General features: G+C 44.8%; 5 protein-coding genes across 9 annotated transcripts in view; all 5 read left to right on the forward strand.

Annotated features, from left to right (window-relative positions):
* Gdpgp1 (GDP-D-glucose phosphorylase 1) overlaps nt 1–2,263 on the forward strand; it is an 8,829-nt gene extending 6,566 nt beyond the window's left edge. Inside the window, exon 2 of the mRNA XM_004658192.2 lies at nt 627–2,263. Coding sequence (XP_004658249.2) covers nt 636–1,790 — 1,155 coding nt within the window. The 5' untranslated portion in view covers nt 627–635 and the 3' untranslated portion in view covers nt 1,791–2,263. The remainder of the gene's footprint in view (nt 1–626) is intronic.
* LOC101601907 (tubulin polyglutamylase TTLL13) overlaps nt 1–23,752 on the forward strand; it is a 30,241-nt gene extending 6,489 nt beyond the window's left edge. The window contains exons 2-15 of the mRNA XM_004658193.2: nt 6,031–6,307; nt 6,588–6,628; nt 7,997–8,115; nt 11,041–11,171; nt 11,419–11,575; nt 11,958–12,101; nt 12,443–12,528; nt 12,836–13,067; nt 13,655–13,839; nt 17,686–17,871; nt 18,488–18,668; nt 21,704–21,883; nt 22,446–22,761; nt 23,120–23,752. Of these exons, the coding sequence (XP_004658250.1) occupies nt 6,042–6,307; nt 6,588–6,628; nt 7,997–8,115; nt 11,041–11,171; nt 11,419–11,575; nt 11,958–12,101; nt 12,443–12,528; nt 12,836–13,067; nt 13,655–13,839; nt 17,686–17,871; nt 18,488–18,668; nt 21,704–21,883; nt 22,446–22,761; nt 23,120–23,367 (2,472 nt within the window). The 5' untranslated portion in view covers nt 6,031–6,041 and the 3' untranslated portion in view covers nt 23,368–23,752. The remainder of the gene's footprint in view (nt 1–6,030; nt 6,308–6,587; nt 6,629–7,996; nt 8,116–11,040; nt 11,172–11,418; nt 11,576–11,957; nt 12,102–12,442; nt 12,529–12,835; nt 13,068–13,654; nt 13,840–17,685; nt 17,872–18,487; nt 18,669–21,703; nt 21,884–22,445; nt 22,762–23,119) is intronic.
* An 847-nt stretch (nt 23,753–24,599) lies between these two features.
* Nucleotides 24,600–34,732, forward strand: Ngrn (neugrin, neurite outgrowth associated). The gene is made up of 3 exons (XM_004658195.2): nt 24,600–24,793; nt 25,170–25,280; nt 33,741–34,732. Exons 1-3 carry the CDS (start codon nt 24,630–24,632, stop codon nt 34,333–34,335), a joined length of 870 nt encoding a protein of 289 aa, XP_004658252.1. The 5' UTR covers nt 24,600–24,629; the 3' UTR covers nt 34,336–34,732.
* A 7,974-nt stretch (nt 34,733–42,706) lies between these two features.
* Vps33b (VPS33B late endosome and lysosome associated) lies at nt 42,707–73,696 on the forward strand. 2 transcript variants are annotated; one of them, XM_045146310.1, is made up of 23 exons: nt 42,707–43,145; nt 49,801–49,881; nt 50,271–50,332; nt 53,224–53,273; nt 53,606–53,673; nt 57,190–57,235; nt 59,039–59,133; nt 59,770–59,874; nt 60,554–60,650; nt 60,851–60,928; nt 61,128–61,201; nt 61,761–61,847; nt 61,997–62,087; nt 62,538–62,612; nt 62,843–62,907; nt 63,026–63,080; nt 64,662–64,708; nt 67,566–67,698; nt 68,421–68,494; nt 68,966–69,067; nt 70,835–70,910; nt 71,019–71,135; nt 73,328–73,696. In XM_045146310.1, exons 1-23 carry the CDS (start codon nt 43,050–43,052, stop codon nt 73,405–73,407), a joined length of 1,854 nt encoding a protein of 617 aa, XP_045002245.1. In that variant the 5' UTR covers nt 42,707–43,049; the 3' UTR covers nt 73,408–73,696. The 2 variants fall into 2 exon arrangements, with proteins under 2 accessions (XP_045002245.1, XP_045002246.1); XM_045146311.1 differs by having other exon boundaries at nt 43,142–43,275.
* A 2,325-nt stretch (nt 73,697–76,021) lies between these two features.
* Nucleotides 76,022–113,150, forward strand: Prc1 (protein regulator of cytokinesis 1). Of its 4 annotated transcripts, none has more exons than XM_045145000.1 (15): nt 76,022–76,147; nt 84,787–84,919; nt 85,977–86,099; nt 91,680–91,913; nt 91,992–92,162; nt 93,088–93,237; nt 94,132–94,279; nt 96,070–96,206; nt 100,146–100,241; nt 102,450–102,596; nt 102,779–102,889; nt 108,598–108,708; nt 109,992–110,168; nt 110,491–110,532; nt 112,135–113,150. In XM_045145000.1, exons 1-15 carry the CDS (start codon nt 76,137–76,139, stop codon nt 112,204–112,206), a joined length of 1,863 nt encoding a protein of 620 aa, XP_045000935.1. In that variant the 5' UTR covers nt 76,022–76,136; the 3' UTR covers nt 112,207–113,150. The 4 variants fall into 4 exon arrangements, with proteins under 4 accessions (XP_045000935.1, XP_045000938.1, XP_045000936.1 ...); XM_045145003.1 differs by having other exon boundaries at nt 109,992–110,091; XM_045145001.1 differs by lacking the exon at nt 110,491–110,532.
* Nucleotides 113,151–115,797: the final 2,647 nt, after the last annotated feature.

Here is a 115,797-nt window from a genome sequence, read left to right on the forward strand (position 1 = left end):
ACACATATGTAAATTTTTATTTATTTGAGAGAGAGGGAGAATGGGTATACCAGGGCCTCCAGCCACTACAAACGAACTCCAGATGCATATGCCACAATGTGCATCTAGCTTACTTGGGTTCTGGGAAATTGAACCTGGGTCTTTAAGTGTCCCAGACAAGTACAAGTGCCTTAACCACTAAACCACTCTGCAGCCATATATATAACTTTTATTTATTTATTTGAGAAAGATATACATAGAGTAAGAGAGAATGGGCATGTCAAGGCCTCCAGGTGCTACAAAGAAACACTCCAGATTTATATATCACCTTGCCCATCTGGCTTATGTGGGCCCTTGGGAATTGAACCTGGGTCCTTTGGCTTCCCAGGCAAACCTACTTAACCACTAAGCTGTCTGTCCAGCCACATATATGTGTGTGTGTGTATATATATTATTGATTTTTCAAGGTAGTGTCTCACTAGCCCAGGCTGAACAATTTCTCTCTTTTCTAAATATTTTACCAAAGATATATGGATAGGTAGATATAGATATTAAAAACAAAAAATAGGCTATTTGAGAATAAAAATATTTTAAAGTGGGCTACTCTCATGTATTTATGTATCTTTCAAGTTATACGATTGTTTCAGGTCAACTTCATGGCTGTTGTTGAGTCAAAGGAAACTTCCTATTTGCTCCCTCCAAACCCTGAGGACTGGGAAAAGCAAGGCATCCCTGACTTTGTCTATGGGCAGAAGGAACTCACTATGGAAGGGATTCACTGGCCCAGGAATGCACCCGGCGCCCTGGACACACTGCCAGTGTCTCGCTTTGACTCTGCCCTTCTCTCCGCCTGGAGGCAGCGAGTGGAGCTGGGGTTGTTTCGCTACCGCCTGGGGGAACTGCAGACCCGAATCCTCCCAGGTTCTGTGGGGTTTGTAGCTCAGCTGAATATAGAACGAGGGGTGCAGAGGAGGCAACCTCAGAACATCAAGAGTGTGAGACAGGCCTTTGATCCTGAACAGTTTAACTTCAATAAAATCCGACCTGGAGAGGTCCTCTTCCGTCTGCACCCGGAGCCAAATGGCCAGGCTGTTCTTGAGCAAGAGGACATTCTAGTGGTAATTAATGTCAGCCCCCTGGAGTGGGGCCATGTGCTGCTGGTTCCTGAGCCTGCTCGGGGGCACCCTCAACGCCTGCTACCTGGTGTGCTGCGAGCGGGGCTCGAGGCTGTGCTACTAAGCTTGCACCCTGGCTTCCGGGTGGGCTTCAACAGCCTGGGGGGCTTGGCCTCTGTGAACCACCTTCACCTGCATGGCTATTACCTGGCTCACAGACTGCCCGTGGAGGGGGCACCAAGCACACCCCTGGATCCAGAGGGCCATATGCATCTGCTGCAGGCCTTCCCAGCCCCTGGCTTCCTCTTTTACACCAGTGGGTCAGGGCCTGACTTGGAATCCTTGATTAGCAGGGTATGCCGGGCAACTGACTATCTGAGTGACCATGAGATTGCACACAACTTGTTTATAACCCGAGGATCTCCACCTGGAAAGCCATCACCTTCCTCGCCCCTCACAGGAGTCCGGGTAATTCTGTGGGCCCGGAAGTCCAGCTTTGGAATAAAGGAAAGTGGGGCTTTCAATGTTGCCCTGTGCGAGCTGGCTGGACACCTCCCTGTCAAGACGTCTCAAGATTTCAGCAGCTTGACGGAGGAAGTGGCCGTGGCTCTCATTCAGGACTGTCTGCTGCCCCAGGACCAGGCAGATGATGTGCAGGCAGCTCTGTTGGCTCTAATGGTCCCAGAAGAACTGTGATCTTTCTCCAGGATCTGCTCTCTGATCTGAGGCCCTTTCCCTAGGGGTATTCCTCATGGCCATTTGGGCATTTCTTTCTATGACTGCCTTCCTGCTTCTCTTAGTCTAAGAAGGATAAAGGAAACTAATTAGTGGGCTCTTGTGAAGGGAATTGTAAAGCCAGTACATGTGTTCTCATGGATGTTTCTGCTTCTTCTCACCTCTTAGACAAGCTCCAAGGGTAGCAAGAGTGAGAGTTGAATTCACGCTCCTGACTTGATATATGGACCTGTTCTTGACTCTGACAGTTCATAAATGTGTCTGTCATGGAGCGATTACTGCTACTTCCTCACTTATCTTTGCTGTACCTCCTTTGCCCACCACTGATTTTTGTTTGTTTGTTTTTCAAGGCAAGGTTTTGCTCTAGCCCAGGTTGACCTGGAATTCACTATGTATTCTCAGGCTGGCCTTGAACTCATGGTGATCCTCCTACCTCTGCCTCCCAAGTGCTGGGATTACAAGCTTGTACCAACCACACCTGACTTGAATTTTTTAAAATAGTTATTTTTTAATATTTTATTTTTATTTATTTATTTGAGAGAGGGGAAGTGGGAGAGAGAATGGGAGAATGGGCACGCCAGGCTTTCAGCCATTGGCAAATAAACTCCAGTTGCATGTGCCACCTTGTGCATCTGGCTTACATGAGTCCTAGGGAATCAAACCAAGGTCCTTTGGCTTTGCAGGCAAGCACCTTAACTACTAAGCCAGCTCTCCAGCCCTTAAATATTTATTTTTATTTATGAGAGAAAGAGGAAGAGAATAGGAATATCAGGGCCTCTTGCCACTGCAAACAAACTCCATATGCAAGCGCCACCGTGTGCATCTGGCTTCCATGGGTTCTGGTTCATTCGGCTTCACAGGCAAGCACCTTAATGGCTAAGCCATCTCTCCAGCACAACTTTTTTTTTTTTTAAATAAATAGATAGGGTCTGGCTATGTTGCTGATGTTGGCCTCACACTCCTGGGATCTATCCTATCCTCCCAAGTAGCTGGGGTGCCAGGTTCCTGCCACCACACCTGGCTTTACCCATCACTGATTTCTATTTCTTTGTCCCTTCTTACTTTATAGGCCTTCTTCATCCCCTGAAAATTCAGCTTGACTTTTCTTCCAGGTCCCAATCAGAGTTAATGACCTTTCTCATCATCTAATGTGAAATCAGTGTCATCAGCTTTGAAGGTGTGATCTGCTAGGAGTAGTGAATTCAAGGCCAGGCACAGTGGCATACGCCTTTAATCCAGGATAGCCGTGAGTTCAAGGCCACCCTGAGAGTACATAGTGAAATCCAGGTGGTGCCTTTAATGCTTCCCTTAACACAGTGGAGGGACGGGCTGGAGAGATGGCTCTGTGGTTAAAGGTGCTTGCTTATAAAATGGAGGGATGGGGGCTTACTCATCCAAGGTCAAGGTCGGGCAGCCAATAGAAGCCAGAATCTAAGCTGGGACAATGTATGGTTGTGAGCTTCTCTCCTCAGTCAGCAGCTCCCATGATGAGTAGTGTCCTCCTGGGATCTTTCCTAGGAACTTCTCGGTTCCTCATGATGTAGGCTTCCCAGTAAATCTAGAACAAAGCCTGCAACTGAGTCAATCTGGGAGATATTTAAAAATCTCTTGCTGAGGTCTGGAGAGTTGGCTTAGTGGTTAAGGTGCTTGCCTGTGAAGCCTAAGGACCCAGGTTCAATTCTCCAGGTCCCACATAAGCCAGATGCACAAAGTGGCATGTGTCTGGAGTTCATTTGCAATGGCTAGTGAGAGGCCCTGGTGCACCCATATTCTCTCTCTCTCTTTCTCTCCTATCTCTTTTTCTCTCCTCTCTCTCCCTGTCCCTTTCTGTCTAAATAAAAACAAAGAAACTTTCAAAACAACTTATTTATTTAAAAAATTATTTTAAAAACTTGCCGAGTCAGGCCAGGCGACATGCACCTGTAATCTCCCACTTGGGGGTGGAGGCAGGTTTGCCACAAGACCAAACTCAGCCTAAACCACATAGCAAGACCCTGTCTAAATAAAGAGAACCAAAAACATGAGGCTGAGAAGATGGGTCAATGATTAAAAGCACTTGGTTGCAAAGCCTGCCAGCCCAGGTTCAATTCTGAAGCCACTCATGTAAAGATGGATGCAAGAAGTGGCTGAACTGGGTGTGGTGGTGCACTTGGGAGGCAGAGGCAGGAGGATCGCTGACAGCTCAAGGCCACCCTGAGACTACTTAGTGAATTCCAAGACAGCCTGGGCTAGAGTGGTACCTCGAAAAACCAAAACAAGTAAATTAATAAAGTGGTTCAGTCTGGCATTTGTTTGCAGCGTGCACACACACACAGATGCACATGCAAATATATACATATTTTTTATATATATACACACACACATATAGGCACACCAGGGCCTCCAGCCACTGCAGACCTGGTTTACATGTGTCCTGGGAAGTTGAACCTGGGTCCTTTGGCTCTGTGGGCAAGCAGCTTAACCACTGATGCATCTCTCCAGCCCGATATCTATACACATAATACAATGGCTCAGTGGTTAAAAGTGCTTGCTTGCAAAAACAAAATTTCATTGCTAAACTGGCTCCGAACTCAGCGATCCTACTTCTGTATCCCAAATGCTGGGATTAAAAACGTGCGCCACCACAGCTGGCAACATGTCTGATTTTTTTATTTTTGTTTTTTTTTTTTTTGAGATAGGGTCTTGCTCAAGACCAGGCTGACCTGGAATTTACTATGTAGTCTCAGGATGGCCTTGAACTCATGGTGATCCTCCTACCTGTGCCTCCCGAGCAGTGGGATTAAAGTCGTGCGCCACCACACTCCGCAGGTTGTCTTCTTAAAAAACGGAATTAATTTTTTTTTTTTCGAGGTAAAGTCTCACTCTAGCCCAGGCTGACCTGGAATTTACTCTAGCCTCAGGGTGGCCTTGAACTCACGGCAATCCCCCTACCTCTGCTGGGATTAAAGGCGTGCGTCACCACGCCCGGCCAGAATAAATGTTTTGTTTTGTTTTTTTAATGAATAATGAGTGACAGGGTTGCGTTTTGTGGCGGTAGCTAGCAGAATTCAAAGTTAAAGGTTAATGTCAGCTGCAGGAGGTGATAAGTGACAGGGCAATGAAGTCTTATTTCGGTTGATAGAGCTGCATTTTTTGGAAGGGACATGTCTCAGGGCTGTCCCTGATGAGGGTGTAAACTGTGCACATATAGCATGATTTTTAAAATACAGACGAATTGCAAGCAGTAATTTGTCCCCAACACAGCCTTCTTAGCCCTTTGGTTCAAGGAAAGACAGGGTGTAAATTTTAACCCGCTGGTGCCAAAGCGGAAGGACTACAAACCCCACAATGCACAGCGAGTTGCACGTCTTTCGCACCGTCAGCCCAACCTGGAAAAAGCCATCAGCAAGCAGCGCCAGGCCTCCAAGTGGGTGTGGTTTCTAGGAACGCCACGCCCACCGGCCGAACGCTACTCCAATGGGAGCCGCCTTCGTGTCCATGGCGACGGAGGCGGTCATCAGTTTTCTTAAGGAGGCGCCGCCGCCGCCAGCATCTGCGAGCTAGGAATTAACATAGAGGGGGAGCGGGCTCCCCCTCGCGACGGCGGGGTCCGACTGTCCTGTGGAACGAAGAGACGGTCCCGGAAGCCCAGCAACGCCCGGGAGGAGGCGCAGCGGGCGAGGGGCGGCCATGAGCGAGCCGCTGAGCCCAGCCCCTGGCCGCTAGGGGCAGCTTCAGCAGCCCCTCAGCTGTCCTCGAAACCGTGGTGGGCAACGTCGGCCGTTGGCTCCCTGTTTGCCAACAGAGCCCGAGGGTCTTAGCCTTCAGGCGCCTGACCCCGGTGTATACACATGGGGAGACCGAATCCTGGCATGGGAAAGAAGGGCCTTTGATCCTCCGCTGTATTTTAAACAAAGATCCCCCACAGCTCTCTTCCCACACAGGAACAAAAGGAACGAGCGGTGGTCATGGTTCCCGCCGCCTCCTCCTGCATGCACAGCAATGTGTTCTTGTATGGGCCAGTGTGAGCCGAGATACCTGGGACTTTTTTAGTCGAGTCAGGGACCCTACATCTCGCCAGCCATCTCATGCACCCATTTTCCCCACTCCACACTACTTGGAAATATCCTGTTCCACAGAGGGAATTGTTCTGAAGGGGCAACAACAACATTCCTTTCTGCTTCGGGTGGATTTCTGATAAATATTTCACTTCCACCCTTAGAATGTAAGAGGATGGAGCCGAGTACCTGTAAGACCAATGAATCTGAGGAAGAAGACTATGTTGAGGAAGAGGAATCTGAGGAGGAGTGTGTTAAAGAGGACGCTACCACCCCTTCTAACTCTTCGCAGCAACCCGTTGCAAAGGCGGACTCCTATAAGGAATTTGAGAGTGGGGTTACCTTATCCATTGTAACCAAGAAATTTCCAAAGAAAATCATAGCTGCAACCGACCCAGTTGATGTAGAAGTTGGGAGGAGAAAGAGAAAGCGGAAACGCAGGTATCTTTGCCTGAACCCCTCATCAGCCTGGGTCCAGAGACTCTCACCCTTTGGCCTCTCATAGGCATTGATAGGTTAGGTCCTAAGCTCTTCAATTTAGACTCCAAAAGAGGAGAGGAGAGCCAGGCCTTATGCCAAACCCGTAATCCCAGCGCGGAGAAGGCTGAGCTAGGATTGCTGTCGTGAATTTGTTGGTTATCTCTTCATCTGGGTGCCTGGCTGTCCTAGCTCTGTCCTTCCTTCCTACTCTTGCCTGATTTCTGGTCTTTCTCTGTTCCAGACCCCTGGCCATCAACTTGACCAACTGCAAGTATGAAAGTGGTAAGCACTGGGCACATCACTCACACCACTGTGTCTGTGAGGTCTATTAACCAGGGGACAGAGTTCCAATCAAGCAAGCTCCCAGATCTTGAATGCTACCTAGAAGGAATGGAGCCTACACTGAGGTTCCTAGGTGACCCTGGATCAGCCACTGGTTGCTGAGATGTAGTTGGAAGTTAATGTTACCACAGGGGAGAGTATCCCCATGATTAGCTAACAAGAAAACATAGGGGGCTGGCATGTAGCTTAGTTATAGAGTGCTTGCCTAACATGCATAAGACACTGGGTTTACTCTCCAGTGCTACATAAACTGGGCACAGACAAAGGCAGGAAGATTCAAAGTTCAAGGTCATCCTGGGCTACACACAGAGTTTGAGGCCAGTTTGAGCTACATGAGACTATGTCTCCCCCCCCCCCAAAAAAAAGAAAGAAAAGAAATAGGGCACAGTGGCACACACCCTTAGTCCCAGCACTTGGGAGGCAGAGGTAGGAGGATCATCATGAGTTCAAGGCCACCCTGAGAATACATAGTGAATTCCAGGTCAGCCTAAGCTAGAGTGAGACCCTATCTTGAAAAAAAAAAAGTCATCAAAGTCATTTTTACTCTACCTTTCCTAGATTTTAGCAGACTCAAAGAAAAGTTAAAACAATGTTTGTTTGTTTGTTTTTATTTATTTGAGAGACAGAAAGAGGAAGAGGCAGATAGAGAGTGAGCACGCCAGGGCCTTCAGCCACTGCAAACGAACTCCAGACACATGCGCCACCCTGTGCATTGGGCTTATGTGGGTCCTGGGGTCTCAAACCTGGGTTCTTCGGCTCTGTAGGCAAGCGCCTTAACCACTAAGCTATCTCTACAGCCCCCAAAACAATGTTTTTGAAGAGTTGAGGGTTATAGCTCAGTGACAGAGCACTTGCACTGGCATGTGCCCTGGGTTTAATCCCTAGCACCACAAAAACAAAACAATGGTGTTTTTTGTTTTGTTTTGTCCCAAGAATTTGGTTTAACAATTAAAAATAAACCCATAGCTAGGTTAGGGTTCTTCTTCCTTGCCTCTCCTCTCCATTGGCATCTATGCAAGGGACCATCCAGAGGTTAAATGTCAGTGCAGTCCCTACCTCGAGTCAGCTGTGCAGGCCAGAGACTGTCCTGACGGAGAGGAGCAGAGGGCCTGGCTCTTGTCTTCTCCACCACGTATCTTGAAAGGGCCTGACAGCCTCATGAACTTGGAAACTTAGATGCTAAGGTAAGAACCACCTCCCTTTTCATTCTGCTCTCTGGTCAAGTCTGTTCCTTCCCTGATCCAGCTAGAGTTCTAGGGCTCGTGGCTGGAGCCCAGACTGGCAGCACTGATCTCTTTATTTCTACAGTGCGCCGGGCAGCCCAAATGTGTGGCCTGAAGGAGGTAAGAGAGGATGAAGAATGGACTGTGTACTGGACAGACTGTTCTGTCTCATTGGAACGAGTCATGGACATGAAGAGGTTTCAGGTACCAATGTCCTGGCCCAAGATTCAAAATGAGCACTCCCACTCTCTCTGCCCTGGCACCTGAGACTTTCTGTTCTGTAAACGAGAAAGGCCACTCCAAGGGTCTTCTGCTCCAATAAAAATACCCTCCTCTCGGCTGTCTTCTGGCACCTGAAGGAAGTATTGGATGAGCACATTATTTGTTCTACCTGGGGCATCTGTGACTAGCCAGCCTCCACTAGTGCAAGTGGAGCCCATCTCTGGGAGAGGAGCACGAGGCGCCGTAAAAGCTAATAGCAGAGGGCTAGGGGTAGATAGCTCAAGTGGTAGAGTGCTTGCCAAGTTATACACAAGGAGTTGAGTACCATTCCCAGCATCTAAAAAATAAAAAAATAAAAGCTAACAGTAGGGTCAGCTGAGTGATCCAGTCATCATCTACAATCAAAATAGGTAGTAGAGAAAACAAGAGCCATAAATTCAATGTCTTAAAACCATTCAGAGACAATGTGGGGAGGGGGGCTGGAGAGATGGCTTAGTGGTTAAGGCACTTGCCCACAAGGCCAGAGGACCCAGGTTCAATTCCCCAGGACCCATGTAAGCCAGATGCATAAGGTGGTGCATGTATCTGGAGTTTGTTTCCAGAGGCTGGAGGCCCTGGCATGCCCATTCTCTCTTTCTGTCTGTCTCTCTGTGTCTGACTCACTCTCTCTCAAATATATACATACATATATATGTGTGTATATATGTGTGTGTGTGTGTGTGTGTATTATTTGAGACAATGTGGGAGGGACAGGCATGGTAAGCCATTCCTATAATCCCAGCACTTGGGAGGTAGATGCAAGAAGACCAAGAGTTCAAGGCTAACATGGGCTATATGAGATCCTGTCTGGGTGTGGGGGCTGCAGTGGGTGCAAGACTGTAATAACGGCACTCAGCAAACTGAGGCAGGGGGATGGTGAGTCTCAAGCCAGCCTGGCTCAACAACAAAAAGAGTGTGGGGTCCTGCCTGCTGAAGCCATGTAGAGCTTAATGATGGTGACAGATACAGTTATAAAGAATGAGGGCTGGAGAGATGGCTTAGCGGTTAAGCGCTTGCCTGTGAGGCCTAAGGACCCCGGTTGGAGGCTCGGTTCCCCAGGTCCCACGTTAGCCAGATGCACAAGGGGGCGCACGCGTCTGGAGTTCGTTTGCAGAGGCTGGAAGCCCTGGCACGCCCATTCTCTCTCTCTCCCTCTATCTGTCTTTCTCTCTGTGTCTGTCGCTCTCAAATAAATAAATAAATAAATAAATAATTTTTTAAAAAATTCTGCTAAAAAAAAAAAGAATGAGTCAGTTGGTGGGTGATTTCTTCATTATAAGAACATCGTAAGTGTACAAAACTCAGATGTCTATGATGTCACTAGGTGGTATAATCTTATAGGCCACCACACATGTAGTCTGTCATTAAATGAAATGTCATTGTACATTGCATGGCTAATTAAGTTGTAGGCTTATATGGGGGGCGGGGATGAATGGAGGACAGTGTAACCTGTCACACAACTAGCTTTAAGAGAGGAGTCAGGGAGATAGCAGGTGCTAAGTGCTGAAAAACTTAAAAAAAAAAAAAAAAAAGCCAGGCATGATGGTGCACACCTTTAATCCCAGCACTCAGGAGGCAAAAGTAGAAGGATCGCCATGAGTTCGAAGCCACCCTGAGACTCCATAGTGAATTCCAGGTCAGCCTGAGCTACAGTGAGACCCTACCTTGAAAAAAAAAAAAAAAAAGGCATGCAGAGTGCAGTAGTCAGATGGGGGAAATAGTAACAGCTTTGAGAACTGTGCGTTAGTCAGACACTGTTGAGGTTTCGTGTTTTTTTTTTCCTTGTTTTGACGTGTGTTATACACGTAGTATGTGGCATGCTATTGTATGTTTGTGCAGATGTGTGTATGTGCTATATACACACATATGGAGGTCAAAGGAGACTGTTAAGGGTCCTCCTCTCGCGCTCTTCTGTGTTACTTCCTTGACACAGAGTTTCTGAACCTGGAGCTGGCATATTTCTGTCAGATCAGCTGACCAGCAAGCCTGTTCCCCCAACCCCTGCCTCCTCAGGTCTGGGCCTCAGGTTTGTCTGGCCACACCCTCCTTTTTGCATGGGTACTGAGGGTCAAACTCAGTCCCTCTTCAGGCCTTGATGCTTGTGATGCCTATACTCACTGAGCCACCTTCCTGACCCTAATAAGTGTTTTTATGTTGTTATTTCATTAAATCCTTAGAAACATGTGAGTAGCAAATATTCCTTTGTTAAAAGAGGATACTGAGGACTAGAGATGACTCGGTATCTAGGAAGCTTTTTTTTTTTAAAGGTAGGGTTTTGCTCTAGCCCAGGCTGACCTGGAATTCACTATGTAGTCTCAGGGTGGCCTCGAACTCACAGCGATCCACCTACTTCTGCCTCCAAAGTGCTGGGATTAAAGGTGTTTGCCACCACACCCCACTTAAGAAGTTTTTATTAATCATTGTTATTTTTTGGTTCTGTCATGCATCATTATTCTTTCTTTTGAGGGGAGGAGAGAGAGTTCTGAGAATTGAACCTAGGGTCTCATGCATGTTAGGCAAACTATCTTCCAGTGAGCTACATCCCAGCCTGCATCATTGCTCTTATAGGCCTATTTCTGGCAGACAGAGAACTATGAGAAAGTGGCTAGAATACCCCAAGTTATAGCTATTCCAAACTCTTCTAGCTGCCCTTCCTTTCCCAATGTTGTGATATGTGTTGGGTAGAGACCATGGAGGGGTTTCTTACCCACCTTAGAAATCTTCCTGTTTTTACCCTGCTGACCTTCACTTCTCCCTGATCTTCCCAGTCCCCCTGCTCAGTTTCCCCGGATGCCCTGGCCACAGGAAATGTCCCTTACTGTGTGTGTGTGGGAGGGTGGGCAGTATAACCAACTGGCTCTGTTTCAGAAAATCAACCACTTCCCCGGCATGACAGAAATCTGCCGTAAAGATCTACTGGCTCGGAACCTCAACCGCATGCAGAAGCTCTACCCTACGGAGTACAACATCTTCCCGCGCACCTGGTGCCTCCCTGCAGAGTGAGTGAACCAACGGGAAGAGGGGCGGGATGAGGGGTCTGAGCTCCCTCCAGCCTCTAGTCTTGTGACCTGGCGTGTCTCAGAGGGATGAAAGAGGACTAAGAAAGTTTCAGCTGCTCAGAGCAAAGTGGGTCTGAGGCTGAGTGTTCCAAGAGAAGCATGGCCTAGATAGCAGGAAGATGGCCACGGGGCCCCAGGGCAGCTAGAATGGACAGAAATTTTTTGACTAGCCTCTCTCTGCACATAGCTATGGGGACTTCCAGTCCTACGGTCGTCAGAGGAAAACCCGCACTTATATCTGCAAGCCAGATAGTGGCTGTCAGGGGCGTGGGATCTTCATCACCCGAACCCCCAAGGAGATCAAGCCAGGAGAGCATATGATCTGCCAGCAGTACATCTCCAAGGTGAAGGCTGCCTCTGGACCACCAGGCCCTTCCTTCCCTGCACTGGGGTGTCTTGTCTCCTAAGCCAGGGCAGAGGCTGATTATGGGCTCCCACCCTTCTGTTGTCCCTAGTATTCTGCAGCAAAGTGGAGCTGTGATTCAGAGCCAGTCTGCCTGGATTTGAGTCTCGGTTTTTCTACCTCCCAGACATGTGATCTTGGGCAGTTTTCTTATCCTTTCCTTGCCTCATTCCTCACTGTTAAATGGGAAAAAAAAAATAGTAACTACTTTATATGGTTATTGTGAGGATTTGATGAGTTATGTATTTGAAGCACAGCATAGTGCACCTACTTAAACACTTCAGAAGTTCATTATTATTCCTTCTGGATGTGCATGCTTTTAGCCCTTCCTCATTGATGGATTCAAGTTTGACATGAGAATCTATGTTCTGATCACTTCCTGTGACCCTCTCCGGATCTTCATGTATGAGGAGGGCCTGGCCCGTTTTGCTACCATGCGCTATGTGGAGCCCAGTCATAATAACCTGGTGAGGCGGCAGAGTGGCACTCTTTTCTTTCCATTACCATAAGTGTTGAGCTTCTAGCATGAGGCAGAAAACTTTTCACCCAATCCTAAATAAGGAAGCCAGTGAGACCCACATTACCTGGCTGTGGGGAGAATACTTACTGGGTGGTGACTGAGGAAAGGCTATCACTGAAGTTGTCCAGCACCCTCACTTTCCCAGGATCATATAGAAGGAAATCACTAGTGAAGAGGTCCAAGCAATATACGAGCCTGGGACAGGGGGTGGGCAATAAGAAAGAACTCAGGCCTGGAGAAGAGGGCCGCACTGAGGTAGTGTGAGCTCATGGGCTGCTCGCTTCACAGGAGGAAGTCTGCATGCACCTTACCAACTATGCTATCAACAAACACAATGAGAATTTTGTTCGGGATGATGCTGTGGGCAGTAAGAGGTACCCCCTACTTTGTTTTCTCCTGCTTCCTCTGCCCCTTAGTTTTACAATCTCAGGAGCCCATGAAACCCAGCCAGCTCTAGGGAGGTTGATCTCCCCAGGAACTCTGCCTTTGCAGACCCTGTCCTGTGCTTGGGCTCAAAGGGCATATTCAACAAATACCCTAATAATGAATCCCTGCTAGCAGCTCTTTGAAGCCCAAGGGTCCCCAGGCCTGGAATTGGGGTTAACACCAGGGAGCCTCCTGCCTGCAGCCAGGCCCTGCTGGCATGGAAAGTGGTCTTCCTCTAAGTACTGGGCCTCATAGGAAGCTGTCGACACTCAATGTCTGGCTGCGAGAGCATAGCTATGACCCCAGAGAGCTGTGGGGGGACATCGAGGACATCATCATCAAAACCATCATCTCAGCCCACTCTGTCCTTCGCCACAACTACCGAACCTGTTTTCCCCAATATCTGAGTGGAGGTACATGTGCCTGCTTTGAGATCCTTGGTTTTGACATCTTGCTGGACCACAAGCTGAAGCCCTGGCTGCTGGAGGTGAGGTTTCTCTCCTGGGCTTGGCAAGGCCAAGATTCATATAGCCTCACCTTGGAAAGTGCAATCATGTGGTGTGTGGTGTGAAATAGGGTGAATGGGCAGGGGGAAGCCCCGGGGTGAGCAAGAACCAGAAGAACCTGCTGAGTTAAATACTGGTGGTCTTTGACCTCTACCAAAGCAATTCATGTTTGGGCTTGGTGGCACATGCCAACACTTGAGAGAGTCAGAAGTTCAAAGTCAGCCTTCCACTACATAGTGATTTTGAGGCCAGCCTAGACTACATAAGACCTTGTTTCAAAAGTCCAGATAAAACAAACAACAGACAAGGTTTGGGATCCCCAATGCTCCTGGAGTAGGCCTTTCCCTTACGGCCACTATACCCGCAGCCAGGCTGATTATCTCTCACTGGCCTGTAGTTTGGGTGGATCTCTTTGCAGAGTGCTATGTCCTTGGAAGCCAAAGCACCCAGCCTTGCTGGCTGAGGCCACAGGAAGGAGAGGTTTCTTCCCAACCAGCCAGTTAGGTCTAAGAGACCACCACCTGCTCAGGTGATCTAAGAAATGGGCAGTAATGACTCCTCTTGGCAGGTAAACCATTCTCCAAGCTTCACCACAGACTCCCGCCTGGATCGAGAGGTGAAAGATGCACTTCTCTGTGATGCCATGAACCTTGTCAACCTCCGGGGCTGTGACAAAAAGAAAGTGATAGAGGAGGACAAGCGTCGTGTCAAGGAGCGGCTTTTTCAATGCCACCAACAGCCACGAGAAGCCAGGTTGGTTTAGTGTTTAGTTGTCCAGTTTACCTTCTTTGTTATTACTTTCCTGAGAGTGAAAGTTCTTTAGAAAAATGCCATCAGCAGTGACCTTGGGATGACTCAGAAGGCATCATGGTGCTGGAAAGAAGTGACAGGAGTGCTCAGCACTGCAATATCTCTATCACACCTTCCAAGGCTCAGGGTCCATTGAGGAAGAGGTGGTAGAAAGAATGTAAGAGCCAAAGGAAGGGTAGGACTCCTTACAACGTGCTCCCTCCAGACATAAAATGGCCTGGATATTCAAGACCTCACAGTGCCTGACACTATCTACACAAGACCATCATAAGAGGAGGAAAAGATCATGACATCAAAATATGAGAGAGACTGATTGAGATGGGGAGGAGATACAATGGAGAATGGAATTTCAAAGGGAAAAGTGGGGGGAGGGAGGGTATTACCATGGGATATTTTTTATAATCATGGAAGTTGTTAATAAAAAAAAATAATTTGAAAAAAAAATGCCATCAGGAGGCTGGCTTAGTGGGTAAAGGTGCTTGTATGCAAAACCTGCTGGCCTGGGGTCCAATTCCCAAACCATCTCCATAAAAATCGGCTGTAAAAAGTGGTACAGGTGGGGCTGGAGAGACAGCAGTTAAGGCACTTACTTGCCTGTAAAGCCAAAGGACCTAGGTTTGACTCCCCAGGACCCACGAAAGCCAGGTGCACAGGTGGTACATGCGTCTGGAGTTTGTTACCTAGGCACACCTATTCTCTCTTTCTCTCTCTCTCGCTCGCTCGCTTGCTCGCTCTCTCTCTCGCTCGCTTGCTCGCTCTCTCTCTCATAAGTAAAAGAATGGCACAAGTGGCACAAGCATCTAGCATTCATTTGCATTGGCAAGAGGCCTTGGCATGCCCACACATATGTATACACACATGCAAGTAAAGGAATTTTTAAAAAAAATTATTCATTTTTATTTATTTATTTGAGAGCTACAGACAGAGAGAGAAAGAGGCAGATAAAGAGAGAGAGAGACAGAGAATGGGCACACCAGAGCCTCCAGCCATTGCAAACAAACTCCAGACACATGTGCCACCATGTGCATCTGGCTTACGTGGGACCTGGAGAATTGAACCTGGGTCCTTAGGCTTTGCAGGCAAGTGCCTCTACTGCTAAGCCATCTCTCCAGCCCCTTTCTTCCTTTTTATTTGATTATGGGGGAGGGTCCTGTTTTTTATTTTTAAAATATTTTTATTGAGCTGGGTGTGGTGGCACATGCCTTTTATCCCAGCACCCAGGAGGGAGAGGTAGGCGGATCACTGTGAGTTCAAGGCCACCCTCAGAATACCGAGTAAATTCCAGAGCTAGAGTGAGACCCTACCTCGAAAAACCAATGTGTGTGTGTGTGTGTGTGTGTGTGTGTGTGTGTGTAAATTTATTTATTTATTTGCAAACAGAGAGAGGAAGAGAAGAAATGAAGTGAGAGGGAAAAAAAGGGAATGGGTGGGCCAAGGCTTCTTGCCACTGCAAACAAACTCCAGATGTATGTCACAGTTTGTACATCTGGCTTTACATGAGTATTGGGAGAAGTAAGCTAGGGCTGTCAGGCCTTTGCAAGCAAGCACCTTTAACTGCTGAGCTACCTCTCCAGCCTTGGTTTGTTTTTTAAGCAAAGCTCACCTAGAAACCAGTTCCTGAGAAACATTGTAATAATGATACACAAAAATGGTTTGGTTCTTGAGCCACGCTTGGTGGTGCATGCCTTTAATCCCAGCACTTGGGAGTCAGAGATAGGAGGGTTGCCATGAATTCAAGGCTGCCCTGAAAGTACATAGTGAATTCCAGGTCAGCCTGGGCTAGAGTGAGACCCTACCTGGAAACCTGCCTCCCGGCCCCCAAGCCAAACAAAAGAAAAAGGTTTGGTTCTTCATTAGTAGGCAAGTGTTTAAGTTAGTGTTGGTCACCTATTGTTTTCATTATAATATAGGTTACAAGCATGACAATTGATTGGTTGCTGATACTGAAATTATATGTGTTAATGACATATTAAATTGAATTGGAATAGTATCTATAACAACATTGCTTTCTCCACTTGTGTTTCAATATGTGGGGTAAAATGTATCTGAGTACTCATGATAGCCTTAGGGCCTGGCACAGAACAGGCCCTCACATGTCTGGGATGAGTAAGAGTGAAGGATAAGTGTATGCACTCTGAATATTCCCATGAGACTGGACAAATGCATCTGAATGAATTTTATCTTTCACTACGGAAAAATGTGTGGAAAATACTGGAGTAAAGAAACAAAGGAAGGCTGGGGAAATGGCTCAGTGGGTAAGAATGTCTGCTGCATAAACATGAGGGCCTGAGACAGCCCAAAGTTTGCTCCTAAGACCCACATAAAAAGCGAGGCATGACTGGGCATAGTGGATCATGCCTTTAATCCCAGCACTTAAGAGGCAGAGGTAGGAGGGTCACTGTGAGTTCCAGGCCAGCCTGAGACTACGTAGTGAATTCCAGGTCAGCCTGGGCTACAGCAAGACCCTACCTCAACCCTCCCCCGCTAAAAAACTATAAAAATAAAAAGAAGCTAGGTGTGGTCACATAGGCCTATAACCCCAGTCCAGTGGGTAGTAGAGACAACAGAATCAGTGGAGTTTACAGACGTATGCACATGCACACACATGCAAATAAATAAATAAATTTCAAAAAATGAAGGCCTTGCTACAAGGCAGCTGTGACTAGTATCACTAGCAGTTACTAGGGTTAGGGGCTGAATGAAGGCACAGTGAAGGTAGCAAAGTCATAAGTCAGAGTATTATCTGCCAGCTTTTCTCTCTCTGTACCTAGGTCAGAAGGCATGGCTACTTTATCTCCATAGGACTGACATCTTATCCTCTTAAAAGGATGGTATCTATGTCTTAGCAACAGGAGGTTTAATTGGAATTAAACTTTGGACCTTACACATGCTTGGCAAGCGTTCTACCATTGAGATACATCTCCAGCCCTTGGCTTAAAATATAAATTATAAATAAACCATATATATATATGGTTTATTTATTTGCATGCAGAGAGAGACAGATAGAATGGATGCATCAGGGCCTCTACCCACTGCAAACAAACTCCACATGTATGCAGCACTTTGTGCATCTGGCTTTATATAGGTACTGGGCAATTGCACCTAGGTTGTTAGTTTTTGCAGGCAAGCACCAGGTATCTCTCCATCCCCCACCCCCACCCCTTGCCTTTTTGTAGCTGGCTGCCTTGACTTCCACAATGGAGCTCCTGCTGCATTTGACCTCTTTTTCTTCCTGCCTCAGCCTCCCAGTGTTAGAATTACAAGCCTACCTCATCATATTCGGCTCACTCTCTTTTTTGTTCTTTTAAATTTTCTGTAGCAGGGCTGGAGAGATGGCTCAGAGGTTAAGGCACTTGCCTGCAAAGCCTAAGGACCTGAATTTGATTCCCCAGTACCCATGTAAAGCCAGTTGCACAAGGTGGTGCATGGGTCTGGAGTTCGTTTTCAGTGGCTAGAGGCCCAGGTGTGCCAATTCTCTCTCTCCCTTTTCCTCTGCCTATTTCTCTCTCAAATAAACAAATACATAAATTTTCTGTAGTAAACATGTATAAGTCTGATAGTTCCTAAAAGTATCTAACTTGGAGTGCTGGCTTACAAACTGACTGCTCTGCACATAGGTTAAGAATATAATTTCTGGAAGCCAACCATGGCTACATACATCCTCAAAAGGATGGGAATCTGGAAAGCCAGACAGCCAGTAGGAGGCTTTGAAAGCCTTGTCCAGTTTTCCTTTCTCTCCGGAACATTCTCACAGCTCTCCTCTGACTCACCCAAACTTGGTTTCCATAGGCGAGAACAAATTGAGTCATCCCAGGCGGCCATATTGGACCAGGAACGATATGAGGATTCCCACCTTGGGGGATACCGGCGGATCTACCCAGGGTCTGACTCAGAGAAGTATGCACGCTTCTTCAAGCACAATGGTTCCCTCTTCCAAGAGACTGTTGCCTCCAAGGCCAGAGAGGAGTGTGCCAGGTACGTTGGCTGCATTTTCCTTTGTACAGGTGGGATGGGGCAAATTCTGAAGCTGAACTTCTCCCCAGTAGGAGAGGAGAAAGCCACACATTTGAAAGAGAAATAGAGCTAACACTGTAACAGATTCTTAATAATTTTTTTCTCTTAGTGTGCTTTCCAGAATCTCCTCCATTCTTTTCTCATCCGTCCCAAGAAGAGATCATGATTTCTTTTATTTATTCATTTTTTTAGAGGTAGTGTCTTGCTATCTGTAGCCCAGGCTGACCTGGGATTCACTACATAGTCTCAGGGTGGCCTCGAACTCAGTGATCCTCCTACCTTTGCCTTTGGAGTGCTGAGATTAAAGGCATGCACCACCATGCCTGGCAGGATCATATATATATATATATTTTCGAGGTAGGGTCTCACTGTAGCCCAGGCTAACCTGGAATTCACTATGTAGTCTCAGGGTGGCCTTGAACTCATGGTGATCCTCCTACCTCTGCCTCCAAGTGCTGGGATTAAAGGCTTGCCCGGCTCCATAATTTCTTTATATTAACCCTTCTCTATTCTTCCTTAACCTGCCCTTTCCACAATACAATCTCTGTAGTAGCTGAAGCTGCTGTCTCTTTGTCAGGCAGCAACTAGAAGAAATTCGCCTAAAGCAGGAACAACATGAAAACCTAGGTACCAAGAAGCGAAAGGAAAACAAAGATCAGAACCAGGGTGAATCAGCTGGGGAGAAGAGTCGATCCAGACCAGTGCCAAGAGGCCTTGCCACCCATTTGGCTTACAGGCATCGGAACCGGGAGAAAGAGGTGTCAGCGGTTTTAGCTCTTCTTTTTTATAAAAAAAATTGTTTATTTATTAGAGAGTGGGGGGAAGCAAGAAATGGGCATGCCAGGCCCTCCTGCCACTGTAAACATACTCCACGTGTATGCAACACTTTGTGCATCTGGCTTTATGTGGGTATAGGAGAATTGAACCCAGACCATCAGACTTTGCCATCAAGCACCTTAAACCACGGAGCCATCTCTCCAGCCTGACTCTTTTTTATAAAAAATATTTCTTATTTGAGAGAGAGAAAGAAGGAAAGAGAGAGAATGGGTGCACCAGGGCTTGCAGTCCTGTAAATGAATTTCAGATGCATGTACCACTTTGTACATCTGACTTATGTGGGTCCTGAGGAATTGAACCTGGGTCCTTTAGCTTTGTAGATAAGTACCTTAACTACTGAGCCATCTCTCCAACCCTCCAGCCTGACTCTTCTTGTAAGAGAATAAGTTGAAAGACTGGGGAGATGGCTCAGTGGCTAAAGGTGCTTGCTGTCAACATCTGCCAACCTGGATTTGATTTCCTAATACTCATATAAAAAATCCAGATGGAACTGGGCGAGGTGGTGCATACCTTTAATTCTAGCACTCAGGAGGCAGAGGTAGGAGGATCACCATGACTTCGACGCCACTCTGAGACTACAGAGTGAATTCTAGGTCAGCCTCAGCTAGAGTGAGACCCTATCTCAAAAAGAAAAAAAAAAAGTCAGATGGAAAAAGGGTTGCATGAGTCTGGAGGTCTGGAGTTTTCAGCAAGAGGTTCTTGCATGCACATACACATGCACACAAATAAATCAAAAGTTAAAATAAAAAATAAAAAGATGCCAGGCATGGTGGCATGTGTCTTTAATCCTGGCACTCAGGAGGCAGAGGTAGGAGGATTGCAGTGAGTTCCATGCTGGCCTGAGACTACATAGTGAATTCCATGTCAGCCTGGGCTAGAGGGAGACCCTATTATAACAAAAACAAAAACAAAAACAAAACAAAACAAAACAAACAAACAAACAAACAAACAAAAAAAGGCCGGGCATGGTGGTGCATGCCTTTAATCCCACCACTCAGGGGGCAGAGGTAGGAGGATCACAGTGAGTTTGAGGCCATCCTGAGATTACATAGTTAATTCCAGGTCAGCCTGGCCCAGAGTGAGACCCTACCTCAAAAAAACCAAAACCAAAGCAACAACAACAAAAACAGCCAGGCATTGTAGCACACACCTTTAATCTCAGTACTTGGGAGGCAGAGGTAGGAGGACTGATGTGAGTTATAGGCCACCCTGAGAATACATAGTGAATTCCAGGCCAGCCTGGACTAGAGTGAGACACTACCTAAAAAAAAAAAAAAAAAAAAAAAAGCAAAAACAAAAAACCCCCCAAAAACAGCGTGGTGGTGCACACCTTTAATCCCAGCACTTGGGAGGCAGAGGGAGGAGGATCGCTATGAGTTTGAGGCCACCCTGAGATTACATAGTAAATTCCAGGTCAGCCTGAGCTACTGTGAGACCCTGCCTCAAAAAACAAACAAACAAACAAAACGGAGCTGGAGAGATGGCTTAGCGGTTAAGAACCTTGCATGTCAAGCCTTAGAACCCAGGTTTGATTCCCCAGACCCCACATAAGACAAATGCACATGGTGGAACATGCATCTGGAGTTGGTTTGCAGCAGCTTGAGGCCTTGGTGCACCCATTCTCTGTCTATCTCTTTTCTCTGTCTCTCTGCTTGAAAATAAAAAATATAAATATAAAAAAACCCACAAAAACACCAAAAGCAAAAATGGAGTATGGGGAGCTGGAGAGATAGCTTAGCGGTTAAGCACTTGCCTGTGAAGCCTAAGGACCCTGGTTCGAGGCTCGATTCCTCAGGACCCACGTTAGCCAGATGTACAAGGGGGCGCACGTGTCTGGAGTTCATTTGCAGTGGCTGGAGGCCCTGGTGTGCCTATTCTCTCTATCTCTATCTCTATCTGCCTCTTTCTCTCTCTGTCTGTTGCTCTCAAATAAATAAATTAAATAAACAAACATTTTTTTTTTTAAAAAAAAGGAGTATGGGGAGATGACTTAGCAGTCAAAGGTGTTTGCTTGCCAAGTGTGCCAGCCTGGGTTCACTTCCCCAGCACCCACATGAAGCCCAATGAAAACTTGGTACATGAATTTGACATTAATTTTGCACTGTCAGGAGACCCTGGTAGCCCATACACACTGAAATAAATAAATTAATTTTTAAAAATATTTTTTGTTTGTGTGTTTGTTTGTTTTTCAAGGTAGGGTCTCACTCTAGCCCAGGCTGACCTGGAATTCACAATGTATTTTCAGGGTGGCCTTGAACTCATGGTGATCCTCCTACCTGTGCCTCCCAAGTGCTGGGATTAAAGGTGTGCACCCCCACGCCCAGCTTTAAAAATATTTTTATTTACTTGAGAGAGTGAGAAAGAGGCAGATAGAAAGAGAATGGGTGCACCAGGGGCTCCAGTTGCTGCAAGTGAACTCCAGATGCATGCGCCACTTTGTGCATTGGGCTTACATGGGTCCAGAGGAATTGAACCTGGGTCCTTTGGCTTTGCAGGCAAGCATCTTAATCACTAAGCCATCCCCCAGCCCTAAATTATTTTTATTTTTTTGGTTTTTCGAGGTAGCTCAGGCTGACCTGGAATTTACTATGTAATCTCAGGGTGGCCTCGAACTCACAGTGATCCTCCTACCTCTGCCTCCCAAGTGCTGGGATTAAAGGTGTGCACCACCATGCCCGGCCCTAAATTAATTTTTTTAAAAAATAAAATAGGTTGAGACTACTAAAGAAGGAAATCCTTCCCTTCTCCCCCCCCCAAAAAAAAGATGAGTTCCTAATCAGTCATTTGAATATGACCTTTTGGAACAGAAGGTAGAAGGATGGACAGCAAAGAGACCCTTACAGTGGATCAGGGAAGGGACAGAGATTGAGCAGGGCAGGGTTTCCTGCAGCAATCCTTGCTGTTGGTGTGGTACTTGTCTTGGATGACGTATATCTGTCTTTTTTGTACCTTGTAGCTGGTATCAGTATACCTGGACACCATGCAGCCTCAAGAAATTGTGGAAGAGGAGGAGCTTGAGCGGATGAAGCTTCTGCTGCAAAGGGAGAATCTCATCCGGAGTCTGGGTATTGTAGAGCATGTCACTCGCCTGCTGTGTCCCAACCTCCAGAGCCACAGAAAGCATCATGATTATCGGGTGAGGATCCCTGCGAAGCCTCTTGCAAAGCCAGGGAACAAGGGCCGTGATACCACCACATGGTGGTGGTTACACCAAAAGAGGTTTATATGATGGTATCTGTCAGTGGAACCTGGGAAAGCCGAGTTCATTGAGCCTTGGGAAAGGGTCTACTGGTTTCTTTGACATCCAGCAAAGTTCAGCTCCCAACTTTCTCAATTACAAGAGACTTGCTCTCTCTATATCTGTTTCACAGTAACCCAAGACTTATGATTGACAAATAATAAGGTCATCACCATGTTTAGTGGCTTCTTTGTAATCTCCTTAGCATCACCAGTGCCCTGGCTCCAATGGGAGCTAAGTAAACAGTCTTGGGCCAACAAAACAGTGGCTGTTTTCACTATTCCCTGGGCTAGTAGAAAACCTGTTGGGCCCTCTGTTTTTGTTGAACCCCAAATGAATAAGTAGTTAAACAGTGGCTAAGGCCTAGAAGAGATTGTTTTTAGTTACATATTTCTTCCAGCACTCCATCCAGCCCCACAGGAATGTGATAAAGGGCTGGCTGGCTGATATTCTCCTCTAGCCTAGATTTCACCAGGACCGGCTGAGCAGTCAACAACTGCAACCTGCGAGTCTGGTCCCACTGGTGTTCCTGAAAGGGGCCACCTCAGAGCAGACCCCTCTTCATGTACTGCAACCACTTTGGCCCCCCGAATTGATCCCCAAGATCTTAGGGCCACTACCAAGCACCACTGCTGCAATCGCACGTCATTCTCAGTGCCATCTGCCACCCAAGAACTTCAACTGCATAACTGATCCAGCAGCCATTGGCTCCTGTTCATTAATGAAGAACTATGGGAGGCACTATTTTTCCAGCCCTAGAGTCAGGCTGACTAGCCGTAAGTATACAAAACTGGCTTTGGTCACTTTGGCCAGTATGAATTCCCATTTAAACTGGGATGCTCCCAAAATCCAAAGTGACACTTCCAGCAGTGTAGGCATGGGGGAAGGCAGTGGATTCATTTACTTACCTCCTTCTATCTACTGACCCTAGTTATAGGCATGGAAGAGATAGTCCCAGCCCTCAACAAAGGTAACAGGGCAATGGACATGTAAACTAATTCAAATACATTGTAGTCAAGATGCTGGAGGGAAGCAAAGCATGCTCTGCCTCTGTATAATTGGACCACTTGGGAAAGAGGTGAGCATCTCTTCTGTGAGTACCAACTTAGTGGGGAATCCATGTTTCTACTGCAGAAGGCCAAGCCAGCCGACGGCTAGAAGCCATAAACCAAGTCCTGTCAGGATCAGTGGCATCCACTTTAACACCAAAGCAGGGCTATCTTCTGGAGCCTGAAAGAGATTCATGGACCGAATGCACCTTGTCCTCCATGGTAAACTGTGAACACAGAGCAGCCAAGGCCGAGGATCTCGCCCTCTGCCCTGCCTCTGCACAGATGGTGCAGCACTCCAGCACACTTCTCAACATCAGCCAGCACAGGTAAAAGGAAGCGAAGCCCAGCACTCAGCCAAAGAAACAAATGGCCTTTGGTCTTTGTTAATTGAAAGACTGCCACCACGTTCCAGTTTGAAAAGCTCTGACCAGGAACTATGTGTGCAAAAGACAAAACACAAAGACAACAAGAATTCAACTCCCCGAGATTCTTTGGGGCTGCAAAACGAGGAGCTAAGGCCATTATATACCCATCTCTGCTTATCAAGCTTTAGTCTGGGCTTGGCCCCAAGGGATGGTCTTTGAACCCTGAGTGTGGCCTGGGGCTGGAGGTCACCTGGCAACAAGGAGTTCCTTTCCTGGTGCAGCTAAGTGGCCATTGCCTTCCTAAGATTGCCAAGGGTTTGCCCTTCCTGCTATAGTGGCTGAGTCAGACAGGCCTGGGCAGCCTGCCCCAGAGGGGTGGCTCAGCAGTTGAACCCATCTTTTTTATTAAAGTTTATGTCGTTTTCCAGGTGCGTCTGTATCTCCTTTCAACCCTCTCATTTGAGGCAAGCCTTCCTCATAGCTACAGCAGGAAAGCTGATGGCTCAAGCCTGTAATCCCAGCTACTTCAGAGGATGAAGCAGCAGGAAAACCATGAGTTGAAGGCTTGTTTAATACAACTCAGCTCCTGTCTCAAAACAGTTTTTTAAAAGGCTATGATAAAATGCTTCCCTAGCATGTACAAGGCCTTAGGCTCAAACATCACCACCAGAGTTTGAGAGATGGCTCAGAGGTTAAGGCACTTGCCTGCAAAACCCAAGTTTGATTCCCCAGTACACACATAAGTCAGATGCATAAGGTGGCACATGTGTCTGAAGAGCATTTTGAAGTGACTAGAGGCCCTGGTACGTCCATTCTCTCTCTCAAATAAATAGAGCTGGAGAGATATCTTAGCGGTTAAGCCGCTTGCCTGCAAAGCCAAAGGACCCAGGTTTTATTCCCGAGGACCCATTTAAGCCAGATGCACAAGGTGGAGCATGAGTCTGGTGTTCGTTTGCAGTGGCTTAAGGCCCTGGTGCACATATTTCAATCTATCTGCCTCTTTCTCTCAGATAAATAAATAAAATAAAAATAAATAGATAAAACATTTAGACAAAAAAAAATAAACAAAAAGCCCATAAATGAAATAGGACAACTCAACAGGCATTTCTGCGCACCTATCAATGCAAGAAGACCCCCCCCGCTTCCGGCACGCCCCTTCGTCTTCCGGTCACGCCCCCGCCTTCCGGTTTTGCGTCTGGATCCCAGCTGAGGCTGCTTTTCCTCGCCATGGCGCTTCTCTCTGGCCTCTTCCTTGGCGGCCGTCTCCGCGCCGCCGTCGCTCGCTGTGGGTTCGCGACCCAGTGGGTTGCGGGTCCAGGCCCTGTGGGCCGTGAGCCGGACCCCGATTCCGACTGGGAGCCGGAGGAGCGGGAGCTGCAGGAGGTGGAGAGGTACCTACGCGGGCCCTAGACGCCAAGGGCGTCGCCCGGCGCCCCGGCCAGCGCCCGGGCTCCTGCGCGGGCACCCGCCGCGGCCCTAGCTTCTTAGTCCCCTGTTTCGGGGGGCGGGGGCGCAGGGGCAAAGTGTCGTGCTTCCTTGAGACCACGGCGCCCCTCGCTAGTGACGTATTTTATCATCTGTTTAAGAGTTCGGCTCGCCTGCGGGCAGTTACTGTTCTCGGTGTTAGATTCTTGGGGAGGGGGCAGAGCCACTCGAAGCTGGCAGACGTGTCCTTTGCGGACAGTCAGAAGAGGGCGGGGATCTCAGACTCTTCAGACACCCATCTTGCTTCCACGCATGGCTTCTGCCATTGGTTCTTCCCTCCAGCGCCCTGAAACGACGGAAAAAAGCCATCCGATTCCACAAAATTCGGAGGCAAGTGGAGGCGCCAGGTGCCCCGCCCAGAACCTTGACGTGGGAAGCCATGGAACAGATCCGGTGAGACTTTGCTTCTGTGATGGGAATGAAGGGTACTGAACTAGAAAATGGAATGGACGTTTGTTAAAATCTTTTTATTTTCCTGGTAATAGGGTTACGTTCCCAGGGCTTTCTACATGCTAGGCAAATCTTTTGCCACTTAGCTATATCCTCAGCCCTTAGAATTTTTTTTTCAAGGTACGCTGTCTAGCCCAGGCTGACCCGGAATTCACTATGTAGTCTCAGACTGGCCTCGAACTCACAGCTTTCTTCCTAACCTCTGCCTTCCGAGTGCTGGGATTAAAGGCCTGCGTCACCACGCTCGGCTTTTTTGTCTTTTGAGGTAGGGTCTCCTTTAACCCAGGCTGACCTGTAATTTACTATGTAGTCTCAGGGTGGCCTCCAACTCACAGTGATCTTCCTACCTCTGCCTTCTGAGTGCTGAGATTAAAGACGTATGCCGCCATGTCCAGGTAGAATTTTATCTTACCTCTTTTTTTTTTTTTTTAATTTTTTAGCCGGCCGTGGTACACACAACTTTAATCCCAGCACTCAAGAGACAGTGGTAGGAGGATTGCTGTGAGTTCGAGGCCACCCTGAGATTATCTAGTGAATTATAGGTCAGCCTGGGCTAGAGTGAGACCCTACCTCGAAAAACAACAACAACAACAAAATATTTATTTGAGAGGGAGAGAGAATGACCATGCCAGGACCTATAGCCTCTGAAAACAAACTCCAGAGGCATGCACCACCTTGTGTATCTAGCTTGTGTGGGTGTTGGGGAATCGAACCTGGGTCCTTTGGCTTCACAGGCAAGCACCTTAACCACTAAGCTATCACTCCAATCCATCTTATATCTTTTTAAGCAAAAAGTACATTATGGTACACTTGGTTCGTTTTTGACAAACCTTTTATTTTGAGGCTGCCCTTGAGCTTATTGTGATCCTCCTACCTCAACATCTGGAGTTCTGGGATTACAGGCTTGTGCCCTACCACAGCTGACTTTGCCAAAGTTTTTATTATTAAATTTTAGATCTGTAACAACTTAACCTCAAAGGAAGTCATGCCATTCTTGGCCTAAGGTCTTGGAATGACATTTTCCTTTGTTATGTATATATATTTTATGAAAAGAACCATAATTTGGAAATTTTGAAAATTTTTATTTTGTTAGTGTCTCACTGTGTAGATCAGTCTGACCTCAAACTCATAGTGATACCACTGTCTCTGGAGTGCTGCAATTACAGGTGTACACCACCATGTTGGTTTTTTTAATTTCCATCCACCCATCCATCCAGAATGGGCTTGAATCACAGTGGCATATTGCAAATTCAGTTTATACATTTCTTTTTACACTTTGTATATATGTGTGTGTGTGTGTGTGTGTATACATACATATCTGTTTCAGAAGAGAGTTCTCTTTGGCTGGTTTTTAGTGTTAGAGCATGCATGAGCCCTTGGTTTAATCCCAAGTACCATCACCACTCCTATAACCCCCCCCCAAAAAAAGAAAAGCCACTTATTTTTATAATTAACAACTTCCATGATTGTAAACAATATTTCATGGTAAGTCCCTCCACTTAATTATTTCTTTAAAAAATGTTTTTTGTCTGGCACAGTGGCACACGTCTTTAATCCCAGCATTTAGGAGGCAGAGGTAAGAGGATCACTATGAGTTCAAGGCCACCCTGAGTCTCCATAGTGAATTCCAGGTCAGCCTGGGCTGGAGTAAGTGATGGGCTGGAGTAAGTGATGGGCTGGAGTGAGACTGTATCTCAAAAACAAAAGATTTATTTTTATTTATTTGAGAGAGAAAGATACAGAGGGAGAGAGAATATGTGCCCCAGGGCTTCCACCTGCTGCAAAAACTCCAGAAGTATGTGCTGCCTTGTACATCTGGCTACATGGGTACTGGGGAACTGAACCTGAGCCCTTTGGCTTTGTAGGCAAGTGCCTTAACTGTTAAGCCATCTTGCCAGCCCAACTTAATTCTTTTTTTTTTTTAATTTTTATTAACATTTTCCATGATTATAACATATATCCCATGGTAATTCCCTCCCTCCCCACCCCCACACTTTCCCCTTCGAAATTCCATTCTCCATCATATTACCTCCCCATTACAATCATTGTAATTACATATATACAATATCAACCTATTAAGTATCCTCCTCCCTTCCTTTCTCTACCCTTTATGTCTCCTTTTTACCTTACTGGCCTCTGCTACTAAGTATTTTCATTCTCACACAGAAGCCCAATCATCTGTAGCTAGGATCCACATATGAGAGAGAACATGTGGCGCTTGGCTTTCTGGGCCTGGGTTACCTCACTTAGTATAATCCTTTCCAGGTCCATCCATTTTTCTGCAAATTTCATAACTTCATTTTTCTTTACCACTGCCAACTTAATTCTTTTAAAATCATTTTCATTGGGCTTGGAGAGTTTTAGCTCAGTGGATGAGCACTTGCCTAGCAAGCACAAGGCCCTGGGTCTGGTCCTCAGCACCATAAAAAAAAATCACAAAAGGACCAAAAGAACACATGGGAACTAAAATATTTAGTATTTGCAAACAGAGAAGGAGGGAGATACAAAATGGGTACACCAGGACCCCTTGTCACTGCAAATGAACTCCAGATGCATGCGCCACTTTGTGCATTTGGCTTTACATGGGTACTGAAGAATTGAACCTGGGCCTGCAGGCTTTGCAAGCAAGCTCCTGGGCAAGCTCTCTAGCCCTTAATTCTTTTTTATAGATGTATAATGAACCATAGTTTATTTTAACTCTCTTATCAGCTGTCTTCTCATTGCTGGGACAAAATAACCTGACAAAACTCAGTTTAAGGGAGGAATTATTTCAGTTTACAGTTGCAGCTTCCAGTTCATCAAACCGGTCCCATTCAGCATACCAGTGAGAAAGCAGAGCAGGACCTGATGTTGAATGCACAGCCATCTTTCTCTTGTTGCTCAGTCCAAGAGCTCAGCCCGTCGAATGGTTCTGCCCACAGCTTGGTTGAGTCCTCCCACCTCAGCTAATCTAGTGTAGAAAATCCATCTCAAACAGGACCAGAGATTTGTTTCCACGGTGATTCTAAGTACTGTTGAACTGACATAAATTAACATCACACTCGTCTTACGGTGCATACTCAGGCTATTTACACTTAGTACTCAATAACCATGTACATATCCTTATCTCTATTGGTATTTATTGCATGCATTTCCCAGATTAACATTACGGAATTAGAAGACATTTTGACAAATATTGCCAAAAAAAAGTCCTTCATCGACCATTTTCCATTTTCATCAGAAAGGTTTGCATTTATTACAATCGAGAGGATTCCGTAGGTGAAGATTATTTTGTGAACCTGTACCTCATCTCTTGGATCTCTAGTGTACTTTATCCTACTTCCCTCCCACCCCATGGTTCTGAATGCAACACTGAGCAAGTACTCTACCTTTGAGCTACAGCCCCCTAGTGCATCTGCTCTCCACCACCTTGAACAACAGCTTTTAATTATGAACCAGTTTCCTACCTATCAAATTTCCCTTCTGTGGTCAGTAAACACCTGTTTACTTTTTACAGGAAAATAGGCCACTATGTAAAAATCTGTCAGCTTCCTGGTTCTTTACCTTCCATTCTCATATGCACAACTTGACTCACATCTTAGTTAGAAGTGATAGGCCATCGCCTGTCCAGGGCTAGTCCTCTGTGTGCTTTAGTTCTGTCTCTACCTCCTTACTCAAGGGTCAGGTCTGCCAAATGAAAGCTGTCCTTCATCCTTTTGTTCCTAGGTACTGCCCTTGCTGGTTTATAAAATTGTTCTAGCCGGGCGTGGTGGCGCACGCCTTTAATCCCAGCACTCGGGAGGCAGAGGTAGGAGGATCGCCATGAGTTCAAGGCCACCCTGAGACTACAGAGTTAATTCCAGGTCAGCCTGGACCAGAGTGAGACCCTACCTCGAAAAACCAAAAAAAAAATAAAATTGTTCTAGAATCCAGGCTTATTGGTGCATAATCTCAGTACTGGAAGAGGCCAGAGGATCAGGCGTTCAAGGTCAGCTTTGACTACATGAGACCCTGTCTCAAAAAAACAAGGGAGGGATAGAGAAGCTGTTAAGTGGCTAAGGTGCTTGCATACAAAGCCTAATGACCTGGGTTCAATTTCCCAGTACATACATAAGCCAGATGTACAAAATGGCACATACTTCTGGAGTTCATCTGCTATGGCTAGAGGCCCTAGTGCCCCCATACACACACCGACTCTCTGACTCTCCACCCCCCCCCCCCCCCGCTTGCAAATAAATAAAATACTATTTAAAAAGTTGCAAAAAAAAAAAGGAAAAACAAAACAAAAACCCTGTTCTTCTTAAGTCCATCACCATTAGCAATCTAGTCCAGCTTCTGTCTTTCTTACCTTTCTTCCTCCTTTCCACCTTTTTTTTTTTTTAATTTTTATTTATTTATTTGAGAGCGACAGACACAGAGAGAAAGACAGATAGAGGGAGAGAGAGAGAATGGGCGCGCCAGGGCTTCCAGCCTCTGCATACGAACTCTAGACGCGTGCGCCCCCTTGTGCATCTGGCTAACGTGGGACCTGGGGAACCGAGCCTCGAACCGGGGTCCTTAGGCTTCACAGGCAAGCGCTTAACCGCTAAGCCATCTCTCCAGCCCCCTCCTTTCCACCTTTAAAATTTTTTTTTATTAACATCTTCCATGATTACAAAAAATATACCATGGTAATGCCCTCCCTCCCCCCCCCCACTTTCCCCTTTGAAACTCTGTTCTTCATCATATCCCCTCCCTCTCTCAATCACTTTCTTTGATTTTGATGTCATGATCTTTTTCTCCAATTATAATGGTCTTGTGTAGGTAGTGTCAGGCACTCTGAGGTCATGGATATCCAGGCCATTTTGTGTCTGGGGGAGCGCGTTGTAAGGAGTCCTACCCTTTCTTTGGTTCTTACATTCTTTCTGCCACCTCTTCCACAATAGACCCTGAGCCTTGGAAGGTGTGATAGAGATATTGCAGTACTGAGCACTCCTGTCACTTCTTTCCAGCACCTTGATGTCTTCTGAGTCATCCCAAGGTCACTGCCATCTGAAAAGAGAAGATTCTCTACCCAAAGTGAGAGTAGCATTAATATAAGGTTGTGAACATTAAGAGAAGTGCTTACTGGGCAGTTTGATGAGCATAGTATATACATTTAGCCAGACAGCAGCAGGCGTTACACCTCTAGGGCTCATGACTACCCGTGTTTTAAGTTTTCAGTATCAGGGTGTATTCCTTCCCATGGAGTGGGCCTCCAGTCCAATTGGAGGGCAGTTGGTTTCCACCATGACAGACATGCCACTATTGCATCTGTTGGCTCATTTGGCCTGGATGACAATTTAATACTTGCAGTGTCCACTATCTTCACTGGTGATTTCTCTGTCTCCCATTGAACTGCATGCAAAATGTCTTCTTCCAGCTTTCTGTCAGCTGGTCTACATGGAGGAGGTTATCAGCTCAGCTCCAGCAGGATTTCTCAGTGGCTCTGCAGCCCAAGTATGTGTGTTCCTCTTTTCTATTTAGAGACAGGATCTCACTCGGCCAGGCTACTGGCCTTGATATGGAGCAGTCCTTCTGCCTTAGCTTCCTGAGAGTTGGCATTACGGGCATGAGAGCTGCCACATCTGACTTTACCACTTTCCTTGACAATTTAATTCTCCTATTTTTCTTTTCTTTTTTTTTTTTTTTCGAGGTAGGGTCTCACTCTGGTCCAGGCTGACCTGGAATTAACTCTGTCATCTCAGGGTGGCCTTGAACTCATGGCGATCCTCCTACCTCTGCCTCCCGAGTGCTGGGATTAAAGGCGTGCGCCACCACGCCCGGCTATTTTTCTTTTCTTGAGGTAGGGTCTCCCAGCTTCTGTATTAAGATTTTATACATACACACATACATACACACACATACGTATATGTATGTATATATACATGCATTCAGGTACATACACATATATACATTTTTGAGCATTTTTTCAAGGTAGGGTCTTACTGTAGCCCAGGCTGACTAGGAATTCACTGTATTCTCAGGCTGGCCTTGAACTCACAACAATCTTCCTAGCTCTGCCTCCCAAGTGCTAGAATTAAAGTCATGTGATGCCATGCCTGGCTTCATATTGATGAAAAAAGAAAAATTTTTTTCAAGGTAGGGTCTAGCTGTAGCCCAGGCTGACCCTGGAATTCACCCTGTAGTCTCAGGCGATTCTCCTACCTCTGCCTTCCAAATGCTAGGTTAAGGGTGTGTGCCAGCATGCCTAGCTCCTGTTTTTCTTATAACCCATCAGTCACCCCAGCTAAAAGTCTGAATCTTTTTTTTAAAGTTATTTATTTATTTATTTATTTGTCTTTTTGAGGTAGGGTCTCACTCTAGCTCAGGCTGACCTGGAATTCACTATGGCCTCAAACCCACAGTGATCCTCCTGCCTCTGCCTCCGGAATGCCGGGATTGAAGGCATGCACCACCACGCCTGTCTTTTGTGTGTGTGTGTGTGTGTGTGTGTGTGTGTGTGTGTGTGTGTTTTCCTTTTAGAGATAGAGTAGGTACACCAGGGCCTCTAGCCACTGCAAATGAACTCCAGATGCATACGCCACTGTGCATCTGGCTTATGTGGAATGTGGAAAATCAAACTTGGGTCCTTTGGCTTCATAGGCAAGTTCCTTAACTGCAAAGCCATCTCTCTAGCCCTAAAGTTCTGAGTCTTGACCTTGATATTGTTCTATCACATTCTACCAGTTTTCTTTCTGAAAACATTTCTTGATTCTTCAAGCTTCCATGCCCTTACAGTCTCTGTTCAGACTGCCTTTATTACTACACAGCCTTTTGCCTGATCTTTCTACTTAAATATTTCTACCTCCCTTGATACTTGGGGTGGAACCCAAGTCCCTGGTCCATTGAGCTATAACCCCAGCCTTTCTGCACCTTCTCATTCTCTCCTAGGCTGGCCTGGAACTTTGTTAGCCCAGGTTTGTTGGTTTTTACTGAAGTTACCTGCTTCAGTTTCCCATGTGCTGGGATTACAGGTGTGCACCACCAGATCTAGCTCCTCCTGTGCTTTTGTCACTGAAAAACCACTGGGTTGATGTTTAGAATGAAAATTTACTTACATTTCATTGTTTAAAGTCTTTCTTGGCTGGGCATTGTGGCACATGCCTTTAATTCTAGCACTGGGGTGGGTGGTAGAGGTAGGATTGCTACGAGTTCAAAGTCAGCCTTGGACTCCTGAATGAGATCCAGGTAAACCTGGGCTAGAGTAAGCTACTACCTCCAAAAAAGGGCTGGGGGAAAACTGGAGGGATGGCTCAGCAGTTAAAAGCACTTGGCCTGCAAAGCCTAACCACCCAGGGTTGATTCCTCAGTACCCACGTAAAGCCAGTTGCACAAAGTAGCGTATGCATCTGAAGTTTGTTTGCAGCAGCTGGACGCTGGCATACCCATTTTCTCTGTCTGTCTCTCCTCTGTATCTCTCTTTGCTTGCAAATAAATAAATTTTTAAAAAGGGAGGCAGGTAGAGATAATAAACATGCCAGGACCTCTAGCCATTGCAAACAAACTCCAGATGCATGTACCAACTTGTGTATCTAGCTCATGTGGGTATTGGGGTATGGAACCTGGGTCCTTAGGCTTTGCAGGCAAATGACTTACCCACTAAGCCATCTCTCCAGCCCAGTCCTCTACTCTTAACACTTACTAGTGCTACTTTACATTTGCCACCAACCTGTGTAATTCTGGAAGTGAAAGTTGATTATGCATCATGATGTTAATGGCTATTAGGAGACAGTAGTGGGAAGTGTTTGCTTGATGTGTGTTTAGGTATTGTTGGTACCCAGGTATAGAACACTGTGTGTGTGTGTGTGTGTGTGTGTGTGTGTGTGTGTGTGTATGTATGTATATAATTTTACTTTTTTTGTTTGTTTGTTTTTGTTTTTCGAGGTAGGGTCTTACTCCAGCCCAGGCTGACCTGGAATTCACTATGGAGTCTCAGGGTGGCCTCGAACTCACGGCAATCCTCCTACCTCTGCCTCCCAAGTGCTGGGACTAAATGCGTGCGCCACCACGCCCGGCTCCATAATTTTACTTTTTTTTTGAGAGAGAGAGAAAGTGAGAGAGTGGGCACACCAGGGCCTGTAGCAACTGCAGACAAACTTCAGATGCATACACCACCTTGTGCATCTGGCTTATGTGGGTACTGGGGAAAAGAACCTGGCTCCTTAGGCATTGCAGGCAAGCACCTTAACTGCTAAGCCATCTGTCCAGCCCAGAACACAGGTTTTCGTTGGCTTGTTTGTTTTTTCTTGTGATCCACTGAGTCAGAACATAGCTGTTTAACTGACATAGTACAGGCAGTTTATTGGCAGCTTTGCCAACCCTCCTTCTTAATTATTACAAGTATTATCAAAGAGCTATTGTGTTCTACTTCACAACTTGAAAACCTGCTCCTTTTCCTTATAGGTATTTACATAAAGAATTTGGGGAATCCTGGTCAGTTTCCAGATTGGCAGAAGGTTTTGATGTCAGCACTGATGTTATTCAAAGGGTTTTAAAAAGTAAATTTGTACCCACTTTGGAGCAGAAACTGAAGCAGGATCAGAAGGTCCTTAAAAAAGCTGGTCTTGCCCCAGTGGTCCAGCAGCTCCAGGGCTCTGGAAATGCCTTAAAGCCACCCAGGGCAGGCCACTCTGTATCTGGCCCTTTGCTGATACCAGGGGACGAAGCCTCATCTAAAACTAAGAGTCCCAGCGCAGTTTTGAAAGTGACAGAGTCGAACCCTCACAGTACAAATATAGGGAAGAGACAGGAGGGGAGAAGTAAAGGAATCCAAAGCCTGCAGGACAGCTTGGCGCCCATCTCTGAAGCCTTGGTTCATCAGAGAGAACCGCAGAAGTACCACACCAGTGATTGTAAGGACACCAGAAGATTGCCAAGTGATGAGAAGCTGGAAGAGTTGAAGGCAGGAGAGCCAACTGAGCAGAACTTCAGCAGCAAAGTAGTACAGAGAGGACGAGAGTTCTTTGACAGCAATGGAAACTTCCTGTACAGAATTTGAGCCTGAACTTGGCTTGAGGAGATGGCCTGTGAAACAGTTGGGCAAGTATGCTTGAAGCTGCCAAGATTTCTGCATAAGGATTAGCCACGTTGGAATAGGAGGATGTGCTCTGCCTGGAATAGGAACAGAAGAGCTACTTGGATAGACTGGCGATTCCTGGAGTGGTGTGCCACATTGGAGCCCAGTGGCTCTTCATTCCCTTGTTACTTGGGCTCTCTTATGGAAAATCAGTGTTCTGTTTGTTGAGTTTCTGTGATACTCGGGCTTCTGTGGGAGGAAAGTGGAAGTTTGCCTTTTGATCTCATTTGCTTCTTGCTCACTGAACACTAACTGTTCTTGAAGTGTTTTAGTCAGTTGGTTTTCTTTACATGAAACAATAAAGTAAAATGTACTAGTCTGTTCTTTGGTGCTCTTTGGGGAACTTATTTTTGGACTGGCCTTTTTGTTTTTGTTTTTTTGTTTTTCGAGGTAGGGTCACAGTAGGGGCTGGTTTTGGAGGTAGCCACTGCAATCGAACTCCAGATGCTTGTCCCACTGAGTGTGTATGTGTGACCTTGTGCTTGAGTCACCTTTATGTGTCTGGTTTATGTGGACAAACATGGGTCCTTAGGCTTCACAGGCAAGTGCCTTACCTGCTAAGCCATCTCTCCAGCCCGTGGCTTTTTAATTTTTCAAAAAATATTTTTATTTATTTATTTGGTAGGTAGAGAATGGGCAAGCCAGGCTTCTAGCCACTGCACATGAACTCCAGACACGTGCCATTTTGTGCATCTGGCTTTTTGTGGGTATGAACCCAGGTCCTTAGACTTTGCAGGAAAGCATCTCAACTACTGAGCAATCTCTCCTGTATTGATATTTTTATGGTGTTACCGTTAATGGTCATTTTTATTTTTTGCTATGATAATTTTTTGTGTATGTGTGTGGTGTGCCTGTATGCATGTTCATGTGTGTATATGGGTGTACATGCACATGTGTGTGGATCCCAGAAGTTGAAGTTGGGGGTCTTTCTCAGTTACCCTACCTTTTTTTTTTTTTGAGATATTGATTCAACTAGACTAACCACAGAGCCTCAGGAATTTGCCTTTCTGTCTCCCCAGCACTGGCATAGCTGTGCACCTCTGCTCAGCATGTGGATATTGGAGATCTGAACAGTCCTGCTTGAGCAGCAAGCATTTTTGCCACTGAACCATCTCCCCAATGAAGAAGCTTATTTTTAAAATTTTATTAATTATTTATTTGAGAGAGATAAAGAGACAGACAGAGAGAGAGAATGAATGAATGAATGAATGAATGAATGGGCATAGGGTCTCTGGCCACTGCAAGCAAACTCTAGAAGGATGTGCCACTTTGTGCAGCTGGATTATTCCTGGGGAATAGAACCTGGGTCCTTAGGTTTCATAGGCAAGCATCTTAACCACTAACCCATTTCTCCAGCCCAAGAATCTTATTTTTAATTTTATTTAAATTTATATGTGTATATATTTTAATTTATTTTTTATTTTTTTATTTGAGAGAGAGAGAGAGCATGTGTGCCAGGGCTCCAGCTGCTGTAAGCAGACTCCAGATGTTTGTGCCCCCTTGTGCATCTGGCTTATGTGGGTCCTGGGGAATCGAACCTGGGTCTTTTGGCTTTGCAGGCAGGTGCCTTAACCACTAAGCCATTTCTCCAGCCCAAGTTTTTATTTATTTTTATATTTTGGGTTTTTGAGATAGGGTCTCATTCTGGCTCAAGCTGACCTGGGATTCACAATGTAATTTCAGGGTGGCCTCAAACTCATGGCGATCCTCCTACTTCTGCCTCCCTAGTTATTTATTTATTTTAGAGAGAGCGGTGGGGGAAAAGGCAGAGAGGAAGACAGAATAGGTGTACCAGGGCCACCAGCCACTGCAAACAAACTACAGATGCATGCTCCCCCTTGTGCATCTGGCTTACATGGGTCCTGGGGAATCAAACTGGGGTCCTTAGGCTTCACAGGCAAATGCCTTAACTACTATGCCATTTACCCATTTCACAGTAATCCACCTATCTCTGCCTCTACAGCACTGGGATTAAAGGCATGTGTCAACATGCCTGGCACAAGAATCTTTTAATTAAATGTCACATGCTGGAGTTTTGAGACTAGTCTGGGCTATGTGGCTTTAAAAAAAAACACAACTGGGTGTGGTGGTATACTTCTGGAATCCCAGCCCTTGAGAGGTACAAAACCAAGATCAGGAATTCAAGGTTATCCTCACCTACACAGTGAGTTCATATCCATACAAACCTAGTGAGATTCTGTCTCAAGAAAAACATGTTCTAGGGTTTGTGTAAATTAACATTAGCTGGCGTGATGGCACATGTCTTTTTTTAAATTGACAACTTTCATAATTATAGACAATAAACTATGATAATTCTGTACCCCACATTCCCCTTCAAAAATCCATTCTTCATATCCCCCCCCTTTTATTCTCTCTTTTATTTTGATGTCATCTTTATTTTCTATTATGAGGGTCTTGTGAAGTCATGGACATTGAGGCCATTTTGTGTCTGGAGGAGCACATTGTACAGAGTCCTACCCTTCCTTTGGCTCTTAGATTCGTTCTGCCATCTCTTCCACCATGGACCCTGAGTCTGGAAGAGTGTGAGAGATGGTATCAGTGCTGAACACTCCTCTGTCACTTCTCAACACTGTGGTGCCTTTTGAGTCATCCAGTGGTCACCACCATCTGAAAAGAGAAGCTCTTTAACCAAAAGTGAGAGTAGCATTAATATATGGGTATGAAGTTAAGAAAATTACTCACAGGGCAGTTTGATGAGCATAATATATGCATTTAGCCAAACACCAACAGACCTTATGACCTTCCCTGCCATAGGTTTTTGGGTTTTCAGTACCAGACATGTATTCCCCTCCCTCCTGAAGAGCGGGCCTCCAGTCCAGTTAGAGTGGTTGGTTTCCTTCATAACAGACATGCCGCTGTTGAACCTGTTGCCTCATTTGACCTTCCTGGCCAAACTTAAGATTTGCAGTGTGTACTGTTTATCACCGCTAATGACTTCTCTCTCCCATAGGGCTGCATGCAGCTTTCAGTCAGCTGCTCTACAGGGAAGGGGTTTTCAGCTCAGCTCCAGCTTAAGTTCCCTATGACCTTGCAGCCCAAGCTTGTGGCCCATGTCTTTAATCCCAGCACTTGAGGAAAGGTAGAAGGATCATTGTGAGTTTAAGGCCAGCCTAGGGCTACAGAGTTCCGGAGTCAGCCTGGACTAGAGTGAGACCTTGAAAAAGTAAAATCGGGCTGGAAAGATGGCACAGCATCTAAGGGGGTTGCCTGCAAAGCCTGAGTTCAATTCCCCAGTACTTAAGTGAAGCCAGAGGCACAAGTGGTGCATTTATCTAGAGTCCATTTGCAGCAGCTGAAAGAAGGCCCTGGCATGCATGTTCACTTTGTCTCTTCTATCCCTGCTTGCAAATAAATAAATAAAAATTATTTTGGGGCTGGAGAGATGGCTTAGCGGTTAAGAGCTTGCCTGTGAAGCCTAAGGACCCCGGTTCGAGGCTCAGTTCCCTAGGTCCCACGTTAGCCAAATGCACAAGGGGGCGCACGCGTCTGGAGTTTGTTTGCAGAGGCTGGAAGCCCTGGCGCACCCATTCTCTCTCTCCCTCTATCTGTCTTTCTCTCTGTGTCTGTTGCTCTCAAATAAATAAATAAAAAATGAACAAAAAATTATTTAAAAAGTCACGTGCTGTTTGACTTAGTTTTTCTTTCTTTTTAAATTCTTTTTTGGATTTTCAAGGTCTTGCTCTGGCCCAGGCTAATCACTGTGTAATCTCAGGCTGGCCTCAAATTCAACAGTAATCCTCCTACCTCTCTGCCTCCTGAGTGGTGGGATTAAAGCTGTGCACCCCCATGCTGGTCAGGGAGATTGGGTGTACCAGGGCCTCCTGCCAGTGCAAATGAACTCCAGATGCATGCACCACTTTGTGAGTCTGGCTTTCGTGGCTACAGGGGAATTGAATTCAGATTGTTAGGCTTTATGACAAGCACCCTAACGGCTGAGCCATTTCTCTAGCCCCAGCCCTGATTTTTATCTCTTTCAGTTACCCACCTAGACCTCAGCCAAGACACTTAAGCTTCTTCTGAACTGTCCTGTTCCCACTGTGTCTTGCTAGTGTGTCTAAGATCCTAGCTCAGTGGTGGGAAACTCAGTGTTACAGAACACTGCCTCTGAACCTTGGCTGGACTTCATGGGAGTACAATTCTAGTTCAGTATTCACTGAGTGGTCATAAATTGTTTCCAGCATTCTTGTTTCATGATACAATGAAGATGATCACCAGTAAATGAGATACAACTTCACTGTGGAGCACTGGACATACGTGGTGAGAAACAGGTAACAAGGTTATACCTAAGTGGGACCGAAAGCAACTATTGATGGAGTGAGTATCTTACAGAAATTGCAGACCAAGAGGCAACCATAAAAGAAGGGACTTAGGTGCCTACACCGCAGAGGGTAGACACTTAACCACTTTAAGGGGTAAGGGAGGTGAGGCTCTTCATCTCAGGGTATATCCATCCCTCAGTATAGCCAACTTCTAGTCATGACCTAGGCTTCATGTAATCCAAACTGGTCTTGAACTTGTGTAGCCAAGGATGACCTTGAGCCCCTGGTTCTTGTCTCCACCTCCCAAGTGCTTGGGATTACAGGTTTGCTAATTCAGAATGGTGAGGGGTGGAGGAGGGGAGGTCAGTTTAAAATAGTAGCCGAGCCAAGTGTGGTGATGCATGTCTTTAGTCTCAGCACTTGGGAGACAGGGGTAGGAGGATTGCTGTGAGTTTGAAGCCAGCCTGGGACTACAGGGTGAGTTTCTGTTCAGCCTGGGCTAGTGTGAGACTCTGCCTCGAAAAACAAACAAAAATTAATAGCTGAGCTCCTGAAGCACAAGACGTTTTTGAAAATGGTCTCATTCTAGTTCAGGCTGAGTTGGAACTCACTCTGTAGCTAAGGCTGCCCTCAAAGTCTTCCTACCTCAGCCTCCTGAATGCTGGGGTTAAAGGTGTGTACTGCCATGCCCATGCCTAGCTCTGTTATTTCATTTTTTGTTTTAAATTTTTTTCTGTTTTTTTTTTAATTTATTTGAGAGGGACAGACAGAGAGAGAATGAGGCTAAGAGAGAGAGAGAGAGAGAATGGGCACGCCAGGGCCTCCAGCCACTGCAAACGAACTCCAGACGCATGCACACCCTTGTGCATCTGGCTAATGTGGGTCCTGGGGAATCAAGCCTCGAACCGGGGTCCTTAGGCTTCACAGGCAAGCGCTTAACCGCTAAGCCATCTCTCCAGCCCTCTGTTATTTAATTTTGTCTGACTTTGTAACTTCTTTTTTTTTCTAGACTGGGTTTCATTATGTATCCTAGGCTGTCCTTTAACTCTGAACATCTTTTTTTTTTTTTAATTTTTATTTATTTATTTGAGAGAGACAGACACAGAGAGAAAGACAAATAGAGGGAGAGAGAGAGAGAATGGGCGCGCCAGGGCTTCCAGCCTCTGCAAACGAACTCCAGACGCGTGCGCCCCCTTGTGCATCTGGCTAACGTGGGACCTGGGGAACCGAGCCTTGAACCGGGGTCCTTAGGCTTCACAGGCAAGCGCTTAACCGCTACACCATCTCTCCAGCCCAACTCTGAACATCTTGCCACAGCATCTCAAATACTGGGATTACCTTGCCCATAGAATTTTTCAAACAAAAAAGTGTAACATCCCTGTGTGCTAATTTCCCACCTTCCTTTTCTTTTTTTAAATTTTGGTGCTGTTGGACATTGAACCCAGGACCTCACTCTATTGAACCACCAGCTCTTACAATCAGCTAATGCCCTGATGGTCTCTGACATTTACAGTTTATTAGGATTTGTGTCCAAACAGGGTCCACATCTTACAACATGACATTTTGTTAGCATGTCTTTTATTTTAAAATGGTTTAACTTCCCAATTTCCACCTTGCTATCCCCCTTTTTTTCTTTTTTTTTTCAAGGTAGCATCTCTCTCTGGTCCACGTTGACCTTATATTAACTACGTAGTCTCTGGGTGGCCTTGAACTCACAGCAATCTTCCTACCTCTGCCTCCTGAGTGCCCTCCCACCTTTTTTTTTTTTAAAGAAACTGGGTCATTTGTCCTGGATAAATTCCTGTTTTGGGGGAAAAGGCCAAAGGTCTCATTACCAGACTGACCTCAAATAATATGGAGCCAAGCCTGGCCTTTAAGCTCTTGCCTTCATCTCCCAAGTGCTTTGATTACAGGTCTGTGTCAGCATCCTGGCTAATCCTGCATTTTAAATATTTATTATTTATTTAACAGACAAAGAGGGATGGGGGGAAGAGAATGGGCACGCCAGGGCCTCCAGCCACTGCAAATGAACTTCAGACATGTGCGCCCCCTGGTGCATCTGGTTAATGTCCGTCCTGGGGAATCGATCCTGGGTCCTTTGGCTTTGCAGGCAAATGCCTTAACAGCTAAGCCATCCCTCCAGCCCATAGTCCTGCATTTTAATAAGGTTGATATCCTATGAAGTCCTAACATGTTGCTGCTCCTCACTCTACGTTCTATAAACTGTTAGATCTTGAAGTTCAGGTTCTATTTTTGGTAACAAGTAATGTTCTTATGCTCATCAGGAAATTAACTGCTGGTATGATTGATCAGTTTCAGGTATTGTTAGTCTGATCTATCTCATGTCTCACATAAACTTTGATCTTTTTTTAAGCTTTTTGTTGTTGTTGTTTTTTACAGGTAGGGTTTCACTCTAGCTCAGGCTGACCTGAAATTCACTATGTAGTCTCAAGGTGGCCTTGAATTCATGGTGATCCTCTTACCTCTGACTCCCAAGTGCTGGGATTAAAGGAGTGCACCACCACACCCGGCTCTTTTTAAAGTTTTCTTTAAAAAACTTCATTTGAGGGAGAGAGAATGGGTGCGAGGGCTTCTAACCACTGAAAATGAACAAACTCCAGATGCACTGCACCTTTACGTGGATGCTGGGAAAGCAAACCTGGCTCTTAGGTTTTGCAGGCAAGTACCTTAACTGCTGAGCCATGTCTCCAACCCAAGCTTTATTATTTTTTTATTATTTTATTTTATTTTTGGTTTTTCAAGGTAGGGTCTCACTCTAGCCCAGGCTGACCTGGAATTCACTATGTAGTCTCAGGGTGGCCTCAAACTCACAGTGATTGATCATCCTACCTCTGCCTCCCCAGTGCTGGGATTAAAGGTATGCACCACCACTCCCAGATGTTTTTATTTTTTATAATTTGTGTTACTTTACTTCTTACTTTTATATTTATTTTTGATGGAGAGGCAGAGAAAGAGAGAGAGAGAATGTGTGTTCCAGGCCTCCAGCCACTGCAAACAAACTCCAGACACATGTGCCACCTTGTGCATCTGGCTTACCTGGGTCCTGGAGAACTGAACCTGGGTTATTTGGCTTTGAAGGCAAGTGCCTTAACTGCTAAGCCATCTCTTCAGCCCTGTTATTATTATGTACCATGGGGTTGGGTTTTCAAGGTAGAATATCGCTGTATTCCAGGCTGACCTGGAATTCACTATGTAGTCTTGGGGTGGCCTGGAACTCCCAGCGATCCTCCTATCTCTGCCTCCCAAGTGCTGGGATTAAAGGCGTGCTCCACCACGTTCAGCTCTAAAAAATTTTCCACTGTTTTACCTGCTGAAAGCCTTAGGGAAGCTAGATGTAGTTGTGGACACCTGTGATACCAGCAGGGGCAATACGATGGTCTGGTTCTATCAAGATCAGTATAGGCTTCATAAAAAGACCGTGTCTTAAAAACAAAAAGCAACAATAACAAAAAATAGCCTCACATAAAATGGCATCATACAGATGCAGCTCTTGTATGTTGGCTTCTTTCATTTATTCTGTTTTAACTTCATGACTGCATTTTCCCATAACGGTTACTAACGAGAAAACTCCCATATCCGAAGGTCACAGCTGGCAGGACTTAGCTTTCATAGTGCCCAGTGAATTCCTCTTCCCTCCACATCACCGATCTTCGTCTCTACCTCCTACCGCTTGGAAGCCAAAGATTCCCGGAGGCTGTATTTGACAGCTCAGCCGCACGATCGGTGTTCTGCAGAGTTGATTTCGCCCAGTTTATGAGGCTCTTCAAAGTCTAGCACGTACCCAGCATCTACTTGAGTGAACGTGAACCGGATCTAGCCTTCAAAATTAAGGTATAATCCTTTTTATTCGAGAACACGTCCCTGTTGCCAGGAATGAAACCAAGAAGTCGACGGACGAGTCTGGTTTCATTTGTCCCTTTCCGGGCGCCGTCCTCTTCCCAGTAGTCTAAGCGCTGGGCGAGCGGATGCCACTTCCGGGAGGTCTAGGAAGTGGCTTGTCGCTCGGGCTAGGAGGGGCGCTGTCCCCGCACGCCGCGCAGTCTCTGCGGATGTAGTTTCATAGGCTTAGTGGGCGGGCCGGGGCGACGAACTGGTGGCTGCAGGTCTACAAGGAGGATCCCCCGGGGCCGCGGCCGTCTGGTCGGTACCTGTTCATTCATTCCTCCGGTGCGGCGAGGAGCGAGGGCCCCTGGCGGGGCTCCGGGATTCGCTGTCGAGCGTGTGTGTGTGGAGGGAGGGGGTCTATCACCGCCTGCTTATCCTAGGCTGCCACCGCCCTTCTCAGAGCAGAGGGCATCGCCCTGCTCCCACACAGTGGCCCATTTGACCGCTGCCATGGCTTTCCCCCATCGGCTGGACGCCCCTGAGCTACCTGACTTCTCCATGCTCAAGAGGCTGGCTCGAGACCAGCTCATCTATCTGCTGGAGCAGGTCAGTGCCCGCCACGCCCGCCGCCCTTGCTGCATCAGCCTCAGAGACCTCATGGATGCTTTCTCTTCCTTGCTGAGTTCTTCGGTCTTGTTCTTGAAGCTTCTGCAGCAAGTCTAAAGGAGTACTCACAGTAAGGAAATCCAGAGGCGAATAAGAACTGCTGGCGACCTGGCCAGAGAGTTAGTGGAGATCTTCCCCACCCCTTGTGTGTCAAGCTATGCTAGAGATTGAAATCAGTTGTTAATAGGGATCTTAAACAACAGAAAGAGCCCCGCAGAACACATGTCCACACCTCGAGTATCAGGTGGGAAAGGAGTGCTAGCTAGGCTGCTTGAAGAGTTATGAATAGACAATTTTATCTAGCTGGGGTGATCTATATGTTTCTGGGAACTGGAGTGAAGAATAAGGGTATTTTCTTTGTGGAAGGAAGAGTGTGCTCCATCCATGCAGAGGGACTGTTGGAAGTAATGTTGAAGAGCCTGGGAAGGACAAGGCATGAACAGAGGAGAGAACTCTCAGAAGTTACACTTTAGTGGTTGGGAATGGAGATTGGTGGTAGAATAGTTGCGTAAGTGCAACCCTGCACACCCAGCAAAAAAGAAAAAGAAATTACACTGTGGGCATCTGACAGCCACTACCAATCCCCAGACATCTGTGGCGTGAAACTGCCAAGTGAACCCAATAGTGATGTCTATAGTGGAGTAAGTGAATGACGCAATGCCAAATAGGAGAGCATTAATTAAGCTGAAATAATAAAGGCCCACACAAAATTGGTAGCAATAAGAATGAGGAAAGAGGATTCTTCTTCTTCTTCTTCTTTTTTGAGGTAGGGTCTCACTTTAGCCCAGACTGATCTGGAATTCACCATGTAGTCTCAGGCTGACCTCGAACTCAGGGTGATCCTAGTATGTGGGCCTCCCAAATGCAAGGATTAAAGGTGTGTGCCACCACACCTGGCTGTCTTTGATATTTTAAGACAGGTCCTATGTAGCCCAAACTGGACTCAAACTTAGTTTTCATTCTACCCCCACGCCTTCAACTCCTTGGTTTTTTCTTTCTTTCTTTTTTTCTTACTATGTAGCCCAGGCTGGCCTCAAGCTCACAAACCTCCTGACTCAGTGTAACAAGTACTGGGATTACTAGTGTGCAACACCATACTTGGCTTGTGATGAACATCTAAATCACAGTAAAAGAAGGCTTAGAGACAATGATTAGATGTAAATGTTGAGGAGGGAGCAAAATTGACTCAGATTTTTTTTTTCTACGTAGGTCTCACTCTAGACATGGAACTCATTCTGAAGTTCCAGGCTGGCCTCAGATTCACAATGATCCTCCTGCCTCTGCTTCCTGAGTGCTGGGATTGAAGGTGTGTGCCACCACGCCACCACGCCCAGCCTGACTCAGATCTTTTAATATTTTATTTTTATTTATTTATTTATTTGATAGAGAAAGAGGGAAAGAGAGAATGGGCACACCAGGGCCTCCAGCCACTGCAAACAAACTCCAGACACATGCGCCCCCTCGTGCATCTGGCTAACATGGGTCCTGGGGAATTGAACCTGGGTCCTTAACCTTAACTGCTGCACCATCCCTCCAGCCCCTGACTCAGATTTTTAACCTGTGTTAGAATAATGCTGCTGTTATAACTGAGTAATGAGTTACTTATTTAACTATTTAATGATTTTCTTATTGGCTAGATTGCCCATTAGATTGGAATATTTTTGAGGGCAGAACACTGTATATATGCAAAGCTGAACACTATAAACATATATCCAGTGAGTACCTAGCTTACAGTCAAGGACATAGCATGTGCTTAATGAATATTCATTGTATCAACATTGAATGAAAAAGAAAAATATAATAAGCCAAGTGTGGTGGTGTATGCCTTTAATTCCAGCACTTAGGAGGCTGAGGTAGGAGGATTGCCATGAGTTCCAGGCCACTCTGAGACAATGAGTTCCTGGTCAGCCTGGACTAGAGTGAGACCCTGCCTTGAAAAAAAAAAAAAAAACTTGGGCTAGGCCTGGAGAGATGGCTTAGTGGTTAATGTGCTTGCCTAAAGGACACAGATTTGATTCCCCAGGACTCAGGTAAGCCAGATGCACAAGGTAGCACATGCTGATAGTGATTTGCACATAAAAGATTCTGAACAAATATCTGAAGAACTGAAAAGATGTGCTAGTCAAAGCCACTACTTAAGTGAGGGCAACATGGAAGTGAAGGTGAGACCAAGCTTATAAGTGGAGTATAGGGGAGGAAGAGGAGCCCCTTAAGTGACTCATGGTCAAAGTGGATCTCTGGGAAGTAATAGCTTGCCCATGCTAACTTATTATTTATTTACTTTTGGTTTTTCAAGTTAGGGTCTCACTCTAGCCCAGGCTGACCTAGAATTTACCATGTAATCTCAGGCTGGCCTCAAACTCATAGCAATTCTCTTATCTCTGCCTCCCATGCCCGGCAATGATATATTTGTTAATGGGCACTGCTGTGCGGGCTTCATGCATCAAAATCACTGTTGATTGTCCTTCCCTTAACACTTAGCTGCTTATTAAGTCTCATTAGTACGTCCTTATGCATATAGCTTTAAAAATTATTATATTGGCTAGAGAGGTGGTTCAGCAGGTAAAGATACTTACTTGAAAAGCATGATAACCTGGGTTAGATTCCCCAGCACCCACATAAAGTCAGATATACAAAATGGCTCGTGCATCTGGAGTTTGCTGCAGCAGGAGGCCCCGGCATACCCATTCTGTCTTTCTCTCCCCTTCTCCCCAAATAAATAAATATACATTAAAAAATGATTATATAACCAGGAGCAGTAGCACATGCCTGTAATTCAAGCACTCAGGAGGTTAAGGTAAGAAGATCAGAAGTTCAAGTTCATCTTTGGCTACATAGTACATTTAAGGGCTACCTGGTCCACCTGAGATCCCCCCCAAAAAAAGAAAGAAAAAATTATAAATAGCACTGTGGGCTAGAGAGATGGCTTAATGGTTAAGGCACTTGCCTATGAAGCTTAAAGACCCAGGTTTGATTCCCCAGTACCTGCATAAGCCAGATGCACAAGGTGGCACATGTGTCTGGAGTTTGTTTGAGGTGGCTGGAGGCTGTGGCACACCTAGTCTGTATCTGTCTCCTCTCTCAAATAAATAAGTAAAATAAAAAGAATTAAAATAACACTTGCACATTATGGGAAGCTTAGGAGATGGGCTGGGGAGATGGCTCAGTTGGTAAAGCAAGCATCAGTTCCAGAGTTCAGATTCCCCCCACCACGTAAATGCCAGGAGAGTGTGGTAGACACCTACAATCCGAGCACAGGGGAGATGGAGACAGGGAATTCCAGGGACAAGCTAACTTAGCTAGACTAGCTGAATTAGTAAACTTTGGGCTCAAGTGAGAAACCATGTCTCAGTAAAATTAATGAGAACCTTCAAGAAAAATAACCAGCCAGGCATGGTGGTGCTCACTTTTAATTCCAGCAGTTAGGAGGCAGAGGTAGGAGGATCACTTTGAGTTTGAGACCATCCTGAGACTAGTGAATTCCATGTCAGCCTGGGCTAGAGTGAGACCCTACCTAAAAAAAAAAGACAAAAAAAAACCATTAACCTCTGGTCTCCATGTATACATACATGTGCACATACATGCACCATACCCACATTATTGCAAATATGCCACATACACATAGACAGAAAAATATAAAGGAGATGAAGGTATTTTACAAAAGCCCCACATACTCCTACCATCCGGATAATGAGCACTATTAATTGTTATTATTAACTATTAACATTATTAATATTCTTCAGGATTGAAAACATTCCATGTTTGTCGTAACCTATTTTTGTTCACCACCAGCAGCCTAAAGCAGGTCCTCATCCCTTGCCACCCATATACTTGGCTGCTTGATCTGTTGCATTCCTTAGTGAGCTTCCTCCTCCAGGTTCTCATGTCTCCAATCCATTTGGTCCGTAATTTCCAGTCTCATCCAAAATTTCTAGTTGATTGGGATGCTTTAGTATACAAAACCTTTCTGTTTCCTCTGTTCCATAAAGGATCAGGCCCAGATTCCCTACCCCACTGGCATTTGGATTCCTGACGCTCAATTCCGTTCAGATATTTCAATCTTCGTTTCCACCACTCTTCTGCATCAATATTTTCCAATGTTGGCACTATTGACATCACGGGCCTGATAATTCTGGGTCATTGGCCTATCCTGACGTAGGAAGTTTAGCAGCATCCTAGCCTCTAAGCACGAAACGCCAGTAATACCTCCTACCCCAAACCCGATAACCAAAAGTATGTCCGACTTTCCATGTATCTTATGGAACAATCCAGCTGAGTTGCTTGTTCTGCCCTTCCCACAACAGCTGTCTTCTCCCTGGTCTTTGCTCAGTTCCCTCTGAACACATCACTAACAACTCCTCAGCCACCTGTCAAGGCCTAGTTGAGAGGTAACTTCCAGTGACCGCCTCCTTCCGGTCACTAACTCTGACCTCCATCCTCTTCACAGATGACAGAGAGATGTCTTCAGAAGAGACGGTACAGAAATAGCATGTCAGGGATTGTGGGATTGGATGTGGGAAGGGAATAGGGCAGACTGCTATCTGGGATGTTTTCCCCTCTCTCCTGTCTTTCTTTCTCTTTCTCTTTCTCTTTCTCTTTCTCTTTCTCTTTCTCTTTCTCTTTCTCTTTCTCTTTCTCTCTTTCCCTCCCTCCCTCCCTCCCTCCCTCCCTTCTTTTCTTTTCTTTCATTCTTTCTTTCTTGTTTGTTCGTTTGTTTGTTTGTTTTGTTTTTCTGAGGTAGGATCTCGTTCAAGCCCAGACTGACCTGGAATTCAATATGTAGTCTCAGGCTGAGCTCAAATTTACAGCAATCCTCCTACCTCCTATATCGGCTGCCTCCTGAGCGCTGGGATTAAATTCATGCTCCACCATGCCTGGGAGGGAGAGAGAGAATGAGAATATGGGTGTGTCAGGCCCTCTAGCTGCTGCAAATGAACTCTAGATGCATTTGCCACTTTATGCGTCTGGCTCTATGTAGGTACTGGAGAATCAAACCCGGGTTGTTAGGCTTTGCAGGCAAATGTCTTAATTGCTGAGCAATCTCTCCAGCCCCATTTATTTCCTTTCTTTTTTTTTTTTTTGAGAGTGCCAGTCGTGGTAGCACGCATCTTTTTTTTTTTTTTTTAATAAATTTTTTATTTATTTATTTGAGAGCGACAGACAGAGAGAGAAAGACAGATAGAGGGAGAGAGAGAGAATGGGCACGCCAGGGCTTCCAGCCTCTGCAAACGAACTCCAGATGCGTGCGCCCCCTTGTGCATCTGGCTAACGTGGGACCTGGGGAACCGAGCCTCGAACCGGGGTCCTTAGGCTTCACAGGCAAGCGCTTAACCGCTAAGCCATCTCTCCAGCCCTTTTTTTTTTAATTTTTTTTTTTTTTAATTTGAGAGCGACAGACACAGAGAGAAAGACAGATAGAGGGAGAGAGAGAGAATGGGCGCGCCAGGGCTTCCAACCACTGCAAACGAACTCCAGACGCATGCGCCCCCTTGTGCATCTGGCTAACGTGGGACCTGGGGAACTGAGCCTCGAACCGGGGTCCTTAGGCTTCACTGGCAAGCGCTTAACCGCTAAGCCATCTCTCCAGCCCTATTTCCTTTCTTCTTCTCTCCCTCCCTCTTTCTTTCCTCCCTCCTTCAGCAGGGTATCGTTGTAGCCCAGTTTCCCAAGTATTGAGATTGAAAGCATGAACTACTACATTCAGCTGGATTCTCTTTCTTTCTTTTTGCAGTGCTGGTGATTGAAAGCAGAACCTCATGCATGTGAATGCACATGTACATGCTCTACCATTGAGCCACACCTTCAGCCTTGTCAGTCTTCATTTACTAAGTTCTGCACTGAGTGTTGCTACTTTTTTTTTTTTTTTTTTTTTTGTGGAGGTCGGCTCTCACTCTAGCCCAGGCTGACCTGGAATTCACTATGTAGTCCAGGAGGCCTCGAACTCACAGTGTGATCCTCCTACCTCTGCCTCGTGAGTGCTGGGATTAAAGGCATGTGCTACCACACTTGACTACATTGCTGCTTTTGTAATTAGAAGAACAATACCACTTGAAAAGATGTTTAACAGTTAGTTAAGGGGGATGCATGGTGGGGTTTTGTTGTGCTCTTGTTCAGTAGGAGATGAGGTTGTTAGGAGAAATAGGAAGCAGTGAAGAAGAGAGACAATGATGCAAGCCAGAGTCACAAGCCGGTGGGAGGACTGAATGACCAGTCAAGCTAACAAAGTAGAATACCAGGCCAGAGAGATGGCTTAGTAAATAAGGCACTTGCCTACAAAGCCTAAGGACCCAGGTTCAATTCCACAGTGCCCACATAAAGCCAGATGTGCAAGGTGGCACATACATCTGGAATTTGCTTGCAGCAGCTGGAGACCCTGGTGCACCCATTTTCTTTCTCTCTCAAATACATAAGTAAAATACATATTTTAAAGTGGAATACCTTTTGTATGCAGGAAAATGTTGATGGTGGATATAGACAGTGAATAAGATGCTTAGCTATTTGGTGCCTAGTGCCCTTCCAACTCAAGAGACCTGGTTTCTTATAAATGGGTGGCTGAATGCATTCTGAGTGACTCATCATCTTGTGTCTCCTTCAGCTTCCTGGAAGAAAGGATTTGTTCATTGAGGCAGATCTCATGAGCCCTTTGGATAGAATTGCCAATGTCTCCATCTTGAAGGTACCATCCCCACTCCCAGGAGAACACTTGCCCTGCTTTCCTCTGAGCAGTTTCATTGGAGGGGTTCACTCTAGCTCAGGCTGATCTGGAACTCACTCTGTAGCCCAGGCTGGCCTTGAGTTCATGTCAGTACTCCTATTTCAGCCTCCCAATGCTTGGATTAAAGGTGTGCACCACCACTCCCGGCAGCATTACAAAGATCTAAAGAATATGGGCAAAGGGGAACTGATGATATTGCCTGATTTATTTTCCAAGAGCTTGAGGAAGTAAAGTTTAGGGGGATGAGTGTCGGGGTCAGTTTGACTCCTAGAAATGAGCCCTTAAGAAGTTCCCTGTCTGTGTCATTTTGGACTCTTCAAGCTCTTGTGTCTGTTGTTGTCTCTCTGTAGCAACATGAAGTAGACAAGCTGTACAAGGTGGAAAACAAACCAGCCCTCAGCTCCAGTGAACAGTGAGTATCTAGGAGAGTCTATGTTGCTTCTAAATTGGAGGGGCTCCTTTGCCTTGGGCTTACTAGCTGAGATCTGGCACCATAGTGTCTGTGATATGGCCCACTTCCCTGAACCTTCACAAGGTCACACCTAGACCATTAGCTTCTGATGAGTCCTCCTTTCAGTATGTTGTCACACATTACCCTCTTCCCACTCTACTGCATATTATCATCTGCAACTGGATTCATCTCTGTTCCAAAGATTATTATCCTCCTGTCAAGAACCTCCAAGACATCCCATACTTATTGGTTGTAGTCAAAAATTACATATCATAGATTCCAAGGCCTTTATGCTCCCGTGTTGCCATGCTTCTCATGTGTCTTCTTCATGTCTCTGTTGAGATGTGTTCCCAACCACTTTTCAGTCTGTGTCTTCATTATTTCACTGTCATCGCTGTGTCTCAGATTCTGTCCCGCCACATTGTTCCTATAAAGAATACACTAAACCGGATGTGGTGGTCCACATCTTTAATCCCAGCACTTGGGAGGCAGAGGTAGGAGGATTGTAGTGAGTTCAAGTCACCCTGAGACTTCATAGTGAATTCCAGGTCAGCCTGAGCTAGAATGAAACCCTACCTCAAAAAAACAAAACAAAACAAAACAACAACAAAAAAAAAAAACAAAAAAAACCCATTAGGTCTTTAGAGCCCAGTGACCCTTCTAGACCAGGGTGATTTTCTACTTGGGATTTCTAGGGCATTTTGTATCATTTTGTTCATTTGTCCTATAGTCATACAGCCTGTGCTGGCAATTGACCTTAGGACTTTGAGCATATTAGGCAAGTGCTGTATCATCTCCAGTTCTTTGTTGTGTTTTATGTAGTTATAAAACTTAATATAGCTGGGGCTGCAGAGTGAGTGCCATGTCGGCCTGGCATAGAGTGAGACTCTACCTTGCAAAGCAAACAACAACAACAACAAAAACCCACCTTAATATATACCTTCCTTTGGAGGGAAAAAATTCCCCTGGATACATGGAAAATATGGACACAGATACCAGGTTGAAAATCTAGTTTGAATTACATTCTTTTGTTGTTTTTAGCACTTGATTTTTTTTTTAAGAATCCGAGAATTTTTTTTTTTTAATTCACTTAAGAGAGATAGAGAGAATAGGCACACCAGGACCTTCAGCCACTGCAAACAAACTCCAGACACATGTGTCCCCTTGTGCAACACTGCATGTTTACATCACTGTGCTTCTGGCTTGTGTGAGACCTGGAGATTTTTTTTTTTCATTTTTATTTTTTTTGGTTTTTTGAGGTAGGGTTTCACTCTAGCCCAGGCTGACCTGGAATTCACTAAGGAGTCTCAGGGTGGCCTCGAACTCACAGTGATCCTCCTACCTCTGCCTCCCAAGTGCTGGGATTAAAGGCGTGCGCCACCACGCCCGGCTGAGACCTGGAGATTTGAACATGATTTCTTAGGTTTTGCAGCCAAGTGCCTTAAATACTAAGCTAACTCTCCAGCCCTAAATATTTATTTATTTATTTATTTATTTATTTTTAAATTATTTATTTATTTATTTGAGAGCGACAGACATAGAGAGAAAGACAGATAGAGGGAGAGAGAGAGAATGGGCGCGCCAGGGCTTCCAGCCTCTGCAAACGAACTCCAGACGCGTGCGCCCCCTTGTGCATCTGGCTAACGTGGAACCTGGGGAACCAAGCCTTGAACTGGGGTCCTTAGGCTTCACAGGCAAGTGCTTAACCACTAAGCCATCTCTCCAGCCCCTAAATATTTATTTTTATTTATTTGAGAAAGAGGCAGAGAGAGAGAGAAACTTGGTGGGCCAGGGCCTCCAGCCACTGAAAACTAACTCAAGATGCATGTACCACCTTGCACATTTGGCTTACATGGGTCCTGGGAAATTGAACCAGGGTTCTTTGGCTTTGTAGGCAAACACCTTAACTGCTAAGACATATCTAGCCCTTGATTTTTTTTTTTTTTTTTTTTTTTTTGAGGTAGGGTCTCACTAGAGCCCAGGCTGACCTGGAATTCATTATGTAGTAGCCTTGAACTCACAGAAATCCCCCTAACTCTGCATCCAAAATGCTTTTTGTTGTTTTCAAAGTAGGGTCTCTTTCTAGTCCAAGCTGATCTATAACTCACTCTGTAGTTCCAGGCTGGCCTCAAACTCATAGTGATCCTTCTACTTCTCCCTCCTGAGTGCTGGATTAAAGATGTGTTCCACCACACTCAGCTTGATTAATTGTATATATGTCCACTGGATCATAACATTTGGGGTGTGGGGTTCAAGGTAGGCTTTTACTCTAGCCCAGGTTAACCTGGTATTCACTATGGAGTCTCAGGGTGGCCTCGAACTCACAGCAGTACTCCTACCTCTGCCTCCCAAGTGCTGGGATTAAAGGCATGTGCCACCATGACTGGCTCTTAAATATGTTTATTTATTTATTTGACAGAGAAATAGAGAAAGGGAGAGAATGGATGCACTAGGTCCTCTAGCCACTGCAAACAAACTCCAGATGCATGCACCACCTTGTGCATATGGCTTATGTAGGTCCTAGGGAATCGAACCTGGGTCCTTAGGCTTTGTAGGCAAGTACCTTAACCACTAAGCTATCTCACCAGCCCCCTATAAACTTTTTAAGAACAGGAACTTCTGGACCCACCATAGAGCCACTGTGCTTGTATTGAGAGGTGTCTTCTGTGGTTGGAACATAGCAGGACAAGAGAATAAGTGTTGCTTTGGTTGGGTGAGACCTATAGGCCCAGTCAAGAATGGCAAGTGATTATAAAGATGGTATGGTTTCAGTTTCTTCTTAACTGCTCTCAATAACTTTATGATTTTTCTTCAGTTTTTAAATTTTTTTTAATTCTATGTCTCTCCTTTAGATTATGCTTCTTGGTCAGACCCCGCATCAAGAACATGCGCTACATTGCCAGTGAGTGAGCCATGGTACTATGTGTAACTAAGACCTGGGAAGGAGTAGGCAAGAGAAGGGTCTTCCTCATGAGGACTCTAATAACAAATGACTTGCTGGGCCTAGTGGTATACACTTATAATCCTAGGATTAGGAGATTGAGGCAGGATAATTGCAAGTTTGAGGTTAGCCTGTGCTGTGTAGTAAGACCAGAGGGAGGGAGGGAAGAAAGAAGTAAAAAGGAGAAAAGGAGAAGACTTGTCCAAGTAGAAGATCTCTGCTTCCTTTGCTTTCTAGTTTCTGGTCTAACAGATAGCCCATGGCTTGCTGGGCTGCACTCCTTCTCTCTGTAGATCTTGTCAATGCTGACAAAACGGCTGGACGAACTCGAAAATACAAAGTAATCTTCAGCCCTCAGAAGGTAAGTCTGGATCCTGGCATGAGGGAGATGTGAGAGTGAACAGGGGTGGGAGCTGGACAGCAGCTCACTGTGAAATTTTCATGAGTGCATCTTTGCGTTAATGCCTCCATGATTGCTAGGCAAATGGTTTGCCTGTCTGTCATCAAAGTGCCCCAAAGAAGCCGGTTATTGTGAGGCACCCCTTTAATCCCAGCACTTGGGGCTGAGGTAGGAGGATCAATGTGAATCAAGGGTAGCCTGAAGCTACAGAGTGAGTTCTGGGTCAGCCTGGGCTATAGTGAGACCCTACCTTAAAAAAACAAACAAACAAGGGCTGGAGAGATGGCTTAGCGGTTAAGCAGTTGCCTGTGAAGCCTAAGGACCCCGGTTCAAGGCTCGGTTCCCCAGGACCCACGTTAGCCAGATGCACAAGGGGGCGCACGCATCTGGAGTTCGTTTGCAGTGGCTGGAAGCCCTGGCGCGCCCATTCTCTCTCTATCTGTGTCTCTCCCTCTCTCTCTCTGTCACTCTCAAGTAAATAAATAAAAAAAATGAACAAAAAATATTAAAAAAAAAAAAACAAAACAAAAAAACAAACAAACAAAAACCAAATGCCCTAAAGAAAGTAGTGTGGAATTGCAAGAGGTGGTCTTTACATAAATTTCTTTCTTTTTCCGGGTATGGTGGTGCACACCTTTAATCCCAGCAGCACTCAGGAGGGAGGCAGATCTAGGAGGATCCCCATGAGTTCAAGGCCACCCTGAGACCACATAGTGAATTCCAGGTCAGCCTAAGCTAGAGTGAGACTCTACCTCAAAAAAACAAAACAACAACAAAATTCATTCTTTCTTTCTTGTTTTTTTTTGAGGTAGGGTTTCACTCTAGCTCAGGCTAACTGGAATTCACTATGTCGTTTCAGGGTGACCTTGAATTCATGGGGATCCTCCTACATGTTCCTTCCAAGTGCTGAGATTAAAAGTGTGCACCACTGTACCCAGCTACATAAATTTCTTTTAAAAATATTTTAATTTGGGTTGGAGAGATGGCTTAGTGGTTAAGCACTTGCCTGTGAAGCCTAAGGACCTGGGTTTGAGGCTCGATTCCCCAGGACCCACGTTAGCCAGATGCACAAGGGGGCGCACGCATTTGGAGTTCATTTGCAGTGGCTGGAGGCCCTGGCACGCCCATTCTCTCCCTCCCTCCCTCCCTCCCTCCCTCTCTCTCTCTCTCTCTCTCTCTCTCTCTCTCGGTCTCATTCTCTCTGTCTGTCCCTCTCAAGTAAATAAATCAAACAGAAAAAAAAATTAATTTATTGTCACTTATTTGAGAGAGATGGGGGGGGGGACAGATCAAGAGAGAGAGATTTGGGCGAACTATGTCCTCTAGCTACTGCACACAAACTCCAGATGCATGTACCACCTTGTGCATCTGTTTTATGTAGGTACTGGGGAATTAAAGCTGGGGCCTTAGTCTTCACAGGCCAGTACTTTAACCCACTAAGCCACCTCTCCAGCCCAGTTTTTTGTTGTTGTTTTGTTTTTTCAAGGTAGGGTCTCACTCTAGCCCAGGCTGACATAGAATTCACTGTGTAGTTTTTCAGGCTGGCATCCAACTCACAGAGATCTCCTACCTGGGCTTCTTGAGTGCTGGAATTTTTTTTTTTTTTTAATTTTTTGAATCCTCCATGCACACATGTCTCTGTGGGTGTGTGGGTGTGTCTGTCTGTGTTTTAGTTTACTTATTTGAGAAAGAGAGAAAGAGAATGAATGTGCCACTTTGTGCATTTGGCTTTATGTGGGTACTGGGGAATCAAACCTGGGTCCTTTGGCTTTGCAGGCAAGCACCGTAACCACTAAGCCATCTCTCCAGCCCTGTGTATGTATTTATGTGTGTATGTGTGTCACTAGGAATCAAACCAAGGTCCTTGTGCATGTTAGGTAAACACTTTACCATTGAGCTATATTCTCAGCCCTGCACAGGTTTCTTACTTTTTATAAATTATTTATTTATTTATTTGAGACAGAATAGGCACACCAGGTCTTCCAACCACTGCAAATGAACTCCAGACGCATATACCACCTTGTGCATCTGGTTTACATTGGTCCTGGGGAATTGAATCTGGGTCCTTGGAGCAATTTTCTCTTACCTAGCTAGGGAGGGAATCTTAGAGACCCTTTACTCTACCCCAATTTTGAGTACTGAGAGAACTGAACCCACACTCACACAGTGAATTAGCATAATCAGGCTAGATCTCTTAATAACTGCAGGGTTTTAAGGGCCATCATAATATCTCCGTTTCTTGGATCCACTGGGTTCCCTTTCACCTCACACCAGCTAGATGCATCATAGGCCTGACCCATCCTCAGTGCCTGGCAGGATGATATTCTAAGACTTCTTGTCGTCAGCTGTAGGCCTATAAAGCTTTACTAAGCAGGGCATGTGCCATACTTACAGCAAGTGGAAACTAAAGTTGAAAGAACAGGCTCCATTCCTTTTCACTTTTGCTAAAGCTGTATGTACATGAGAGAGAAAGAGGAAGGGAGAGAGTGAATAAACGGGCACACTAAGGCCTCTTGCCACTATAAATGAACTCCAGATACATGCACCACTTTTTTGTTGTTGTTGTTTTTTTTTTTAAAGGAGGGTTTCCCTTTAGCCCAGGCTGACCTGAATTCACTGTGTGGCCTCAGGATAGTCTCAAACTCGTGGTGATCCTCCTACCTCTGCCTCCCAAATGCTGGGATTAAAGGTCTTTTCCACCTAGCTTTACATGGGTATTGGGGAATGAAACCCAGGCCAGCAGGCTTTACGAACCAGTGTGGAAACCTCTCCTCAGCCCCTCATTCTTTTTTTTTTTTTTTGGAGGGAGGGAGGTTTCCAGGTAGGGTTTTGCTTTAGCCTAGGTTGACCTGGAACTCATGCTGTAGTTTCAGGCTGGTCTTGAACTCACAGTGGTCCTCCACCTCTGCCTCCTGAGTACTGGGATCAAAGGCATGTGCCAGCATGCCTGGCTTCATTCTTTCTTAAAATGCTAACCTTCTTTAAGAAAAAAAAAATTAGCCGGGCGTGGTGGCGCACGCCTTTAATCCCAGCACTCGGGAGGCAGAGGTAGGAGGATTGCCATGAGTTCGAGGCCACCCTGAGACTCCATAGTGAATTCCAGGTCAGCCTGGGCCAGAGTGAGACCCTACCTCGAAAAACCAAAAAAAAAAAAAAAAAAAAGAAAAGAAAAGAAAAAGAAAAGAAGAAAAAAAAATTTGTGCTGGGTGTGGTGGCATACATCTTTAATCCCAGCACTCAGGAGTTAGAGGTAGAATGATCACTGTGAGTTCAAGGACAAGCAGAGACTACATAATAAATTCCAGGTTAGTCTGGGCTAAAATAAGAACCTACCTTAAAACCCCGCTCCCCCAAAAATGTAAATATCACATCCAGCATCAGAGAGGGGTGGAGAGGAGGAGGAAGAAGAGACAGAGAAGAGAAAGGAAACAACAAGATGAAGTAGTGGTTACTGATCAGTTTCCTTTTCTCTTTCAGTTTTATGCATGTGAGATGGTGCTTGAGGAAGAGGGAATCTATGGAGGTGAGAGGAAACGAATGTGAGTGGAAAGAGAGAGAGAACATATGAAGAAAGCACTGTTGTTTTCTACTTGCCTTCTCTTTCTCTGGATCTTATTTTATTTATTTATTTATTTTTGGTTTGGTTTGGTTTTTCCAGGTAGGGTCTTAACCTAGCCCAGGCTGACCTGGAATTCACTCTGTAGTCTCTGGGTGGCCTTGAACTCATGGAGATTCTCCTACCTCTGTCTCCTGAATGCTGGGATTAAAGGCCTGCCCCACCACGCCTGGCTTGGGTCTTATTTTTGTTGGTCTGGTGAGAGGAGAGGCTCCTGAGAATGGGAGTAGGAATAGGCACCTAACTGAGAACACGACAGGATGCTGGGGCTTAGAGTGACGAACGCTCAGATTCTCTCTCTAAGGTTCCTACAAGGAAAGCAACGAGTCCACACTCTTCTGCATGATTTTGCCGTGGTTCCTTAAACTGTCTGGCTGTGCACATGTCTTTCCTGATGCTTAGAATGCTCTTGACAAATTTTTGTTAGCCAAAATCTTACTCAAATTTTAAACTTGTCATGTCTTTTTTTGTTTGTTTTTGTTTTTGTGGTTTTTCAAGGTAGGGTCTCACTCTAGCCCAGGCTGACCTGTAATTCACTATGTAGTCTCAGGGCGGCCTCAAACTCATAGTGATCATTTCTACCTCTGCCTCCTGAGTGCTGGGATTAAAGGTGTGCACCACCACGCCTGGCTTAATTGTCACCTCTTTAGGAAGGTCTTCCCTTCTGTTGTCCAGGCAGGTCTTGAGCTTTCTTTTCTTTTTTCTTTTTCTTTTTAATTTTTTAAATTTCATTTGAGAAAGAGAAGCAGATAGAGAGAGAATGGGCATGCTAGGTCCTTCAGCCATTACAAATGGACTCCAGACACATGTGCCAACTGGTGCATCTGGTTTATGTGGGTCCTGGGGGATTGAACCTGGGACCTTTGGATTTGTAGGGAAGCACTTGCCCATTAAGCCATCTTGTCAGCCCTGAACTTTCAATCTTCCCTCTATCTCCCAAGCTTGGCTTTATTTATTTGAGGTAGTAGGGATTGAATCTAGGGCCTTAAGCATAGCAAGCAAGTGTTCTGCCACTGAGCTATATTCCCAGCTCTCTTTTTACATCATTATTTTGGGTCAGAATCTCACTAAGTTATTTATGCCTTCCTTGAACTCACTGTAGTTAGTTAGTCTGGGAACTTGTTCCTTTAACCTTCTTAAACTTCAGTTAATCCCTGTAGTGTTTGTGCTCAGAATTTGTTGTTTTGTTTCGGGATGGGCCTCATGCATGTAAAGTACATACTCTATACTCCAAGCCAAGGACTTGCTGTTTTACTTTTTTGGAGTACAAATGTAATTAAATAGTGTGTTATATTTTTTTTGTCTGCTACATTTTCCCCTATAGATCATAAGCTCCAGAAGACTGGGAGCGGGTCCGTTTTGCTCACTGCTGTCTCCCCAGTGCTTAATATGATCCTACATGTAGGTGGATTTCAGTAAATATTTGCTGAATAGTGAATGACAATGGCTATTACCTCAGCACTTAGTCTTGGCCCTCTAATACAAACCCACCACTTACTACATTGCACTGTAGCCTGCTGTGTACATATATTCTTACAAGATTGTGAGCTCTTGAAAGGCAGAGACTCTCACTCTTCTTTGAATCTCCAGTGCTAACTGCAGTGCCTGGCATATGTCGGGCACCTGACTATGTGTTGCATGACTGGGGCAGACCTTCATCAACACAGAGCTGAGCTTCTACAGGCAGGCTGGTGCTCTCTGTCCCTGCAGATGTGAGCTGTGACGAATGGGCCTTCTCTCTCCTGCCTCTTGATGTGGATCTGCTGAGCATGGAGCTGCCTGAATTTTTCAGGGACTACTTCCTGGTAAATGCAGGATGCTGATATGGACATGGGATAAGGACAAATGTGTGGTCCAGTGGGCTAGAATTACTGATTTCAACTTTTTCCAACTCTCATAATTTATCATTGATAGTGATTTGGTTATGGAAGGCTACAGGCTGTTTGGATGGAGCTTGTTTGGGGACTGTTAGTCAGCTCTTTGTTGCTATGGCTGAATACCTAAGAAAATACTCAAGGGAAGAAAGATTTATTTTAGCTCATGGTTTTAGTCTGTCATGTTGGGGAGGATATAGCAGAGCAGAGCCACTTATATTGTGGCCTGGAAGCAATGCTCAGCAGGCCTTTTTCATTTCCCCTTTTCCTCCAAGCATTAAGTCTATGGGATGTTCCACCCACATTTAGGGCAGGTCTTGGTCCCTTAGATAATCTCTGGAACTGTCCTCACAGACATACCCAAAGGTGAACTTTCCCAGTCTCATAGGTTCTTCTCAATCTGTTTGAGTTGACAGTCATGATTATCCATCACAGGAGTGAATAAAATGAACTCTTCCTAGCATTCCCCAGACCCTGTCATCCTATTCCAGGGATTCTAGGGCTAGCCATTCTCCAGTAGGCTTGTTGGGTTGGCCCATGTCTTTGTGACCACGTGATCTCTTGCAGGAAGGTGATCAGCGTTGGATCAACACTGTGGCTCAGGCCTTACACCTTCTCAGTACTCTTTATGGACCTTTCCCAAACTGCTATGGGATTGGCAGATGTGCCAAGGTAATTATGCTAGCAGCATTCTTGTCCCTAAAGCCCACTTGTCTATTTTACCCACCAAGGGTTATGCCCCAAGTATCTGTCACAGGAGGTATATTTTTTATACATTCTTCTTTTTAAAATATTTTATTTTTATTTATTTGAGAGAGAGATACAGAAATAGACAAGTAGAGAGAGAGAGAATGGGTGTGCCAGGGCCTTCAGCCACTGCAAACAAACTCCAGATGCTTGCACCCCCTTGTGCATCTGGCTTATGTAGGTCCTGGGGAGTTGAGCCTGGGTCCTTTGGCTTTGCAGGCAAGCACCTTAACCACTAAGCCATCTCTCCAACGCTATATATTCTTTTTTTTTTTTTTTTATGGAGGTATATTCTTTTACCTTGCCTTTATATTCCAGAACAGTTCCTTAGAGAGGAAATTTTATGTGGCTAAAAGTAAGATACGAGTCAAGACCTCTAGGTCACATTCCTAGATGTCTTTATCTTTTGGGGGGGGTAAAAAACCTTCCTCACTAGCATGGGAGGGACAAATGCAGATGGAGTAGAATAGGTTCATTCATATGGTTCATAATGAGCTGTCTTCTTGGGGGCTACATGAAATATCCTATGTAAGGGGTTGGCTTCCATAGGTTCGAGCTAAGTCGGGCCTGGACACAAGATTGAGAATGTCTTGGGTCCTGGTAGATGTCATATGAACTGTGGAAGAAACTGGAAGACGAGGAGGACAGTGAGAGCAAAGGCCGAAGACCAGAGATTGGACACATCTTTCTTCTGGACAGAGGTATTGGATGCCCAACACTCTTATCTTTCAATCTTACTTGACACAGTGATATGGAAATGAGATGACAATGTTGGGGTTCTCAAGTTAGGACTATGAATCCCCATGTTGATTAGGAGCAAGGGCACTTGGGCCCTGTGAGCAGTTCTTGAGCTGATAATTGTGCAAACTGAGGATCTTCCTGGTTGGGCTGTTGGTTTCAGACATGGACTTTGTGACGGCACTTTGCTCCCAAGTGGTTTACGAGGGTCTGGTAGATGACACCTTCCGCATCAAGTGTGGTGAGTGCCATAATCTTCTGTACCTTGGCAAAGTGGAAGTAGCACCAGATTCTGGTGCATCCCACAGTGGGACAGAGTTTATGGAGGAGACTCGGATTCTGAGTGCACTGGTGACCCTGGAGACCTTTATTACAGCCTTGGGGAAGGTGGAAGAAGGCCTCTGTAGAACTCCTAATAACTGTCTCTTTTGCCCTCAAAGGGAGTGTCGACTTTGGCCCAGAAGTCACATCCTCTGACAAGAGCCTGAAGGTGCTACTCAATGCTGAGGATAAGGTGAGGATGTGGGCATAGCAGAGGATCTCCCCAGAGGCACTGCTACGCAGGAGGCTGAGTTCCTGGGACAGTTTCCCATCAGTTAAGAGCAGATCCAAACTGGGTGTGGTGTTGCACACCTGTATTCCCAGCACTTGGGAGATGGAATAGGAGTTCAAAGCCAGCTTGTGTTAGATTAAAGACCTTGTCTCAAAAGCAAAAACAGCCGGGCGTGGTGGCGTACGCCTTTAATCCCAGCACTTGGGAGGCTGACGTAGGATCATCATGAGTTTGAGGCCATCCTGAGACTACATAGTGAATTCCAGGTCACCCTGAGCTAAGAGTGAGACCTTACCTCGAAAGAAAAAAAGAAAAGAAAGAAAGAAAAGACAAGTATCTCAAAAGAGCAGATCCATAAAATAGTGTAGGTTCCTGACACGCACTTACTGATTCCAGCTTGGCTTTCTTGACACTCTGCTAGTGCAAAAGAGCACTCTTTCTGGACGTCATTCTTTCATGTGGCCGTCAGGGGCCAGTTATGATTCTGACATGGTGAATGGTTCCTGTCTTGTTGTCACAGGTGTTCAGTGAGATCCGTAATGAGCACTTCTCCAATGTCTTTGGCTTCTTGAGCCAGAAGGCCCGGAATTTGCAAGCCCAGTATGATGTAAGGTTTCAAGCCCTGTCTCTCTGCTGTTTCCTCAGCAGTTCCCTTTTGAATCTATGAGATGAGAATCTCATAGATTCAGCTCAGGGTTGGAAGCAACTGAGGGAGGCTGGTGGTATCTCAGGAGATACTGACATGTGTTCCCACAGCGCCGCAGAGGCATGGACATAAAGCAGATGAAGAACTTCGTGTCCCAGGAACTCAAGGGACTGAAACAGGAGCATCGCCTGCTGAGTCTCCGTAGGTGGCAGCCTGGGGTGATAGGAAATGACTGCCTGCTCCCCAGGGGTGCTGCTTAGGGCCATTGCCTTTCCCACAAGAGCAGAGCCTTTTTTTCAGGCAGATAGTTATTTCATTTGCTCTTAAAAGGGAAAAACTGGGGCTGGAGGGATGGCTTAGCGATTGAAGCCTTTGCCTGCAAAGCCAAAGGACCCAGGTTCAATTCTCCAGGACCCATGTTAGCCAGATGCACAAGGGGGCACAAGCGTCTGGAGTTTGTTTGCAGTGGCTGGAGGCCCTGGCACACCCATTCTCTCTCTCTCCCTCTTTCTCTGTTAAATAAATAAATAAATAAATTAAATAAATGGGAAAAGTGATTATGGATTTTTGCCTTAAATAGGTTTTTATTTGGGGCCATAGAGATTCCTTCCAGAATCAGGAACGTCAACTTCCTCTTTGTCTTGTTTGCAGATATTGGGGCCTGTGAATCCATCATGAAGAAGAAAACTAAGCAGGATTTCCAGGAGCTCATCAAAACTGAGCATGGTAACCAGAGCAACCACACCAAGCTGCTCATGCTCCTGCATCCCTGGTGCCCAGCCCCCCGAAAAGATGCTCTGTGCATCTTTGCAGCTGACACTGGCTATGTGAAATGCTGCGGGGTTTTCAACCCTTCTGAGGACACAGAAAGAGATGGGGAAGCAGATGCCTCTTAGCATAGATGGTAGCAGCTGAGCTGACCCCTCAGTAACAGGCTGTCCTCTGATCACTCACAGCGCTACTTGAGGGGTTCAACATCCGAGAGAGCACCAGCTACATTGAAGAGCACATAGACCGGCAGGTGAGCGGGCGCGGCTGGAAGGCTGTGAATGGTGTGTGGAGATGGGGTTGCCTAAATGGAAGGAAGAGAAGGCGATGTTTCCTGAATAATCAGCTCTTTACCCTTTCATTCTGTGCAGGTTTCACCTATAGAAAGCCTTCGCCTAATGTGCCTGTTGTCCATCACTGAGAACGGTGAGCCCAAAGATCAAAATGCACAATGCCAGATTGAGAAATATGCCTCAGGGCCAAAATAATTTTTTTAATTTAATTTATTTATTTGTAAGCAGAGAAAGAGAGAGAGAAAAGAGACAGAGAGAGAATATGGGCATGCCAGAACGTCTAGCCTAGCCACTGCAAATGAACTCCAGATGCATGTGGCCCTTGTGCTTCTGGTTTTCGTGGGTCCTGGGGAATCAAACCTGGCTTTTGCAGGCGAGTGCCTTAACTGCTAAGCCATCTTTCCAGTCTGGCAAAAATAATTTTGAAAGACAATGACAAGTATTTTAACAAAGAGGCTATTTCCCAGTAATATTATGGATTCTCCAATAACCCCCACCCCCACCTTTTTTGAGGTAGGGTCTTGTTATAGCCCAGGCTGGAACTCATTATGTAGTCTCAGGCTGGCCTTGAACTTACAGTGGTCCTCCTACTTCTGCCTCCCAAGTGCTGGGATTAAAGGCATGTGCCACGACACCTGGCTTACTTACCCTTTTTTGGCTTTTCTGTCATCACTCCATTTGACTTGTCAGCAAGATTTCCTGATAAAATTATATTCTTGGCAGGGAAAGTGACTGTTTTCTAGACCCTTCCATTGCTTTTACTGTTGACTTTGACAATGGGCAAAAGTTCTTCAGGGTTGCTTTCTATAGCGAAGTATTCTGCTCATTCTGAATCCCCTTTGTTGTAGTTAGAAGCCCATTTCTTCTTACCTCTGTGGAAACAAAACCTATAACCACACTTTTGGAACTCATCTTCACTCTTTCTGTTTCTCAGTAGCTGCAAAACAGTTCCAAGGCTAACTACCATTTAGCTGGAGTCCACAGGAAGTCCCATCTCTTCCCTCTTGTCGTGTTTCCCCAAGTTCTCCCCCACTATTTGTAGCATTGCCCAGTGTCCCTTTCTTAGTAGTCTGTGGTTCAGAGCTTTTCCTTGGAACAATGAGATCCGACCCTACCCTTCAGTAAGCAAGCTTAAATATAAAAGTCAGTTTACAGTTTTAATCCCAGCACTTGGAAGGCTGAGGTCGGAGAATCACTGTGAATTCAAGGTCAGCCTGAGGAACATAATGAATTCGAGATCAGCCAGACACTACCTCAAAAAACCAAAAAATAAAAATAAAAATAGTCAGTTTAGAATCATCTGTCTTATACACTGTTAATCCTTAAGGAATCCTTTTTGTTTTTCTTTTCCTTTTTTAAAAATTTTTATTAGCATTTTCCATGATTATAAAAAATATCCCATGGTAATTCCCTCCCCCCCCCCCCCACACACACTTTCTCCTTTGAAATTCCATTCTCCATGTTTTGCTTTTTCAAGGTAGGGTCTCACTGTACTCCAGGCTGACCTGGAACTCACTATGGAGTTTCAGGGTAGCCTCCAACTCACAGGTATTCTCCTACCTCTGCCTGTTGAGTGCTGGGATTAAAGGCGTGCATCACCACACTCAGCAAGGAAACCATTTTGATTAAGGTGTTTGGTTGATTTAATTGGACAGTCCAGGGGACGTCAGTTGGCCCCTTTCTTATGCACCTGCCTTATTTTTCTTACCCTCAGGTTTGATCCCCAAGGATTACCGATCCCTGAAAACACAGTATCTGCAGGTAAAGCTAAGAGAGTAGGATGTCTGAGAGGACTAGGTAGAGGGTGGTCGTTCAGCATTTTTGAAAGAGGCACAAGAAAAAAATGTCCACTTTCTGCCAGGAGTGATGGTGTACACCTTTAATCCTAGCCCTCAGGAGGTAGAGGTAGGAGGATTGCCTTGAGTTCAAAGCCACCCTGAGACTACATAGTGCATGCCAGGTCAGCATGGACTAAAATGAAATCTTGCCTCGAAAAACAAAACAAACAAAACAAAACAAAAAATGTCTCCTTTACTGGAAAGCGAGAGAGAGAGAGAAAGAGAGAGAGAAAGAAATGGGTGCACCATGGTCTCCAGCCACTGCAAATGAACTCCAGATGCACGGTGTGTATCTGGCTTATGTGGGTTCTGGGGAATCAAACAGGGGTCCTTTGGCTTTGCAGGCAAACACCTTGACAGCTAAGCCATCTTCTCCACCCCTTAAAAATATTTATTTATTTCGTATTTTCAAGGTAGGGTCTTGCTCTAGCCCAGGCTGACCTGGAATTTACTTTGTAGTCTCAGGGTGGCCTCGAACTCACAGCAATCCTCCTACCTCTGCCTCTGAGTGCTGGGAATCAAAGGGGTGCACCACCACGCCTGGCTTATTTTTGGTGTGTATGTTTGTGTGTAGGTTAATATGTGTGTGTGTAGCCATGCACATCTTCTAGTGTTGGTTGTCGCCTTCCACTTGTTGGAGTATCTTTTTGTTTTATTTGTGTTTCTGTTTTTTTCTTGCTTTAAATTTTTTTTAATTTTTTAAAAAAATTTTAAGTTTTTAAATTTTTATTTATTTCAGAAAGATAGAGACAAATGGAGAGAATGGGTATGCCAGGGCTTCTAGTCTCTGGCCACTGCAAACGAACTCTAGACACATGTGCCATTTTATGTATCTGGCTTACATGGGTGTTGGGAAACCGAACCTAGGGCCTTTGGCATTGCAGGCAAGTGCCTTAACCACTACGCAGTCTCTCCAGCCCAATTCTGGTTTTTTTTTTTTTTTTTTTTTTTTTCAGGCTGACCTGGAACCCCTCTGTAGCTCCAGGCTGGCCTTGAACTCACAGCAGTCCTCCTACCTCTGTCTCCCAAGTGCTGGGATTAGAGGCATGCACCACCATGCCCTCCTTCCTTTATGTATATATAAATTTTGTGAGAGAGTGAGTATGGGCATGCCATGGCCTCTTGCTACTGCAGGCAAACTCCAAATGCATAAAACAATTTTGTGGATCTGGCTTCACATGGGTGCTGGGGAATTGAACCTGGGTCAGCAAGTTTTATAAGCAACTGCCTTTAACTGCTGAGCAATCTCTCTAGTTCTTCTACCCTTCTACCTTGTTTGGGAGGTAGGATCTCTCATTCCTGTTGTTCACTGATGCACTTGCCTTGCTAGCTGGTCAGAGTTTCGGAGGAATTCTCCTGTCTCCACCTCCATCTCATTGTCACATGCTGGTGTTACAGAAGCCCACCATGGTTTCTAGCTTTTACATGAGTGCTGGGGATCTGAACTCAGATATTCCAGCTTGATCTGCAAGCTCTTGATCTAGTAGCCTGCCTCCATTTTTTATTTTATTTAAAAAAATTTTTAATTTATTTTTATTTAATTATTAGAGACAGACAGAGGGAGAGAGTGAGTGAGAATGGGTGTGCCAGAGCCTCTAGCCACTGCAAATGAACTCCTGACACATGCGCCACCATGTGCATCTAGTTTACATGGGACCTGGAGAATCAAAGCTGGGCCCCAAGGCTTTGCAGGCATCTTACCCACGAAGCCATGTCTCCAGCCCATGCCTATACTTTTTAAACGAATTTTTAAAATGTTTTTTTCCCCCATTTATTTATGAGAGAGAGGTAGAGAGAGAAAAAAAAAATGGGTGCACCAAGGCCTCTTGCCACTGCAAACAAACTTCAGACTCATGCACCACCATGTGCATGTGGCTTATGTGTGTTCTGGGGAATTGAGCATGGGTCCTTAGGCTTCATAGGCAAATGCCTTAACTGCTAAGCTATCTCTGGCATCTTCATATATGCACATATACAAATATGTGTCATATTTTATTCTCATTCCTCTCCCCCACTGCTCTTCCTGTATCCCTCTCCCATTCCAACTGCTTAAACTTTCTTCCTCCAGTTAGTCCTAATTTCTGCTTGTTACATGTATTCCATTACTGTTTCACTCTTAAGATCATTTCCTCCCTTCTTATGATTTTTTTTCAGTAGTTTTTTTTAAAAATTTTTATTTATTTAGTTGAGAAAAAGAGGGAGAGAATGGGCATGCCAGGGCCTCCAGCCACTGCAAACCAGCTCCAGACGCATGCACCGCCTTGTGCATCTGGCTAATGTGGGTCCTGGGGAATCAAGCCTGGGTCCTTTGGCTTTGCAGGCAAATGCCTTAACCGCTAAGCCACCCCTCCAGCCCTTCAGTAGTTTCTTGTTGGTTTGTATTTCTCCTTCATGTTATTTCTTATTTTTACTTTTATTTTTATTTATTTATTTGAGAGGGACGGGGGGGGGCAGGGAAGAATAAGTGCACCAGGGCCTCCAGCCAGTGAAAACGACCTCCAGATGCATGCGCCACCTTGTGCATCTGGCTTATGTGGGTCCTGGGGAGTCGAGCCTTGAACCTGGGTCCTTAGGTTCCACAGGCAAGTGCTTAACTGCTAAGCCATCTCTCCAGCCCCTTGATGTTATTTCTGAAGAGGTAATCCTACAAAATGTGAGCTCCTTTGGGGGAGAGATGGCAGAGTGCAGCTGTGGACTCCTTTGCCCTGCTCTCCACGTCACCTAGCCATGCTTGTTGTTTGAGGAACACTCAGTAAATAGCTGACTTGCAATTCCTTCAGAGTTACGGCCCTGAGCATCTGTTAACCTTCTCCAATCTGCGGCGAGCTGGACTACTAACAGAGCAGGCCCCGGGGGACACCCTCACGGCAATGGAGAGTAAAGTGAGCAAGCTGGTGACTGACAAGGCTGCGGGTAAGCAGGGAACACCATCTCCTTTCCCGGGACTTGTTTCTTTTCTTGCAATTGGCAGATCCCATGGGATGGAAGGTTTGTTAGCTGTGATTCCTTAACCACCATTACTATCATAACTATAGCTGCTTTTTTTTTTTTTTGAGGTAGGGTCTTACTAGAGTAAGCCCAAGCCGACCCAGAATTTACTATGTAGTCTCAGGGTAGCCTCAAACACACTGCGATCCTCCTACCTCTGCCTCCCAAGTACTGGGATTAAAGGCGTGCGCCACCACTCCCGGCAGTTATTTCTAGTAAGAGTAAGTTTTCATGTATTGAACACTTTGTATGTACTAACCTCTTACATATGATTTTTTTTATTTAGTCTTCAAAGAGAAAAGTGTTTTTCCTTCATGTTACAAAGAGGAAACTGAGGTATAGAGCAGTTGACTTGTCCCGAGTCACTCAGTAAGTCAGGTTGGCTTTACTGTAAGGCTAACACCTAACCTGTAAACTAGGGTTATGCTGTACAATATAGCAGGCAGCTGATACGCTGTCAGAAAAAAAAAAAACAGTGAATGGGGAGAGGTATGCTGAGGTATGTCTTGATCAGTTCCAGTGAGCTCTAGTGAAAAGCTTGGGAAGGGGCCTTTGGGTGTATTGATCCTGTCTTAAATAGTGTCATCCATGACTGTGTTGTGAATCCATAGACCTTAGATGGAACCTAGCACAGATTTCTTCCACAGGAAAAATCACTGATGCCTTCAGTTCTCTGGCCAAGAGGAGCAATTTTCGTGCCATCAGCAAAAAGCTGAATTTGGTATGTGGAACAGGGCTGGACAGGGGAGAGCATGGGTTTGTTTCTTTGCACTTTGAATCCATATATGCTTTTAATATCATTGCACTTTTATGGAGATCCTTTCTTTGGTAGACTTATAGCATGAGCTTAGTTTAATAATGAGATAAGACATAAAGATTCACTACTCAGTAAACACGTAAGGAGCACCTGCTTTGCTAGAGAACAGCTAGAAGTGTTGGTTCCCTGGCCCCCTGAAAGGGGCTAGAGGGACTAGTAGAAAAGAAGAACCTTTCCCTCCAGCCCCTTCACAAGGAGAGGGGACGCCTTGAGAGACCTGGCAGGTTACAGAATACCAATAGTCACCTTGGTTATGGACTCCTTTCTGTTAGGACCTTCACCTCTTCCCTCTTTAGTTGTGTTACTTTTACCTGATCCTTTAAAGGTGAGAGAGCTGAGCTGCTGCATGCATGATTTCATTCCTTTGTTTTCCAGATCCCACGGGTAGATGGCGAGTATGACCTGAAAGTACCCCGAGACATGGCTTATGTCTTCAGTGGTGCCTACGTGCCTCTAAGCTGCCGAATCATTGAACAGGTCGGAAAAGTCACTCCTGCTCCCATTCCTGGTTCCCCTTTCTGCTTTCTCTTGGTTCCTGACCCATTCCAACTTACACTTCTTATGTAACTAGCAAAAACAATACTCAGGCTGGTGAGATGGCTCAGTGGTTAAGGCACTTGCCTACAAAGCCTAACAACCTGAGTTCGATTTCATCGTGCCCACATAAAGCCAGATACACAAAGTAGCACATGCATTTAGAGTCCATTTGCAGTGGCTGGAGGCCCTGGCATGCCCATTCTCTCTGTCTTTCTTCTACCTTTTACTGCTTAGAAATAGATAAATAATTTTGTTGTTTGTTTTTCAAGGTAGTGTCTTGCTGTAGTCCAGGCTGACTTGAAATTCACTATGTAGTCTCAGGGTGGCCTTGAACTCAACAGTGATTCTCCTACATCTGTTTCCCAAGTGCTAGGATTAAAGGTGTGTGCCACCATGCCTGGCTCTTTTTTAACTTTATTTATTTGCAAGCAAAGAGAGACAGAGAAAATGGGCACACCAGGGCCTATAGCCACTTCAAATGAACCCCAGGTACATGGGGCACTTTGTGCATCTGGCTTTACATGGGTACTGAGTAATTGAAACTAGGTCCTTAGACTTTGCCAGGCAAGCACCTTAACTGCTAAACCATCTCTAATATAAAAAAAAAATTAAATTTTCATTTATTTATTTTGACATAGTGTCTCACTCTAGCACAAGGTGTCACATGCATCTTAAGTTTGTTTGCAATGGCTAGAGGCCGTGGTTTGCCCATTCTGTCTATCTGCTTCTCTCTCAAATAAAAAAAGTTTTTAAAAATTTTTTTGGTTTTTCAAGGTAGGGTCTCATTCTAGCCCAGGCTGACCTAGAATTCACCATGTAGCCTTGGGGTGACCTTGAACTCATGGCAATCCTCCTACCTCTGCCTCCCAAGTGCTAGGATTAAAGGCATGTGCCACCATATCTAGCAATTTTTTTTTATTTTTCTTTCTTGAAGTAGGATCTCACTCTAGCTCAGGCTGACCTGCAGTTTACTAGATAGTCTCAGGGTGGCCTCAAACTCATGGTGATCATCCTACTTCTGCTTCCCGAGTGCTACAATTTTTATTTTTTTAAAGTAAGCTGGAAGGCCTGACATGGTGGTGCATGCCTTTAATCCCAGCACATGCAAGGCAGAGGTAGGAGGATCGCCATGAGTTCAAGGCCACCCCGAGGCTACATAGTAAATTCCAGGGCAGCCTGGGCTAGAGTGAGACCCTGCCTCAAAAAAACAAAAATAAAATAATAATAATAATAAAGTAAGCTGGAGAGATGGCTTAGTAGTTAAGGCACTTGGTTGCAAAGCCTAAGGACCCAGGTTTGATTACCTAGTACCCACCACATAAGGCAGATGCACAGGGTGGCACATGTGTCTGGAGTTTGTTTGCAGTAGCTAGAGGCCCTGACATGCCCATTCTCTCTCTTTGTATCTACCTATTTTTCTCCCTCAAATAAATTAATTAAATTTTTTTTTCAAGGTAATATCTTGCTCTAGTCCAGGCTGACCTAGAATTCACTCTGTAGTCTCAGGGTGGTCTCGAATTCATGAAAATCCTCCTACCGTTGCCTTTCGAGTACTGGAATTAAAGGCATGTGCCACTATGGCCTGGCTAAATTAAATGTTTTAAAAAGATTAAAAACAAAACAAAACATGATCCTGGCTTCTGTACCCTTCCTTTCTTAAGTCTCATACCATTAGCAGACTTTGAACCAGTGCTTACATTTTCCCAGGTGCTGGAGCGGCGAAGTTGGCAGGGCCTTGATGAGGTGGTAAGGCTGCTAAACTGCATTGAGTTCGCATTCACAGGTACGTGGCATTGCCAGAAGGGCAGGGTGCCAATGAGAGGTAGCTGGAGGCATCAGCCTGGACTAGTAGCATGTCAGTGGAGAATGGACTCTGTTTTGATCTTCACAGACGTAACCAAGGAAGACAAGGCTTCCAGCGAGTCCCTACGCCTCATTTTGGTGGTGTTCTTGGGGGGTTGCACATTCTCAGAGATCTCAGCCCTGAGGTTCCTGGGCAGAGAGAAAGGTAAGAGAACAGAAGGGCAAGAACAGGCTGATATGGGCATTAGGGGTCAGTGTGCCCTGCACCAGAAGGCTTTCCTCCTTGCATGGTACAGCTTCCTTAGCCTTACTATGAGCTGGTGTAGATGCACACAGGAAGCCCAGTGCATCCAGGCTGGGTGTGTTGTGGTGCTCAAGAGTCGGAAGACAGTTACTGTTGGGTTTTGTTTCTTTTTTTTTTTAAAAAAAACTTTATTTATTTGTGTGAGAGAGAGGAGATAAAGAAGCAGCGAGAGGGGGGGGAGGGAGGGAGGGAGGGAGGGAGGGAGGGAGGGGATGGGCAGATCAGAGCCTCCAGCCACTGCAAACGAACTCCAGACACATGTGCCACCTTGTGCATCTGGCTAACATGGGTCCTGGAGAATTGATCCTAGGTTCTTTGTCTTTGCAGGCAAGCCTTGACTGCTAAGCCATCTTCCCAGTCCCCTCCCTTTATTTTATTTTATTTTTATTTTTTTCTCAATTCTTATTAACATTTTCCATGATTATAAAAAATATCCTATGGTAATACCCTCCCCTCCCCCACTTTCCCCTTTGAAATTCCATTCTCCATCATATCCCCTCTCCATCTCAATCATTCTACTTACATATATACAATACCAACCTATTAAGTACCCTGCTCCCTTCCTTTCTCTTCCCTTTATATCTCCTTTTTAACTTACTGGCCTCTGCTACTGAGTTTTTTCCTTCTCACACAGAAGCCCAATCATCTGTAGCTAGGATCCACATATGAGGGAGAACATGTGGTGCTTGGCTTTCTGGGCCTGGGTTACCTCACTTAGTATAATCCTTTCCAGATCATCCATTTTTCTGCAAATTCCATAACTTCATTTTTCTTATTTTTATGCTCTTTTTTTCTCAATTTTTATTAACATTTTCCATTATTAAAAAAGTATCCCATAGTAATACCCTCCCCTCCCCTTTCCCCTTTGAAATTCCATTCTCCATCATATCCCCTCCCCATCTCAATCAGTCTGTCTTTTATTTTGATGTCATGGTCTTTTCCTCCTCTTATGATGGTCTTGTGTAGGTAGTGTCAGGCACTATGAGGTCATGGATATCCAGGCCATTTTGTGTCTGGGGAAGCACGTTGTAAGGAGTCCTACCCTTCATTTGGCTCTTACATTCTTTCCGCCACCTCTTCTGCATTAGACCCTGAGCCTTGGAAGGTGTGATCGAGATGTTACTCAGTACTCCAGTCACTTCATAACTTCATTTTTCTTTACTGCTGAGTAGAACTCCATTGTATAAATGTGCCACATCTTCATTATCCACTCATCAGTTGAGGGATATCTAGGCTGGTTCCATTTCCCAGCTATTATAAATTGAGCAGCAATAAACATGGTTGAGCAGGTACTTCTAAGGAAATGAGATGAAGCCTTAGGATATATGCCTAGGAGTGCTATAGCTGGGTCAGATCAATTTTTAGCTGTTTTAGGAACCTCTACACTGATTTCCACAATGGCTGGACCAGATTGCATTCCCACCAGCAGTGCAGAAGGGTTCCTGTTTTTCCACATCCTCGCCAACATTTATGATCATTTGTTTTCATGATGGTAGCCAATCTGACAGGAGTGAGATGGAATCTCAATGTAGTTTTAATCTGCATTTCCCTGATGACTAGTGACGTAGAACATTTTTTATATGCTTATATGCCATTCGTGTTTCTTCCTTTGAGAACTCTCTAGCTCCATAGCCCATGTTTTGATTGGCTTGTTTGATTTCTTATTAACTTTTTGAGTTCTTCATATGTCCTAGATATTAATCCTCTATCAGATATATAGCTGGTGAAGATTTTTTTCCCATTCTGTAGGTTGCCTCTTTGCTTTATTCACAGTGTCCTTTGCAGTGCAAAACTTGTTCCCGTTTTTTAATTTAAATTTAAATTTTTTTATTTTTATTTTTGGAGGGGGCCAGATAGATCTTGATAGCTAGCCCATGCTGGCCTTCAACTTGTGTCTCATTCTCCTGACTCAGCCTCCCGGGTACTGTGGTGGCAGCCATGTGCCACCATGCGAGCCATTACTGATGTTTTTGTTTCTGTAAACTGGTGCTCTGATCTACAGACACTGTGGATCTAAAGAAAGTTGATATGGTTTCTGTCAAAGAACTGAGATCTGCTTTTAGTCACTTCTGCTGCTCATCTTGACTCTTCAGGGTACAGATTCATTTTTCTGACAACGGCTATCACAAACAGTGCTCGTCTTATGGAGGCCATGAGTGAAGTGAAAGCCTGAACTTTTCCTGGCCAGCGTTGAAGTCTTTATTGGACATGTTCCTCACCATGATGCAAGTGTTTGACACTCAGCTCGCTGAAAAAGTACCCCCTAACTGCCTTCTCAGAGCTGGGGACCATGAAAACGAATTTGGGGCTTAGAGAACATGTCTGAGGAGAGAATTCAGATCCTGTCCCTGGGCAATTACTCTATGATGTATAATTCATGCTGCTGAGATATGAGGGGGAGGAGATATCCTTTGCTAAATCTGATTTGCATATCATTGTAAATAAAAATCTGTGTTCTCAAATGGAAGATCCTGTTGTTTTGGAAACAAACACCTTTAGCTGAGCATCTCCCTAGCCCCTTTCTTGTAGTTTTGGACACATTCCCGTCTTTACTAGTAAGAGCCCAGGAGGGCTGTTCTGGAGGCTTCATATATTTCATAGCATAGATTCTGGTAACTTTGGGTCTACTCCAGTTCTTCTTTGTAAGAAACACTAGCCATCTCTGTGTGAGAGTTTACTCAGCTGTAAAATGAAGATGTATTCAGCTGGATGTGGTGGCTCACACTTATAAATCCCAGCTCTTGGGAGGCTGAGTAGAAAGATCACTGAGAATTTGAGGCCACCCTGGGGCTACAGAGTGAGTTCCAAATCAGCCTAGGCTAGAAAGAGACCCTGCCCCCCCCCCAAAAAAAAAAAAACAGAAAAAGAGGATGGATTCAGTGGTTATTACACTTTTGAGAAAATATTTGTTGTTATAATTGCTTTAAAGAAGCACTTGTTTATTAGTGACAGGGTCTCATTGTATAACCCAGGTTGGCCTTGAAACTCACTATGGAGACCAAGATGGCCTAGAACTTGCGGCAATCCTCCTGTCTTTGCCTCCCCAAGTGCTTGGATTACAGGTGCTACAATCCCTGGTCGATGAAGTTTTTTTTCTGAAAGTAAGGAAAATGTGGTTCTAGAGGTCAAGTGAGGTATCCTTATCCTTAGAGGAAAAGCAAATAATAAGAATTTACAGAAGACACAGTTGGGGGCTGGAGAGATGGCTTAATGGTTAAGGCTTTTGCCTACAAAGCCAAAGGCCCCAGGTTCTGTTCTCCAGGACCCACGTAAGCAGATGCACAAGGTGGCACATGTATCTGGAGTTGGTTTGCAGCTGATGGAGGCCTTGGCATGTCAATTTTTGCTCTCCTCCACCCCCTTATCTCTCTCAAGTAAGTAAATAAAATTAAAATTTTAAAAAAGGGCCGGGCGTGGTGGCTCACGCCTTTAATCCCAGCACTGGGGAGGCAGAGGTGGGAGGATTGCCTTGAGTTAGAGGTCACCCTGAGACTCCATAGTGAATTCCAGGTCAGCCTGGGCTACAGTGAGACCCTAACTCGAAAAACCAAAAAAAAATTTTTTTTTTAAAAAAAGGTAACAGTTGGCCAGTCAGTATATGAAAAATAGGTAATTTCAATTATAATCTAGCATGAATTAGCCAGGTATAATCAAGCATGAAAATGTCATTCGTTGTCTATGAACTGAGCAGAAGTTTAAAAGTTTAGTAATACTCAGCACTGCTTTGAGGGTAGTCTAGACGTGTTGGAAAGAGGGTTCTGTTAAACCTCTGGAAAATAAATCATAAGAAAATGTAGAATGCAAAGATTTTGTGTTATGAAAATATTTTTTTCCTCATTACATTTAAGCATTAGTAGCAAAATGCTTGATTTATGAGCTATGCACATGCCTGCATATTAGGTGAATTACTGGAAAAATGTGATACAGGTGCACTAAGAGATACAATGTTCACTGAGAAAAGGATACAACGTTGACATAATTTTCATGTTTTAAAGTTTTCACATGATTTATATAAATTTCTGTAGTTTCTAAGAAAGCCACATCCACATTATCTCCGTGTGTTCACCGTTCAATTTGGGAAAGTCACTCCCTTTTTTTGGGAGGGGTACAGGATTACATCCTTCCTCAGTCCCTGAGTGCTGGAAAAATCACTCAAACCTTTTTGAGTGTTTTCTCTTCCGTACAGTGGCGATAATAACTTACGTAATAGGTTTGTCCTAATGACAAGTCTAAAAAGGTACTTATGTAGAATAGTTTCCTGTATCTGGGGAAAATTCCTACCCAAAGATCAGTTCTCAGGATCGGTTTCTGTAAAAGAGAAAATCTAGGCGCTAAACTTTCTGCTAATCCCTGCCCCACTGCCCGGAGCCAGCCGCCCAGTTGGAGAATAGGAAGGAGGCTGCCGGAGACGTGGCGATCCGAGCAGCTTCCCAAACCTCCCGAGAATTGGCGCTCGCTTTGAATCCAAACGGCACGGGCGGGTGCGGCTGGGGTGACGTCACTGGCTCCGGAGGGAACCTCGGAGCTCCGGCCAGCGCTGAAAGAGGTCTTTCCTGCGAGAGGAGGAGCGCAAGCGCAGGCGCAGGCGCAGGCACAGACGTGAGGCCCGCCGCCCGCTTCCCACGCCCGGCGCGCACGCTCCGCCCTCGCCGCGGCCCAGGGGCGCGGGGGCCGCCTCGCTGGAGGGGCGGGGCGGAGGCCGGGCTTCGTGCGGAGCGGCGGGCCGCGGCACCAATTGCGGGGCGGCCCCGCCTCCGGGCTCGTTTTGAACTTCGCGGGGCCCAACGGCTCGCGGAGCGGCGACTCGGAACCCGACGGGCGGCGTCTGCAGGTGTTTGCTGCGGCTGGTCCCGCGCGAGGGAGGTCGGGGGTCTTGACTCTCGACTGCTCGGAGTGTCCGCCATGAGAAGAAGGTGCGGGTCGGCTCACGGGGGAGCGGGAGGGGAGGGAGCGACGTCACGCCCGAGGGGGGCCGGGGGCCTTGGGGCGCACCGCAGGCTGAGGCTGCGGCCGCGGCACGTCCCCGCCCTGGGGAGCGGCGGGGCCCGCGGGCGGAGAGAGCGGCCACGGAGGGCGGCCGGCGCCCAGGTGCGGCCGGGCCCCGAGCGCTGAACCTGTGCTGGAGGTGGCGGCGCCTTGGCCTCTCTCCGAGTGAAGCCGTGCGTGCTGGAGCACACCTGTAAGGTGAGCGCCCGGGAGGCCGACGCAGGACGGGGGCCGCGAGTTTGAGGCCCGCCTGAGCTGCCAAGCGACACTTGTCCCCACACCCCAAAGAAATCAACTCGTGAAACCTCAAGTGTACTTCTGTTGCTTCCCTGAGCGTCTCGCCCGTAGTGTTAACGTTTTCCTTGAATTAGAAAGCTGGCTTGGTTTCCTTGCTAGCTAAGAAACTCCCAATTATGGAATTCTTTTCCGGTCGTCTTAACAGTTTCCCAGACGCTGCTGGGGAGTGTCCAGCTTAAAGCTGGACGAGACGTGTCCGTTTGAACAAGTGGCTGAATGCCAATTTTCTCATTAGAAAAATAATAGTGTGCAGGATTTTTGTGTTAAGGCTATAAGTTGGCTTTCTGAAAGTAGTGGGTGAAGGTTCTATATTAAGTAACTAGTAGTTGTTGATCCGTTGATTTTTCCCAAGGTTTTTTAAGATTCTTGGTTCTGACTGGATCTGACCACCCCCAACCCAAACGTGCCCTTAGGAGAGTGGCAGTGAAACCCAACTCAGTATAAGGCTAGGGGTCCTAGATATTTTCATCTGATGAAGGACATTATATAGCTTTTATGGATTTAAACTAGTGATGCATTCTGAACACGCATAAAATTCTAAATGGTATTGAAAAGAAACTCCTACTCAAAAATATGTTTGTGGGGAGGGAGTCTGGAGAGAATGGCTTAGTGGTTAAGGCTTTACCTGAGAAGCCTAAGGACCTAGGTTCAGTGGCTAGAGGCCCTGGTGTACCCACTTAAGTTCTCATTCTCTCTCTCCTTACAAATAAATAGCTTTTTAAATTTAAAAAACCATGTATACACACATGCATATTAATATTTTTTTTTGGTAGTCAGCCTAGTGGCATGTACCTATAATCCCTGAGGAGGATTACACTACCTAGCCTGACCCTGTCTCAGGTGTGGTGGCCTATGCCTGTAATACTTAGGAGTTTGAGGCAAGCCAATCTGTACTGCATAGAGACCTGATCATAAAAAATTAAAGGAAGGGGAAGTGGTACATACATGTAATCCCAGTATTTGAGAGGTGGAAGCTGGAGAATTAGGAGCCTTGGCTACATGAAACCCTTTCTCAATAAAGGCAGGGGGATGGAGGGAGGCGTTAGAGAGGTGGCTTAGTGGTTAGATGCACTTTCGAACAAAGCCTGAAGTCACAGGTTCTATTCCCCAGTACCCTCGTAAAGCCAGATGCACAGAGTGGTGGATGCATCTAGAGTTTGTTTGCAGTGGCAGGAGGCCCTGGTGTGCCCATTCTCCCTCTCCTCTCCTTTTTCTCTCAAATAAATATATTGTTTAAAAATAAGTGGATTGGGGCTGGAGACATAGATGGCTCAGTGGTTTAGGGCACTTGCCTACAAAGCCTAACAACCTGGGTTTGATTCCCCAGTACCCGTGTAAAAACCAGATACACAGGGTGACACGTGGGTCTGGAGTTCAACCCATTCTCCCTCCCTCCCTCCCTCTCCCTTTCCCCCTCCCTCCCTCTCCCTTTCCCCCTCCCTCCCTCCCTCCCTCCCTCCCTCTCTCTCTCTCTCTCTCTGCTTGCAAATAAATAAATAAAAACATTAAAAATATTATTGGGCATTGGAGAGAGAGCTTAACAATTAAGGCACTGACTGGCTTAAAGCCAAAGGACCCAGGTTCTATTCTCCAGGACCCATGTAAGCCAGATGCACAAGATGGTCCATGTATCTGGAGTTTGTTTGCACCAGCTGAAGGCCCTGGCATGCCCATTCTCTCACTCTTTTTCTCTCTCTTATAAATAAAATAAAGATAATTAAAAAAAATATTGGGCTAGAGAAATGACTTAGCAGTTAAGACACTTGCCTGTGAAGCCTAAGGACCCAGGTTTGCTATTTACTTATTTTGGTTGTGGAGGTAGGGTCTTGTAGTTCAGGCTGACCTTGAATTCACTAATCCTCAGAGTGCCCTTGAACTCATAGCAACCCTCCTACCTCTGCCTCCCAAGTGCTGGGATTGAAGACGTGTGCCAGCACGCCTGGCAATTTTTAAATGTGATTTGACTAAATTATTAAGTATTTTAAAGTTTTTCTATTTTTCCAACTTTTAAAAATTTGGGGGAGGGGGATTTTATTTATTTGAGATAGATTTGAAGCAGATATAGATAGATACAGAGAGAGGGAGAGGTGGAGAGAATGGGTGCTCCAGGGCCTCCAGCCACTGCAAATGAACTCCAAATGCATTTGCCACCTTGTGTATCTGCCTTATGTGAGTTCTGGGGAATTGAACCTGGGTTCTTTGGCTCTGCAGGCAAGCACCTGAACTGCTAAACCAACTCTCCAGCCCCCATTTTTTTTTAAAAAAAGAGAGAATTGACATGCCAGGGCTTTAGCCACTGCAGTTGAACCCCAGATGCTTGCACCACCTAGTGTGCATGTGTGACCTTGCACTTGTGTCACCTTGTGCGCCTGGCTTACGTGGGATCTGGAGATTGAACATGGGTCCTTAGGCCTCTCAGGCAAGCTCCTTAACTCTAAGCCATCTCCCCAGCCCTGTCCCAAATTTTAAAAAATCAGATATGTGCCGGGTGTTTATAATAATCACTCCAAAGTCCTGCCTACCTACCATGTATATGGCTGATAAGTATGTGAAATATACAACTCTTTGTTGTTGCTGTTGTTGTTTTTAAAGAATATTTTGAGGTGTATGATCATCACTGCAGTTAATTTTAGACTATTTTCAACATCCTGTAAGGTCTCACTAGCAGTCATTGCATGGCCCACACTCCACAGCCACAAGTTTACTTTCTGTCTATTCTGGATGCTTCACATAAATGGAACCATAGCTGATGTGGTCTTTTGTGACATCTGTGACTTAGCGTAATGTTTATAAGGTTTATTGTGAAATAATATCCTCTTGTTTACATTGTATTTTACCTGTTAATTATACAATAGCCATTCGTATACATTAGCCTTTTGGTTATTATAGATAATACCACTAATAAACATTCTTGAGCATAGTCACTCATACCAATAACCCCAGCATTGGGAAGCTAAGGCAGAATGATCACTGAGAGTTCAAGGCTAGGCTAGGCTACATAGCCAGACCCTGTCTCAAAAACTGCTTGGGAAGATAGTTACTGGGTTATTGGTGGTAGCTTGCAAAGCCTGCTGGCCCACCTTTAGTTCTTTAGCCACCCATGTAAGTCAAATAGCCCCCCCCCCAAAAAAAAAGTAGTTGGAGAGGTGGCCCAGCAGTTAAGGTGCTTGCTTGCAAAGCCTGACAGCCTGGGTTTGATTCCCCAGTACCCATGTAAAGCCAAATGCACAAAGTAGCACATGTGTCTGGAGTTCATTTGCAGTGGCCCTAAGCCCTGGTGTGCCATTCTCTCTCTCCTTGCAAATAAATTTTAAAAAATAAGTGATTCAAGCATCTGGTGTTCTTTTACAGCGGCAAGGGGCTCTGGCACATATACATAGGCATGCAAACAAATAAGTAATTTTTGTTTTGTTGAAAAAAGCATCCTGTGTAAGTTGGAGATCAGCCTGGACTACATGAGACTTTTCGTCAAAAAAAAAAATCGAGCTGGAGAAATGGCTTAGCAGTTAAGGTGTTTGCCTGCAAAGCCAAAGGACCCTGGTTTGATTCCCCAGGATCCACATTAGTCAGATGCACAAGGGGGCACACGCATCTAGAGTTCGTTTGCAGTGGCTGGAGGCCCTGACACTCCCATTCTCTCTCTCTCTCTGCCTCTTTCGCTCTCTCTCAAATAAATAAATTTATTTTATTTTATTTATTTATTTTTGGTTTTTCAAGGTAGGGTCTCACTCTAGCTCAGGCTGACCTGGAATTCACTCTGCATTCTCAGGGTGGTCTCGAACTCATGGTGATCCTCCTACCTCTGCCGCCCGAGTGCTGGGATTAAAGGCGTGTACCACCACGCCCTGCTAAATAAATAAATAAATATATATATATATATATATTTTTTTAAATAAATAAATATTTTATTGACAAATGCTATAATTATAGACAATAAACCATGATAATTTCCTCACCCCTTACTTCCCCTGTCACAACTGCACTCTCTGTCATATCCCTCCCCCTCTCAATCAGTCTCTCTTTTTTTTGATGTCATCATCTTTCCCTCCTATTATGAGGGTCTTGTGTAGGTAGTGCCAAAGGCGCTGTGAGGTCATGGATATGTAGGCTATTTTGTGTCTGGAAGAGTGCTAAATAAATATATTTTAAAAATTAAAAATAAAAAAAATTAGAGCTGGAGAGATTGCTCAGTGGTTAAGGTGCTGCCTGCAGAGCCTAAGGACCCAAGTTTGATTCCCCAGGACCCGTGTAAAGCCAGATGCACAAAGTGATGCATGCCTCTGGAGTTTGTTTGCAGTGGCTGGAGGCCCTGATGTAACTATTCTCTCTCTTTCTCCTATCTCTCTCTGTTTGCAAATAAATTTTTTTTTTTGAAAATTAGTATATGAGGCTTTGTATGCTCATCTTTTCCATTTTCTTGGATAAAGGCCTGCTGGTGGAATTGTTGGGTTCTAAGATAACTGAGGAACTGCTAGACTGTTTTCCAAAAATCCATCATTTTGTATTTCCCTGAAGCAGTATATGAAAGTCTTATTTTTCTCACCAATATTTGTTATTGGGCTTTTGTTTTTGAGGTAGGGTCTCAGTCTAGCCCAGACTGACCTTGAACTCATAGCACTTTCCCTACCTCCTCTGCTACCATGCCTGCCGTTACTGGATTTCTTTTTTTTTTTTTTTGAAGGGGGGAGGTTTTTTGAGGTAGGGTCTAGCCCAGACTGACATGGAATTCACAATGTAGTCTCAGGGTAAGCCTGGAACTCACCTCCTGCCTCTGCCTTCTGAGTACTGGGATTAAAGGTGTCCACCACCACACCTGGCCAGACTTTTTAATTATAGCCACAGTTCTATGAACTGGTATTTCATTGTTTGATTTACATTTTCTCAATGCCTAATGTTGAACATCTTTTCATGTGTTTACTGGCCATTAGATCTCCTCTGGACAAATGTCTCCTCAAAAAGTTCATTTGTGGCTAGGGAGATGGCTCAGTAGGCAAGAGCACTTGCAGTGCAAATATGTGAGCCAGACAGAGAAGGTTTGGCTTATGAGTTCAGTTCCCCATATAAATAGCTAGGCATGTATGGCCACCCGTGCCTTAACCCCAACTCTGGGGAGCAGAGAGCAGAGTATCTTGAGGTTTACTGGTCAGTGAGAGACTTCATCTCAAGGAAGAGTGATGTATTCTCCGCTCTCAGCATGCATTCATTCAGGGTACACACATATATACCACACCAAACATTACACATGCAAAAAAGATCATCTTACTTTCTGTATATGTTACTGATTTGAGAGTATATAAACTAATGTTATCTGGAAGTTAGGATCACAAGGAATCTTTGGCAGAAATTCAGAGCCACTTTCTTTTTTGCTGGGGGGAGGCAAGATTTCAAGATAGGGTCTCCCTCTAGTCCAGGATGACCAGGAATTCACTGTGTAGTCTTAGTGTGGGGCCTCATCCTCCTACCTGTGCCTCCTGAGTGTTGGGCTTAGGCCACCATATCCACCCCACTTCTTTTTTTTTTTTTTTTTTTTTTTTTTTAATTTGGTTTTCGAGATAGGGTCTCGCTGTAGCCCAAGCTGATTTGGAATTCACTATGTTTTCTCAGGCTGGCCTCAAACTCATGGCGATCCTCCTACCTCTGACTGCAGAGTGCTGATATTTAAGGCGTAAGCCACCATACCTGGCTCACTTTTTCTTTTTCCTTTTCCTTTTTTTATTATTATTATTATTATTTTTGCATTTCAGTGTTGTTCATTGAGGTGTGAATGAGAGACTACCACCAGACATGCCAGTGCCACTTCCCATTCAAAGGCTGGAAGCTGGGAAGCCTCCAGGCTGAGTCACTGCATAAGCCTTCTGGAGGAAAGAAAGAACCAAAAGTGGCACCCTCATGCTCTGTGTTTGTCATCGGGTTTTTTCAACTGGTTTGCCGCCTGAAGGCTTCCTTCTATCCCACAAGCTCACACTCCAATTGATAGAAGGAACACTAGGTTGTATGGCAGTTTGTTTTAACATGCATCTGTGTGGACTAACTGATCTTAAAGCTGTTTTTCCTTATGCCTACTGAGAAAAGTTAATTTAACTTTTTGGTTTTTTGAGGTAGGGTCTTGCTCTAGCCCAGGCTGACCTGGAATCCATTATGTAGTCTCAGGATAACAATTCTACCTCTGTCTCCCTAGTGTTAGAATTAAAGATGTGTGCCTCCCTGCCTGGCATTTTTTTTAAAACTTTTTATTGGCATTTAGACACTATCATGATCAACAGTTTTTGTTTGTTTTAAAGTTCATGCTATATAGCCCTAGCTAGCTTTGAACTCACTGTCTTGTGTCAGCTTCTTGAAAACTAGAATTAATGTATATGTACTACCATGCCTAGCCCAACATTTATTTATTTATTTTTGGGTTTTCAAGGTAGGGTCTTGGTCAAGCCCAGGCTGACCTGGAATCCATTATGTAGTCTCAGGGTGGCCTTGAACTCACAGTGATCCTCCTGAGTGCTGGGAATAAAGACCACCATGCCTGGTCCAACATTTTGTTTTATTATATTTTTATTTATTAGGGAGAAAGAATGGGCATGCCAGGGCCTCTAGCCACTGCAAATGAGCTCCAGATGTATGCGCCAAGGGTTTCTGGGGAATCGAACCTGGGTCTTAAGCTTCGCAGGCAAGAACCTTAACAGCTAAACCATCTTTCCAACCCCAGCCCAACTTTTTGGTTTTTTTCGAGGTAGGGTCTCACTCTAGCTCAGGGTGGCCTAGAACTTACCACAATCCTCCTACCTCTACCTCCTGAGTGCCCAGCCCAACATTTTTAATGTGTATCAATTTGCACAGCAAGCTAGAAGTGTGTGAAAGTTTTGGCCTAACTACATGTTCACCAGTACTTGATGTTTTTAATGTTAGTCATTCTTTGGGTTATGAAGAATCAAGCTGGGGGAGTAGTGTGCAGGCAATGGACAAATGCGACTTCAGTGGTTAAAGATGCTTGCTTACAGGTTGGAGAGATGGCTTAGTGGTTAAGGCACTTGTCTGCAAAACCAAAGGACCAGGTTCGATTCCCCAGTACCCACATAAGCCAGATGCACAAGGGGGCACATGCATCAGGAGTTCGTTTGCAGTGGCTAGAGGCCCTGGTATGCCCATTCTCTGTCTATTTCCTCCCTCCCTCCCTCCCCCCTCCTCTCTCTCTCTCTCTCTCTCTGCTTGAAAATAAATTAATAATAAAAACTTTTTTTAAAAAGATGCTTCCTTGCAAAGCCTCACAGTCTGGGTTTGATTTACCAGTATCCATGTAAAGCCAGATGCAGGCAGAGGCACAGATATCTGGAGTTCATTTGCAGTGTCAGGAGGCCCTAGTATACCCATATTCTCTGTGTATCTATCATGCAAATAAATAAATAAATAATTGTGACATGGTTGGGTTTTATTTTATTGTGCTTGTTTATTTTGGTGGTGGTGCTGTAGGGGAGCACTGGGGATTGAACCTAGGGCCTCAGGCATGGGAAGCAAGCACCTATCCAACTGTTGTTTCCTTTCCTTGAGAGAGTCTTCATTCTGTTTCCCACATTGGCCTGAAACTTTCTGTTTCTCAGGTCATTCACAAGCTCACAGCAGTCCTCCTTGCTCAGCTTCCCAAATGTTGAAATTACAGACATGAGCCACCATGTCCAGCTGTTTACCAAAGTAATTGGTAAACCAGGCCTGGTGATATATACCTTTAATGCCAGCACTTGGGAGGCAGAGGGAGGATGATTGATGTGATTTTAAGGCCAGATTGTGAGTTCCAGATTAGCCTGGGCTAAACAGACTACCTTCAAAACAAAAGAAAAAAATACAAACAAAACAAAATGGTATTTAGTAAACTGGGTGTGGAACTCACACCTTTAATCCCAGCACTTGGGAGGATGAAGTGGAAGGATTGCTATGGTTTAGGATGAGACATTGCCTCAAAAAAAAAAAAAAAAAAAAAAAAAAAAAAAAAGCAAAGCATTTTAATTCAGTCTTAAACTGCTGCCACACATGGAATCATCATTAATCCCGAGTCTACGTTCTGAATATTACCTAGAAGACTGAATGTAATAGCTTTGTTAGCGTGGCATTTGGTGGGAAAGGGGAATGGTTAAAGGTGAATTAAACTTGTTCTCAATTTGTTTTAGCCTTAAGAATGCTGAGGAACTACTACTCTTTGTAGTTCCTGAAAAATGCTGCTTTTAATCTTGCCGTAGTGAGGATGGATCTAACAGGCAAAGTGATTTGATGTTTTGCCTTTCAGTGAGGTGCTAGCAGAGGAATCCATTGTGTGCCTCCAGAAAGCCCTAACTCGCCTACGGGAAATATGGGAACTAATTGGGATTCCCGAGGAGCAGCGTTTACAGCGAACTGAGGTTGTAAAGAAGCACATCAAGGTGAGTTGAGCATTGCTGGTATTGCTCCATTGGGACTGGAAGAGTGGTGTTGTCTGACTTAAGGTAGCAGCCAGAGTGACATATGGTCACCCATATAGAATATCACAAGTACTTCTGGTGTTTTGTTTTGTTTTCAGTATTTTATTTATTAGAGAGAGAGAGCAGGCATGCCAGGGCCTCCAGCCACTGCAGATGAACTCCAGACGCTTGTACTACCTTGTGCATCTGGCTTACGTGGGTACTGGGGAATTGAACCTGGGTCCTTAGGCTTCTCAAGCAAGCACCATAACCACTAAGCCATCTTTCCAGCTGTGGTTTTGGTTCTTTTGTTCTTCAGTATTTTTTGGCGTGTGTGTGTGTGTGTGTGTGTGTGTGTGAAGAGGGAGAGAGAGAGGGAGGGAGAGAGAGATGCATGCACCCTGTGTGCATGGTGTGGAGGTTAGAGAAGGTATCCTCCTTTATTGCTCTTCCACCTTTTTTTCTTTGAGACAGAGTCTTGGTAAACCTGGAACTCACTGTTTTTGGTTAGATCCAGCAATCCTCCTGTCTTTTTCCCTCTCAGCTGGGATTATAGGTGTGCTTGACCATCCCCAACTATCCACAAGGGTGTTGAGAATGGAATTCAGGTCCTCATGCTTGCTCAGCAAGTGCTCTTTCCCACTGAGTCATCTCTGCAGACCCTAAAGTCCTTCCTTGAATTTTGGAGTTATGAAAGATTTGGTGTTGATGTTGGGTTTTGATGTTGTTTTTTTTTTTTAATTCTTTTTGTTCATTTTTTAAAAAATTTGAGAGTGACAGAGAAAAAGGGAGAGGGAGAGAGAGGATGAATGGACACACTAGGGCCTCCAGCTACTGCAAACTAACTCCAGACGCATGTGCCCCCCCCCCTTGTGCATCTGGCTAATGTGGGTCCTGGGGAATCGAGCCTCAAACCGGGGTCCTTTGGCTTCACAGGCAAGTGTTTAACCGTTACGCCATCTCTCCAGCCCATGGTGCTGTGTGTTTTATTAAGTCTCCTGTAACCTCAAATTTCCATGGTCTGTTTTCTCTCTCATAGGATCTCCTGGATAGGATGATTGCAGAAGAGGAAAGCCTGAAGGAAAGGCTTCTAAAAAGCATCTCCATCTGCCAGAGAGAGCTGAGCACCCTGTGCAGTGAGCTACATGTGAAGCCGTTTCAGGTACATGGCAACCAGCTTGAGCATGAGATGCAGACTTGGGACTACATATGGAAAACTTACTTCTGTTAGTGATGACAAATGGGAAGCCTGTTGCTTGGCTCATTAATTCCAGCAAAATAATCTTCATATATATAGAGTTGCCCTGTAGATAGGTGAAACAGTTAATAGGTTATCAAAAGCTTTTTGTGGGGCTAGAGAGATGGCTTAGCAGTTAAGGTACTTGCCTGCAAAGCCTAAGGGCCCACTTTCGATTTCCTAGTACCCACATAAATCAGATGCACAAGGTGGCATATGTGTGTCTGGATTTCGTTTGCAGTGGCTAGAGGCCCTGGCATGCCCATTCTCTCTCTGCCTATTCCTCTCCTTCTCTCATGTAAATAAATTGAATAAATTTTAAAATTCTAAAAAAAAAAACCTTTTTATTTTGCTTTGTAGAGCAAAAAAAAAAATATGGGGCTGGAGAGATGGCTTAGCGGTTAAGCGCTTGCCTGTGAAGCCTAAGGACCCCGGTTCGAGGCTCAGTTCCCCAGGTCCCACGTTAGCCAGATGCACAAGCATCTGGAGTTCGTTTTCAGTGGCTGGAGGCCCTGGCGTGCCCATTCTCTCTCTTCTCTCCCTATCTGCCTCTTTCTCTCTCTGTCGCTATCAAATAAATAAATAATAAACAAAAAAATTTAAAAAAAATATGTAGAGCAATAAAAATAATAAATAATAAATAAATAATAAAAAAACAATAATGCTTTAAAAATTATTATTTTTTTTGGTCTTTTGAGATAGGGTCTCACTCTGGCCCAGGCTGACCTGGAATTCACTATATAGTCTCGGGGTAGCCTTGAACTCACAGCGATCCTCCTACCTCTGCCTTTTGAGTGCTGGGATTAAAGACATGCCCTGCTACACCAGAAAAAGTTATTTATTTTTAATATTTTCTTTTTTGGAAAGAGAGGGAGGGAAGGGAGGTAGAAGAATGGGCGCACCAGGGCCTCCAGCCCCTGCAAACTCCAGACACATTTGCCACCCTGTACCTCTGGCTTACTTGGTTCATGTGGAATCAAATCTGGATTCTTAAGCTTCACCAGCAAGCACCTTAACTGCTAAGCCATCTCTCCAGCCATATTTCTTTTGTAAAAATATTTTACTCATATATTTGCAAGCAAAGAAAGAGATAATAACCATGCCAGGGACCCTTACCACTGCAAATAAAAAGTATGTGCCACTTTGTGCATCTAGCTTTACATAGGTACTAGGAAATCAAATCTAGGTCATCATACTTTGCAGGCAATCTCTTCAGTCCAAATTTTTATTTCTCTCTCTCCCTCCTTCTGTCTCTGTGTGTGGGTGTGATAGGTGTCTTGCTACTGTAAATGAATGCTTGTCCAGCTTTATGTGGGTGGCTGGGGAATTGCCCCTGGGGCCAGCAGGCTTTGCAAACACTTTTAACCCCTGAGCAGTCTTCCCAGCCCCATAATAATGTTGTTTTGGTTTTTTGAGGTAAGGTCTCACTTTAGCCCAGGCTGACCTGGAATTCACTATGTAGTCTCAAGGTGGCCTCAAAATCATGGCCCTCCTCCTACCTCTGCCTCCCGAGTGCTGGGATTAAAGGCATGCACCACCATGCCTGGCTCACAATAAATTTGTTTGTTTGTTTGTTTTGTTTTTCAAGGTAGGGTCTCAGCCTAGCTCAGGCTGACCTGGAATTCACTATGGAGTCTCAGGGTGGCCTTGAACTCACAGCAGTCCTCCTTCCTCTGCCTCCCAAGTGCTGGGATTAAAGGCATGCACCACCACGCCCGGCAATAAATTTTTTTTAAATTAACTTAAAGGAAAAAAAAAAGTACTACTGTTCTTTCTCTGAAAGAATGAAAGGGGGCACCTAGGATGTAAGAGCCTAGTGGTACTAAGAAGGACACTAGGGGCTGGGGAGCTGGCTCAGTGGTTAAGGCAAAGCCTAACACCCTAGGTTCAATTCCCAGTACCCACATAAAGCCAGACACACAAAGTGACTCATTAATCTGGACTTGGTTTGTAGCAGTAATAAACCCTGGCATGGTGTACTCATTCATTCCTCCCCACCCCTGCTTACAAATAAATAATTTCTTTTTAATGTTTTTGTTTGTTTGTTTGTTTGTATCTATCTATCTATCTATCTATCTATTTATTTATTTGAGAGTAACAGGCAAAGAGGCAGAAAGAAAGAGAATAGGTGTACCAGAAGCCATCTCTCCAGCCCAAAAATTTCTTTAAAAAGTATACTACAGGCTAGAGAGATAGATGGCTTAGGGGTTGAGGCGCTTCTCTGTGAAGCCTAAGCACTGTTCAAATCCTCTAGGTCCCATATATGGCCAGACGCAACAGTGATGCAAGCATACAATGCCACACATGCCTACAAGGGGGCTCACAGTTTGGAGTTTTCACAGCTGAAAGGCCCTGGTGCACCCATTCTCTCCCTCTCTCTCTCTCAAAAAAAAAAAAAAAAAAAAAAGATACTATACAAATCCCAACCTTTATGGTCCTTTTCATACTAAGGATCTGCATACCATGAACCAGCCAGGACAGTTACTTCAGAAGAGCAGTCTCAAAGCCTGAAGGCCAGGAGTACATGGTACAATTCAGAATAGCCTTAACTATTTGTTGATTTGTCTGTGCTGGGCCAGCATAAGTCAAGGATGTGGAAATAGAACCCTGAAACACCTCAAGCAAGCTTAAAGCCAATGAAAAGTATCAGTATCACAGAAATTGAGACACAAACCAGGCAGGGCATTTTATATCTGTAATCCCGACTTTCAGGAAGCTCAGGAAGGAGGACCACTGTGAGTTTGAAGCCAACCTAAACTACAGAGTGAGTTCCAGATCAACTTAGCTACAGTGAGATCTTTCCTCTAAAAACAAAAAAAAAAAAAAGAAAGAAAAGAAAAAGCAAAGTTGAGATATGTGTGGAGCTTGGAAAGCTGATAATAGCTATATTTCTTTCTCATTGCTGAAACAAAATACCTGACCAGGCGCAAGTTAAAGAAGGGTTTGTTTTAGCTATAGTTCAGGGTTTACAGTCCATCATGGCATAGTGGCAAGAGCTTGAGGCAGCTGGTCACATTCAGTCCCCAGTGAGAGAAGAGAGTGATGAATGCTGCTGCTCAGCTAGCTCCCTCCTTTTCACACAGTCCAGCACCCCATCCTGGGGAAAGGTGCCACTCACCATTTAGGTGGGTCTTCCCACCTCAGTTAACTTAATCTAGGGTCATTTCTCTCAAGCATGATCAGAGGCTCATTCCCTAGGAGATTCTAGTTCCTATCGGTAGTCAGCTTAGCAAGATTGCCTTTAAAGGAAGTGAAGAACAATCAGGCAGACCATTCGAGAGGGAGTAGCATAAGTGATATAACAATAATGGATTTTAGGACTGGAGAGATGTCTTAGCAGTATTATTCCCTAGTACCCATGTTAAGCTAGATGCACACAGTGTGGGGCATGCATCTGGAGTTCCTTTGCAGGCTGGAGTCTCTGGTGCAGCCTTTTTCTCTCTAAAATATAAGTAATTGATTGTTCAAAGTATTTATCTATTTGAGAGAGAAAAAGGCAGAGAGAGAGGGAGAGAATGGGCACACCAGAACCACTAGCCACTGCAAACAAAACCTAGGCATATGCGCCATCTTGTGCATCTGGCCTACATAGGTATTGGGGAATCAAACCTGGCTCCTCTGGCATGGTGGTGCTTGCCTTTAATTCCAGCACTCGGGAGGCAGAGATAGGAGGATCACCTTGAGCTTCAGGCCACCCTGAGACTACATTGTAAATTTCAGGTCAGCCTGAGCTAGAGTGAGACCCTACCTTGAAAAAAAAATAGCTACAAAAAAACCTGGCTCCAGGGCTGGAGTGATGGCTTAGCGGTTAAGCGCTTGCCTGTGAAGCCTAAGAACCCTGGTTTGAGGCTCAATTCCCCAGGACCCACATTAGCCAGATGCACAAGGGGGTACATGCATCTGGAGTTCATTTGCAATGGCTGGAGGCTCTGGTGTGCTCATTCTCTCTTTCTCTCTATCTGCCTCTTTCTCTCTGTCACTTTCGAATAAATAAATAAAAATAAAAGATAAAAATGAAAAAAACCCTGGCTCCTTAGACTTCATAGGCAAGCACCTTGACCACTAAGCCATCTCTCCAGCCCAATAATTGATTTTAGCTATCAAGTTTCTCTTTATTTAGTTTAAACTTTTAATATAACAAAGTGAAAAAATGGGTGCACAGTGGTCTTCCTTCAATTCCATGGCCATTTTTAAACAAATGTTAAATGAAGCTGAGTGCATTTATGGACTGTATATCTACTATTCCTCTTCCATGTTTATCAGTTAGGAATAGAACAGAGACTAGTAAATTGTCACTGATAAGGTGATAGTCATGGAATTATTAGGGTATTTCAGTTTGATCTAGATGCATCACTCTAGCTAAACAAAATAAGCTTTCCATTCCTTTTACACCTTTTGAACTGCGCCCTGGCACCTAGAGTAGCCAAATTCATAGAGACAGAAAGTAGAACAGTTTTGCCCAGGACTGAAGCGAGTGGGAGGGTTAAATGAGAACCTTTTGCTAGATGAATAGTTTTGTAAGATGAAATGAGTTCTGAAGGTAACAATAGTGATGTTTGTACATGTACAGCTGTTTAACTTACAGTAGGGTTATATTCCAGTAAAGCCATCACATGTCAAAGTTTTGTACCTAGCCTACCAAACATCATAGTTTAGCCTTGCTTACTATATTAAGCATGTGCAGAAGCTTGGACACAATTATCTGACAAAAGCCCATTCAATACGGTGTTGCCAGCTGTGGTGGTGCACACCTTTAATGCCAGCACTCAGGATGTGGGCATTGAAGGATTGCTGTTCAAGGCCAGCATGGTACGTGGTCTCGGCTAGAGTGAGCCCTGCCTTGAAGAAAAACAAAATTGGAGTTGACAAAAAAGCTAAGCTGAGAGATAGCTCAGGCACTTGCTTGCAAATCCTCCTGGCTCGAGTTCAGCTCCCCAGCCACCCATGTAAAAGCTAGATGGACTTTCATTTGCAGGAGCAAGAGACTCTGGCATGTTTACGTGCACACACACATATAAAAGGGCTTTTTTTGTTTGTTTGTTTTTTCAAGTTAGAGTCTCACTGGAGCCCAGACTGATCTGAAACTCACTCTGTAGTCCCAAATTGGCCTCAAACTCACAGTGATCTTCCTATGTCTGCCTCCCAAGAGTTGGGGTGTGCACCATCACACCAGCTTCAAAATATAACAATTTCATTTTAACAAAAATATCAATATAGTGCATGCCTGGAATCCCAGCACTTGGGAGGTGGAAGCAGGAGGATTAGAAGTTCAAGGTCATCGCTGGCTACATGTAGCAAGTTTGAGGCCAGCCCGAGCTATGTAAGATACTTTGTCAGAAAAAAGAAGGCTCTGGTACCTATTTACCTTTCATCTCTGTGCCTTGTTCTGTTGGCCGTGAGTTCACTTATTTGTAAATAACTAAAAGTCTGCTTTCCTAGTTGTCTTTGTCATCATATGAAGGAATCACTTGGGATTATATAATATTGGTATTTTATCTTATACAGGAAGAAGGAGAATCAACTGTCTTGCAACTAGAAAAAGATTTGCGCACTCAAGTAGAGTTGATGAGAAAACAGAAAAAGGAAAGAAAGCAGGAACTTAAGCTACTTCAAGAACAAGATCAAGAGCTGTGTGAAATTCTTTGCATGCCTCTCTATGATATTGATAACACCTCTGTCCCCACATTAGAAGAGCTGAACCTATTCAGACAGCATGTGGCAACTTTGAGGGAAACAAAGGTATATTGCCTGCATTCATATATCTTCAAGGTATATTTGGTGTTTTTCTAGGCATCTTATAATACTTTTGTTTTATAGGAATCTAGACATGAGCAGTTTGTCAGTATAAAGAGACAAATTATACTGTGTATGGAAGAATTAGAACACACTCCAGATACCAGCTTTGAAAGAGACGTTGTGTGTGAAGATGAAAGTGCCTTTTGTTTATCATTGGAGAATATTACAGCACTACAGAAACTGCTACAGCAGGTGACATCTCAAATTATGGCCTGGGATTTTGATACTATACAGAAGTTTGAAGTCTTCCTTTGTTTCTGTGTGTATGTTCCTGGTATGTTGCATGTGTATGTAGAGTGTATATACCATTGTACATGTGTATGGAAACCAGAGTATAATGTTGGGTGTCCTCCTCTGTCACTCTTCTGCACTGTTTCCTTGAGACAGAGGCTGGAACTGCTGATTTTTGGTCAGTCTGGGGGACCAGCATGCCCCAGCAATTCTTCCATCTCCATTCTCCTCAGGGCTGGGGTTATAGGCATGTGTGGGCACACCCAGCTTTTACATGGGTATTAGGGATTAAATTTGGGTCCTCATGCTTGTGGGACAAGTGCTCTTATCCAATGAGCCATCTCCCCAGTCCTGTGACAGCTCTTTCTTCAGTTTTTAAGTAAGGAGCCAACATAAGAGAATAAGGGAAGATAAAATAGCACTAGTTGTAACTTTTTAGTTTAAAAAAAGTATATGTAAAATGTAAAATTTAATATTCTAAGGACATGAAACAAATTTTAGATGAATAACATTATCTTAATGATTCATTGAAAAAAAATTTTCATAGTTTGAATCTTATTCCTGAGGTCTCAGATACTACCATAAGTATCTAGCTTGTGTTCTTGGGCTCTTAAACATGCCTCTTAGCGTTCATGTGAAAGTGAGCCAGACTTGTTGTCATATGCTTGTACTGCAATCCCATTGCTCAGGAGGCTACGGTTCAAAGCCAGCCTGGGCTACATAGTGAGACCCTATCTCCCATAACAGAGAGAGAGAGAAACAGTGTGACAATAAATGAATGAATATGAATCTCATAAAAGTACTTCCTGTCCTTGTGGGTCCAGACATTTCTCTCTAGAAGGCTGCTGTGCTATTTGGCTTTAACAATTGTCTTTCCTTGCTATAGCTAGAAGTGCAAAAATCACAAAATGAAGCTGTGTGTGAGGGACTCCGGGCTCAAATCCGAGAGCTCTGGGACAGGTTAGAAATACCTGAAGAAGAGAGAGCATCTGTGGGCACAATTACGACTGGGTCAAAAGCCAAGATCAGGAATGCGGTAAGAAGCCCAGTGAGGGCTGTGTAAGCAGTCTTCTATTAACATTTCTGGCTCCAGTCTCCTGTCCTTACTAGCTTCTCTCTTGGCCACCAGAGTTGCAAGTAGCCTGTTTATCTTCTATTTCATGGGCACATTCCTTAGATTTATTTGTTTGTTTGTTTATTGTCACATGGGAGAGATTGCTTTATTGGCACAAAGCCTGTCTGTCCCACCTTCCACCTCAGGAACAGCTCTGGGGCCACAGTGAATGTGTACTGGCCCATTCTCACCACTCGTTTGAGGATGGTGTTCGCGGGGTTTAGGGTGACCCTGAAGGCTACAGTGTACAGGCCCATGAAGCCGGTGGCAATGCAGGCCTTGCGGTGATATTCAGTGCCATCGGGGTTGTCAGTGTACTGATGTAGAACCCATGCCATGCCACGTAGCGCAGGCTGCCCTCCCTGAGCTCCAGATTTCTGTTTCTTTTTTTTTTTTCTTTTTTTTTGGGGGGGGGGGTTCGAGGTAGAGTCTCACTCTGGTCCAGGCTGACCTGGAATTAACTCTGTCATCTCAGCGTGGCCTTGAACTCATGGCAATCCTCCTACCTCTGTTCTGTTTTTTAAAATGCTATAAAGAGCTGGGCGTGGTAAGTGCACGCCTTGAATCCCAGCACTCGGGAGGCAGAGGTAGGAGGATCGCTGTGAGTTAGAGGCTACCCTGAGACTCCATAGTGAATTCCAGGTCAGCTGGGATAGAGTGAGACCCTACCTCGAAAAACCAAAAAAAGCTATAAAGCTTGTTGATTTACCTGTGTAGCTTTGTGTTGTAGTTTTATTCAAACGGGGAGAAACTTTTACAAATCTAAGTGAATATAAAAGTGTGACAGTAACCTTTAACATGTGTTTTTTTCCTCAGCTGCAATTAGAATTGGATCGGTTGGAAGAACTAAAAATGCAAAACATGAAAAAAGTGATTGAGGCGATTCGAGTGGAGTTGGTTCAGTACTGGGACCAGTGTTTTTATAGCCAGGAGCAGAGACAGGCTTTTGCCCCTTATTATTCTGGTTAGTACAAAGGTGGTGATCTTTTTTTTCATTTTATTTATTTTTCCTTTATTTTTCTTTTTTTATTTATTTATTAACATTTTCCATGATTATAAAAAATATCCCATGGTAGTACCTTCCCCCCCCCCACTTTCCCCTTAGAAATTCCATTCTCCATCATATCTCCTCCCCATCTCAATCATTCTACTTATATATATACAATACCAACCTATTAAGTACCCTCTTCGCTTCCTTTCTCTTCCCTTTATATCTCCTTTTTAACTTACTGGCCTCTGCTACTGAGTTTTTTCCTTCTCACGCAGAAGCCCAATCATCTGTAGCTAGGATCCACATATGAGGGAGAACATGTAGGCCTGGGTTAAAAGGTGGTGATCTTGATGTGGGCTGTTCACTTGTTTCCTACAAACCCAAAACACTCACCAGGTAGTTGTAGATTTCTGCTTTGAGCAGATAATGCCAAACCTTAAAAATACTGCCTCAGTTAATCTTCATGTCGTGAGATGAGGACACTAAGGTACACACATTTTGACAACATAATCCAGAGGCATCAGCGAGTAAAAGCCTAACCCTATTTCAGAGCTGGAGGAATCCAAATCAGGGAGCCCAGTGGAGTTCTAGGGTGCCCTAAACTGAACAGAGGATGAAAGTACCCAACAGTTCAACAAATGTTGTGACATATTCCAAGCTTTGTAAGCAATGCCTTTAACTACTAAGCCATCTTCCCAGTCTGGCTCTTTTATTAAATAATATATGTAAACTTATTCCTGTAGCATATTATTACAAGGAAGAAAACTCCATTTTATGGTAGAATAGTTAATTGGAATACTAAACACTAAAAGAATTTTCAAAAATTCCTGGGCTGTAGAGATGGCTTAGCAGTTAAGGCACTTGCCTGCGAAGCCTAAGGACCCATGTTGGACTCTCCAAGTCCCATGTAAGCCAGATAGATATGCACAGTGACACAAGTGCACAGGGGTACACAAGGCCTGGAGTTTGATTGTAGTGGCTGAGTCCCTGATAATGCCAATTCTCTCTCACACATTAAAAAATGGTGGGGGGGGCATTCTGTTGGGCTTGCCTCAAAAGTATTCTTCAATGACCTGCTCGTGGTGGCACGTGCCTTTAATCCCAGCACTCAGGAGGCAGAGGTAGGAGGATCACTGCAAGTTCGAGGCTACTCTGAGACTACATAGTGAATTCCAGGTCCACCTGGGCTAGAAAAAAAAAAATTAAAAAAAAATAAAAATAAAATCTTATTTGTGTGTGAATAGGTGTGCCAGGGCTCTTGCTGCTGGAAATGAACACCAGCTTTACATGGATGGCTTGGGAATTGAACCTAAGTCAGCAGGCTTTGCAAGTAACCACCTTTAACTGCTGGTCATCTTTCTAGCTCCAAGAAAAGAGTTTTGGGGATTTTTATTTTATTTATTTATTATTTATTTATTATTTATTTGAGAGAGAGAGAATGGTTGCACTAAGGGCCTTCTGCCACTACAAACTAACTCCAGACATATGCATCACCTTGTGCATCTGGCTTACATGGGTCCTGGGGAATTGAACCTGGGTTCTTTGGGTTTGCAGGCAAGGGCCTTAACTTCTCTCCAGCCCTATTTTTATTTTGATGTTAGGCCAGACTAACCTGGAACTCACTCTGTACTCCCACACTGGCCTGGAACTCACAGGGATCCTTCTACCTCCTGAGTGCACTGGGATTAAAGGTGTGCACCACCACACTTGGTTAGTTTTTTTTTGTTTTTTGTTTTTTTAACTACTAAGGCTCTCTGTTGCAGAGGAATACACAGAAAACTTGCTCCAGTTGCATGATGCTGAGATTGCACGGTTAAAAAGCTACTATGAAGCTCACAGAGAACTCTTTGAAGGTGTTCAGAAGTGGGAAGAAAGCTGGAAGCTTTTCCTGGAGTTTGAGGTAATGCCCTAGGTTTAGTCTGTTTTCTCTGGAGTGAGATGAAAGCATGCCTTTGCCAGATATGGTGCCCCCCCCCCCCCCCCCCCCCCCCGCTGTAGTCCCCAGCACTTGGAAGGCTGAGGCAGGAGTTGCGGGCTAGCTGTGTCTGAGAGAGACCCAGTAAGGGAGAGAAAATTTATTTGCAGGCAGAAAACAAATAGGATTCAGAAGTGGAAAGACTTGTGAGATTTTACAATTAGTCTTCAAGTGCTCTTTACTTTTGGTTGAAATCAGTGACAAGGAAACAGGAACAGAGAGCTACAGCAGTGTCCCTGGTTGGCACATGCACATTTAAGTGGGGAAAGAAAGGCCTAGCATGGTGGTACATGCCTTTATGTCAGCACTCAGGAGGCTGAGGTAAGTTCCAGGTCAACCTGGACTAGAGAGAGACCCACATAAAAAAAAAAAAAACAAGGAAAGAAAGAAATGATTTGCTGTTGTTCTCCACCCCCCACCAACACACACACCACACACACCAGTTATTGTTTCTAGGCTATATCAATCAAGCAGTTCAGAAGAGTTCTCAAGATGGCTTCCAGATTGTCAGGAATACTTCTGAGGGCTGGGCTGATAAGTCAATCAGTAAAGCTTTGCCTCTCAAAAATGACCAGAGGCTGGAGATGGCTTAGCGGTTAAGATACTTGCCACTTGCCTGCAAAGGCAAAGGACCCAGGTTTAATTCCCCAGGACTCACGTAAGCCAGATTCTCAAGGTAGCACATGCATATGAAGTTCATTTGCAGCAGCTGGAGCCCCTGGTGCACCCATTCTCTCAATCTGTCTCTCACTCTCTCTCAAATAAATAAAAATAAAAATATTTTAAAAAAAAAACATGACCAGTGATTTATCCCCAAATCACATAAAAATACTGCCAGTGGTAGTGCCTTGTCCTCCTGGTGCTAGGACTCACTGGCCAGCAAGTCTAGCCTAATCAGGCCAGTGAGACAGATACCTTGTCTCAAAAAAGGTGGATGGCATTCCTGAAGAGCAATACTCAAGGTTGTCCTCTCATCTCCATGTGCACACTAATCTCCCTTCCCCACACCCCTCCATGTGCACACACACATAGACAAAACAATTCTGATTACCTGCCCCTATTTTTGAGTAATAAACCTAATTTACTTTTTAAGAAATAATTATTTTTATTTATTTGCAAGCAGAGAGACAGACAGGGAGAATGAGTGTGCCAGGACTGTACCCACTGCAAACGAATTCCAGATGCATGTGCCCTTGTGCATCTGGCTCATGTGGGTCCTGGGGAATCAAACCTGGGCCCTTTGGCTTTGCAGGCAAACACCTTAACTGCAAAGCCATCTCTCTAGCCCCTAATTTACTTTTTATTTATTTGTTTTTTCTAATTTACTTTAAAAAAAAAATTATCAAGGGTCTGGAGAGATGGCTTAGCAGTTAAGCCCTTGCCTGTGAAACCTAAGGACCCCAGTTCCAGGCTCGGTTCCCCAGGACCCACGTTAGCCAAATGCACAGCAGGCACACGTGTCTGAGGTTCATTTGCAGTGGCTGGAGGCTCTGGCGCTGTCTCTAGCACTCCCCCCCGACATAACCCCCCCTCTGGTCTCTGTCTGTCTCTCCCTCTCTGTGTGTCCGTCACTCTCAAATAACACCTTTAATCCCAGCACTTGGGAGGAAGAGGTAGGAGGATTGCTGTGAGTTCAAGGCCACCCTGAGACTACAGAGTGAATTCCAGGTCAGCCTGAGATAGAATAATGGGTGTGCCAGGGCCTGCAGCTGCTGCAAAGGAACTCCAAGTGCATGTACCACCTTGTGCATCTGACTGATGTTGATACTGGTGTATTGAATATGGGTCCTTTGGCTTTGCAGGCAAATGCCTTAACTGCTAAGCCTTTTCCCTCCAGCCCAATAAACCTAATTTATGCTGTTACATACTTACATTAGCACTTGTCTGCAAAGCCTAAGGACCCATGTTCAACTTTTCATATCCCATATAAGCCAGGTCCTACACAAGGTAATGCAAACATACAAGGTTACACATGCGTACAAGGTGACACATGCATCTGGAGTTTGATTGCAGTGGCTGGAGGCCCTGGCACATCAGTTCTTTCTCTATCTCTTTCATAAAAAAATAAAATAAAAATAAAAAAGGCTGGAGAGATAGTTTTGCGGTTAAGGCACTTGCCTGTAAAGTCTAAAGACCCAAGTTCGGTTTCCCAGTATCCATGTAAAGCCAGATGGACAAAATGGCACATACCTCTAGAGTTTGCAGTGGCTAGAGGCCCTGCCATTCCCATTCTTCCTCCCATTCCCCCCACCAATAAATAAAATATTTTAAAAAATAGAAACAGACCAGGCATGGTGGTGCATGCCTTTAACTTTTAGTACTGAGGAGGTAGAGGTAGGAGGATTGCCCTCAAGACTACTACATAAATTTCAGGTCAGCCTGGGCTAAAGCTAGACTCTACCTCAAAAAAACAAACAGGGCTGGAGAGATGGCTTAGTGGTTAAGGTGCTGCCTGCAAAGCTAAAGGACCCAGATTCAATTCCCCAGGGCCCCCTTAAGTCAGGTGCACATGCTTCTGGAGTTCCTTTGCACTGGCTAGAGGCCCATGTGCACCCATTCTCTTTGTGTATGTCTCCTCACTATTTCTCTCTCTCTGCCTCCCTGTCTGCTTGCAAATAAATTAAGCAAATGAAAAAAGTAAAAAAAAAACAGAAAAGAGCAAGGCATGGCCTACACCAGCAGAGGATCACTGTGTGTTTAAGGCCAGCCTGAGACTACGGAGTGAGTTCCATGTCATCCTGGGCTAAAATGAGATCCTACCTTGAACCTTCCTGCCCCTGTCCACATCCCCTCCCCCCACCCCCCAAAAAAGAAGAGAATGAGTAAATTTAACAGATTTTTTAAAATTATGTATTTTCATGGTACTGAGAATTGAACCCAGGGCCTCGTGTATACTCTTGTCACTCACCTGTATTCCCAGCCCATCGTACTTTTTTTTTTTTACAGTGCTGGGAATCGAAGTTTTTACTAAGCAAGTAATCTACCACTGAGCCACATACTCACCCCTCACTTGCCTTTTTTTTGTTTTTTTTTTTAACTTGGTGCTGAATACCAAACACAGGGCCTTGTGCTTGGTAGGTTAGCACTTATCCCCAACCCCCTCACTTTGCATTTTAAACTTGTTTGTTTTGTGTTTTTAATGAAACCCAGATTATACATAAACCTACTGGCTATGCGCATGTTAAACTGCCTTCTGTGTCAGTGTGTCAGATGTTAGTGGACAGGTAGGGGCTCCACCCACATAACCCTGTATCCTGTAGTAATGTGTCATGGTCCAACATCCAGACAGAAAGGAGCCTATAACATTTGCTCCTTTTTTCGGGGGGGGGGGGTGTTTGAGATAGGGTCACACTCTAACCCAGGCTGACCTTGAACTCTCAGTCATCTGCCTATCTGTCTTCTAGGTGCTGGTGGGATTAAAAGTGTATGCCATCACACCTAGCCTTTTTTTATATATTAAAAAGCTTTTATATTAAAACTCCAGTGGATAACCTTGCATGTGGTCATATGTGCCCTTGACTGCGAACATAACCATTTCTCAGTGCTGAGAAAATAGAAATGTAAAATTTATTAGGCCACTTTAATGACTTTCATAATACATATCTTAGGAGAGCAAAGACTTATTTATTTATTTGGTTTTGGTTTTTCAAGGTAGGGTCTCACTCTAGCCCAGACTGACCTAGAATTCACTATGTAGTCTCAGGATGGCCTTGAACTCACAGCGATCCTCCTACCTCTGCTACATCTGCCTCCTAAGTGCTGGGTTAAAGTTGTGTACCACCACGCCTGGTTTAAGAGAGCAAAGACTCTTACCAGAAGTAATTAATTAATCTGAGTTTTATTCTAAATAAAATATGTTTTCAGAGAAAAGCTTCAGATCCAAGTAGGTTTACAAACCGAGGAGGAAATCTTCTAAAAGAAGAAAAGCAACGAGCCAAGCTCCAGAAAACACTCCCTAAGGTACTACTGGTCAGAGTTCTTGGTGCCTAGCTAGAAGATACCTTCCTTGTGTGCCCTTTGCTTTGTCTTTCTTTCCAGATCTAGGCAGACATCAGAAGTGTGTGTTGGTTCTTCAGTGTAGCAACTGTCAGGGTTTGTGAGTTTGCTAGGCCTGTTATAACAAAACACCATAGAGTAGTAAACAACATTTTCTTACACTTCTGGAACCAAAATGTCATTGACAGGGCTGATTTCTTCTGAGATCTCTGCATGTCTCATAGATGGCCATCTTCTCCCTGTGTCTCTCTGTCCTACTTGATTAGGGCCCATCTCATGATTTCATTTGGATACTGTTCTCTCTCACAGTGAGGTACTTGGGTTTAGGACTTCGGTGCTTTATGGGGAAACAGTTTGACCCATTAACATAAGGCAAGTAGGTTTATACAAAAGTGCTCTAGATTTCATTATGTGTTCTATTAGTAATAGTACTAGATAACAATTTCATAGTGTTTTCATTTATTCATGTTACTGTCACAATATCTTCTTTTTTGATTTTTTTAAATTAATTAATTTATTTATTTGAGAGTGACAGAGAGAAAGAGAAAGAATGGGCACGCCAGGGCCTCTGGCCACAGCAAACGAACTCCCGATTGTGTGTCCCGTTGTGCATCTGGCTAATGTGGGTTCTGGGGAAGTGAGTCTCAAACCGGGGTCCTTGGGCTTCTCAGGCAAGTACTTAACTGCTTAGCCATCTCTCCAACCCTTCTTTTTTTGTTTTGTTTTTGTTTTTCTACGTTGGGTCTCACTCTAGCTCAAGCTGACCTGGGATTCACTATGGAGTCTCAGGGTGGCCTCAAACTCACAGCAATCCTCCTACCTCTGCCTCCCCAGTGCTGCGATTAAAGGTGTGTGCCACCACGCCCAGCAGTGTCACAGTATCTTGTGGGCAGATGTTATTTCCATATTTACAGATGAGGAAACTGAGATGCTGAGACATAATTTGCTTACCCTTTCTTTTTCAATGGATTTACTTTTTTATTTTATTATTGACAACTTCCATAATTGTAAATACTGTAATCTCATGGTAGTCCTCTCCCTCCCTCCACTTTGAAACTCCACTCTCCATCATATCCCCTACCCCTCAGTCTCTTTTATTTTGATTTCATTATCTTATCCTCCTGTTATGATGGTCTTGTGTAGGTAGTGTCAGGCACTGTGAGGTCATGGAGATCCAGGCCATTTTGTGTCTGGAGGACCACATTTTAAGGAGTCCTACCCATCCTTTCACTCTTTCTGCCACCTCTTTTGCAATGGACCCTGAGCCTTGATTTCAGTGCTGAGCACTCCTCTGTCACTTTTTCTTAGCACTATAGTGCCTTTTGAGTCACCCCAAGGTCACTGCCATCTGAAAAGAGAAGCTTCTCTAACCAAAAATGAGAGTAGCGCCAATATATGGGTATGAACATTAAGAGAAGTGCTTACTGGGCAGTTTGGTGAGCATTGTATATACATTTAGCCAGACATCAGGAGACATTACACCCCTAGGGCTCATGACTACCCCTGTTGTAGGTTTTCAATATCAGGGATGCATCCCCTCCCATGGAGCAGGCCTCCAGTCAAATTAGAGGGTGGTTGGTTTCCCCCATAACAGACGTACCACTGTTGCACCCATTGGCTCATTTGGCCTGGCTGGCCATATATAAGGCTTGCAGTGTCCACTGTTGAGTACCTTTACTGGTGATTCTCTCTCCCATTGAACTACATGTAGCATAGCTTTTTCCACCTTTCTGTCAACTGGTCTTCATGGAGGAGGTTTTCAGCTCAGCACCAGCAGGGTTTCTCAGTGACCTTGAAGCCCAAGTATGTGGAGTCTTCAGCAATAGGGTCTTACTATCCCTGATGGGAAACCAAGGGCCTCAGTTTGCCTACCTTTTCACAGATAATAAGTCTGTTCCATATCAAACCCTAGATAGTAACTGTTTCCATAGTCCTGTTCATAATGTGTTTATCTAGTTATGTTACTGATCTTCCCTCTTCAGGCTGGGTTCTTGCCTTTTTCCTTTGTGCATGTCTTGAATGACCCATTTCCATCCTTCAATTCCTGTTCATTTACCTGGGCCTATCCATGTAGGTCCAGCTAGCTGATAATACTCTAGGAAGGATATCATTTCATTTGAGATTAACAACAAAGATTTTAAGTAATTAACATGTCCTTGTTTCTGGATTTAGCTGGAGGAAGAGTTGAAAGCACGGATTGAAAAGTGGGAACAAGAGCAATCAACAGCATTTGTGGTGAATGGACAAAATTTCATAGAGTATGTTACAGAACAATGGGAAATGCATCGGTTGGAGAAGGAAAAAGCCAAGCAGGAAAGAGTAAGTATGCACACAAATTGGAAAAAGATGAGGATAGCAATTTGAGTAGCTCAGCCCATGTCGGGATCAGGATGGGTGGAACAATAGGTAGACTGCAGCAGTTCCTTCGGGCTGCGGACACTTGGACCCAGGTTTCTAACCTGCTGTGTTACTGGGCATCACATGCTCTGGTCTTCATACAGCAACTGAAGAACAAGAAGCAGATGGAGACAGAGATGCTCTACGGCAGTGCTCCGCGGACACCTAGCAAGCGGCGAGGATTGACTCCCACCACCCCTGGCAAAGTACGCAAGGTAAACCTGATCTTTGTCACACACTAGTGCTACTCATAGGGAGTAAAGAAGCTAGAGTTCTCCCCCTGTCTTGCCCTCTGTCCTGGTAAAGAAGTAAAAGAGTTGCTGCCCCTCTGTGACAAAGCCCATTAAGAATAGTTCAGTGCTGGTAGCTTAGCTTAAACTGACAGTCAAGGGGTGGCAGCTTTTCTGTGTGCCAGTTATGAAGAACTTATATTAAACTCCTGAGAGCCAATAACTGCCAGTATTCTGTGATGGTGGAGCTTTCAGAAGTTCATCAGCCTGTAACTCAAACAGATAGTCACAGTAGTGCATGAAAGAACTCCCATCCTTTTAATAAATGGAATCTCTAAAGCAAGAGGTTAGGAAGTGACTGTTTTATTCTTTTATTTCATTCTTATTTTTAAGTATATTTTTATTTTTATTTATTTATTTGAAAGAGAGAGAGGGAAAGGGCACACCATGGCCTCTAGCCATTGCAAACAAATTTTATGTGGGTCCTTGGGAATCAAACTAGGGTCCTTGGGCTTCATAGGCAAACACCTTAACTGCTAAGCCATCACTTATCCCTATTACTATTTTTTGATTTTGCTTTTTTGAGGCAGGGTCTCATTCTTGCCCAGACTGATCTGGAATTCAATCTTTTTTGTTTGTTTGTTTGCTTTTGTGAGGTAGGGTCTCACTCTAGTCCAGGCTGACCTGGAATTCACTAATAGTCTCAGGCTGGCCTCAAACTCACAGCAATCCTCCTACCTCTGCCACCCAAGTGCTGGGATTAAAGGTGTGCGCTATTATGCCCTGCTCTTTTCTAATAATCTTGCTCCAATTTTAAAAAGATATTTTATTTTTATTTATTTGAGAGAAGGATACAGAAATAGGTAGAGAGAGTGAGAGAATGGGTGCGCCAGGGCCTCCAGCCATTGCCAACAAACTCCAGATGCACGCTCTGCCCCCCTTGTGCATCTGTCTTACATGGGTCCTGGGGAGTCAAGCCTGGGTCCTTTGGCTTTGCAGGCAAGTTCCTTAATCACTAAGCCATCTCTCCAGCCCCCAACTTTTTCTTTGTGGTTTTTTGCAGTAGAGTCTCACTCTAGCTCAGACTGACCTTGAATTCATTATGTAGTATCAGGGTGGCCTCAAACTCATAGTGATACTCCCCACCCGGCTTTGCTCAGGGTAGGGTCTCACTCTGGCCCAGACTGACCTGGAATTTACTATGTAGTCTCAGGGTGGCCTCGAATTCACAGCAATCCTCCTGCCTCTGCCTCCTGTGTGCTGGGATTAAAGGTGTGCGCCACCACACCTAGCTTTTGCTCCAAGTTTCTATCCATAGAATTCCTATCCGTATAATTCCTTTATAGCAGTCATTTTTTTAGGGGGTGGGGGGCGTTTAAGGTAGGGTCTCACCGTATCTCAGGCTGACTTGGAATTCACTGTAGTGTCAGAGTGGACTTGAACTCACAGTGATCCTTCTTCCTCTGCCTCCTGAGTGCTAGGATTAAAGGTGTGCACTGCCATGCCTAACTTTTTTTTTTTTTTTTTAATATTTATTTATTAGAGAGAGAGAGAAAGGCAGCTAGAGAGAATGGGCATGCCAAGGCCTCCAGCCACTGCAGATGAACTCCAGACGTGTGCCACCCTGTGCATTTGGTTTATTTAGGTACTGGGAAATCCAACCTGGGTCCTTAGGCTTTGCGGGCAATCTCCTTATTTCTCTAGCCCTTATTTTACTTTTGTGTGTGTGTGTGTGAGGTAGGGTCTTGCTGTAGCACACGCTGACATGGAATTTACTGTGTAGTCTCAGGCTGGCCTTGAATTTACAAGTGATCCACCTATCTCTGCCCACCAAGAGCTGGGATTAAAGGCATGTGCCACCATGCCCAGAGAGAATGGGGCCTTAGAGTCTCTAACCACAACAAACATGCATGCACCTCCTTGTGCATCTGGATTTACATGGGTTACTGGGGAATCAAACCTGGTCCTTTGGCTTTGCCAGCAAGTACCTTAACTGCTAAGCCATCTCTCTAGCTCCTATTTTACTTTTTTTTTAAAAAAAAATATTTTATTTTTATTTATTTTATTTATTTGACAGAGAAAGGGGGGGAGAAAATGGGGGTGCCAGGGCTCCAGCCACTGCAAACAAACTCCAGATGTGTGTGCCCTCTTGTGCATCTGGCTTACGTGGGTCCTGGAGAATCGAACCTGGGTCCTTTGGCTTTGCAGACAAACGCCTTAACTGCTAAGCCATCCCTCCAGCCCCCTATTTTAGTTTTTGAAGTAGGATCTTGCTCTGTTGCTCTGACTGACTTAAAATTCAAATCACTCTTCCTGCCTTAATCTCCCTACTGGGATTATAGGCATGAATCACCATGCCAGACATTTTTGTTATTTGAGACAGGATCTCACTCACTGACTTAAGTCACTGTGTAGCCTAAAGTGGCCTTGAACTCATAATAATCCACCTGCCTTAGTCTCCTGAGTGTTGGGATTATATGTGTGAGGCATCACACCAAACATGTGCCTAGCATTTTCTAATTTCTTTGTTCCTTTGTTATTTATTTATTTGTAAGGAAAGAAGGAGAAATTGTGTGGGTGCACCAAGGCTTCTTGTCACTGCAAATGAACTCCAGATGCACCATTTGTGTATCTGGTTTTATGTGGGTATTGGGAAATCAAATCCAGGCTGCCAAACATTTGCAGGCAAGTGCCTTTAACTGCTGAGCCATTTCTCCAGCCCTGTTTGTTTTTGAGGCAGAGTTTGGGGGTGGAGAGATGGCTCAGTTGTTAAGGTGCTTGCCTGCCAAGCCTGATGACCCTGGTTCAATTTTACAATACCCATATAAAGCCAGATGGACACAGGGATACAAGTATCTACAATTTGTTTCAATAACTAGAGGCCCTGCCTGGTACACTCATTCTTTCTGTTTCTCCCCAGTCTCTCTGCTCATAAATAAATATTTAAAAAAAAATTTCTAACTTTATTGGGCATAATTATTATGTAATGTTTAAGATATATACTTTGATAAGGATATGTATGCATTATGGTACTATCACATTCAATATAATGGACAAATCCATAGCCCTCAAAGATGTCTAGTATCATTGTATTTTTCCTTCCCTCTTCCTCTGTTTCTTGGCAACCAGGGATTTACTTTGTCACAAAGACTCATTTGCATTTTCCGATATAAAATAGAATCATACAGGAATTATTTTGGGGGTGACTTCTTTCATTTAGTATCTTTTTTTGTGTGCATGTGGCAAGTTTTCCCTCTGGCCCACATTGATCTAGAATTGCTCTGTAGTTCCAGCCTGGCCTTGAATCCATGGCAGTCCTCTTACCTCAGCCTCCCTAGTGCTGGGTTAAAGGCATGTACACAGGCTGGAGAGATGGCTTAGCAGTTAAAGCACTTGCCTGTGAAGCCTGAGGACCCAGGTTTATGTAAGCCAGAGGCACAAAGGTGAGGCAAGCGCAAGGTCACACATGCCCACTCGGTGGTGCAAGCATTTGGAGTTCAATTGCTGCATTCAGTGGCTGAGGCCCTGGCACACCAGTTCTGTCTCTTTCTCTCTACAATTTAAAAAAAAAAAAAAGCGTATACAACTGACTCAGAACAATTTTTTTGAGATTCACCCATGTTGTATGTATCAGTAACCCTGTTCTTGTTATTATTGAACCATATTCCAGTCTATGAATATATCCCAATCTGCCTGTCCAGGCACATATGTGTCTAGCATTGGGCTGTTTCAGCTAAAACTGCTATAAAGATGTATGTAGGGGCTGGAGAGATGGCTTAGCGGTTAAGCGCTTGCCTGTGAAGCCTAAGGACCCCGGTTCGAGGCTCGGTTCCCCAGGTCCCACGTTAGCCAGATGCACAAGGGGGCGCACGCGTCTGGAGTTCGTTTGCAGTGGCTGGAAGCCCTGGTGCGCCCATTCTCTCTCTATCTGCTTCTTTCTCTGTCTGTCGCTCTCAAATAAATAAATAAAAATTAAAAAAAAAAAAAGATGTATGTATAAATCCATATACAAATAAATACTTTATGTTTCTCTTGGGTAGAATGTTTTGGGTCTAATAGTAGATGTCTTGTGCCGTAAGTAGTTATATACCAGTTTACCATTCTTTCATTTATTTATTTTTGGTTTTTCAAGGTAGGGTCTCACTTAACCAAAGCTGACCTGGAATTCACTATGTAGTCTCAGGCTGGCTTTGAACTCATAGCAATCCTCCTACCTTAGCCTCCTGAGTGCTAGGATTAAAGCTGTGCGCTACCACACCCAGGTGAAACTTTTATTTATTTATTTATTTATTTATTTATTTATTTATTTATTTATTTATTTGAGAGCAACAGACAGACGAGAAAGAAAGAGGCAGAGTGACCTGCTGTGCCAGTGCCTCCAGCCACTGAAAACGAACTCCAGATGCATGCACCCTTGTGCATCTGGCCTACATGGGTCCTGGGGAATCGAGCCTTGAACCGGGGTCCTTAGGTTTCACAGGCAAGTGCTTAACCGCAAACCATCTCTCCAGCCCCAAAACATTTATTTTTTTTTTTTTTTGAGAACTTATTTTGGCTTGTGGTTTGATTGATTGATTGTTTTTATTTACTTACTTGAGAGTGACAAGAAAGAGGCAGAGAGAGAAAGAGAGTATGGGCACATCAGGGCCTCTAGCCACTGCAGATGAACTCCAGACACATGTGCCACCTTATGTGTCTGGCTTATGTGGGTGCTGGAGAATCAAGCCTCAAACCAGGATCCTTAGGCTTCATAGGCAAGCGCTTATCCACTCAACCATCTCTCCAGCCCTCCCCCCTCCCTTTTTTTTGAGGTAGGTTCTCACTCTAGCTCAGGCTGACCTAGAATTCACTATGAAGTCTCAGGTGGCCTATAACTCATGGAGGTCCTCCTACCTCTGCCTTCCAAGTGCTGGGATTAAAGGTGTGTGCTACCACACCTGCCTCCTTTTTTGGTTTTTTGAGATAGGGTCTAGCTCTAGCCCAGACCTGGAATTCACTGTGTAGTCTCAGAGTGGCCTTGAACTCAAGGTGATCCTCCTACCTCTGCCTCCTGAGTGCTGGGATTAAAGACGTGTGTCACCACACCTGACTGAAACATTTTTAAAAATTATTTATTTATTTATTTATTTGCAAGCAGAGAGAGAAGAGAGACAGAGAGAATGGGCATGCCAGAGCTTATGGCCACTGTAAACAAACTCCAGATGCATGTGCCCCTTGTGCATCTGGCTTATGTGGGACCTAGAAAATCGAACTGGGGTCCTTTGGCTTAAGAGAAACACCTTAACCACTAACCCATCTCTCCAGTCCTGAAACATTTTTGGGGCTTGCTTAAAGCTATGCCACATTATACACAGCAGACTCTTTATCATGGAAGCCCCTCTTTTCTGGCTGCTCCCACACTTCTCTTTTTTGTTTTTGTTTTTGTTTGTTTGTTTATTTATTATAGAGTGGCAGAGAGAGAGGGAGAATGGGCACACCAGGGCTTCTGGCCACTGCAAACACACCCCCTTGTGCATCTGGCTAACGTGGGTCCTGGGGAATCAAGCCTCGAACCAGGGTCCTTAGGCTTCACAAGCAAGCGCTTAACTACTAAGCCATCTCTCCAGCCTATCCCACACTTCTCTTTAGGGTAGAGATAGTTTGTTGGAAAAGCTGATGATGTTGTCTCATATCAGTTTTTTATCTGTTCTCAGCTGAATATCACCACTATGTCCACTGCTACACCCAATAGCAGCATTCGGCCTGTCTTTGGGGGGACAATGTACCGGTCTCCCGTGTCTCGACTTCCTCCTTCTGGCAGCAAGGTTAGTCATCTGTACAAGCACATCCCTGTGTACTACCTGTTTGCCCAGAGGCCCCCTGCTCTGTGTGCAATTCAAAATACATGGCAGTCTTAAGCTGAAGTACTTAAATTAAGGCAGTGCTCATTGGCACAGTGTGGCATGGTGGCCTACACAATGCTAAGTACATATGTGTGGCATTTTGAACCAAGACTGCAGTGAAGTGTGGTGCAACAGGGGTGAGTACTGCCCGAAGTTTTGGTTGTTATGTATTTAGAAAACTGCATTGCCTAATTTTTCACAGCCCCCATATTCAGATATGCAGCCCCATGTGGGATCACAGTCCACAGTTTAAGAAGCTGGGCATTAGAAACTGGTCTGAGACTGAGGGAAAACAGTCAGTACCCTTCACTGGGCTGTCAGGGAAACTATAGATCAGGTGGTCTTCGAGCTTAGCCAGCTTCAATCTCCGGCCCTGTAGATGGGTTACAGGCTAGTGACACTGATCACTAGACCTAGTGAGAAGTATGGACTGTGCCAGAAAGTATGGTAGCCTTTCAAACACTCAGGCTGGGCACAACACACATGACCTGTAAGTCATAAGCAATTCATATTGTGCTCAGTGGTAGAGCACATGATGTAAACTTACGAGGCCCTGAGTTCAGGGCAAATAGCACATCAACAAAAGTCATATTTATTTATTGTCATTAGAAAGAGAGTATATACACATCAGGGTCTTCTGCTTCTGCAGATGAACCCCAGATGCATGCTCCATTTTGTGCATGTGGCTTTATGCTTACTGGATTGACAACCAAATTCCTTTAACTTCTGAGTCATCTCTCTAGCACAAAAGTCACTACCCCCCCCCTTTTTTTTTCGAGGTAGTTTTTGCTCTAGCTCAGGCTGACCTGCAGTTCACTATGTAGTCTCAGGGTGGTCTTGATCCTCCTACCTCTGCCTCTTGAGTGCCTGGAATGAAGGTGCCACCATGCCCAGAAAAACTCACTTTTTTTTTGGTTTTTGAGATAGGGTCTCGCTCTTCTAGTCCAGACTGACCTGGAATTCACTGTGTAATCTCAGGGGGGCTTCAGACTCACAGCCATCCTCCTACCTCTGCCTCCTGAGTGCTGGGATTAAATGTGTGTGCCACCATGCCTGGCTTAGAAGTCACATTTCTTTTAATTAAAAGTATAGGATTACTGACGTGAACATAAATGCGCGACAGACAGGGAGCATTTGGAGTCGTGTGTGTGTGTGTGTGTGTGTGTACGCACAGTGATACATGGATTTATCTACTTTCTCTGCAGCCAGTTGTGGCTTCCATCTCTTCTGGAAAGAAAACACCTCGAGCTGTCCGGCTTGGGGCCAATAAGGAGAACCTGGAGCTCAATGGCAGCATCCTGAGCGGTGGGTACTCTGGCTCAACCCCCCTCCAGCGCAACTTCAGCATTAATTCTGTTGCCAGCACCTATTCTGAGTTTGCGGTAATTCACCTTTTCTAATATCTACCAATTTCTGGGGAGCACACAGTTGGGGCAGCATGGTTATCTTCCAACGGCACCCAAGCTATTCAGTCAGGATAGTTGTTACCTTGGATGCTGAGAATCCCTTTCCTGCCTTGATCATGTGAGGGTGTGGGTGGTTTAAGGGGGTATAGAGGAAGGAAATTGGTGCGGACAGTGAAACATTTAACCTGGACCCTGTTTGAGCCTGACCACTCCCTGGCTGCAGGAGGTAACCGTTAATCGCTGCCCTGGTGCTCTCTCGGTGGAGTTCTTGGTAATTGTCCTAATTCTTTGTTCTTAGAAGGATCCATCCCTCTCTGACAGCTCCACTGTTGGGCTTCAGGTCTGTATGGCAACCCCTGCATGTCCCTTGTCACCTTTCTAAACTTATCTGTTGTCTGCTGGCTTCATTACCATCTGGGCTCAAGGACTATACTAATCCACAATCTCAGCTGCATCATCATAGAGACCCCTCCTTTCAAAACAAAAAAGATGAAGTAAGCAGGAATTCCTATTATGGGCTTCCAAAGTAAATAATTAATTCCTGTTTCCAATAGATGAACCTCCTGATTAGTAAGAAAACTTGTTCAGACTTGAATTGGATTCTCAGCCATACCTAAGGTTAAGCAAAGATTTTTTTTTTAATATTACCAGAAGGAAAAAACAAAACAAAACAAAAAAACCAATTGTGATATAAAGGCCTAGAATGTGTTAGAAAGAAGAGAGGGCCCATCACATGGGGATGGGAGCCCCAGCTGTGTGCTGCTTATACTGAGGTTCTTGGCCTGTGTGCTGATTACTTCCTGGAGTATGTGCCTTACTAACCCCTCAGGACTGAATCACCCACTTTGTCTGCTGCTCATTTTCTCACCTCTGCTTATTTCTATCATGTTGAATGCTAATGTATGTTTGAAGCATACATTACAGATGAAAGTAAGTTTTCACCGCATGGTTTCACCCTCTTGTACCTGCTCTGAATTTGCTTCCATTAGCTGCAGTGTCTTAACTAGCTGTTCTCTCTTGCCTTACTGTCTTACTACTTAGAGGTAAGGCTACCCTCACCCATGGGGGTACTGAGTTAAAGCCTAGGCCACTTCCTCTCTTGTTACCATAGGGAAGAAGAATGGACAGTTTTCCACAGTAATGGCCAGTTTAGAACACAAGCCCTTTTCATGTTTAGGCACTTTTTCCCAGTTACATGTGTGGTAGTATTTCTGCCAACAGAAATGGGTGCCTGCGGTTCTACTTGGCTAATTACAGGATGACAAGTCCAACTTTCCTTTTTTTTTTTTTTTTTTTTTTTTTTTTTGCTTAGGCAAATCATTTCATCCATCTCTGGCTAAGCTGGCAGGCTTCATCTGATAGTGACTGCTGTGCTTAATAGATTTTCAGGCAGCACCAAAGTCACTAAACTAACCTCTGCTAATACCTGTATTTCTCTGTAGCCACTCATGCTTTACCTTCTGCTTCTCCACCATGTGCTCCAGCATGAGATCAGATCACCAGCAGGTTACAAGGTCCTCAGCCCCAGGGATTGGTAGATAAATGGCTTGGCCCAATGTTTGCAAAGGGCCCAAGAAACCAAAGCATCCATCATGTGCTAGGCCCTGGGTTCTATCCCCAGTATGGCAAGAAGAAAGCAAGGCTTGTTGCTTACTTGGCTTGCAAGTCCAAGAGTGAAGTACAAGGGCCTTCTCTTGGTGAGGTTTTAACAGTGGACTGGCTGAGGACAGTGGGCAGGAGCATGTGCACATGCGCTTGGCCTGTGACTAACACAATAGTGCTCAGAGGTCCTTACCATCTGTTCCTAGCATAACCTTGCTAGAGTCCTCTGTGTCAGGGAAATTGCCTGGGGTGGGGGTGGGGTTGCTAATATTTAATTGTGTCTAGAATGGAGGGCCATGTATGATGGAGGGGTAAAATAAATTATTTATTTTTTTAACAGCGGGAACTTTCAAAGGCTTCCAAATCTGATGCTTCTTCTCGAATCCTCAATTCAACCAACATCCAGTTCTGAGAGTCCCTCACCAGTCAGCCAGCTGGGGCTTTTTGTGCCTAGATTGGATGTACTGATTTCACACAGGGTGACTTCATAATTTTTCTTGAGTTTAGGTGTGCTTAAAACCCTGGACAGGTTCTGTGATCATGGGCCTAACTTAGACAAGAATGTGACCAATGAAAATACTTCATAGGTATAGTGGGTTCATGGAGACATTCTATTTTTTGACTTCAGGAATACCTTAAAAGTTAGTTTATAGCAGTAAATACAAATTTTAGCATCTGAGATCTGATCACTTTCTCTACCCCATTATTCTACTTAAAGCATGATGAAGGGCTTATTCCACCATCATATAAGAAAATTATTGACTATGCTTAACTTTGGGGTATTGGCCACATAATCTGGCTTGTATACTTATAAATTAGTGATTAACATCTTTTTTGTCTAGGGATATTCAGTTAATGTTATAGCTTTGCTCTTGCTCAAAGGCCTGTCCCCAGCACTCAGACTGAGGAGGACGTCTTTTACGTCAGCATTCAAGATGACCCAGTCTGCTGCCACTGCGGCAGGGAGGATGTGGGGGCTTTGTTAACTTGTGTACAGTTGTGTTTTATAGTGCAATCCCTTTGGGGGGGTATGTGTGCATGAACACACATGCTTGTCTGTACTGTTTATTCAGTTCTTCTCTGGCTTCAGTTCTCCTATCCCTGTGCCCGCTGTACCTGTTCCTCTGTAGTTGCCAATTAAGTGGAGAGGCTGTCTGCGTGGGTTGGGCCATTTCTGTTGTGGAGATCAGCAACTTTGCACATGTCACTACTGGGGAGTTGTTCCTATAATAACATCCACGCTGAGGCTCCTTTACCTATGCCATCCATCACTACTGCTTCCCAAAGCACTATTATTTATTCTGTCTGCTTGCACCAACACTGCTGTCAACACATTAAATGGTTCTTAAAAGCTTATCAATGTACACTTGGTCTGTAGGTGTCATCAGGCTGTTCAGTCATATATATATATATGTCTTGTTTTTAAGATATAAAAACATTCTTGAAAATAAATTAAAATGTATATATTTACCTTTCAAAAACTGCTTATTTTTCTCTGAGGCAGCTTTTGGTTGGTTTGGCCTGTGGGCTGAATACTAAAAGAACTTAGGAGAAATTTGGGGGCTAGGGAAGATGGGTCAATGGTTAAGAACATGTGCCACTTAAACAAAAGGGTCTAGGAGGGCCTGAGACTGTTCCATTCATTTATCCTAGAACCCACTCCGAAAGATGAGAATCATGGGGGGCTCGCTGATGAGACAAAGAGCAGCTCCAGGTTAAGGGAGAGACCTGAGCCGAAGGAAGTACACAGGTGATTTGAAGTTCATAATTACACACAACCAAAGAATAATTATGATTTGTATATTCTCTTGTGCATTTCTCCAAGATCTTTTGGCTAGGGTTGTAGTTCATTTAGTAGATTGCTTGCCTTGCATGCCCCAGCTTTGGGTTCAATCCTCAATATTGCACAAACTGATGATGTGGCTATTACTATTGTTACATTAGTCTAATTTAGTAATTTAAGCATTCACATAAACCACAAAAATAAGCCAGGCACAATGGGACACACCTGTAATCCCAACATGTAGGAGGTAGAGGCAGGGATCAGAAATTCAAGGCCACTGTGGGCTCTAGGCCAAGTTGGAGGCAAATAGGAGCTATGTGAGACCCTGTTTTGAAAACTAGAGGAAGCTAGGCATGGTGGCACACACTTTTTAAGAAATTATTTAACAGAAAGAGGCAGAGAGGAAGAGAGTGAGCATGCCTCCAGATGCATGTGCTGTCTGGCTTATGTGGGTCCTGAGGAATTGAACCTGGGTTGGCTTTGCAGGCAAGTGCTTTACCTGCTAATCCATCCCTCCAGCCCAGCACACACCTTTAATCCCAGCACTCAGAAAACAGAGGTAAGAGGACTGCTGTGAGTTCGAGGCCAGCCTGAAACTCGAGTGAATTCCAGGTTAGCCTGAACTAGTGCGAGACTCTAATGGGGGGGCGGGAAGGAAAATGAATTGACAATAAACATAAGTGTAGAAAGCAATGAAGTTGAATTTCTAGCAGAGAAAATTAATGAAACCAGAAACAAAAAGCAGTAAAATCAGTGAGCCTCTAACTGGGCTGATAAAGAAGGTAAAATAGATGAAAAATAATAATTTGTATATTTGAAGCAGGGTCTCAACAGTACCCAGGACCTAGAATTCACTCTACTTCAGGCTGGCTTCAAACTCAAAGCTATCCTTTAACCTCAGCCTCACAAGTGCTAGGATTAAAAGTAGATGCCACACGGTTGGAGAGATGGCTTAGCAGTAAGGCGCATGCCTGCGAAGCCAAAAGACCCTGGTTCAGTTCTCCAGGTCCCATGTAAGCTAGATGCACATGGTAGCATGTGTGTCTGGAGTTCATTTACAGGGGCTACAGGCCCTGGCGCACCCATTCTTACACTCTGTCTCAAATAAATCTTTTTTTTTTTTTTTTAAAGTAGGTGCCGCTATACTTGGCATTAAAGAAAACATATATTTTTTTCCCCAAGGTAAGGTCTCTGCCCAGGTTGACCTGGACCTTACTCTAGTCCCAGGCTGGTCTCAAACTCACAATGGTCCTCCTCCTCCTGCCTCCTCAGTGCTGAGATTAAAGGCAAGTGCCAAAACGCCCAGATAAACAAAAATTTTTTTGAAATGGGGATGGTGGCACAGGCCTTTAATTCCAGCACTTAGGAGGATCACTATGAGTTTGAGGCCACCCTGGGATTACATAGTGAATTCCAGGTCAGCCGGAGCTAATGAGACCCTACCTCGAAAAACCAAACAAATAAAATAAATTTTAGGCCGGGCATGGTGGCACACGCCTTTAATCCCAGCACTTGGGAGGCAAAGGTAGGAGGGTCGCTGTGAGTTCAAGGCCACCCTGAGACTACATAGTGAATTCCAGGTCATCCTGAGCTACAGTGAGTGAGACCCTACCTCAGAAAACCAATAAAAAATAAATAATAAAAATTAGGGCGGGAGGGATGGCTTAGCAGTTAAGTCATTTGCTTGCAAAGCCAAATGACCCAGGTTTGATTCCCCAGGACCCACGTTAGCCAGATGCACAAGGGAGCACACACATCTGGAGTTTGCAGTGGCTGGAGGCCTTGATGCGCCCATTCTCTCTCTCTCTCTGCCTCTTTCTCTCTCTGTTGCTCTCAAATAAATAAACAAATTAAAAAAAAATCCAGGTGTGGTGAGTTCCAGGTCAGCATGGGCTATAGAGTGAGACTACCTTGAAAACAACTATAATATGTATATTAGCAAATTGAATAATAAGGCCTAACACATCAAGACCAAATGATGCCACTTCTGTGTTCTTAGGAATGTAAGATGACATTTGTAAATGGAAAGTAATTCGTGGAGCCTGAAAAATTTTGTTACAGTAGGCCCAAGCAATCCCACTCCTAGGTATTATGCCCAACTATACACATATTCACACAAAAACACACAGACATGTTCCTAGAAGCATTCATAAGGCCAAGAAGTAAAAACAACTCAAAGCCCATCAGTCAAATGATGAGTCAAAGGAAATCTGATATGTC

This window comes from Jaculus jaculus, chromosome 3 (genome assembly GCF_020740685.1).
Source record: "Jaculus jaculus isolate mJacJac1 chromosome 3, mJacJac1.mat.Y.cur, whole genome shotgun sequence".
Lineage (NCBI taxonomy): Eukaryota > Metazoa > Chordata > Mammalia > Rodentia > Dipodidae > Jaculus > Jaculus jaculus.

Excerpts from the sequence above, each read along its gene's own strand:
- Ngrn (XM_004658195.2), top strand. The coding sequence starts at position 24,630 with ATGGCGCTTCTCTCTGGCCTCTTCCTTGGCGGCCGTCTCCGCGCCGCC. Across the intron at positions 24,794-25,169 it reads GAGCTGCAGGAGGTGGAGAG|CGCCCTGAAACGACGGAAAA; the intron begins GTACCTACGCGG and ends TCTTCCCTCCAG. Across the intron at positions 25,281-33,740 it reads GAAGCCATGGAACAGATCCG|GTATTTACATAAAGAATTTG; the intron begins GTGAGACTTTGC and ends TTTTCCTTATAG.
- Vps33b (XM_045146310.1), top strand. The coding sequence starts at position 43,050 with ATGGCTTTCCCCCATCGGCTGGACGCCCCTGAGCTACCTGACTTCTCC. Across the intron at positions 67,699-68,420 it reads GGTGACTGACAAGGCTGCGG|GAAAAATCACTGATGCCTTC; the intron begins GTAAGCAGGGAA and ends TTTCTTCCACAG. Across the intron at positions 70,911-71,018 it reads CATTGAGTTCGCATTCACAG|ACGTAACCAAGGAAGACAAG; the intron begins GTACGTGGCATT and ends TGATCTTCACAG.
- Prc1 (XM_045145000.1), top strand. Across the intron at positions 84,920-85,976 it reads TTGTAAAGAAGCACATCAAG|GATCTCCTGGATAGGATGAT; the intron begins GTGAGTTGAGCA and ends TCTCTCTCATAG. Across the intron at positions 110,533-112,134 it reads GCTCCACTGTTGGGCTTCAG|CGGGAACTTTCAAAGGCTTC; the intron begins GTCTGTATGGCA and ends TTTTTTTAACAG.